The sequence below is a fragment of the Capra hircus genome, chromosome 24, assembly GCF_001704415.2.
Source record: "Capra hircus breed San Clemente chromosome 24, ASM170441v1, whole genome shotgun sequence".
Taxonomy (NCBI): Eukaryota; Metazoa; Chordata; class Mammalia; order Artiodactyla; family Bovidae; genus Capra; species Capra hircus.
In genome coordinates, this window is record NC_030831.1 from 2,351,636 (window position 1) to 2,495,814 (window position 144,179).

The 144,179-nt window shown below is 48.4% G+C and overlaps 1 protein-coding gene across 3 annotated transcripts; it reads right to left on the minus strand.

Moving 5' to 3' along the window:
- On the minus strand, positions 257-70,070 carry ZNF236 (zinc finger protein 236). Of its 3 annotated transcripts, XM_018039621.1 has the most exons (33): positions 69,945-70,070; positions 60,221-60,363; positions 58,887-59,051; positions 54,224-54,402; positions 53,424-53,548; positions 52,950-53,122; positions 50,695-50,838; positions 48,881-49,084; positions 47,703-47,931; positions 41,391-41,663; positions 40,529-40,732; positions 37,726-37,867; positions 36,745-37,005; positions 35,305-35,558; positions 34,549-34,650; positions 33,805-33,956; positions 32,332-32,435; positions 29,430-29,581; positions 28,475-28,687; positions 26,576-26,858; positions 25,008-25,111; positions 24,103-24,468; positions 22,990-23,135; positions 22,660-22,900; positions 22,087-22,266; positions 21,656-21,697; positions 19,164-19,319; positions 13,771-13,958; positions 11,608-11,736; positions 9,772-9,969; positions 8,043-8,172; positions 3,497-3,673; positions 257-2,739 (listed from the first exon to the last, which is right to left on the minus strand). In XM_018039621.1, the coding sequence occupies exons 1-33, from the start codon at positions 69,997-69,999 to the stop codon at positions 2,612-2,614; spliced, it is 5,742 nt and encodes a 1,913-aa protein (XP_017895110.1). In that variant the 5' UTR covers positions 70,000-70,070; the 3' UTR covers positions 257-2,611. The 3 variants fall into 3 exon arrangements, with proteins under 3 accessions (XP_017895110.1, XP_017895111.1, XP_017895112.1); XM_018039622.1 differs by lacking the exon at positions 21,656-21,697; XM_018039623.1 differs by lacking the exons at positions 257-2,739; positions 3,497-3,673; positions 8,043-8,172; positions 9,772-9,969; positions 11,608-11,736 and adding an exon at positions 14,929-14,995 and having other exon boundaries at positions 13,870-13,958.

A 144,179-nucleotide genomic window follows, 5' to 3' on the forward strand; every position in this document is an offset into this window, starting at 1 on the left:
CAGGGTGGCGTTTGTTACGGTCAACGGTGGCAGCAACGGAGGCGCTTGCAGCGAACGCAGATGGCGGGCCGGCCTCAAGGCACAGCCTGCTTTTAAGTAGGAAGCTCTTCATGTGGCCCTCACGAGGGTGGCGCTCGTGTGTGCTGCACGGAGGCGCAGGAAAACATCACTAAAGTTCTTTTCTGTGAAAACATATCTGAATGCATGCGCCAAACTATCTTACAGTAAATATTTTAAAAGAAAAAAATTAATCACATTTCCTAACTTCATTTTTTTATTTATTGTTATTCCAAAGCAGATATGCTATGATAGATATTTTTTAAAAATACAATTATCTATCCTCAAAACCCTGGTTATGCAGGAGACTAGAAATCTCTTGTCAGAAGACTTTTTATCAACCAGTAAAGTATAAAGATCAACTTGTACTCCACTCCACCAAAAGTTCAAGTGAAATTATGTCTTTACAAAACCTTATTTTTCAAGGAATGTTTTGCAAAGAAGCAGCTTTTATAATTAGGAAGTAAATAAAAATAATACATTAATGTCTTGTGTTTGCCTGATAATAAACTGAGAAGACTCACAAAATGGATTACTGATAGATTTTTTTTTTTCTTTAACCAAAATAAAAGTAGGCTTTAGATTCACCTGGTAAGGCCTTACTTAAACAGGCTGTGCACCAATACAATTCACTGAACTATGCTTTCTATACAATTAGGAATTAAACAAACCCCTTGCAGAGACTGACCTGAGATGACATTTAATGCTAAAACCAAAATAAATAACCTAGCAAGAACAAAATTTTTAAAATTTCAATAATTTCAACTTTGGAGATATTTGTTCACCAAAATTAATCAACATTTCTAAAATATTTTAATACAAAATTATAAAAGAAAAGTGCATTAAAAGCAGAACCTTTAAAACTCTGGCACAATTACAGTTATTCTGAATATACGGACTCCAGCCAGGTACACACACTGACATTCAAGAAAAACCTCAGGATACAGAAGTCCAGTATCACAAGTCAAATAAGGCTTTTTTTTTTTTTTTTCTTTAAAAAAATATACAATACACAAAGCAGTTTGGAAAAAAAAAGTAATATTATTTAAGTTTTCAGACTTAAATATTTTCACATAACAAAAGTTTTTGTATCACCATCAATACTACTTATATACATACGCCGAAAGTGTGAACAACAAAAAATCAAAAGATGCCCCTTCAAAAAATAACAGTGAAATGTCTCTCTTCAGGAATCTGAAATGAGCTCCTCTCTTAATATACAAAGTCCATACAATATTTATAATAAAACTGCTCTCTTCTGAAACCAGTGAGGCAATGAGAAAAATAAAGGCAATTATTCTTAGGAAAAACAAACACAAAAAAAGCAACCCCAGCTCTATGTCACAATGACGAGGATGTCCGTTTCTTTATTAACAAAATGAATGAATACTGATCTGAAGTGCTCGTTGGAGGTAAAAATGCTGTCTGTCGCTCGCTCTGTAACAGGGATAGTGCTTATTTACAAAATATACTGTTCAGCCACACAGAGGCCCATATATCTGCATATGTACATACGTATTTATACATAGAACATATAAATAACTTCCAAGGAGAGAGTCACGTGGAGTAAGAAGTTTCTGTCTTTGGAATGCCGTGGGATCGACGCGCGCTCTGCCCCAGCGAGGGCGGGATTTGGTTGGTTTGGGGCATGTTCAACGTGGCACCATTGATGATACTAAAGGATTCCCTGAAATAAAAAGTACACCTGCTTATGGACGAGGAGAACACCGCGGGGCTGGGACAGGCTCCTATCCCCGGGGCGCTGGGGCGCTGGGGCGGCAGCGTCTCCGCGCCCGGGAGCCGGCGCTGCCGTCTGCAGCCTGCAGCGCCGCTTGTGCTTCCTGCTGACCCGGCCGTGGGCCGGCGGGGACTCGGGCGCGCGCGGCCGCCTCCAGCGGGGACGGCCGAGTCCTCACTCGTGGGTCAGGCTGACTCTGTCCTCACGTTCACGCCCCAGGTGCCGCCTTCTCCTGACTGACGGGCAGCTCTCTGTCGTGGAGAGAAGTGGTCCAGCCATCTCTCACGGTCCCAGTATACTAACATACGGTAGGCTAAAAAAAAGAAAGAGTCCATTTCTACTAATCTCGAAACACACACAGAAAAAAATGGAAAAAACTTCCCTGTGTGTCATACATTTCCTCGGAACTCCATGCACCTAGCTTATGTTGGTTTCATGAGCTATGCTTTTTGTCATGGGAAGCATGAAGGAAAAGAGAACCCTCTGCCTTCCCCCACACTGACACCTGTCTCACTGGTCACACCACGATGACAGTAAGATCCGGCGGAGGTCTAGCTGGCTGCACTGGCCACGGGGAGGGTCAGACTGCTGACGTGGACCTGAGTTTAGTGGTCTGCAGAGACATGAGAACGCCGTGCCTTCCACCTTGCCCAGCTCCTTCCTGGAAGTCGCTGAAAGTCAGTGATCATTAGACCGTTTTATAGCTAAGAAAATTATTGTGGTGATATTTAAAACACTTGAGGCTTCAAAACAGAAATCCCAAGTGCTCTGTTCTCCTCCACACTTGACTCCGGGACGTCCTCGGGGCGGCGCCTGTCAAAACACGTTGGCCAGGGCCTGCCACTCACTCGCAGGCTCTGGGACCACCTCGTCCAGGTGCAGCGCGTGGCTCAGCGCCTCCGCTCCATGGTCCTGCTGGCCCACGGGCTCCGGCACTGCCCCTGCTGAGGGGACAAAGAGAGAGCCTCAGACACGCAGCAACGTGAGGTGACACGCATATAAACAAGCACAACACAGAGAGATGAGACATTCCTAAACGGCTTTCTTCTCCATCCCAGTGAAGAAAGAATCGTTTGAGCCGCGGGTTTCATGGTTCTGGCAATTACTGTTACTTGAACATGAAAGCACACAGCCCTTGTCCGCTACACTCTCACACTCTACGTGTCGTGAAGTTATGCCGATGGCACTGCTGAGCCATGACTAACACCACTGACGACTTTTCCAACAGAAAGGACGCAGGAAGCACTAGCCTGTAGACATCAGGATGGATTTTCTCTTCCTCCAGAGCTGCCCAGCACGAAGGGTCCTGCCCTGCGGCTCCCGGAGACTCTGGGGTCCACACCCCCGCACTCAGGCCTGACTGCTCGCCTGGCCACCGCGCCTGAGCCTGAGACACAGGCTGCGGTCCAGCCCCTCCGGGCACAGCCCCCACCAGGTGACTGGCCACCACACCCATCGCCCAGAGCTTCCAGGCACTCCGAGACGATGTGGGACGAGGCGGACAGGGGGACACAGCAGGCCCCACTGAGATGCCCCCTCTCTGCCAGCACCGACATCGGCGAGTCACCGTGCAGGACCACAGGGCACAGACTTGGCTGACCTTGACCCCACAGTGGCTCCCCAGCCCTTGGGACACAGTGTCCAGGCCGCCGCTGTGAGGAAGGGGCCTCCCGCCGCCTGCAGTGGCTGCGGGCCCCTCACCTGCATAGCTGTGGGCCCGCTTCATGTGCAGCTTCATGTTGCTCTTCTGCGTGAAGCCCATGACGCAGTAGTCACACTTGTACGGGCGCTCCCCCGTATGCTTCTTCATGTGCACCTGCAGCGCGCTCTTCTGGTTGAAGGCCTTCTCGCAGAGCGTGCAGTGGAACGGCCGCTCCCCTGCGGACAGACGGTGCGGTCAGCGCCCCGCAGGCCGGCTGCAAGGAGTGCACAAACACACACACACACACACACACACACACACACACGAGCTCCCAGGGACACACACACACACACAAGCTCCCAGGGACACACACACACACACACACACGAGCTCCCAGGGACACACACACACACACACGAGCTCCCAGGGACATACACACACACACACACACAAGCTCCCAGGGACATACACACACACACACACACGAGCTCCCAGGGACACACACACACACACACACACACCACACACTAGCTCCCAGGGACACACACACACACACATGAGCTTCCAGGGACACACATACACACACGAGCTCCCAGGGACACACACACACACACACGAGCTTCCAGGGACACACACACACACACACGAGCTTCCAGGGACACACACACACACACAAAAGAGCTTCCAGGGACACACACACACACACACACACATACATGAGCTCCCAGGGACACACACACACACACACGAGCTTCCAGGGACACACATACACACACGAGCTCCCAGGGACACACACACACACACACGAGCTTCCAGGGACACACACACACACACAAAAGAGCTTCCAGGGACACACACACACACACACACATACATGAGCTCCCAGGGACACACACACACACACATGAGCTCCCAGGGACACACACACACACACAAGAGCTTCCAGGGACACACACACACACACGAGCTCCCAGGGACACACACATACACACACGAGCTCCCAGGGACACATACATACACATAAGAGCTTCCAGGGACACACATACACACACACACACACACACACAAGAGCTTCCAGGGACACACACACACACACACACACACGAGCTTCCAGGGACACACACACACACACACGAGCTCCCAGGGACACACACACACACACACGAGCTCCCAGGGACACACACACACACACACAAGAGCTTCCAGGGACACACACACACACACATACACACACACACATACATGAGCTCCCAGGGACACACACATACACACACACAAGAGCTTCCAGGGACACACACACACACACACACGAGCTCCCAGGGACACACACACACACGAGCTCCCAGGGACACACACATACACGAGCTCCCACACACATACACACACACACACATACATGAGCTCCCAGGGACACACACACACACACACACGAGCTCCCAGGAACACACACACACACACGAGCTCCCAGGGACACACACACACACACACAAGAGCTTCCAGGGACACACACACACACACATACATGAGCTCCCAGGGACACACACATACACACACACAAGAGCTTCCAGGGACACACACACACACACACACGAGCTCCCAGGGACACACACACACACGAGCTCCCAGGGACACACACATACACGAGCTCCCACACACATACACACACACACACATACATGAGCTCCCAGGGACACACACACACACACACACGAGCTCCCAGGAACACACACACACACACACACACACACACGAGCTCCCAGGGACACACACATACACACACACGAGCTCCCAGGGACACACACACATACACACACAAGGGCTTCCAGGGACACACATACACACACACACACACACACGAGCTCCCAGGGACACATACACACACATACATGAGCTCCCAGGGACACATACACACATAAACACACACACACGAGCTCCCAGGGACACACACACACACGAGCTCCCAGGGACACACACATACACGAGCTCCCACACACATACACACACACACACATACATGAGCTCCCAGGGACACACACACACACACACACGAGCTCCCAGGGACACACACATACACACACACGAGCTCCCAGGGACACACACACATACACACACAAGGGCTTCCAGGGACACACACACACACACACACACACACGAGCTCCCAGGGACACATACACACACACACATGAGCTCCCAGGGACACATACACACATAAACACACACACACACGAGCTCCCAGGGAGACACACACACACACACACACGAGCTCCCAGGGACATATACCTACACACACACGCGCGCTTCCAGGGACACACACACACACAAGTTCCCAGGGACACACACATACACACACGAGCTCCCAGGGACACACACATACACACACACGAGCTCCCAGGGACACACACACACGAGCTTCCAGGGACACACATACACATACACACACACACACATGAGCTCCCAGGGACACACACACACACACACACATGAGCCCCCAGGGACATACACATACACACACACAAGAGCTTCCAGGGACACACACACACACACACATGAGCTCCCAGGGACACACACACATACACACATACATGAGCTCCCAGGGAGACACACACACACACACACACACACGAGCTCCCAGGGACATACACATACACACACACAAGAGCTTCCAGGGACACACACACACGAGCTCCCAGGGACACACACATACACACACGAGCTCCCAGGGACACACACATACACACACACGAGCTCCCAGGGACACACACACATACACACACAAGGGCTTCCAGGGACACACACATACACACACACGAGCTCCCAGGGACACACACACACACACATACACACACATGAGCTCCCAGGGACACACACACATACACACACACGAGCTCCCAGCAAGGGATGTAAGTTCTACAGGATCCTAGTGACATCCCCCTGCTGCGTTACCCTTGCTAACCCAGGGTCTGGCAAGGCTGCTCTGCAGGGAGACACAGAAGACAAAGCTACGCAAAGTCCCGGAAGTCTCCAGAAATGAACAAACATGGTTCAAACAACATGCTTCCAAAAGAAAAGCTGAACGATGTTGAGGACACGGGAATACCAAATCCACTTGATTAAAGTATGGTGTATACAGTATCTTTTAAATGTTAATTGCTTTCAAGTTGATACATAAACTGACGAATGGAAGAAAAAGCTGCCCAGAATGACCTCTGCAGGGAGCCTTCCCCGGGTGAGCATGTGTCCTGGTAAGGATCTATCCAGGTGAGGACCTGCCCAGGAGAGCAACCACCCTGGTGAGGACCTGCCCAAGAGAGCATCTGCCAGGTGAGCACTACCCGGTGAGGACCCGCCCAGGAGAGCACTCTCCTGGTGAACACTGCCCAGGTGAGCACCACCCTGGGGAGCACCGTCCAGATGAGCACCTGACCAGGAGAGCACCACCCTGGGGAGGACCGCCCTGGGGAGCACCACCTTGGGGAGTACCTCCTGCACAGCCACTCTGGTCCTGGCTGCCCTACCTCCCCTGTTGTCACTCACACACTTCCCAGCCCCAGGACCAAGTCCTCGCTTTTCCAGGGTGTGCACAAGCCTTCCCTTGGCCTAGAAAGTTCTTTCCCACATGCCCTGTGTGGCTGCCTCTCATCCCCACGAGGCCCCCCAGGTCAGGTGCCAGCACCCCAAGGCTGCTCTGGAGGCAGCGGGTCGCCATCCTCTAGGTGGCCCTCCTCAGCGATGACGAGGGAGGTCTCGGGTCTGCTCTCAATGGCAGGCAGAGTCCTAGAAAGAGCCCCAGGGTCTCTGCCCTTATCCCTGGACTGGGACCGTGACATCACACCCAAGGAAAAGGACAGCCACAGGTGAACTGAGGGCCCCATCAGATAAGTGGGGCGATGGAAAGGGAGACGACCCTGCAGGTGGCTCTCCTCGCAGCGCCGGCAGAAGCAGGGCGCTCCCTGCAGACAGAGGCGGAGCTGAGGAGAGGACCTGGACTGCATCCCCGCGGGCAGGGAAGCAGCCCCAGCAACAGTCAGGAGGTGCCTGCGAAGGTGTGCAAACCCTGCCCATGTGTGCGTGCTTTTATACAAGGCAGTCGTTTCCAGCCCCAAGTCATGGTCCTAAAGAGATGCATGATGGAGCAACGGCAGTCTGTCACTCCAGCTCCTGGCTGGCACCCAGTGGGCTCCAGGCTCTGTGCTGACAAGCAAGGGCACCTCCGAGGACACGCAGCCCGTGGAGGCTGCCAGATGCCTGCTGACGACACAGGAGGCCTGGAAGCCAGCCAGGGCACCAGGGAGGAGCAGTCCTCTGAGGGTGAGGCGGAGGCGGCCGCTGAAGGGGCCCCACGGCTGTGAGAACCGTGAGAAGGCTGGGCGCCAGACAGAGGTGGACAGGAGGACCCGAGACCTGCACGCACAAACGGCAACAGCCTCTCTCTGGGGAAGTCAGCCGCACGGTAAACTGACAAAAAATCAGAAGACCTGAGCAAGTGGGTCGCGCCTCACGAACTGGGTGCTGTGTCACGAGCGAACGTTCACATGCTGCATGTGGCCCTTCTGCCACGAGCAGTGGGCGGCAGGACGTCTCACCCGGGGCCCTCCCTGGGGCTACCTGTGTGGATGCGGCTATGGCGCTCCAGCTGGCTGGGCTTGGCAAAGGCCTTCTCACACGTGTCACACTTGAACACCCGCGGCTTCTGAGAGCTTAAGGAAGGACCGGCCTGATGCGTCTGCATGTGCTCCTGGGGAAGACACACACACAGACACACACGCGAAGGACACTGACGATCGTAACAGAGCCTTACAGACCCGAAACAGGACAGGGAAACCAGCGCGGAAAGGCCAGTTGGCGGGAGGACGACCCCAGGCTCACCTCCGGTCAAGACCCCGCAGAGCAGAGTCGGGGAGGGGGGATGCTGGGGCGTGGCCTGCCAGGGAGACCCAAGCCCCCCGAGCCTAGGGCCTCATACTGGCCTCCCTCCCTGTCGGCCAACCGTGACAGGTTTAGAGGGCTGGCTGGGTACTTCACAGAATGTTCCTCAACTGACATGTGTCTGACGTTTTCCTCACAGTTAGACCAGGGCTGTGGGCTGGGGGGCCGGGGGGCAGTGCCGCTGCCATCCCATAACACTGCCACGCATCCACGGCTGCACCGACTCTGATAGAGCGGTCAGCACCTGCCAAGCTTCTCAGGGAAAGGCAGTCTGTCTATAACACCCCAGAATGGTCACAGGAGAGAGCGCTACGCCTCAGAAACATCAATGTGTATGATTTCAAGTATCTAAATTTTCTTTAACCATTTTTATTCTTTTGCTTCTTTAAAAGTGTTTATTCTCTCAGACTATAATTTCTGAACTCTCTACTACGGGTGTAAAGCTAAGCACTTTATATTCCTCTGACAGACATGAGTATTCTATTAGAAAAGCGGAGCTGCAGGTGTCACATGACCTAACCAAGAGTGCAGACATTCTGAGTGGCAGAGTCTAATTCAAAGAGTCATGGGCAGCACCCCGGCCTCAGCAACCCCCTGGCGTGGCCTCTGCAATGGGCAGCACCCCGACCTCAGCAATCCCCTGGCCATGGCCTCCGCAATGGGCAGCACCCTGGCCTCAGCAACCTCCTGGCGTGGCCTCCGCAATGGGCAGCACCCCGACCTCAGCAACCCCCTGGCGTGGCCTCTGCAGTGGGCAGCACCCCGGCCTCAGCAACCCCCTGGCGTGGCCTCTGCAGTGGGCAGCACCCCGGCCTCAGCAACCCCCTGGCGTGGCCTCTGCAATGGGCAGCACCCCGACCTCAGCAACCTCCTGGCCGTGGCCTCTGCAAGGAGAGCTGCTTTGATGATCAGCGTTTCATTTTTAAAAACGGACGTGGAGCTCTCTTTTTCAAAACATGTTAATTAATACTGGGATTTCCCATCTCAGAAAACATGGTAGGAACAGAGGTGAGAAGTGTAGCCAGCCGCAGGCCTGGAGAACAGAAGCTGGTGTGCTGCCAGTGACTCCTGGCAGGCCCTGAGAAAGGAGGCCTGGGCCCCGCACGCACCTCGGCGTCCGCAGGGCCCGACGCTCCGGTGACTGAGCACAGAGGAGGGGCCCCAGCCTGGGTGGCGCGGAGGCCGGACACACATGCCCTGGGCTGTGCCCCTGCCGGGTGACCTCGAAGCCACGTTCCGGTACCGGCCCGCCTCGCATGCTCCTCTACCATGTGCGCGTCCACAGCGGATCCGCCCTTCCCCGCAGGCAGGAGGGCACTGGCGGGGCTCCCGCGGCCAGCAGGTGCACACACCCCGCCCCACCCTAAGTGTGGCATGGGCACCTCTGTGCTCTTGCGGGGGGCTGTACCTTGAGGTGCGTGGCGCGCTTGAAGGCCTTCCTGCACACGGGGCAGATGTGGATGCGCTCACGCCCGTGGGCTGCCTTGCTGTGCTGCAGCAGCAGGCCGGCCGAGGTGAAGCTGCAGCCGCACTCCAGGCACGCGTGCAGCCGGGCCTCCTTCTCGGGCGCACCGCCTGGGGCCAGGCTGGCAGAGACGTCCGTCACCTGCAATGGGGCAGAATTCCAACCGAACCGCTGAGACCCGGCTCCCAGACAACACCCGACAGCCGCCACAGGTGCTCTCACTCATCTGGGCTGTTTTTTTGTTTGTTTGTTTGTTTTTTTAAGGGATGAAAAAAGCAATCGAATAGTTCAGACGATGCAAGGACGTCACACGCTGCAGGAAAGCGATCGGCCTGTGACTCCTGTGCCAGGTGGGCATGCGTCTACACAGGAGCGTCTGTGTGAGCGAAGAAAAAAACGACAGACACACCTGTGCTCAGCTCCCCCCACAAAATGCATCTCTCGTGAGTCTGTTTAAGGTTGAAAACCACCGGGAATAAATGACACTCAAGGCTATTCTGTCACTGCAGGAAACAACCCACCGGATCAAACAAACGGCATTTAAGGAAGGGTACCCATTAAAGGCCCTGGAGGCCCGCTGACACTCGCTTTCAAGCTCACAGTAACTGGAACGCACGCAGGACGTGCTTCTGACTCACACGTTGCACTCGCGGGGCGGGGGCGCTCAGCACCTGCCGCCCGTGCTGTGCCCACAAGGACAACAGGCCGTGCCGAGCCCGGAGACCTGCGAGTGTGCCCCTGAACCCGAGCGTGCTCTTGTGCTAACAGGTGCACAAACCAAAATCCAGCTAAATGGGCTCCGGTTACTGAGGCCACATGGGGAGAAATTCCCATTCCTGACTACATCTCATTTCTATTTGAAAGTAGTCCTAGTCTCACCGAAAGACCAAAAACTAATTTCCTTAAAATCCATTTGCTAAAACTGCTTAAGCATAAAATTTAATTCTTCAGAAATAAAAAATTTCAGAGATTTATTATTGGTATTTTACTTTTCTGAAAAGTTTTAGGGGTTTTTAGACTCTTTATATTTAGAGCTATCGTTTATTAAGTGTTTTGTCCACCCCCTCCAAAAAATGCATTTTAAGAAAAGAGACCAGTCAGATGACAAACAGGTCTTGCACACACACGTAAAAATGCCTATGAAAAGGCGTAACAAGACGTGAAAGAAACAGCAAAGGTGTCGCAGGAAATCCAACAAAAAGAACCAAATGCAAGGGAATGAGGACACGCAGTCTGCTGCTGCTGCTGCTTCTGAGTCACTTCAGTCATGTCCGACTGTGCAACCCCACAGACGGCAGCCCACCAGGCTCCGCCGTCCCTGGGGTTCTCCAGGCAAGAACACTGGAGTGGGTTGTCATTTCCTTCTCCAAGGCATGAATGTGAAAAGTCAAAGTGAAGTTGCTCAGTCGTGTCTGACTCTTAGAGACCCCATGGACTGCAGCCCACCAGGCTCCTCCGTCCATGGGAGTTTCCAGGCAAGAGTACTGGAGTGGGGTGCCATTGCCTTCTCCACATGCAATCTGATCAGTGGGCAAATCAAGCAGACACTGGTAAACTGAAAACCAGGTCTCACAGCTTTGGTTACATCTCCTTCTGACCTGGAATCATGGCGCAAAGGGGACCCTGCATCCACCCTGGGTCCCTGCGCTTGGCACCTGCTCATCCTCGGCAGACACGTGGCCCCAGGCGCACGGAGCCCTGGCCGGCGGCTCTCCCCAGGACCCTCCAGGCCGCCCCTTCTGAAGCATTGAGAGACTGCAGACCACACGTGTGCTGTACCTGGTAGGTGATCTCCTCACAGGCAGACGACGGCTGTGCAGGGGGGCTCACCAGGATGACCTGGGGTGAGCCCGCACCCCCCGCGCCCGAGAGAGAAGGGTCCGTGAGTAGGGCTGGGAACTGCTGACCCTGTGGAGAGGATTACTGCTTCAGCAGCTGCGACATGACCCCACCCAGCGGTCACTAAACACAGCGATATCTGGTGGGTGCTGTGCGCTGGCTTCATAAGATGCAGACACTGGGGGAACTGGGTTAAGGGAGGGTCCATGGGATCTGTGCTATTTCTTTTAACTGACTGCAAATCCACAATCATCTCAAAAAAAAAAAAAAAAAAAAAAAAAGGCTTAATAGAAACAAACAAACAAAACCCCAGGGCTTCCCTGGCGGTCGAGTGGTTAAGACCCTGCACTTCCACTGCAGCGGGCTGGGGTTCGATCCCTGGTCAAGGAAATAGGTCCAGCACGCTGCACAGCGCAGTCAAAAAAAGCAACAAGAACAATAAAAAATCCTGAATACAATGCCATTTACTAGCTTATTACTGGTGTCTCAATGGCTAATTTAAGCAATCTCAATGCAAATGCCCTGATTCAAAAGCCAACTGCCTAATAAAACAAATGCTGACAATCAGTGACACTCACAGCAGCGGTGACCTAAATCCACTAAAAGGGCACCCCCCAAAAGTCACGTATTTTTGGTTTGTGTTCTTACTTGCAGACTGTTTCTTTCTTCCCTGTATTTCAGTACGCTGATGTGGAAATCACACCAGTTCTCACTCCTCAAGTGCACGTGCATTCTGTAAGCGCCTGAGCGTTGGCTGAGGGGAGCAGGGTCTCCTCAGCTGCTCAGGGGGCCTGGGTGGCTGAGCACTCTCGTGGGCCAGGACGAAGCCCCTCGTGTGCAGTGTGTCCTGAGTCCCCTCGAGAGGGCCAGACTTGTTGGCAGGGACCTCACAGAGCAAAGGGCGTGTGTCACGGCCAAGTCTGCCATGCAGGTGGACCCAGGAGCAGGCCAGGGTGGCGTCACCGGTCTGGACGGGGAGGAACCGAGTCCTTCCCGGGGTCAGACAGCCCGCGTGGCCACCCAGACCGCATCTCCCCAGCGCAGAGCCCGGAGGTGGAGGTGGGGCTCAGACAGGAGCGGGGAGACCCTCTGCCCTACCGCCCACCCGCGGCAGCCTCCACGCAGCAGGCTGTGCACATGGGGGCCAGAGGCGCGGCCCGTCAGAACTCCACACGGCTGCCTCACAACTACGCCTCGCCAGAGCTAATCACCGCTTCTCAGGATTTTCCCAACGGGGCTCTGGAAGGTTTGTCAGCATCTCAACCTTCGATCCAGCACACCTATTGCAGGGGTTCATCTAAGGACCTAAGTGGCAAGGAATACTGGAATTCCCACACCACTGACAACAGCCGGGGTGCCTAGGAGCCCCCTCGGTGACCCCGTCTACAGGGCGAGGGGCCTGGGAGCCCCCTGGGTGACCCCGTCTACAGGGCGAGGGGCCTGGGAGCCCCCTGGGTGACCCCGTCTACAGGGCGAGGGGCCTGGGAGCCCCCTCGGTGACCCCGTCTACAGGGCGAGGGGCCTGGGAGCCCCCTCGGTGACCCCGTCTACAGGGCGAGGGGCCTGGGAGCCCCCTCGGTGACCCCGTCTACAGGGCGAGGGGCCTGGGAGCCCCCTCGGTGACCCCGTCTACAGGGCGAGGGGCCTGGGAGCCCCCTGGGTGACCCCGTCTACAGGGCGAGGGGCCTGGGAGCCCCCTCGGTGACCCCGTCTACAGGGCGAGAAGCTGTGCGCACACTAAAATGTCTGCACAGCTAAAATCACTGATGTGAACACAGTCACGGTAAAATCAACAAGGGGGGAAGAGTTTACACTACACGACACACCCATGAGCTTGTCTCCGTAAAAGTCAGAAAAGCGTGCGTCCGTGTGTGTGTGCAGAAAGGCCCAGAGGCATGTACACACTCACACTTCACTGCAGTTCCATCGGGGTTGGGGGGCAGATTACTCATGCTTTTTGCATCGTCTGGATGGTCTTTTACTTCCCATCTGGCATCAAGAAATTACTTTTTGATCGCAAAACCACCAGCTGCGTTTTGCATAGATTCCCTCGGAAAGAAGGCGTCTGCTGGGAGGACCCTGCCGGGGGGGCGTGGCACCCACCTGAGAGGCGATGTTGAGCGTGACGGTGTCCAGCCCCCCGGACAGCAAGCCCTGGGTGTCTGCCAGGGTCAGCGTGACGCTGGCCTCGGTCCCCACCGCAGACGAGGACATGACCAGGCTCTGTGCAGAGACGGCAGACGGCGACAGCGGCGTCGTGGGAGGCAGGCTTCCAGCTGTGGCGTTAAGTTCTACGAGAGAGGGGAAGCGAGCGGGTGAGTGGAGAAGCCGGTGAGTGCACGGGCGTCGGCGCGGGAAGAGGGCTCTCGCGCAGGAAGGAGTCGGTCACGGTCAGCATCTACAGCCCTAGGCTCTCGAGTCTGCACCACCAAGACCACTGCCTCTCAGATTCCAACGCTGCCGCAAGGCCTTCATGAACACCTACGTGTCCCTGAACGCAGACTCTGCCCCATCGCCTCTCAGATTCCGACACTACCACAAGGCCTTCGTGAGCACCTACGTGTCTGAACGCAGACTCTGCCCCTCCAGCGTCACACACTGGAACAAGCAGGGAAAAGAAGAGCTGACGGTGACCCCCACAGTCCCACCCCTGCAGCCAACGCAGAAGGGAACTCAGACAAGAACTTCCAGGGTCCCATCCTCACCAGGACCCTGAGCGATGACCCGCTCCGGAGCAGATGTCTGGCGACTCCGCTCATGTTCACAACCCCACCGTCCTGCACGTCTGCCTAGCCTGAGACACCGGCGCTCCAAACGGCCCTCGCAGCACCCCCTGAGCACTGACTCAGCGTGCGCGGCACTCCAGCTCCCTCTGCAGCCAACGATACCGAGAAAGGAGGACACTGGGACAGGCGAGGCAGAGACAGGCCTTCTCTCCACACAACAGAGACTCATGCACCTTCTGGCAAATGAGACGGCTCGGCGTGGGGTCAGCACCCAGATCCTGGGGGCTCCAACCAAGACGCGCGTGAGCGTGACACACATGCACATGCGTGTGTACACACACAGGCCGTCCTTCCGCTGGCCTGACGGTGGCTCAGCGCCCACTGGCTGCAGCCACGGTGCCAGGCCCCGGACGGGCCCTCCCGCAGAGCACCACACGCCGCTGCCTGGGGATGTCTGAGCACGGACACCACGTGGCCGCAGGCCCTGGCTGACCCCGGGCCTGCTCCGAGGCACAGCAGGGGCCAGGCTACTTACTTGTGGCCGGCGTCCTCCACAGATCCACACTCCCGGACTCGCACACTGTGCCGCGCAGACCTGGAACCTTCAAAAGCAGTACAACCATTAGGAGGCTGCGTGCGTCCTCTCTGAAGCACCACGCGGCTCCCGAAAACCTCGCCAGCCCCCCCATGCGCAGCCCCCGCCAGGACGGTCGCGAGTGTGGATCTGTGGAGGGGCGGCACCCTGCAGCCGCCATGCCCTCCACACGCCTGGATGCTCACACACGGCATGCAGAGGCGAGTCTAAAGGGAGGGTGAGGTGGGCAGGGACCGCAGCCCCTGGCCAGGCCCAACCAGTGGAGCGGGGGCTCCATCGGAATCACTCAGGAGAGACCCCCGGGTGAGAGAAGCAAGAGCAAACAAACCGCTCATGGCAGGGCTCACCCTGGGGCAGACGGCAGGACACCAAACGTCACCCTGACTCCCAAGACGAAGCCAAAACCACGAGACATGCCCGCCCTTCTGCCAACTGTCAGAGCAGGCGAAGGACCCAGGACATGTAGCCCAGGAGAGCAGAGACAGCAGAAGCAGGGTCACTAACCATGGGGCACCCTGACCCCGGGCCCAGAGAAGACACCAAACAACTGCAAGGAGAGCTGGAGTCCACACTTCAACCAGACAGTGTGGCGAGTGAACCCTGAGTAATACTCAAGAGATTTCCCACAAGACACACGATCCTGGCTCAAGCACAGTGAGCCTCCATATGGCTGAAAAGAGCCCGGCTCAGGGGTAAAGAATCCACCTGCAATGCCAGAGACGCAGGTTCTATCCCTGGGTGGGGAAGATCCTCTGGAGGAAGAAATGGCAAGCCACTCCAGTACGCTGGCCTGAGAATCCCACGGACAGACAAGCCCAGTGGGCTACGGTCCACGGGGTCAAAGAGAGTCAGACCCGACTGAGCACACCCCTTACTGTACTTAAGTCCAGGAGAAACAGGCTAAAACTAAAATAATCTCACAGACAACTAGTAAACAAAAAAACCCATCTCTTCTCTCACTGAAAGACGAACTCGATTTCTTCACCAAAATCATCTTAAAAATGGACCAATGGAAGAACAAAAAGGTAATACCCGTTTAAGATAAACTCCTTAAAAAGCTGGGCTAAATTCAGGCCTCTATGAGGAACGACTTTCTGCCTCCCAAAGGGTACTGAAAACATATTCTGACTGTTCTGGAGGAAAACCGTTCGCCAGGGGTGTAACCTGGAATTGACTCGGAAACAGCCTCCAAAGCCTGGCACACCGCAGAACCAGCACACGCGCTTCACTCTGGATGTGAAACTGACTCATGGTCGCGCTTCAGATCATGTGTAAACCACTAAATGGCAGTGGCAGCCGTCTCCCCACTGAGACGCAGAGAGCCCACACTGCTCCGGAAACTGACCAGCCCTGACTGTGTCCCGTTCACACACAGGGTGAAGACCAACACCCGCCGCGTCACCTGCCTCCCATGGTGGGAACGGGCCTGCAGCGTAACTGTCACAGGGTCACACTGAGGGATGCATTCTGGTGCTCATCCTGCAAGAGGCATGTTTAATCTCCAAGTCATTTCCATTTCAGCTCTTACTCGTGTGGCCTGAAGCTCGGTCCGGGACCGAACGACTTGAAGGTAGATGTTGCCCATTAGTACACAGTCTCTTGACAATAAGGTACAGACAAGATCGGCTCACTTAACAAGCTCTAGTGGAATGTGCAAACCTCGCGAAAAACATCTGCTTGGTACCACGGATCGAGTGGTTCAACGTGTGAGGAATCTCTGCCTACAGTCAGGATTCTTCAAAGATGCCAAAGGTGTTAAGTTAACAGTGCAACTGAGTGCTTATGTGAAATTAATCCTGTATTTATAATAACTGATACGAAAGTCCTTTAATTACGAGCACATCTTTTATTTTATGATATCATTAGACTCCTGAAAAAAAATTTTTTTTAAATAAGGTAACAAATTAAGCTAAAGGGGCATCAAAAGGAAGGAAAAAGGAAAGCTCTCGGGCGGCTCTACAACAGTTAGTCTAAACAAAAGAAAAACTAAATAGGGAGAAAGGGACAAGCTCGCCGTTTCTACAGAAACATCCGAGCATGCGTCCCGGGCCCATGCACCGCAGGCTGCTGTCCTGGCCCGCGGAGCTCCACCCAGTCCCGCGCAGGCGGCGCTCGAGCCGGGACGCCTGAGGGCTGACCGGCAGCACAGGGGCCTGAAGAGGCGCCAGCGCCCGGGGAAGAGCCCTCAGCAGCGGCTTCCCGAACCCCCTGCTGCACGCTGATCGGAACATCACCAGGTTGAAGGAACTGCTCTCTCAGCGAATGCCGGGGTCACCAAGCCAAGCAAGACGCCACTCCCTTTAAATGGAAGCACCCAAGACTCTCCTCGTCTTTCCGCTGACTGGCCCGAGAGTCACTAAAGATAGCAAGCAGAGCCCCCAAGGAAAAGGACGGTCCCACCAGAGCCCCCGAGGGGATGGACGGTCCCACCAGAGCCCCCAAGGAAAAGGACGATCCCACCAGAACCCCCGAGGGGACGGACAGTCCCACCAGAGCCCCAAGGGGACGGACGGTCCCACCAGCTGCAGCAGGCGCTCCTCAGGGAAGCAGGAGGTGGAGACGGCCCGACCCCGAATGTTCTGGGACAGAGACCGCCACCAGAGCGTGACAGCAGGCACTCGAGCCGACAGGAGACACAGAGCCTCCTGTCGCTTTGTGTGCCGCGCTCCACGGGGCGGGAGAGATGTCAGAGCCCTGGAGGCAGTGAGAGCTGGTCCTTCACAGCCAGACACAAACCACGACCATCAGGCAGCGTCTACAGAAACAAGCATGCCGCGTAACTTCAGCAGCACACGACATACTGCAAACGCCTTACCCACACAGACGGAATCAGAACTAAAAACTCCCCGTAACGGGAACAAAAAAGTTTCCCACTTCAAAATCAACAGGTGAAAGGATGCAGTTCTATGACACAACTCTCTTAGCTCCCCAAAATTAAACAACAAACTGATGAAGGAGGGACAGAGTGAGTCCAAAGCAGAGACAGGAAAACAGAGGGCAGAGGTGGAAATGACCGTCAGAAGCCCGGGTTGTGGACCCGCCCCAGTCCACCAACATGAGATGCTGACGAGGCTGTCGGGCACCCCTTCAGCAGAGGGGAGGGCGGGCGGGAGGCCCCTCGGGGACCTGAGAGGACCTGACTGCATGCAGCCCTTGGCTCACTGCCCACACCAGCACACAAGGCCGGCCCGTAGCACAGACGGCTCCAGCAACCTCCTTGGCCAGGGATGCGCCTCCCCTCGGGACGCCACCCAGACTCGGTCGGCCCGGTGACCGTGACCTGCGCTCGGGGCGGCCTTCTCTCCCGCGTGGCACTACGGCTGTCACCCTGCACCGCCACGTGGACTCTGTGGTAAATACCAGCACTCTGCCAGTTTCTAGGATCCAAAAGGCAGGGGCCCGCGGCCGCCTCGCCCGGCATCCCCACTCAGAGGGGCTCTCAGCACACGGCACGCACCGCGCTCTGCGGGGACAGACCGCCACTGGGTAAAAAGGCACTCCAAGCGAGCAGGAAAACAAGTCTGGCTGTGGGTACTGAGAAGAGCCACACATGTCTAAAGATGAAGCCTTAGCCTCAAAAAGAAATGAAAAATACAGGGCTGTCAAACAAGAGGGCTGAGGAAGGAACAGGAGCTCTGTCAGGCCCAGGAAACAGGGCACCACCTGTGAGGCGGGGCCTGGTGGCACTGGGGCTCTGGCGCTTTCATCTTGATGGCGCTCATTTGCTTTTACTTTGTGTTAGAGTTGACACTTCAGAGCCTTAGAAATATGCTTTCTTCTATGAATAATCCTGCCATCCTGCACTCAGGGAAATGTGGCACGGGGCTCACCCCGCAGGCACAGAGCAGGGAGCCCAAGAGCCTCTCAGAGCCTGGGCATGACGGAGCCATCAGGGCCGGCCGGCTTACACACACAACGCCTTGCACGCTTGCCTAAGACCATTCACCTTTACTCTGCAGAAGGCAGGAACAGCCCTGAAAGGTCAGTAATACTCAAGAGAATTCTGGGTCTCAGAACTACACAGGAGCCTCTAATCGTCAGGAACTACACCAAACGGATGAGAACAGGCAGCTGACACAGCTGTCACCTGGAAAGACAGGTGGCCCCTTCCACTGACAACGCACATAGCCCTTCGACTGACAAATTAGGAAGCCTTTCGGTTGTTCACTGCATACCTGAAGAGTTTAATGTTGCACTCTGTGAGAGAAGTTGGTCATTGCTTATCGTCAAGGTGGCACCTGTGGATTGATTATTGATTGTAGGTGCGGACAATCTTATGCTTCCATTTAGTTCACTACTTCCATTAGAACTGTGTTGAATAAGATCTTGACCTAAACAGAAATGAACGTTGTGAGATATGAAAGTAACATGTTAACTTACACACTGCTAAGTGTGCTAAACATACAACACCCCTCTCAACACGAAAGCTACCTCATTTTTAACGTTTATACAAAAAAATGAAAACAAGACAGTGAAATGCATTGCCCTAAATGCCAGTATCTGTCCACATGCTTTAATCTATGAAGTTTCTAAGTAACTCTTAGGAGCTCTACTTTAACTCCTCCATGTCTAGGCACCTACGGCTACATGCTTTGCTGAATACAACTTAAACTGAATTGGAACTATTTCCCACCATGCCGGACGACCAGCTGCAGCCTCGGGGGCCTGATGGTGGAAGGACAGGAGGGCAGCGTGGCCACGGCGGCTCTGCTGTGGGAGGCTCTCTGCCCCGCAGCGCCCTGGACGCGCGTGGCGGCTCGCACACGCCATGACATCCTCCCACCAGGAGACTCGGGCTTCCACCAGCCTCGCTAGTTTCACAGTCTCGTGACACGATCATGCAGTGCGCAAACAGGAACAGGAACAGGAGCATCAAAAACCTGTTGCCTTTTCAATGAAAACCAGGCTGAATGCTTTGCAAAGACTTGGCAAAGAGAAGCTGCTTTTAAAAAAATCTATTGTCGAGCCAGGTGGAGACAAGACAAATATACGAAACTGGAGGGCAAAAAGACAAAACGGGTGTTGCACTTGGCTCTACCAGCGCCGGCATCCCCGCGCCACCCCGGGGCGTACACCTGCAAGTACGGCTGAGCAACAGTGGAGGTGTGGGCGAGACGGAAAACGTAGCTCCCACCGCAAGAGCAGACCGAGGTCAGAGACCCGCGGGGAAAGGCGCAAAACCACGTGGCATTGCTCTTCTCTCTGCTCGACAGGGCTCTGTGTGAGTAACTGGACTCAAGTCACCAGGTAGGAGCGCTCTACTGTGTAAGACAGCTGGGGAGACCAGCCACAGTCCTCATCTTCACCCAACGTTTACTTCTCTTCTTATGAACTGCTGAAAGGTCTACACAACTTAACTGAAGTAATATTTGTATTCTAGCATTCACAAGCATGTATAATTCCATGTACTCGTGGAAAAAAACAACATTCTACAAAATAACAGAAAATCTCTGTAAGTGGCCACAAATTAAAAGCTCTTTCAGACTTCTCAGAATGGGCTAAGAAACTGTTGGCTTAGGAGTCCTCAGAGCCCGTGCTCAACACATATAATAATGAGGAGACAGGAAATAAATCTTAGGCCTTTAAAGTTTAGGCAAACTTTACCAGTTTCATCAACTAATAAAGATTTCTCCTATGATAAACCTTTTAAGCTAATTAAGAAAAAATTATATTCATCTAATACACTAAAAAGCAATAAAATAACTGAATGATCAATACAGGAAAACATAGGAGAAACAGATGTACAATCCACAAACAAAAAAACACATTTTCTGAACCATAAGCAAGAATCCCACATTTTGTGCTTTTTGTATAGGACTAGCAAAACACCTCTAAAACTGAGATTACTCAAAAAAAGTTTATCTGATCAACAAAATAGCTTTCTTAACGTAACTCTTCTGTTTCCAACAGTAAAATTCAAATACACACACACACACACATATACACACACAGAAGTTTGCTGATTAGATAAAATTCAAAGTTAATTTTTGCTGCATATTAGAACCTAAAAATCAGTGCTTGTCACTGAAGAGCTCCATAGGAAGAGACTGTTCCATAGGAACAGTTACTCCAATTTCTCTCACAAACTGAAAGGAATAAAGACACCTCTTAAAAGAGAAAGCTTTTGGTTTCCTTCTCAGTAACTGCGCTATGCCAATAATGGTTTATGCAGAAGCCTTGTGGAACAGAGGTGACACTCTGCGGCCCTCTCTTGGGGCTGTGCCCAGGGTCTGGCCGCCACACCCCCAGCACTGTCAGGGAAAACACGGCGCTTCCTGCCGTCACAGCAGATCTCCAGGGAGGCTATTCTGACTCCCAGCAAGATGTTTTTTGTTTTTTGTTTTTTTTTAAAATACTTTCAAAGCTCACAAGGGTGTTTCTATGAGACTTAAATGAGTTAATATTTGTCGAAGTTACTAGAATAGGACCTGGTGCACAGTAAGGGTCAAAAAAGTTGTTGCTAAATTTAAGAACTGCTCAGTTAACACAGAGTTCATGGCTAAGAAGTATGTGGACAAAGCACACCTGTAAACTGCGCTCCAAGCTAACTCAGACGAGACGAGGGGGCGGTCTGACGGTGAGCATCACAGGCCTGGTGACCAACACGGAGGCTCAGTGGGCCGGCCCAGGGGCCTGTGCTGCCAAAGGGTGTTTTCTACCCACTTACCTATTTTTCTATCGTTATTTTCTACATGATCCGAGAAGAATTCTGAAAGGTAAGGAGAGTGGGTATCTGTAATGCTCTGGGGTACCAAAAGTATACACTTAAACCAACTACACTCCTTCAGTTCAAAGGAGCACGATAAGCATTTATGAAGTACGGTTTTCTGCTCTTGATTAAACAAAAAATACGTGACCAAACTAACGGGCTCAAACTAGAAGTGCCGTGGGGAACCACCACGTTTAATTCCTGCCATCAGATATGAACGGCAGGAACATTTCCACTAAATGGAGTTTCCCAGATAAACTACAAACACTTCTGAAGCACTGGATTTATGCAAAGCTCAGTCTCACAGGAAACAACAACAACAACAAAAAAACCCCGATAAGATTTACTTAGACTGCAGGTGAACAGATTTAAAAAACCTGAAGACTCACCAGAAATGGTCAGGGTGATCTCCTGTGGCGGCCCCGAGGATGTGGCAGCAGCAGGCCCGGCAGCCTGGGCCAACACCTGGCTCAGGCTCGAGTTGTTGATGGTCAGGGTGATCTCGTGGGGGCCGCCGGAGGTGGAGACCAGGCCTTGTGAGGTCATCACCTGAGAGAGGTCTTGCGTCCCTGGTCACCGTTGTAAAACAGAACAAAGCTAGGCTTAAAAAATAATAATCCTCCCCTTTCTCCTATTAAAACTTTAGTGAAACTAAGAATTTAAGGTTCAAAACACAGTATCAGTCATCTCTAGGTCCTTCATCTAAAATGATAAACAAAAAAAAGAGAGAGAGAGAGAAAACTCTTATGTTCAAACAGGAAGCCAGTTCTATGAATGCAATCTCTGTGCAAGTATTGGTTAAACATCACTTATCTTTAAAAAAAGCCTACTGCACTCTTAGGACACGTGATGCGTTTGTTAAGCTTCACACAGGGAAGAAAACAGCACCTTAGGACCCAGTGCATGACTGTGCGCAGCGAGCTGCAGCCCAGCTGCCATGACCGCCGCGCACCAGCTCTCACCGCTACTGCTGGTGGCCAGCGCTGAGTCCTGCTCCGAAAGCGGGCCCATGGCCAGGTTGGCAGATGTCACCGTGGGCTGCAGGGCCAGGCCTGGGATGGGCTGGAGGACCACACTGGCCGGGACCGCGCTGTCCGGCGTCTGCAGGGAGCCGCCCTGTGGGGCCAGGCCCGGCTCCGCTGTCAGCTGCTGGGCAAGCAGGCCGCCCTGCTGCAGGGTCTGCTGCAGGACGCTCGGGTCGATCTGGAAGCACAGAGGGCCTTGTGATGGGAAAGCCGCGAGGAGGGTGGCTGACGCTCGGGGGGTGCAGAGGCGCCAGGCAGGCGTCTCACCTGCAGAGTGATGTTGCTGACAGTGGAGGCGTCGATCCCGGAGATCTGGACATTGGGCCCCACCAAGTTAGCCGCCAGCTGTAGCTGTATGCCTTCCAGGGTGGCCAAGCTCCCGTCCGTCAAAGACACTGTCCAGTCACCACCAGCTGCAAGACAAAACAGGGATGACTGGGTGCCAGAAACCTCCTTAAACAGAAAAAACTCAATGCTATACAAGGATTTCCAAATATGTTTTACACACATACCAGTATGATCCAGTTAACAAATACTAGTGTTTACTTTATATCATACATATATAAATACATGATGGGAAAGATGGAAGGCAGGAGAAGGGGGTGACAGAGGATGAGATGGTTGGATGGCATCACTCAATGCACATGAGTTTAAGTAAACTCTGGGAGATAGCGAAGGACGGGGAAGCCTGGAGTGCCGCAGTCCGTGGGGTCGCAAGGAGTCAGACACGACTGAGTGATTGAACACCACCACCACCGTGTGTCCGACTTAGCTGTCACAAAACAAACCCTGTGAAATAGGTAACATCCATTTTTAACACATCAGGAAACTACGCTCAGAGAGATCACCCTGATCAAGCCCAAGATAGAAAACAACGCTATTATTTTACTGGGCTTTAACTGTGCCATGGGTCATTAGACAGAAAAACAGCCACTTAAGATGTCTAGTAAATATGAACATTTGCTTCACTCTTTGTAAGTACACAAAAGATAATGTTTATTTTATATTATTAGTAAATATCACCTGACTAAAATGTAATGCTTTTCAAACACTACTGTGACCCAAGAGCAACTGAATAATTGCAGTGTACTAAAAATAAGGCTTAAGGGGAGTAATAAATTATGTCTGTTAAGCTTTGAGAATATTAAGAAACAAACAGGTTTAAGCCCAACAGACCAAAGAGCTGAAGGGTAAAATGCAGAAAGCATGGTAGAGAGAATGGGAAACGGAAAGATGGCACGTCTGAAAGATGGAATTCCATCTTCCCACTGCCTTCTGGGAAATCTCAGGGAGGGCAGTGTCGGAGCTGGCTGGGTGGACACAGCGCATCAGTCAGTCGCCCCGCAGCCTCTCCCCGCGCCCCCAGCACACGCGGCCCACCTGACACGGAAGCCGGCAGGACGGCCTGGCCCAGCAGGCCCGGCTGCAGCAGACTCTGGTCCAGCTGCCCGGTCAGCACCGGGCTGTTCATGATGAACACGCCGGGGTCGGCGGAGGGTGCGGGGGCCGCGCTCACGGGCTGCGGGCCCTCGGCCGCCGCCCGGGGCGCGGGCTTCCGGGCCTTCTTGGGGTCCGGCTTGTAATGGAACTGCATGTGTGTCTTCCTCCGCCCCGACGTGCGGAAGCGCAGCTCGCAGTGCGGGCACTTGAAGGGCTTCGCGCCCGTGTGCAGGCGCATGTGCACCTTCAGGCTGCCCTTGGTGGAGAAGGCGTTGCTGCACACGTGGCAGCTGAAGAGTTTCTGGCCTGAGGGAGGAGCCCAGAGTCAGCCGGGCGAGGACTCGCCCCGGCCTCCGCCCCCCGCCCCCGCCCCTCCTCTCCCCCTCCAGCCTTGGACCCACGTGCTGCGTCCACCTTCCCCACCCCCTCACCGCCGCGCTCCCAGGGCCCCAGGACATGTGGCTGGAAAGCACTGTTTAGGACCTGAGTTTGGAGTTCCGTCTTTCACGATACAGAGGCACACTGCACCGTGCATCAGGGTCTCTGCGCTCAGATTTTAGTAAGGGTGAGTTTGCCTATCACTGTGGTCTTCTCAGCCTGAACCAGACCAGGAGGTAATCTTTCTAACTAACACAGGTATTTAAGTCTGAGTGACAGCCGGTAACTCCACACTGGAGACCCAGATCCTTTCCTTCAGTGTTAGATCAGGAGTCTCAAATCTTGTACATTCATTTCTTCATGATTCCTGATTTTTAAGCTTTCTATAATCTCGACAAGTCTGTGTTCGAAACGCAGAGGAACAAGTGTCGGGAGGCACACAGTGCCGTGCTGGTGTCTGCTCCTACCTGTGTGAGTCTTCACGTGGCAGTCTAGGGTGGACTTCACTGTGAAGCTCTTCCCACATTCCTCACATCTATATGGCTTTTCTCCAGTGTGGATTCGAACATGCCTGGCCGGGAAGCACTTGCAATTAGATGTTGCAAATGACCTAATGCTTTTAAATTCACAGCTATGGATAGGCCTTCCCTGGGGGCTCAGTGGTAAAGAGCCTGCCGGCAGTGCAGGAGACGAGGGTTCAGTCCCTGGGTTGGCAGGATCCCCTGGAGGAGGGAACGGCGACCCAGTCCAGTATTCTCGCCTCTTCCATGGACAGAGGAGCCTGACGGGCTACAGTCCAAAGAGTGGGTCGCAAAGAGTGGGGCACAACTGATCAACTAAACACCAACAGTGTACTAAATAAATTCAGCAAAATAAAAATTTTCATAAAAAACAATTTTCAGCTTTACTCTTTACAAAAAATACCACCAACAAAAAAGTAACTCCAAGACCAATGATAACAGGGCTGATTTTCTTAAAAACCAAAGAGCTCTTACAGATCAGCAGTAAGACAACAGATATCACAAGAGAAACGTAGGCAACGGACAGGCAGCTTAGGAAAGAAACACATGCATCCAAAGGCCACATGAAAAGGTATCTGCCCAGACTCCAAATCAAAGGGAGTCAGTTACGACGACAAGATGCTGCTGTCCTGCCCGCCTGATGACCCACTGTTGGCAGGTGGCTGGAGGGCAGGCGTTCAGGGACTGGGGGCCAGAAACAGCACCAGCCTGAGGCCTGTGGCGGTGGGCGTCAGCCCTGAGCCCGCGCCCACACAGGTGCCCGCAGAACACACGGCAGCAGGGCTCAGCGCCGAGAACCAGGCGCTCACCAGCAGGGCTCTGGCCGCTGCTGGCCGCGCTCCAAAGGGTATCACCAAACCAGCAGCGCCTCGGGCCCCCAGGCCTCCCGCCCCGCACAAGGTCCTGTGTGAAGAGGACAGGACACCTGCTGGGCTCCCGGAGCAGCCAGCTCCATCGCCCCCACCCTCCACCGTGCTCAACCCACATACTCAACCCCGATGGCGCTCCCTCCCGTCACCCTCGGCCCTGGCCCTCCATTAGCTCCACCTCCTTAAGCAGAGGCGAGTGTCCGCCATGCTGTCTGTGAGGCGCTTTCCAAGGTCGGGAGCACTGCACAGTGGCCTTCCTCCCGGGAGCCCCCACCCCAGCCATCTCCCACAAGCCGCCAGACCTCAGTCAATCGCTGCCCCGCCCCGGGGCCCTCCCCCTGGGCTGTGGGCAGGTGGCACCTGGGGCCGCCAACTCCGGGCCTGACGTCCTCGCTAACTCTTAACTTTCTTCACTGCCCCCACAGTCACACAGAAAAAAGCATAGGGAAGAACCTACAGAGCAAGCGGACTTCGGACTAACGTGCTGAAGAAGCTTGAGAGAAGCCTCTAACACGCCCCAGCCCGGAACACAGACGGAGAAAGCAGGGTGCCCCCCGGGGGACCGGGTTCAGATGGCACAGCGTGAGGAGCAAGGGGGCCCAGCACACACCACCCCCCACCCCCCAGAGCCACTGCCTGCCGCACCTGACCAGGTCACTGGGCTTCTTGAAGCTCTTGGGACAGTAGGAGCAGCAGTTGGCGTGCTTGGGCTCGGCCTCCAGCTCGGCCTGCCGGTCCTTCATCTCGCTGATGCGGTCCTTCTCAGCAGCCGACTGCACCAGCACCTGCTCTGAGACCGTGGCGCTCTCCTGCGGCGGGATCTTGGCCAGCTGCGCCGTCTCCTCCTCGGTGAAGGTGATGACCTCCGGGCGCGCCTTCCGGGACGTGCTTCTTTCGGAGCCGTCCTCCTCCTCCTCCAGACCCATCTCTAAACGACACACGGGACAAAGGACCAGCTCCTAAGGGACACTGAGTCATGGTAGAACCACCAAAAATGAACATGTGCCTTAAATGTCGAAGGTTAGAGTCTGCAGCTGAGTGAAGCTATCTGTGGGATGGAAAATGGTTTCTTCTCACCACTGCCTATGGAGAAGGGGGCCGCAGTCCCTGGTAAAGGAGCTGCATGGGGAAGGCGGCGCCCCAGCGCAGGCATCGCTGACGGGGAGGACGCTGCAGCTACGGCCCCCACCCCTGCAGCCAGGCCAGCAGTGAGCTCTGAGAGGCTCAGCATCCACAGGAGTCCACACGTTCATACTCACAGACGTACTCACAGACGTGTGTTCACCAGTATAGCACAAAGGGAGTTAGCCTGAGAAAACACGCAGCCCAAACGGAGAGACCCAACTGATAGTCAGCAAACAGCTCTCAATTAAAAAGACTTACTGAAAGGAAAAAAACACACATACACTTAAAAATATGTGTTTTAAGTATTCTCTCAGTGAAATGTAAGGACATATTTACATTCATTACAAATAGGAATAAGCTGCTGTTAAAATGTCACTGAGAAGTAAAAAAGCTTTGGCTAGGGGAGAGAAGGGACATCATTACTGCACAGATGGCTAAAAAATGTTTAAAAAAACAAGAGAAACACTAAATAGCAAAGTGGACAGTGGGCAGAGCCAGAGCAGTGAGCTACCAACCAGCTCACGGTCCTCCCCGCCCTGCCCCCCGCACAGCACGTCCACTCCACAGACATCAGGCGCCAGAGGTGTAAACGCACAGCACAGACGGGAGCCCAGGCCCAGGACACTGTGTGAAAAAGCACAGCTCACACTGTGTGTGGGACAACATCGGTTACAAAAGTCCGAATGCTGTGTACTGGCGTCACATGTCAACACGCCAAAATACATGCACGTTGCACACTGCCAAACATGCACATTATCACTGGAATCCTACTCGTGGAACTGGCTCAAAAAAACCCATCTGGTAAGAACAAAAAGTGTAAGCACAAAATAACACTCTTAGGATTACTACACTCGGCATGGGAATGGGGTAAATCCTCACCTAACGCTGAGTGAGCTCCCCACGGCATCTGGTGCCCCTCAGGGTGAGAGCACACACGTGGTGGGCACAGTGTCATGGGGGAGCACTCTCCCTGCCACACGGAAACCCTGGGCACCCGCTACATGTCCATAACAGGCACTCATGTCATGAACCAAACAGAATCGGTGCAGTTGTGTGAACTGATGCAGACCTGTGCTCACCCGTGACCAGTGTGTCTGCAGTGAACATCAGTGGAGGAAAGATGAAGTGGACGACAACACTGCATGGGATGTGATTTGCTCCGGGTTAAGGAATTGAGATCCACCTACACGTGTGTGCGTGCACAGGTGGGCGACTGTGCCATACGGGATGCTGGCATTTTGGTGAGAGGTGACCAGTGAGATACACAACTTCCTGTTCGCGCCTTCCTGAACCTTTCTTTCAAAGAGCATGTACTGCTTCCATAATCGGAAAGGGAAATGCTGATGTACCGATCACCTTTGAAGTGAATGAGCCACTAAAGCACCGGTTAATAAACCTGACTCAGCCAAGGGGCCGCACCTCCTCCGTCCGCGTCTCCTGGCGCTGACCCGCCCGAGGCGGCTGCCTGGTGCGTCTTCATGTGCTTCTTACAGTGCACGGTGGTCCGGAAACCCTGCTCGCAGAACGGACACCTGTAGGGCTTCGCGCTTACATGCGTGGCCATGTGCCTGGTGAGGCTGCCGTTGGTGGTGAAGGCGGTGCTGCACACGCTGCAGCTGAAGGCCTTGACTCCTGCGGCGACAAACGACGTGCAGACACACCTCACTACCTGAAGCCACACGTCAGAGCAAACGAGGAGGCGCTCAGTCAGCACAAAACTAAAGACCGTTTGCTTGCTGTGGCCTCCTATCTCTTAGGAACCGAGGGTGTCTTAAGAGGAGGTTGCTTTAAGAAGATGGAAGCTGATGTCAGGTGTTCTAAGGATGGTCATGATGGAGCAGAGAGACTACAGGACACACTGACAAGATGTGAAATCAGTGCTGGTGGACAAGGAAAATGGCACAGCCCCTCTGGAAAGTGGTTTTGATCAAGCCCAGGCTTTAAACAGTCCACTCCTAAACAGAGAAGTGAAAACTTGCGTCCACAAGTCTGACAGCCAAACAATGGCAACAGCTCAGCCGTCCAACAATGATGAGTGGACGAGCACGATGTGCTCTCCCCACGCCCTGGACTCGGACTCGGCCATAACGCGACGGGAGGGGGACACAAGCTACAACGCAAGAGCCCTGAGCGCCTGCTGAGGGGGTAGGCCAGCGACAAGAGGCAGCGGGGCGCCCGGCTCCTCTGATGGGAAATGCCCAGAGGAGGCACGTGCATAGGCAGGACGCTGGCGGCGGCTGCTGGGGGCTGGGCGCGGAGGCAAGTGGGGGTTCCTCTAGGGCGTGACGAGAACGCTCTAGAATAGGGCTGTGGGGTGGCGACACAACCTGTGAACACACAGAACCACACTGCGCTCAGCGTTAGGCAGACTGACCGGTGTGCGTCTTCTCGTGGGACTTGAGGACCCCGGAGGAGACGAAGCCACGTCCGCAGAGCTTGCACTTGTAGGGCTTCTCCCCTGTGTGTGAGCGCACGTGCTGCTTCAGGTGGCTGGACTTCTTAAAGCCTTTGCTGCAGTAGTCACACCTGGGCACAATGCAGACCACGTCAGCACGCAGCGCGGTCACCAGCGAGGCACCCCAGGCTGGAGGAGAGCGAGCACTCTCCACCAACAGTTATGCACAGTCAGGCAGAGCTCACACAGTGAGGAGGTGTGCGCACCAGCAGTGAGGTGCAGTCAGGCAGAGCTGTCACAGAGAGGAGGTGTGCGCACCAACAGTTACATACAGTCAGGATGAACTGTCACAGAGGGGAGGTGTGCACACCAACAATTATAAACAGGCAGAGCTGTCACAGAGAGGTGGCATGTGCACCAACAGTTACATACAGCCAGGCAGAACTGCAACAGAGGCGAGGTGTGCGCACCAACAGTTACATACAGTCAGGATGAACTGTCACAGAGGGGAGGTGTGCGCACCAACAGTTACATACAGTCAGGATGAACTGTCACAGAGGGGAGGTGTCCACATCAACAGTTACATACAGTCAGGCAGATATGTCACAGAGAGGAGGTGTGCACACCAACAGTTACATACAGTCAGGCAGATATGTCACAGAGGGGAGGTGTCCACATCAACAGTTACATACAGTCAGGCAGAACTGCAACAGAGGGGAGGTGTGCGCACCAACAGTTATAGAGTCAGGCAGATATGTCACAGAGAGGAGGTATGTGCACCTACAGTTACAGTCAGGCAGAGTTGTCACAGAGAGGAGGTGTGTAAACCAAGAGTTATACACAGTCAGACAGAGCTGTCACAGAGAGGAGGTATGCACATCAACAATTATATACAGTCAGACAGAACTGTCACAGAGAGGAGGTGTTTGCACCAACAGTTATACAGAGTCAGGCAGATATGTCACAGAGAGGAGGTGTGCACACCAACAGTTACATACAGTCAGGCAGAACTGTCACAGAGAGGAGGTGTGCACACCAACAGTTACATACAGTCAGGCAGAACTGTCACAGAGGGGAGGTGTCCACATCAACAGTTACATACAATCAAGCAGATATGTCACAGAGAGGAGGTGTGCACACCAACAGTTACATACAGTCAGGCAGAACTGTCACAGAGAGGAGGTGTGCACACCAACAGTTACGTACAGTCAGGCAGAACTGTCACAGAGGGGAGGTGTCCACATCAACAGTTACATACAATCAGGCAGATATGTCACAGAGAGGAGGTGTGCACACCAACAGTTATATACAGTCAGGTAGAACTGTCACAGAGAGGAGGTGTGCGCACCAACAGTTACGTACAGTCAGGCAGAACTGTCACAGAGGTATAGCACCAACAGTAATATACAGTCAGGCAGAGCTGTCACAGAGAGGAGGTGTGCGCACCAACAGTTATAGAGTCAGGCAGATATGTCACAGAGAGGAGGTGTGTGCACCTACAGTAATATACAGTCAGGATGAACTGTCACAGAGAGGTGTAGCACCAACAGTTACATACAGTCAGGCAGAGTTGTCACAGAAAGGAGGTGTGCACACCAAGAGTTATACAGTCAGAGCTGTCAGAGAGGAGGTGTGCACATTAACAATTATATACAGTCAGGCAGAACTGTCATAGAAAGGAGGTGTGAGCACCAACAGTTACATACAGTCTGGCAGAACTGTCACAGAGAGGAGGTGTGCACACCCACAGTTATACACAGTCTGGCAGAACTGTCACAGAGAGGAGGTGTGCACACCAACAGTTATATAGTCAGGCAGAGCTGTCACAGGGAGGAGGTATGTGCACCAACAATTATATACAGTCAAGCAGAACTGTCACAGAGAGGAAGTGTGTGCACCAACGTTTATACAAAACTGCAAGATGCTAGCAACAAAAATGTGTTAGATCAGATTCTGCTTATATCCGCAATGATTTTATTTCAAAGTTAGTAAAACCTATAGCAATCCTAAACAAAATAGTTGATTAATTAGAAACTATTCCTTTAAACATAACAGGAAACTTTTTAAGTGCTGTTTTCTTTATGAAGTCATAAAACACTGCAAAGCCTTCTGCTGCAGTAGGATCAGAACCACCTGAGTCTAGACACCTGGAAACGTCAATTAATACATGCTGGTTGGTAAAATATTTTCACAAAACAGAGCTATTCTGAATAATATATAAATATCCAGTGTTATTCTCCTCTTGGGTGTTATGAAACATATTAAGGATGAAATAATTGTAAATTTCAACATTCCCATTCATATATTATTAAGAAGAATATTTAGAAAAATCATTTTATTTCCCTATTTTCCTATTTCCAGGCTCTCATCTGTGATAGGAAGGAACACAAAGCACACAGGCTGGCACACAGCAAGTTCTTGGAAAGCGATGAATTTCAGGAAAGCCTAGGGAGCTGTCACAGAGGAATCATGAGAAAACACTTCACTAGTCTCACCTAAAGATGTCAATGCAAAATCCCAAATTAAACATGAACAAATACGTGTCAATGGATAAATCAGAGTGTGAATAAAATGTTGGCGGTTCTATATAAAGCACACAAAGACCCTGGGACAACATGGCATGTTAGAAATTTAAGCCATTTCTGAAAACGAGGCAGCAGCCGCCTGCAGTGGGGACAGGAAGCCGCAGCAGACGCTTTACAGGGACAGCCTGCTGCGTCCCGACTCCAGCCACATCGCTTATTGGCTACACATGCTTTGGCGAGCCGGTGTCTTCGCAGAGCCTTTGTGGGGCCGCAGGAGTGGTACTGTGGGCACGAGGCACAGTGGCACGGCTGCAAGTGCAGCAGCAGGAGCCTGGCACCGCGGGAGGCTCGCGTACCTGTAGGAGCGCCGGCTCTGCTCTTCCGCCTCCTCCAGGAACGGGGGGCGCGGAGGCTGCAGGTCCATCTCCTCCTGGGGGGACTCCTGAATCAAACGAGTTGTCTAAAATGTAATGGAAGCACAGAGAGGAGTACTTGAATATCTATGAATGAACATAAACACCTGACAACCAAGGATAAGCATAATCATAAATGTGGATTTAATGATGGAGAAAGCCCAATTAGGCCACTGCAATCATTTGGGCCAAATAAAACAACAAAAATCATTTATACCAATTTTATTAAAGAAATATTTATCTTCCATTAACTTGTTTAATACAAAGTTTATCCAAGCATGAAACTGATCTTGCCATATTTTCCACGTATGTTAAGAGACCATACTTACACTTGCTCTGCTCTTACTGAGAGTGAACAAAAAGCCCCACTTTCTTAAAATATTCAGTCTCCTTGCTTGCTACAAAGTCACAGCGTTGGGGGAAGCACATTCCCAGTCCAGGAGTGGCAGCTAGGAAAATAGGCCCTTAAAGTTTCACTGGAGGATCCAGGTCTTCCACTTGGCTAAAAGCTTCCCACAGGGGCTCTTGAAGAGGGAAACAACTGACGGGCCCATCATCCCACCACCACTGAAAGATTTCTGAGAACGGCAAAATCAACACCAGAACAAAAACTTACATGCCTCCAACTTGTGAAAGTCACTCAGTCGTGTCCGACTCTTTGCAACCCCATGGACTGAATTCTCCAGGCCAGAATACTGGAGTGGGTAGCCCTTCCCTTCTCCAGGGGATCTTCCCAACCCAGGGATCGAATCCAGGTCTCCCACATTGCAGGTAGATTCTTTACCAGCTGAGCCACAAGGGAAGCCCAAGAATACTGGAGTGGGTAGCCTATCCCTTCTCCAGCAGATCTTCCTGGCTTAAGAATCAAACCAAGGTCTCCTGCATTACAGGTGGATTCTTTACCAACTGAGCTATCAGGGAAGCCCAACTTGACTAAGAAATAAAATCTCAAATGATGCATCTCAATATTTATATTCAGTCTGTTAGCATGCATTCTAACATGTTTCTTTCAAGATCCCACAGATTAAAATGTTCAGGGTTGATTGCTAAAGCACCATGATATCCTTCAGATGTTACCAAAGTCCGTTCCACTATCCTGACTTCCCTGACTTTTAACCGAAAATGTCAAGCCACGTGATGGGAATGAAATCTTAAAGTCATACAAAAATGTTTTAAGGGAAAAGAAGCCCTATATGACAAACATTCCAGTTTTCACAGGTGATGCAACAGTGTTAAAGCTGTAACGAGCATGCATACGCTCTTAAGTAAGTGAATTTAAAAAATTACAGTGAAGAACAAGCTAGAATTAGCTTATTCTTATTTAACTACATTAATGGTGTCGGTGCCAGGCACCTAAAAAATTACAGTGAAGAATAAGCTAGAATCTGCTCATGAGGACACTTTTGTAACACTCACTACATTAATGGTGTCGGTGCCAGGCACGGGAAGGAGGTTCTGCTGGTGGAAGCTCGTGGAGAGGGCCTGGGACTCCAGTGTGCTAGAATCTTGTAACTGCTGGACAGGGGGGAACGGGGTCTGCTGACTGTATGTATCAGTCACTGTAAAACCTGAAACAAGTCAGAAAACGTGAGTTTCACCAAAAATACTAAAGCTACACACACACACAAGAAAAACAAAAAAGGCTGGTTTTACAAACAAAGCTAATTAAAGTAAAGTGTGCTTTCTGAGCTAGAACCAGTCTTATCAGCAGGCTCTGAAGCGACCTGCGCACAGGCTTGCATCCTCACAGGGCCAGCAGACAGACCAGCCACCAGGACGCACTTACTTCTAAGTCCCAATTGCTACTCAATTTCCTTTCCTTGGCTAGAAACCACATGTAGCGTGATTATTAAAATCACTTTCTGGAAAACCTGAACAGACTACAAAATAACGTGTGCATACACATGTACACATAAACACAATACCCATGTAAGATAAGAAAGCATGCGATTTGAAATCATACATTCCAGAAGAGCATTAACACACACACACACACACACACACACACACACACACACACAACATATCCATGTAAAAAAGCATGCGGTTTGAAATCATACATTCCAGAAGAGTGTTAAAGGAAGCTCTCGAAGTTGCTGTAAAGTTAAGCCCAGCCAGGTACCGCTCATTATTAAGCCCCAGGTGAGACCCACCACTGACCCTGAGACAAGCCAGCCGGTTCGAAGGACTGCTGAGGGGGTGCCTGCTCGTGAAGCTGGTCCACGTGCCCCTGCAGGGCCTGCTGTGGGGCCACGAACCTGTCTGAAGACAGAAGTAAGAGGGGCTCACAGACCTGGAAGTTACCGCAGGCCTACCAGTCTGTCCAAAAGGATAGGTTTCTTTTTTCCCAAAACTCAGCTTCCTTATTTTGAAAAGACAGTAGGAAGACAATGCAAACATAGTGTATACAAATTTATACATTTGGGGGTAAAAACTACAAAATCCTGATCATAGACCAGATACATTTTGGGACCGTAACAAAACAGTCAGCTGGCCAGCCAATTGTCTGTAGGCCTGTAGGAGACCCTGGGCCGGACTCTGTCACTAAGCTCGGTGTCCCCAGGGAAGTGGACAGCTTTCTGAGTGAGATCTTCCTGCAAGAGGCAGCGCACTGGACGAGGAGTCGAGGCTCCAGGGACAGAAGGCTGGCAGCCTCACCCTGTAGAGACTGGGAGTCGCTGGAACAGAGCACACACAATCACACAGATGAACACGCATGAAGACCAAAGGCTTCTAGGTGTCCTCGGGGTAACAGTGGGCTACAAAAAGTACGTATTGGAAGGTCCTATGTCTATAGCTCCAAATGCCTCGCAAATGCTCACAAGTACACACAGCAAGGTCATGACCGCAACAGTCAGAGAGGACCAAGAAGGACTGGGGGACACAGGCTGCAAACTCTTAGGAGGTAAAGCTCACCTTCCTCTGCCTCCAAAGGCTGCCCCGCCATCTGCGGGCCCAGCCCCGCCTCTTCGGCGCTCACGCCGTGCGGCGGCCCCAGCTCCAGCATGGCCCCGGGGTTGGCGGCCGCGGCCTCGGCGCTGGGCTGCAGTGCCTCGCTCTCGACCTCCACCTGCATCGGGGTAGACGCGTGCATGCGCTGCTGGCCCACAGTGCCGTCGTCCATGGAGGAGGCCTGCTGATGCTGCTGGAGTTGCTGGGCGAGCTCGTATCTGCAAAGGGAACCAACCACAGTCCACAGCGTCAGGTGTGGGCGAAAACCAGGGGCATGGGATGCTACTGCCCAAGCTAGAGTTTACTCACTAAATTTACTTCATCTCGTTTTGAAGTCACGATGGCAATCCAGTTCAAAGTTAAATACTATTAATAACTCTGAAAGAAAAATCATGTCCCCTTATTCTTAAACACTTTCACAGATGATATGGACTTGAAGGCAACAAGAAATTTTTTAAAGCTTAAAAAAATTCAAGAGAGGCCACATGTTTCAAAGTAAAACCCTTCCAACCCAAATGGCGCAATGAGCCCAAGTGCTGGGAAAAAGACCCGCATGAAATGAGGCGGAGCTCTGCCAGACTGCTTTCAGCACTATACACATGTGTGGGAGACGTGGGAAGTCCTGGGACCTGCCAGGCCGTACTCCGCCCAGTGACCAGGTCCACTGGCTACAGCATCTGGATGGCGAGGCATGTGGCCAAGTTCATTTTCTGTAGGAGCCTTATTCCTGTTAATATCACTTTTCCATATACAAATATACCCAGCATATTTTCATCAAGGCCAACAACTTTTCTTTCAAAGAGAAAAATGAACAATGAATTCAGTGAGTGAATCAAAAACCTGAAGAAAAAAAAAAAAAAAAACCCAGCTCAAATACAGATCTGATGTGGTCAGAAATGAATTTCTGCAAGGACTCCATCTAGAGACAAGACAGCCCTCTGCTCAAGCAAAAATCTAAGTCAGCGGCACTGACAGATGGTGTGATAGCTAACATATGTTCCCTTGATCGACAACCTAGAGTAATTACCATGCAGGTAAGGTAACACTGATGATATGCCTAGAAGTCACGGAGTCAACCACGACTTTCTTTTTTGCAATATTCATTTCATAATTACCATAGACACGGTCTATCTAGCATTTTATCTACTACTGATGATCAGTTTAAGACAGTTTACAAAGCATTTAGTGCAACACAGACTACTTCAATATCATATTAAAAATAAAAATGTTATGCTTTAGTCTATGGCTCTTAATACATCCTTAAACACGGATATAGAAGCTTCCTTAGATCAAGCTAGAAGTAATAATACAGGAAAACAAAGACAACTATTTCCTAAAAACACTCTCACCAAAGTCGTGTAACTACACAGATGGCTAGAAGGCGGCCAGCAGAGCCGCACCTACCTGTGGGTTTTCATGTGCTTCTTGCAGTTGAGCGAGGTCTTGAACGTCTTCTGACAGTAGGGGCACATGTAGGGGCGGAGGTCATTGTGGATGCCCATGTGTCGCCGTAGGCTCCCCCCAGTCGTGAAAGCGCCGTTACAGATCAGACACTTGAAAGACTTCAGGCCTGTGTGCGTTCGCACGTGCGCTTTGAGCACTCCTGCAGAGACAAAGCCTCTTCCACACTGAGAACACTTAAAGGGCTTTTCACCTGTATGGGACCTAAAAAGAATAAAAACAGTAATGAGTGAGCACCTTATGCTTTCACGGCGCCTTATACTTTAGAATGCACTCTCGTAACTATCACACTTGATCGCCCCCCACTTTCCTGATTCCAATGGGACCCCTGAGATTCTATGCCCAGGTGACCCATCTAAAGTCCTGGGGCTCGTACACGCCTGACACAAAACCAGACCCCACGTCCCCATCCACGTTCCATCCTCTCCTCATGACCCCTCACTGTCTCTCTTGTGAGCAGGTTTCTACTTCCTTTTCACTGTTGCTAGTGACAATAATTAACCTAAACTCTGATGAACACACCTGTGAAAGAACATTAACCCTAAAGAAACAAACCAGTACTTCTCTGACAAGTCCTAGAAATTGCAAAAACTGAAAAATAAAATCGTGTAAATAAAAATCAGGAGCCATCTGTGGGTAAAATATGTTGGCCAAGACACTACAGGGTGAAAATGTGGATGTGTGTCTTAGTTGCACAGTCACATCCAACTCTTTGCAACTCCATGGACTGCAGCCCACCAGGCTCCTCTGTCCACGCAACTCCCCAGGCAAGAGTACTGGGGTGGGTAGAATACCAACGATCAATCAACATTCGGGGGTCAGAAGTGGCATTTTAAACAACAAGAGTCAACACTACCACTATTAGTATTTATACAAGTCACCAGGCCACTAAATCACTTTCCATCTCTGAGTCTGTCACCTTACCTGATGTGTTGTTTAAGATGGCAAGACTTTTTATAGGCACGATGACAGTAAAAACACTTGTATGGTCTATCTGCTTCATTTACAAAATTGTTATTAAAATAACTTTGAAATAACTGGTTCCTTGGAATGGGCTGGATAAGACCTACAAAGCAAAGGAAAATCAGGAATAATTCACTGTCAATGTACCAAAAAAAGCTAAATGTCAAAAGGTGCCTGCTTTACCCAGAAGATAAGAATCCTGAGAAGCTAGGTTCCAATGTAACAACTAAATGCTATTTTCATTGTTAGGAACTGGCTATTGAAAGAACACCTATCAGGAAACACAAAGCTAATGTAAGACAGATTTTTTTTTCCAACATATAGGAATATCTATATCACCACAGTTACTTCTCTTGGTTCTAGAGCCACTTGCTCACGGATCTCACATCTGCTTTCTATGTGAGCACCTGCTGGCATCAGATTTCTACAACTGCATCGACATGTCGACAGTCCGAGTTCTTGGACTCATGTTTGTTCAGTATGAAGACTGTACCCTAGGTACTACAACAAACTCAAGGCAGAAATAATTCCAGTATCACTTTTGGGTTCTAAAAAAGTCAGGGTGTTCATAGGAATTCTATTAAAGGAGTATCTGCAAACAGCAAAATGACAATCTTAAGTACTTCAGGTTTTACATACTTTCAAGGAATAAAGAATTCCCTTAGGCTGACCGTGTGATAAGTATGTCTTCATCACGCAATAATTTATGCAATTCAGGATAAAAATACACTGAACCCTCTGAATTAATATCTACCTGGAACGACAAGGGGAAGACACACGCAGTCAGCACTAGCTGGGCTATGCCTCCTCCGTCCAAGAACAGGCCCCACCACACTCCCTGCCCCTCAGCTGCCTTGCACTTCCATGCGAGGGTCACCAGCAGGCTCCTCAAGCACACTGCTCTCTGGACAGCCCCTGATGGTGCAGGTTACAGCGCAACCCTGTGCCCTAAAACCTACTCCTTCCTCCCGGCTCGCCCAGTGCGCGTAGTTCATCCTCCTAGTCATGCGGCGGCCAGGATGTGAACATCTCTGAGCCGCTTGTTAGGTCTGCCCATTTGCCAGTCCTGGAGATCACGTTGGTGAAGATTAAATACGTACTATGTGAACCTGGTCTGTTGTGCTGTTTGGTTTTATGAGCTGCCGAAACTGCATAACAGCATCAAAGTATTCTAACCTACCACAGATCAGTGTCTCTACACTAAACAACTAAACACCCCAGGAATGACAGTTCCTAGGAAGCTTGGTAGAAATCATACAGAAAGTCATTGTAGACTGGTATCTGGGGGAGAATGCTCTTAAACTTGTCTTTCAGGGCTTTCCATTTCTTCTAGAGTCAATTCTGCTAAATATACCACTCTAGACAAAAATATATTTCATCTATATTTTCAAATGTATTAGCAAAAAGGTGCAGAGTACCTGCAAAGTGTTTATCTCATCTGCACCTGTGCTTTTAGACTGAGTCTCATTCCTAACGCTATAGGCATTTTCTCAGTCTTCAGTTTACCAGAGACATGTCGTCATCTGTTTATTTTCTAAAAGTTGTAAAATTATGTTCACTAGAATTTCATCGTCTTCAATTTTTATACTTATTAATTCCTTTTTGTTACTTTTCATTTTTCTACTTTTTTGAGTTATATATTTATTTTCATTCTTCTTTAGTAAGAAACACTTCTTAAAACTCTTAATTTCTCTGATAACAGCTTTGGCCCATTCAACCTGCTTATAAAATGTTTGTAATTGCAGTTTTGAGTCTTTCTTTTCTATATGAAAATTTAGATAGCTATTTTCTATTATGTTTTCATTGAACTAGAATAAAGGATTGTTTCCTTTACAGTTTCTATTTTTGAAAACCTGAAATTTCTTTATACCCCAGAATGTGATCAACTTCTACTTCATGCATATTTAAAAGAGCATGTACTTTGGAGTAAACAGTTTTAAAGGTATTAAATCACCCTTTTTATATGTGTGCTTCAAATCCTCTTCAGTCTTGCTGTCTAAATTGATCTAATTGAAGACCTCTCACTACGGTGCAGAATTTGAGTATTTCTCCTTTCTTCTGTTTTTGGTTTATATATTTTGATGCTCTGCACCTAAATACATAAAAGCTCATGACTGTTGATCATCAGTGGACTACCACTGACATTAATCCACAGTATCTCTCTTTATATCATTTAAGCTTTATTTATACCAAATCATATTTTGTTTGATACTAATTTTGTTCACAGACTAGAATATCTTGCCTAAGATGATGAAATGCAGGAACTGCATAAAAACGTAAATTCTTGCACAGAATTTAATGAATTTAACTTTGCTCTAAGACCTACAGTTTTCCAAAAATTCTCATAAGCAGTGTTTTCTTTTTAGTTAACAAAACCATAATTTCCCCTCATTATAACATCAAGCCTAAAAAGAATTTAAAAGCTGGCAGACTGTTGTTTTAATCAGAAGGTGAGAGCCGCCCAGCGGATGATCTGTGATGCAGACGACACAGCAGTCCGGGCGCCCCACATGACAGGTCCCCGAGGAACAGTCCTCCTCGGATGCCAACACCCTCACTCACACACCACTTCCTCTCGCCAGGTACACAATCTGAGCAGCAGACTAAGGGACAGACAGAACTAGGATTTTAATTTCTCTGTGGGACATACTGGCCCACAGAGCAAAACAATTCACAATAACTCCCCCCGCTCCATGCGTACAGCTATCTGTGCAGACCACAACACTGCCCCACCTTGCAAGGCACCCAAGGAGGGGACTCTTACCTACGTCTGTTATGAGAATCGGTTCCTGCAAAGGAATGTCAGGGACTGGGACATTCGCCTTGCCCACGCGAACCTTGGCAGGTTTACGCTGGTGCCTCATCTTTCTCAACTCCGTGTGTTTAAAGTGAGAGGCGACATGAGTCTTCCTGTGGCCTGAGGTTCGGAACTTCTTGTCACAGTGAGGACAAGCAAAAGGTCTGACTCCTAAACAATTGACAATGGAATTATTCCAGAGACATACATTTAAGGTCAGCATAAAAATCTAGTATTGCAATATTGATTTGAATACTCAATCTGTCGTTTCATGTTATATATATGTATTATTTCATGGATATTATCCGCTATTTCCCTTGTCTGCATACAGTGCACTTTATAGATGTGAAGGCACGTAATAAGCGCATTTTTTGTGAACAGAGCATTTACCACTTTCAGGAGAAAGCCTAAAATGGTAAAGCGGTGCTCCAGCAACCAGGCGTCCTTGAGACGCCAGGCTGCGTGAGGGCCTCCCCTCACGCCGTCACCGCCTGTAACTGGGAGCACATCACGGCCCCAGGCCTGCGGGCAGCACCCACACGCTCAGGTCTCCGCTGCGCTCAGCCGGGCCAGCGCTGGGTAAACCGGCGGCAAGCGCTGGCGCTGCAGGAGCACGCTCCTGGTCTGCGTCAGAACCCGCTGCCCCCAGCGGCTCCCTCCTCACCCGCCCTGCTGCCGCCCTCACCCCTAAGAGGGCGTGACGTGCTCCCTCTTTCGGCCGTGGGCTCCACGAGGACTGCTCGCGCGGATGCAGTTCAGCCTACAGAAGGTCACGCGGCCTCGTGACACCCTCGCGCACGGGCCCCCCGTGCCCCGCCGTCCCGCGCACCTGTGTGCAGGCGGATGTGCACCTTGAGGCTCCCGGAGGTGGAGAAGCTCTTCATGCAGTACTGGCACTTGAAGGCCTTGATGCCCGTGTGCGTCTTGATGTGGGCGGTCAGCGTGCTCTTCACGGCGAAGGCCCGGAAGCACTGGGGGCACTTGAAGGGCTTCTCGTGGGTGTGGATGCGGATGTGGCGCACCAGGTCGCTGGGCTTGCGGAACTCCTTGGCGCAGCAGGGGCACACGTGCCAGCGCACGCCGTTCTCCTCGCGGATCGACCCTGGGGGGCGAGACGGGCCCAGCCCGGCTCAGCACCGAGTGGAGCCAGGCGCAGACACCCTGCGGCGGCCGGGGGCACGCAGACCGCACGCCACGCCTGTGTGCTTTCTGCCACGGCAGAGGGCGTGTGTGATCAACTGTGGGGAAGGCTTAAATCTCCGTAATAACTGAAATGAAAGACGACTGTGACTGAATTCTGCAGACAATCCTAAGAGGCTCAGGAAGACACAAACCACTGGCTGAGAGAGAGGAACTCTAAGGAGACGGTGTAGGGCATAAATCAAGAATGAGCAGTATAGACTCATCTGCTGGAAATGCAAAGAACAGCAGATCTCATCCAACTACTACAAAATTAACTCAAGGAACAAGAGGAGAAGGAGCGAAGTTATAGTAAGTCTTGTCTGAGCCGATCTGTTATCACTAATAAAAAATACAAAAAAAAAAACCTAATAAAAATATAAATAAAATGATTAGGAAATGGTAAGTTCTCGTGCTATAGAAAGGAACTAGACAGTTAAAACAAAGAAATACTATATTTAAATGAGTTCATGATTCATGAACAAATATAGAAAATTCTTCAAATATAGAAAAACTCTAAACACTTTTATTCAACCTTGAACCAGGCTTAAAACTATTTCCATCAGAAGAAAAATCACAAGTAGAATTTGTGGAAATATAATAGGTAAAATAATATCTAAACTGGCAAATTTCTAAGTTGACAGAATCACCTTTTAAAATTTTAATTAGATTTATTCATCAGAAATTAAACAGATGCCTACAATAAGAATCCACTTGAAATCAAAAAGGTTTGGGCCATGTTGAGGAAATTCATCAGAAAATTTTCACTGTTTATTGAACTGTGTCTGTACAGACATTATTTTATTAGCGGAAGAGAAAAAGTTGTTTCCTTCTCTTTGATAACAATAAATACGAGGAATTTTCTTTATGGGCAAGTGAATTTGCAAAGAGAGAAAATGTATATTCCTGAAAATAATGCTCTTTGCAGGAATAAGTAACATAGGAAAGGAGGGTAAGTAACAGAATCCAAAATAATATTTTTTCTGAAAGCAACATACACAAACCATGCGGGGCAGGGGGGAAGAGCAGGAGACAAGGGAATTTTTTTTTTTTTAATGAGAGAAAAACAGTTATTCTATGGTGATATTTCTCATATTGAGAAAGTCTAAAACATAAGATTGCTTAAACTAATTAGACAAAAACTATTTTAGATAAGTGCAATAATTACCTAAATGTCTTACCACGACAAATCAGAAAAGCAAGGTACAAAAAGGAAGTCTCTGTTCGCTAAAGTCTGGAAATCACCTCCCTTGACCAGATTTTTTTTCAAGCAGAAATGAAAATATATCTTTAATTACGTAAGATGACACACAACTGTCACCAGGTTCTGATTATTTCTGGGAATAAAGTGGAATAGAGACACAGACTGGCAGCTGGAGCCGGAGCCTGACACGCTCCAAATGCGCCCTGCAAGTATTTTGCTTGGCCCAGGCAGTATTAGAAAGAGAAAACTGAATCCAGATTTCTGACCCTGTGACAAAATGTAAGATCCAGAAAACCAGTTCTTCATTCCCACATGGCAATCCTTCCTGGAGTTGGGCAATAGTTTTTCTCTTCAAACACATCAATAAATTTTAAAAGGAAAAAACATATATAGTCATCCTCAAGATGAAAAGGAATTTACTAAAATTCAACATCTATTTTTAAGTTTATAAAAAACTGCCTAAAAACAGGAGGAGGTGAATAAAATCTATCAATAAAATGTTTGACTTATTAGGAAAATACTAAAAGCAGTCCTACTAAATAAGGTCAGGAAAAAGTTCACTATCACACTGCCATTAATTTCTCATGTTTGACAGATGCTAGCCAATGTAACTAGGTAAGATACAAAAACACATAGTATACAGGAAAAGGTAAAATTATTGTTTACAAATGATATGGCTATACACCTAAAAAACTAAAACTCAGAAAAAGGCCCACACTTTAATCTATGGAAATCAACACCATTCCTATCTACAATCAAAATCCAGAAGAAAATTTTAAACTACTACTAAAATATGGAAGGAAAAAAAAAGAAGATCTAAGTAAGTGGAAATGCATACCCTATTCTTTTTTAATTTTTTTTTACTGAATGATTCTTTCAATTATATAGTGCTTTACAATTTTCAAAAGTTTCACACACATGATTTCATATAATCCCACACTAACCCTATTCTTTGGTATAAAGACAAAAAGTTACAAAGGCATCAGTTCTCTCTAATTAAGTCACTTACATACAAATACCAGGGTTTCCCAGGTGGTGCTAGAGGTAAAGAACCTGCCTGCCGATGAGGAGACTCAAGAGAAGTGGGCTCCATCCCTGGGTTGGGAAGACCGCCCAGAGGAGGGCATGGCGACCCACTCCAGTGTTCTTGCCTGGAGAATCCCATGGACCAAGGGGCCTGGTGGGCTATGGTCCATAGGGTCTCAAAGAGTCAGACACAACTAACACGACTTAGCACGGCACATACAAATACCAACAGGAGTTTTTCCGAACTAGTTCTGGAAGTTTAGTAGATGTTTTTAAAGTGCATGTGAAAAAATAAATATGAGAAAATAGTAAAAAAAAAAAAAAAAAAAAACTTTAATTGAAACAAGTGAAGTGAGAAAGGACCAGGTGTCCTAGTTATAAAACACACAATAAAGCTAAAACCATTTGGTATACAACACATGAAAAAAAAGGTCACTGGAATAAAGCCCAGAAAAGACCCACACAGGCTTGAGAGTGCAATGTATGATGGTGATGGCACCACATCTCAGCAGGGAGAACAGGACTGAATAATGGTGTTTGGGTGGCTGGGTGCCCGTCAACAACAAAAAATAAAACAGTCAAAGATTTGGCCTAAAATACAAAAGTACACAGGTGGTAGGTGGACATATGGTGGTGGTCATTTCATAATGTTAAAAAAAAAAAAGAAAATCAAAGTGTAAAAGTGTTAGGTGAAAGGCACTTTTTCCATAATGCCAGTGTTGAAGTCTAAGTGTTAACACAAGTCCCAAAGTCATAAAACACTGATAAATTTGGCTATATAAGCATAAAATCTATCTCTCCCTTCTGCTATATGAAAACAAAAAATACTTCTCCCTTTTAACTCAAATGCCAAGCAAATCAGAGAAGAACACACGCTACAGAGAACACTGTTGTGGCATCTTGCACATAAGACACTAGGAGGCCAAAGAGTGGAAACCGCACACACAGCGTGGCACACCTCACTAAAAACGGTATCACAGAATACACAACACACGCAGCATGGCACACCCCACTAAAAACGGTATCACAGAAGACACACCACACGCAGCATGGCACACCCCACTAAAAACCGTATCACAGAATACACACCACACGCAGCATGGCACACCCCACTAAAAACCGTATCACAGAATACACACCACACGCAGCATGGCACACCCCACTAAAAACCGTATCACAGAATACACACCACACGCAGCATGGCACACCTCACTAAAAGCAGCATCACAGAATACACACCACCATGCCTGTGCCTGCTGGGAGACACAAGACCTGGGAGGCCGCGGCCGGGAGGGCAGGCGGGGCACAGGGAGCCCGGCAAGGGCAGGAAGGTGCACCCACCGCCCACCTGTGTGCCTTCTGAACCGCGCTCGATGAGCAGTTCTGCCTACTCCTAGAAAAACTTAAAAACATGTGTATTTATTACACACTTACTATGTGTCAGGCACTACTCGATTCTCTTTTATTTACCCCATCACTGCCCCTTTTACAGATGAGAAAGTTGAAAGGTTAACTGACTTTATTAAAACTTCATGATGAAGATGGTTGGATGGCATCACCGACTCAATGGACATGAGCTTGACCAAACTCTGGGAGATGGTGAAGGACAGGCAAGCCTGGCGTGCTGCAGCCCGTGGGGTCGCAGAGTCGGACACGACTTAGCGACTGAACAACAAGAAGCAATGATTTACATGTCACAAGGTTTATGATAAATATAGAAGTATTTGTTAAATATTTAACTCATACAAAAAATACTTCTTAAAACAACAAAGCAAATTCTACTAAAAATATTCATTTTCGCAAGACTGAGTAATCAGAGTGATGGCTTTAGATTCCCATATATGTTCAACTTGGAAATGTAATTAAAGTTAATTATCAGCTGTTAAGAAAATGTTATGACTTATGAGACAAGAATAGTTTGCTCAGGGTCTTCTTAGGGTACCAGATGGTATCAACTACCCCTGAAGAAGTATTTTTGTTTGCAGAAATGATCATTACATCAAAAGTATACTGGTTCCTATAAAAGGAGGGACTCCTTTTAATCAAAAGGAGTGTCTGTATATAGAAACATGCCCCCAGTGATATTATCATCACAACATCAGAGATGATTAAAACAAAAAAAGCTTGTTCCAACCTATAGTAAGGATCACGTTTAACCTAAAATTTACTAGAACTACATAAACTTGCTCAGTACTCTAAATATTTATTCAAGTATTTCAAAAATTAAAATTTACATAATCTTTATAGACTCTGTAAGTACAACATTGCATATTAAAATAATGTACAATAGGGTTAACTGCAGTTCCATTCTGGAATCTCCATATTTTTATAAACTCTGTAAGTACAACACCCCACTTTAAAATAAGGTACAATAGGGTTAACTGCAGTTTCATTTTGAAATCTCCATCTGATGCTCAGTGCAGAAGAGAAAGCCGTTTCTAACCCAAAGATGGAGGACAACCCGGGATGAAGTTTCCCCTTCAGCACCTTCCGGAGGCCAGTCTGGCCTGCCCTCAGCCACGTCTGGGCACCTCCGTATGTTCAGCACAGCAAGTGCTGTAACTTGTATGAACGTTTCACAGGGACTGTTGGGTTTTCATCAGTTTATCAGGTGTACGAGAAGGAGATGTCCAAGAACGCACGGCTAATGTGGGACCTCCAAGGCCACCACACAGCTGACAAAAATGTGTGGAAATGGCCCTTATTTCCTTCTTGCCTCTCCAGATCCCAGGAAAACCCAGACAATAAACTGCTTGGGTTCCATCCTCCTGTTTTCACTTGGGGAGGAAGGGTCAGATCAAAAGAAGAGGGAGAAGAACAAGAGTAGGGCCAAGATGTTTTGTGGGCTGAGAATCAAAGACTTCACAACCACACATTGGCAATGAGAAAATGTGTTCTCAGAAAGAAGTGTTAACACAGATGACAGTTAGTCCACACCTCCCAAGAACAGATACTGCATTAAGCAAACATTTTTACAGGAACACTCCTCCCAAAAGGCAGGGATCTATCTTATCCATGAAAGACACAGTAAGGCCTGCTCCTGCATGGTGAGCCAAACTGAGCCCCAAGGGATTGCGGAAACGCACAGCACACATTCCAGCTGCACACGAGTGACCCAGGGGACCATGGGTCCTGCTTGTCTTCAGGACTGAGAGAGGAAGACCCCTGCTCCTACGAGGCGGCGATGTGAGCTGGCCTCCAACAACAGCCCGAGTCCCCCAGAGAGCGAGAGAGGAGGGCAAGGAAGGAGATCTGTGTGACGCAGCCATGTCTATGGGGACGCACACCGCTCGGCAGACACGAGGATGCTGAGGGGACAGCAGGAACCCAGCTCCCCCACAGCACGCACTTGCATCCAGACGCCCAGAGGGGAGGCAGAGATGCAGGTGGGGCGGGCTTCCAAAGGCTGGGAGCCGGGGAGCAGACGGTGCCGCTGGGGAGGGGCCGAGGGTGGGGCAGGGGGGCTTCAGGGGCATCAGGCGGGGGCTCTGGGGGATGACGGAGCAGAGACTGGCGTGAAGGGCTGGCAGGAAGGAGGGCTCAAGCACGGGACGTCAGCCACCCGCGGAAAAGGGGCAAGTTCAACAAAGCTCACCACAAACAAACACTATTGGGTAGAGAAGAAAGGAGTCTTCAACAACACATCCCCCTTCAGAAGGAAAAAGGAGGACACGGCTCTTAAATAGCAACTGACCACTCAAATGTCGGAACCTTGACGCGTGCTAAAATTACCTGGTAGAAACGGTGATTTCTTCTTTATAATCTTTTTCTCCTTTTTATCCAGCTTCTCTGGGCTTTCCTGCTCTTTCTCTTGCTCTGTGTCTGTAGGGTCAGCTGGCTCGCTTGAAATGCTCGTAGCGTCTGGGGTCTGGCCCTGAGCTGCCGCGGCCTTGGTGTGGCTGGGGTCGCTCGGATGCGCTGCAACTGGAATTGAAGACAGCCCACTGTTTTCTAAGGCTTGCTGAGACAGAACAGAACTAGGAGGTTAGGAGGGGTGACGCCCACACCTGCCCACCAAAGTCAATCACAAAGACACAAGCAAGCCTGACCTGCGGAAATCTGACTCGACCCCACCAGGAGGAAAGCCTCCATCGCCAAGCAGTCCTCTATTAACATAAGCGAAACGTCCAGATCTGGAGGTAGAAATGTCCCTTTGGAAATCTGACATCTCAGTTCTACCCAAAATCTGGCATGGCAAGCATTTGAGTTTCAAAATTAAAGGGAATTAAAATTAATTACAGTGCCTGGTAGAACTATTGTATCAGACAACCCTGGTTGTCTATAGCACATCTGGGAATCGCGGTAAGAGACAAGAGGGGCTTCGCCCTCAGGACACCAGCTGTCACAAGGTCCTGACAACCTGACTCTTCACTCCCCAGCCAACTTGTCACCACGAAGGTGGAGCACACAGGTCAGCATTTACCATCAGCAAGTAAACAGAGGGAGGGGAGCGAGGGTGAAGGCCACGGCTGTGGAGCGGGCCTGGGGGAGGAGAATGAGAGAGGCATCTGTGCACCCTCCTTCGCCAGCCCCACGCGAGCAGAGATGCTCACACACGGTCAGGACACGTGGCGCTGTCTCCAAGGGGCTCGAGCAAGAATCAAATAGTCCTCACCCTCTGTCACCAGGGACAGATATAAGAAAGCCCTGAAAAGCCTGTTCTTTTCCAGAAAACTCACTTACAGACAAAAAAGTTAGGTTTTTAAAACTTTTGTTTATAGATTAATAAATCATTTCAAAATCCGCATTGTCCATAAGTAATCAAATAAGCAAGTTTTGTTTCAATATAATTGTTTCAGTTAGGATACATTTCTCGTGAAGATGCCTTTACTCCGACAAGCCCTGAATACTGACTTCCCAGTGGTGACCCCAGCCCTGACAGACACGATGGCGGGGGCAGCGTGGCTCACCTGCAGGATGTCCTGGTTGATGCCCACGGTGATGCTCAGCTGCTGGGCGGCCTGGGGCGGCTGGCTGGCCTCCACCGGCCCCGGCTCTGACAGCTCCAGCAACTGCTGGATAACGTCGGTCACCACCTGCGAGCTCTGCTGACCGGGAGCCGACGGGACCTGGGCGTCCGTCTGCTGGAGAGGTAAAGTCTGAAACAGCGTGGCCTAAAACACACCGACGTTCATTAAGAATGGTAAACAAGTATGCTAATTCGTACAGCAATTAAAAAAAAAAAAGAAACCAGCATTATTTTGTTATGAGCAAAAAAATCTAACAATATCCCAAATATGCCTCACTGACTTTTTAAGTTAGACCAAAACTGGCTCTTAAAAGAACGTATTCAATGAATTTTTCTGTAACTCTTTTAAAGTCTTTTACATGGTAGTAGAGATTACTTCAAGATGAGGGATTAAGCACACAAACCGCATCCCCTCGTTGGTCACTAAAATGAAGGAGTAAAAACGTTACCAAATAGACAAAATAAGAAAGAAATCACTGTGGTCTAAAAATTTTTTTGATTCCTGAAAACTAGGGGCATTGGAGGAATAATAGCTCTGTAAAGCCACAGCCAAGAGTATGTAAGGGGAGAGCTAATCTGATTCCTCAGACACCCAGAAATCTGAAAATACACACATAAGACAGTGGGGTCAGAAAACCCGCAAGACACTGTCATGGTGGACATCAGGACAAACCCCTGCATGGCATTCTCAGCGTTTTACTGAGAATGTAGATGTTTTAAATGACTTGGATTATCATTCCAGGTAACTCATTCCACCTACACGCTTGATTTGCATACTGCCAAAGGAAAAGGAAAAAAAAAACTCTAACATTTGCTTGATTTGTATGTTGAAAATTTTATTTAAAACTACTCAGTCCAAAATAAAATTTAAGACCTAATTACAAGACTGATTACTCTCCAGTTTTAGAACATCATTACAACACTCTCCCTGATCAAGAGTAAGCTGAGGACTCATCCCAAGCCACAAATATAGTGAGAAAGGAAAAAGCCAACACTAAATGTGAGCCCCATGCTTGGGGACAAAATACAAACTGGGCCTGTCCTCTCCGTGGTAAGAGGCAGCTGCCGACTTGATACCAGCTACCGGCTGGCCGCACTCACGAGGCACCTCTGCACTCGCGAGACTTGTCTGCTGTGGTCAGGACACCATGCTCAACACTTAGACGCCATCAAGCAGCTCAGCTGAGAGGGCAGGAGAAGCCGCAGACGGAGGCTGAGCCCCCAGTCTACAGGAAGGAGCCAAGTGGGCGCGCTCTGAGTCACAGCCCTTACTGCGTGTACTGGAAAATACAACTTAGTTTCCCAAAAGTGCAAGGTTTCAGGAAGAAGAATCACCGTCACATCAGACCCAGGGAAATATCACTTTAAAAAGAGAAGTGATTCTTCAGTGAGAACACAAGCATAAAGAATATTCAATAATCATCAGTTAACACTGACTGTAGGAATTACAACTTGATGTTGTACCATTATAACATCATTGTTATATCATTATAACAATGACATTTGGCCTTATTTCTAACTGGTTCAGATGATAACCCATAAATCAGAATCACATAAAATTATTTTAAAGTTTCCAAAAATTTGATTTTCTTTAATTAAGCAAACAAATAAAAGTAGGACCCATACTTCCATAGAGGAAACTTTCATAGCACCTTTATGGTACTACTGACGATTCTATTCCATTTTAAAGGTCATACTTCGGATGACAGATTTTGGTAACAGAACACCTTCTATCAATCAGCTGGTTGACCTTACCGTTAAGACATGAGCAGTCTCTGTAGCGCCTGCTGAATTCTGTGGTCCACCCATATGCATCTTGCTGATGTGAGTGTTCAAGCTACCTAAACTTTTAAATACACAACTACATTCTGTACAATTATAAGTAGGGCCATTCTTGACCTTAAAGAACAAAAAAGAAAAACAATGTTTTACAATTAATCGTTAGATTAAAATATTTACATGATGGCAAATTATAACTAACCATTCAATTAAAATGACAGAAATAATGTAACTCTTTATTACACCTTTTAAGTTAGAGAGGTCTAGAATCAATGACCTGACTCTGTATCAGTATTTTTGGTCTGAGATTAATTGAAATTTCAGTCTTTTCTATAAATCAGAACTGGCTCGGGAGTGAAAACTCACAGTTTTCAGTTACTGTGCTCTAGTTAAAAAAAAAAGTGTGACCTGTTCTCGATTTCTTAAATGGTTAAGTGTTCAATAAAATGGTTTAAGTGTTCAACAACCAAGGCCAGACAGTTAAGACTTTTACTCTGAATCTTAAACATACAAGTCAGGAGGGCGGCCACCAGTTCCAATAGTTGCGTCTCATCAGTGGCCACATTCTAAGCCTCCGGCGGAGCAGAAAGTGGAGCGCAGAGCAGCGAGCGAGCAGGGCCGCTGGCACGGAGGCAGCGCCCAGCAGTCCTCGCCCTGCCCTCAGGGCCAGTGCTGGTCCTGCCAGCTGTGCCAGCCAGCTCTGAGCTGGGGGGAGACGCCATCTTCCTGGCACCTCGAGAAGAGCAAGTCCACGGCTTAGCCTCACCACAGGATTAGATAACACTCCAAGCAATCTTTAGGGGTTGTTCCCAGAACACCAGAGTCAGTCCCACTACAGGCCCCGGGGGTCTCCAGCTCGGGGCAGGTGAACCTGGCCTTCCCACAAGGCTCTCCTAAGCCGGGCAGTTCTCAGCCTCCTTTTCCTGGTGCCGTGTGTGCAGACACACAGTTACTCCTCGGCAATCCCCTTCACACGGAGGCTGCTCCGAGAGGCACTAACGCAGACCAAAAGGCACCCTCGCGAGTCTGCGTATACTCTTCCCAGGGTCCCTGGGCCTTCGACAGCAAACAGTCTTTAAAAGCAGCTTCCCTGCATACGAGTTCTCAGTCTGCTTGTAAACTATCAGAACTATGTAAGCTTTTCTTCATTTTACTGTTGCCTAAGGATTTACCAAGGCTAAAATTAAAAGATATACACTTGCTTTTAGGACTGTGGTATTTTCCATCCTCCAAAGTAAGTACATAAAATAACTGATCCATGATAAGAGTGTTTGTGTTGCTTGAATACCTCTTCATTATCTCCAACTAGACTAAGTAAGACACCCAATCACGGCAGTTAATGAGAACGAAGATGAACCGGAAGGAGAGAGCTACTTCCAGAGGCTGACAGATCAGCATCAGCTGGAGACAGCGAAACACGGGAACATCGGTTTGGCTGAAATGGTCGGTTAACGTACAGTATGGAGGCAAATACTCTGGCCAGGGCTATGCGGACAGAAAACGTGAGTGGGGCTGTACACAAGGTCAGCTGTGCCAGCACAGGAAAACCCTTCCTCCTCAGGTTCACCTCGTCTTTCAGCTCCTTACACTTGGAAGCGCCCGTGTTTTGGGCTCACTAAAGGCATGACAGAACGTTTACGTTCAGACTGATCGACCGTAACTAACAATGGTATTAGGATTATTTTCAAACGTTTACTCATCAAAGCTATAATATTGTTGGTAAAAAGACAAAAAACAGTATATTTCCATATAAGCCAAAAAGGTTCACATGTTTTATATATACACATATATATTCATGTGTATGTATGTACTTGTCTAGATATATACATATATATGTATTTTGGGGAGCTTCTTAGGTGGCTCAGTGGTAAAGAGTCCACCTGCAATGCAAGAGAAGTAGGTTCAACCTTGGATAGGGAAGATCCCCTGGAGGAGGGCATGGCAGCCCACTCCAGTACTCTGGCCTGGAGAATCCCATGTGAGGAGCCTGGCGGGCCACAGTCCATGGGGTCGCAAAGAGTTGGACATGACTGAGCCCGAACGCACGTACTTTTTTAAACAGGGTTTGCTCTGCACAAACCCTTTATCTACATTTAACAAGTAGAGTTCCTCGGGCTCACCCTTCACTCCGGGGGCACCTGTGCAGCCTGTGACGTCTGCACTCCTGTGAGGACCTCCCCGCTCTACCCCAGCCTGCCCGTCACAAGCCTACACCCCGGGGACACGCTCACCTCGGAGTGAACCCTCTGCACATGGGACTGGAGGTTCCCTTTCTGGGAGAAGGCGGCGGGACAGAAGGCACAGGCGTGGGGCTTCTCACCCGTATGCTTAATCATGTGAGTCTGCAGCGCTCCTTTCTGGTTAAAAGCTTTTCCACATTCGCTACATTTAAATGGCCTTTCACCTGGAGAGGGAGAGAGATGATCAAAATATGACTCCACACTGTGTAAGCATCTGATGGGTTAAGAGAAATACTTCTTAAGTTACCCAAACTCAAGATGACACACCTGGCCCCTCCAGGCAGAACGCCTCCCTGAGGCCGCAGACCCACACTACCACCACCTCCCCACCATCGCAAAGGAGCACCGCGGGCCTCCGCAAGCTGGAGGGGAGCCGAGGCCCCAGTCCAGGCCGGGCGGGCTCCAGGCCACAGTCTGGCCCCCCGGCCTCGTCAGAGGCCCTGCAGAAGCCCAGGCGCCCCACACCTGTGTGTATCCGGACGTGCCGCGTCAGCTGGCTCGGCTTCTGGAACGTCTTTCCGCAGTGCGGGCAGGGGTATGTGAAGCCGCTCCTGTCGATGTTCCTGCTGTATGGCCTGGTGCCGGCCACCCTGGGGTCCCAGAAGGAAAGCGCGCGGTAAGCGGGGTCCCTGTGACCCCGCCGCTCCAGAACCAGAGCGAGCTTTAAGGAGAGATCAACCACACACACGGAGCGAGAAGGCTCCCACCTCCCTGGCCCTCAGCCGCTGCCCTGCGCCCTGGCTCTCCCTGCTCCAGCCCCCAGAAGCAGCCTCGCCGCATCCTGAAGGCTGGGCAGAAACCTCCAGCCTAGGCTTTCTCATCTGCAAAACGGGGACCACAGCAGTATCCTGGCGTGAAGGGCGGTCTGTTAACGATTAAATGAAGTTTTACTTATCTGTTTGCAGACACACGAAGCACAGTGTTGTACACGTGCAAGCTCCATGTAGTGCAAATAAACCAACTCACTAAAAAGGGTGCTAATCTGGCCCTGTGAGTCCACTCTACACACCTTCTTACCTGCCCATTAAAAGTGTACTGCCAGTACCTTGTTCTACAGCTGTTCTCATTGTAATACAGCTAAAAACGTCTACCCTCAGTCTGACGTTTCATTTTTGACCTTATCTGTCCTACTGCACGACACGGACCACAGGTTATGAAAGCCATCCCAGCACCACATTCCCAAGTCGCCCTGCTCCTGTCCCTAAAGCAGCGTGCCAATTTTTCATCCATGGTATAATTTTCTTTAGCCGGGGAAGGCTTCCCACCTGATCTTGTAGTGTGTCTTCATGTGCTCCTTGAGCTGTGAGGACGTCTCGAACTCCTTCCTGCAGGCCTTGCAGGTGTGACTGCGGCTCCCGGCCAGCTCCTGGCGGTGCTCCTCCATGTGGATGGCCAGCTGGCTCTGCAGGGTGAACTCATCCCCGCACTCAGAGCAGATGAGGTTCTAAGGGGGAGAGGACACCTGTGAGCATGCGGACACGCCAGAGCCTCGCCGCTTAAACCGCTGACACACGCAGTGCACCCTCCTGGCGAGCAAACACTGCCTCGCCTCTCAAAAGATACACGCGGGGTCTAAGTACAAGGATACAAGAATCACTTCTTTGTTGACAGAAACACAGGCGAAAGGAGGAGAGAACACTACAGCTTTTGAGCAAAGTGAGCTGCTTCAAACTGACTGCTGGTTAATGGCACTTTGTCCATCTACGCTGTGAAAACTCTGAAGCAGGACTTGGACACCACAAAAAGGTCAAGAAAGAATTTAAATTAAGATGATAGTTTAATAGACTTCCTTAAAACAAGCTGACAGCTGGTAAGTTCCTAAATGGAAACACCTATCACTCCTTCTGTCTGGTTTATATAGAAGGTTCATCATAGAACAGTCAGCGGCTGCATCCAGACGTGCCTGGCTGAGCACCTGTGGAGCTAGCATAAGATACACACACAGGATCTCAAAGGCTCGCTGAAAAGAAGGTAAGGCGCGAAGCAGCACAGCAACTTCTAATGTGCGACTTAAAATACTTGGGCTGTATTTTCGTAAATATATTAACATGTATTTCATTCTTTTGTTCTGACTTCTGAAAATACAGCCAGGGTCAATTTTAAACCACGAGCAGTGTCTCAGTGAGGACAGCGCAAGCCCCGGTGTTCTGAAGCTGGGCCTCGGCTCACGTTAAGGCCCTATTCACCAGCCATGTGCACCTGAGTGTGCTGACTGCCCAAGGGGTGTGAAACAGTGGGGACAGCAACACCTGCCCTCCCAGGGCTGCCACAGCCAAGTCCAGAGACGCACGTGAGTTGCTGGACAGCGCAAGAGTGCCAAAGTGAGGCGTTCCATAACGCCTCTAGGTACCTGTCAGTGCACATAAACTGCTGTTTCTGCACAACAGAATGCAAAGCTATCTCTTCCCACTAGACTTTCTTCTAATTACCGCACCTGATGGCCTCGTGAATGCACAGAAACCTCACTGAATGAGGCCGTTCACTGACACTACTCAGCGCGTCCTTTGTGGAAGCGACGAAGCTGAATGGGATACCTGGAGCAATCCAATGACTTCAACTTAAATGACTTTTAAGTTAGTGTAAATATTTAATAATCTAAGGAAATAACAAACTGCTGTTTTCTTAGTATCTTGCTGATAATAAAGAAATTTCTTTCTTGCGAACTGTCAAATTTTTTAAACCATCTAACAACAAAACTTGTTGCCCCCCTCGAATGCAGCGGCGGGGCCACGTGTACCCTGACTCTGCAGGCAGAACACCTGCCCTGCACCGACGACTTACAGTCGCGATGCAAACCGTGACTTTCCATCCCCATTCCCAGCCCTGTTCTTTATTTGCTCTGGCTCAGAACCACCCTCTTTTTTATGTACTTTTTTTTTTTTTTTTACCAAATGAGCAGGTGAGTACATTTCAGGAGATATTCCTCTGAAACTTCCCTGAACTTTCTGAGTAAACCCTGGCTTGTGTACAATTAGCTCATGTGGTGAAAGCAGGATTGAGTACACGCTGCACCACAACTGACACGGGCTATCGGACGGGAGGCTTTGTAGCTGCCGCCACATCACACCTGCCAACCCCAAGGGGCCTGGATGGGCCTCCCATCCTCCTGGGTCCCGGGCTCGTCCCAGTGGGAGCGTGAGGCCTGGAGGGCAGCACACAGCCTGTCCACTGCACTGCGTTTCCTGCGGTCAGAGCCCCTGCTCGTGCCTCCTGCAGAGGCAGGCGGTGCTGGGTGATGTCAGTGACCGCTGAGCAGCCAGCAGACTGTCAGGGAAACGTGTGGTGTTCTTATCAGCCCCCATCTGTCTGAAGATGAAACTTCTAAAGTCAGAGTATGAGACACAATAAACAGCAACCACCTTCAGGCCCCTCACCTGTAACACCTGCCCTTTCTGCCCCCTCCCGGGGGCCACCCTGGCCCTTCTCTTGCGCCCCTGGGCACGGGCGCCCAGTGCTACCCTCGCCTCTCCCAGGCTGTCTCAGGAGCCCTCTGCCCTGCCCACAGGAATCTGCCTCAAGGTGCTGCTCAGTGCTCGGCAGACACCCCAGCCACCTCACAGACCCCTCCTGACCCCGGAGGCAGGCGCCCCCCTGCATGGTCCCCCGGGCTCACGGCAGGGCCGGCAGGGGCCCTGTGCAGATGCACGCAGAACCGGGGGAGGGGAGGCCCACCTCACAGGGCCCCCGTTGCCAGGCTTCCCGCACGGCTGACCGGCCTCGAGCGCATCAGAGCACTGCAGCCCTCCGCCAACACCCAACTCCCCCCTCCCATCACACATGGGTCCCAACTGGACGTCGATGCCCACGGCCACCCAGCTGACTGGTGCTGTGGGCACAGCCCACGCTCCCCTCCCACCCAGCACACACACATCAATTCGCAGCAGCGATCCCGGCATTCCATGCACACGATCCTCTCGTGTGTGTCTGCGCTCGTGCCCCTGGTCAGCTCAGCTGCACGGCTCCCTGCGCCCGCAGCCCCCCAGCCCCTCACTGAGCAACTCGAGGCCGCACCACCCACGCCCAGCCTGAGGGCAGCCCCACGGGCCAGGGCAGCGGATGCCACGTAGCACCGCGGGGGCCGAAACAGTAGCCGGGACTCAGTCACCTGAAGAGGACAGCACAGCACGCCAGCACTCGGTTGCGTTCATGGGGCGCAGAGGTCTGTGTGTGCACTGACCGCCCCCAGACAAGCTGCTCCTGGGAGAACTGAGGTCATGGGCTGAAGGAGACTTAACTCTCTACCCTTTTCTCTACTGTCTGAGTCTTACTATTTGAACTGATTCCCAGGTATTTTAAAATACCATAGTAAACCCTTTCTGCCTTTTGAAAAGAACACATTGGCCATTTCTGGACAGTGCTACAGCTGAGTGAGACAGGTGGGCCTGCAGAAGGTACAGAAGGGCACGCACTTTCTAGAATACAAGGTGGCATTCTACAAAGAGCGTGAAAAAGCCTTGTTAATGCAGTAAACCCAGTTGCATGACTCTATCTTGAGGAAATTTGCATTATTTATAGTACTGAAAAAGGATAAACAACTTAAATGTTAAAAATGAAAGAAATGATAGAAATATCATGACACTCTATCCAGATGCTAAAGACCTTAATAAAGCAATTTAGAATAGCAGTGTGGGGGGAAACACTCATGATTCACGAAGCGAGCGAGGGAAAGATGCATTCACAAATACGGAAGGGACAGAGCAGATGACGAGACAGGATATAACTGCACCGAAACACTGTTCCTAAACAAACTATTACGGAAGTCTGTGCATACCCCCCCAAAAGCCAGAAACAACACAACTGACCCTTGAAAAGCATGGACGTTTAGGGCATCGACCCACAGGTGAACATCCGAGCATAACTTGACAGCAGGCCCTCCACGTCCACGGCTCCCCATCCTTGGTCCCGGAACCACCCAGTCCTGTCGGACGTGTTTACTGAAAAGCTCCATGCGCAAGTGGATCTGCACAGCTCAGGCCCACGCTGCTCAAGGGCCGGCTGTGCACGCGTTCTCTCACTAGTGTGACTACTGGTTCTTTTGCTTTTGTTAATCTTCAGATTCCAACTTTTTCCAAAATGAACATGTATTACTTATACAATAAGATTTTAAAAGATAAAAAGAAATTATTTTTATAAAAAAGACCTGAAAAGAGGACACAAACCTATACATGATGTACAAACTCAGTTTTCAGGATGCAGATGTTACATGTGCAATTAAATATTGTATGTTTTTCTGTCTCAAGAGAAAACCATACCAAACAGTTACCTGTAATTAGGTACCTGGGTGGCTGAGTTAGAGGTGACTGCTATCTTCTCTTTTCTACATTCACATGTTCCTGACTGTCTGTGGTAACAACGCGGGGCTGACGTTTTACACTTCAAGGAAGCCCACCCACGCCAGCAACAGGCAGGCCTCTCTGTACATCTGGGCCGCGCACCCTCACCGTTCTTCACTCCATCTCAAGACTGTTCCCTTTCGGACTGCTACTGGGGGCATAAACTGCTTTGGGTCTTCACGAATTTCCTCTCTTCTCCCAAGTGCCCATGTGCCAGGGGATGCTGGAGCCAGGCAAGGAGACTCTACCGTCTTCAGAGGCAGAAAGTTCACTTGCGGCCACCCAGAATCCTACACAAGCTAACTTCTGTTAAAGAGAAAACGGGGGTCTCCTCCGCCAGCCACTGTGGATGAACTTTGATCCTCCGAGTATACCACACATTAGAAAGTCTCGTCCTAAGCTTCTGACATGACCGGAAAACAAACAAATGCTTTACCAGGGACCTGGAGACTGGCCAAGGTGAGTTTCTCGATAATGGACTCCGTGACACCTACACGAAAGACTTTTTCAAACTAGTTTAAACCTAAAAACCTCCTGACCCAAGATGAGATGCATTTTAAAAATCAGTGAACAAAGTATAGGCCGAAATAATTACCTCTTCCTTCTCATGCAGCATAACATGTGCTTTGAGACTAGCCACTCTGGAGAATTTCTTGTTACACACGGGACAAGTAGGATCCTCCCCATTGTGGGTACATTTGTGAAGGGTCAGGTTGAACTCAACATTAAAGGTTTGGGGGCACTGGTCGCATCGATGTGGCTAGGTGGAGAGAAAAGTCGAAAAGCTACTGAAACACAATCTTTCCACAATAAATGTCATTCAAACATTAGCAAGCACCATAATCCACAGATAAGCTTTAGAAGCAACTTCTGAAGTCCTTCTGGACCTGAAGTCAATAAATCCCAAATTGACATGGGAAAGCTCCTTACAGAATTTCTCAAAGCAGTATACAGAGACATCACATTTGTGTAGAAAATTATTTCTAATGAGAAATGCTGCATATAAATGTACCAGAAAGTAACCTCTATGAAAGCAAAAGTGAGACTTCAACTTATTGGGTAGGACGTTCCCCCTTCTTTTTATGACAACTCCATTGCTGTAAACAAAATCACTTCAAACAAAGTAAGTAATCATAAAAACTCTCACTGGATTGTCACACCGCTGCTTAGCCCCACCTAAAATTTCCCCCAAATGGAAGGTGTTCGAGCACTTACTTGTAGAAAGAAAATCACTGGTATTTCTCTTGGAAATAGACCCTAATGGGTTGGGATTTTCAGATTTTCCACCTGAGAGAAACGCCCAGTGGGTTCTGGTGTTAGCAACACATGGTCACAGATACAACATCATCACTCGTGCCCAGAGAGAGGCTGGAGCTGCTCACACCCTGCCCTCCAGAAAAGAGCGCCCGGGCACCAGTCCCATCTCAGAAGACTCACTGGCTTAGGCAGCGCTAGCCCAGAGGGCTCGGCGCTCACTCTCTTCATGGGGGCTCAGCTGCCACGTTCCAACCACCCTGACACATCCCACCAGAGGCACTATAGAGTTCAACCCCTGTGTACCAGAGGGTTGCTGCCTGCGGAAATACGATCTAAAATAAAATACCTCAAATTCCTTAAGATGCAAGACCATTTGAGAGTAACACTGCCTGCCAGAGAAAAAACACATCGAGACGTGGGAAATTGAACCTACTGAAGAAAGTCATATTTTAAGATTATTTCTCTGTCCACTCACAGAAAATTTCATTAGTTCACTAGACAAGCTCTCACTTTATCTCATCACCTAACCATGGCTAGAAATACAGCTTAAAAACAAAACATCAAAATCTTCATTTACATAATACAAAATGTAGGAATAAGAATGAATGCTGATTTGACAGTTCCTCCAGTTTCAACGCTCACATTTCCGACATCCTTTTTATAAATACATACCTTGTCATTTCGCTCGTGATCCCGCATGTGGCGTTGAAACTGGGACTCTTTTGGAAAAGATAGCAGACAGATTTCACATTTATGGAAGTTTGGAACTTGATAGTCATAATTAGTGTTCTCCGCATTCAATGTTAAAACTCCATCTATAAAATTGCATAAGTATAAACAATAAATACCAATTGTTATTCTCAGCACATAAATGAAACTAAATTATCCTGTTACTGTTTCAAAACCACATTATGTCAGATTTATGAGAAATTTCAGATGAAATGAATGATACCTTAAATTTCTTAAAAGGACATGTTTTTATGTTAGAAATGAGACATGCTGTGATGACTGAGACAGAGATGACTAAGCCCAGGGTTTTAAGAAACCTGAAACTAAACCCCCGAGGCTTGATACCCACTCAGCAACACACAAAAGCCATCATATTTCTTAATATGCCTGCCAGCTCCATACTGTTTCCAAGTCACAACAAATCAGGAGGCACTTCTGGAGTCACTGTGCGGCGAGTTCATCAATAATCCAGTTTCTTAAATCACTCAGTAAACAAAATGCTAGTAGAAATATAAAAGCTAATTCACTAATTCAATCTACCTCTGAAAGCTGCTGCAAAGCAAGATGAAGTCAAGAGGTAAAACCTGTCCTCTCTTACAGCTGTAGTTCATGAGGTTTTAAAGGACTGCAGTGCTACGGACAACCCTCAGGCTCCACTGTGTGCTTTCTATAAACTCATTCAGGTTAACAGCTATAAATTTAAAGTGTTTAGTCCCTTAGTCGTGTCCAACCCTTTGCGACCCCATGGATTATAGTCCGTTAGGCTCCTCTGTCCATGCAATTTCCCAGGGAAGAATAGTGGAAGGGGTAGCCATTCCCTTCTCCAGGGGAACTTCCCAACCCAGGGATCAAACCCGGGTCTCCTGCATTGCAGGCCAAACAAGAATAAACACGCAACAATCACAAAAATTTAGAAGAATGTCATGAAATAAAGATGTCCTAAATCTCTCCAAATCTTGAGAGTAAGTACTCTAAGCCTTATAATTTGGGTACAAATACATAATATATATTAACTATACAGAGACAGAAATATGTTACATATAACTCTCTATATCCAACTTGACCTCAAATAGTAGAATTTAGAAATTTGGAGGTAGGGTAACGGGTTAATTTTAAGACTCAACGAAGCTCAGGAAAGTCTCCTATGTGGTGAACACAGCACTCGAGTATTTCCTCTAGACTTTTATGTCCCTCTTCTGAGCAGACGGCCTGGAGCTCCCGCCGTGGCCGACAGTCCCCCCGGAAACAGCAAAATCTGCCTGAAAGCAAGAACCCCAAGGGCGGGAGGTGGGATGAATCGATGCTGGAGGCAGAGCAGAAGCAGATGGAAAAGGTGGACAATAGCTTCAAAAACTCTCCTGGCAGATCCTCAAGTAAAGCAAACTCCAGCATCGAGAAATACTAATGTTAACTCCAGAGACTGTAAATTCATTCATAAGCAAAATGGATTGACTAAGGGAAAGAGATTCATAACTTCTATTTATTCTTAACTCTATCCACATCCTATCCAAAGCCCATAAACTCAAAATCTCTACACTAAACTAATAGCAAAACGTTCTATGACTCCTCAGGTCCAAAGAAAATGATTGCTGGGACCACATTAATTACTTTGGAAAAGCCTGCTACGGGAAGAAACACTGAAGGCATGAGTGAAATACGTGTTGACAAACGTGCTGTAAGAACTCAGTAGCCAAGTCTTTTAACCTAAAGGCTGAAAACGGTATTAAAAAAGCCCCTAAACTTAAATTTCTAAAATGCAAAATTAAAATGCTCTTTCAGGACACAGAATAAAACAGTTTTCATAGCCTCTGTGTTGAAACTACACTTAATATGCTATCTAAAATTGAGAATTAAATTAATTGACTGCGATTGATAGATAAAACCCTAAGGGACAAAAAAAGAGATATATTTAAAACTGAAAAATGATGTCATTTTGCTTATGGATTAAGACTTTTCCAGAATTCCAAGCAGTGCACCCAGATGCTCCCCTCACACAGACACGCCCACCACTCTTCAACTGTTCGCCCGCCTCCTCCAACTCTCCAGCAAAAGGAAACAAAAACTGATCAGGGAAGATCAGAAACTGAACACTTCACTCCCTTGAGAAAACCCTGGAGACGAGTTTGAAGATCAGGGTAACTCTATGTAAACAGAGACTCTAAAGAGCACATGAAAAGAGCTGTCTCTCCACCACCCCAAATAACAGAGGGTCACAGAGCCCTGCACATTAAACAAGACGCTGCTTCCTGCGGCTCCAGCGACAGACGCGTAGGAACCATCCAGGAGCGCGGCCGTCTCTCTAACACGCATCCGTGCCCCTCGACACCCTACCTGTCACCCCATAATCATGCCAAGCCGTGACTACCCAGAGTCAGGCCTGGCTTGTGACGAAGGGGACAGAGAGCTGGCTTACACGCTGCTCTCCCCTGGAACAGGCCCGCACATCAGGCCGGTCCGCTCACCTTTCCAGCAAAGGTGGTCCACATCCCCATCCTGAAAGACCAAGGTCCATCTCTCCTACACAAAATGCCTGTGATGGGACACCAGGTTCCCGCAAGGCCTACTGCATTCTTAGCGTTCCCGGGATTTAACTCAAATTTGCATCCCCTGACTAAAACTATTCGGTACTGTGCATTTAAGATCTCAGCTACCCATAAACTCTGATGAGGCATTTTCAGTTTCTAAAGTAACTTCGCCCCAAACTTTTAACCTGATTTTATCTTGTTTTGAATAAGAATTTTCCCAAAATAAAGCTGAGCTCCCTTATCTTCTGCTCTCAACAGGCACCTGCCCTACTTCCCTTTTTCCATCTTTCCCTACATTCCTCCAAGAACTAGCCCTCTAGCCATCAACTGCCTGCCCTCACCGCATCAGCCTCTGACACCACAATGCTCTGTGAAGTCATCAACAGGCCTCTGGGAAGTCTGACAGTTATCACCCCTACTTGAAACCACGACCGCCTTGGCTACTCTACCATTCTTTCCCTCGTTTCCTTTAAAAAAACAAAAAATTCTTTCTTTTCTCCAGTTTTCTACTCCTCCTCCCATGTATGTCACCATTCCTTTGGGCTTTTTCAGGTAAAACTCTGAAGTGCTTGGGCCCACGGACCCTTTCTGCTTCATCACTGCATCTCCAAATCTTTGCACAGGCCCTGGTGTATAATGAGTGCCTTATAAATACCTGCTAAACACGTGGAGATTAGACCAAAGCGAATGACTTTTTGGTCTCTTCACATTAGTTTGAGGCTTCCAGGACCAGTATGTCTATTTCCACTTTCAGCCTCACTGACTCACGCCCTCCACTCATACCTAACTTAGCTTTAACACCCTTCCAGCTTGTCAGGTATCCACCAACTGCTCTTCTTCTGTATGGATACTGTTGACCCTTGAATACCTCAGGGTTCAGGGGTGCAGACCCTCCAACAGGCGAAAACCCAGGTAACTTACAGGTGGCCGTCTATATCCACGGTTCCTCTGAATCCATGGATTCACCAACCACGAACATATGATACTGGAGTATTTACTACTGAAAACAATCCAAGTATAAGTGGACCCACGAGCTCAGACCCACCTGTAAACTTTGTTTCTAAAGAAAGGATTTAAATTCACGTAGATGTACATTCAGACATACATGTACATTATCCAAATTTAACAAAACCACAGAACATTAAAATGATGGCAAAATAAACCCCTAGTTATCTACGGCCTCACCTTCTGGCTAACACACCGAATTCTAGGCTCAGGGTCTGAACACAAGCAAGTTTTTCTGAGAAGGATTCAGCCCTGCTGAGTGTAACGGCCCTTATGACAATGGAAAAAGTTAATTTCTGGACGTATACAGCCGTTCTGTTTTTCATCTCCGCAAATGGACAGCTGATGGCAGCGCTGCAGCAACGCAAAGCAGAGCCACAGAGCGCTGTGCAGGACTGCAAGAGCTCAGCCCGGGAGGAGTCCCGGTTTCCAACGGGCGGTACCTGCCCGGGACACGCCTTCTTTACTGTAAGGATCCGACAGTAGAGGCGTCCACAGAAGGCAGGGGTCACAGGGCACAGGCCAGGAACAGCAGAGAACGCCGGACTGGGGGTCATGAGAGCGGTCTCGAGGCAGCCAACCATTAGTTAGGGTCTCTGCAAACTACCACATGTTTGCATACGGCCCACTCACAGAGCTGCTGTGAAGATCCAAGTTACAAAACGAGAAACAAAACACAGCTTTCAACAAGGTGAAATGCACGTCCAAGAGGACGGTTAAAACTAAAGTCAGACAAAACCAAGGACTGATGAGGATATGGAGCAGCTCGAAGTTTCGTATACTGCAACAAAGACTGACAACGGAAAACAGACCAAAAGCAGTCAGACCTAAGAAGATATTACCAATGACTTCACCTAAGAAAGTTCAACAAATGGACAAGACTAATCTAGGTTGTGCGATACCAGGACAGTGATCAGTCTTACATGGGTACTGATCAGATGTGTACTGATCAGATGGAGATTTCTAGAGTGCTGTAATGTCTCATTTCTTAATCTAAGAAATTACATGTATAATCATATGAATTATTATTATAACCTATATAATCTGGGTGCTGATTATATGAGAAAGCTCATGTGAAAAATCATTGAACATAATTTTCATTCTTGTCTGTATGTTATATACCAACATGAAGTTTACTCAAAGTAAAGTGACAGAATATGCAACTTTCCTTTGTATTCCTGTCTTTCCTTCCAGACTGGGGTCAACTAACCAGCGCCTAGCCTTTCGGGTAAACTCGGCTTCATAGAACACAGCCACACTCGTGGGTTTACGTATGACCGTGGCAGCTTTCCGGCTGCAACAGCAATTCTGAGTTACAATAGAGAACTTAACGCCCACAAGGCCTAAAATATTTACCATATGGCCCTACAGAAAAAGTCTGCCAGCCCTTGCCCTGGCCAGGAAACCAGGACTCCACATCTGCCAGCCATTACTACCGCAATCCCTGGAATGGCTGTGACCTTCCAAGTTCTGAAGCACCACAGTGACGTTCCAGAGTGATAAAGGCATTCAGGGCTGGTATACACTATCCCTTACCTTCTACAATAAGTAGCCTTCATATTTACTTAGGCATAATCTCTTTAAAACTAAGACCTCTATCTTAGTCACTGCATAGAAAGACTGGATGTTCCCCTAAATAATAATTTTCAGACAATTAACACAATAAAAGCAGTTCTCTCTGCATTTCACCATTCTGCCCGATACCTACATATGTACTTCATGCCTTTTTACCCCACCTGCTATATGTTCTCTGCCAAGTATTTTCAATCAATGCAACAATGAGCATTAGGAAATAATAATGATTAGCAATCACATATTTCCAAAAAGTGTGCAGAGATAGTGTTTTCGTATGACAAGCATACCACCAGCAGTTTGTAAGGCAATCTGAGGCAGTGTAACAAGAACTCATAATTTTCCTGGCTAGGTATTTACTTTACAAAGTCTTATAGTATACTTGAAATTTAGATGAGGTACTAGCACATAGACAGACATAAGGACCAATGGAACAGAATTAAAGGGTCTAGAAATAAACCCACACCACCCATCACCAACTGATTTTCAAAACGGGGGCCAAGACCATTCACTGAAAAAACAGTCTCTTCAACAAATGTTATGGGGACAAATGGACATCCACATGTAAAAGAATCTATGTGGACCCTCACTCCACACCACACATAAAATAACTTAAAATGGATCAAAGACTTCAATTTAAGGAACTAAAGCTATAAAACTCTCAGGAGGAGATAAGAGGGAAAAATTTAATGACTATGTAGTGATGATGAGGCTTACTTCTTTACTTATGGCCTGTGCAGTGCTTAGTCGCCCAGTCGAGTCCAGTTCTCTGTGACCCCACGGACCTGCAGCCCGCCAGGCTCCTCTGTCCATGGGATTCCCCAGGCAAGAATACTGGAGTGGGTTGCCATGTCCTCCTCCAGGGAATCATCCCGACCCAGGGATCAAACCCAGGTCTCCCACACTGCAGGCCGATTCTTTACTGTCTGAGCCACCAGGGAAGTCTACTTATGGCCTAAAGCTGATTATTACCTTAAGAAACATTTTTATGCTACCAACAAGGGATTAATCTCCAAAGCATGCAAACAGCTCATACAGTTTAATATAGGAAAAACACAAAACAAAAAAAAAAAAACAAAAAACTCAATCAAAAAATGGGCAGAAGTCATAAACAGAAATTTCTCCAGACATAAACAGAAATTTCTCCAAAGACATACAGATGGCCAACAGGCACATGTAGAGATGTTCAATATTGTTAATGATCAGAGAAATGAAAATCAAAACTACGATGAGTTATCACCTCATACCAGTCAGAATGACCATCATCATAAAGTCTACAATTGCTGGAGAGGGTAGAAAAGGGAACCCTCTTACACTTGGTGGGAATATAAACTATGGAGAAAGTATGAAGCTTCCTTAAAAACTAAGAACAGAGTTGTGACATGATCTTGCAATCCCACTCCTGGATGTATATCCAGAGAAAACTCCAATTTGAAAAGATATATGCACCCCAGTTTTCCTGCAGCACTATTTACAATAGCCAGATGGCCATCAACAGGAGAGGGGATAAGGAAGATGTGGTACATACATACATGTATATAGATGCACACACATCATATATATATACACATACACACATGTATAATGGAATATTACTCAGTCGTAAAAAAGAATGAAAGAATGCCATCTGCAGCAACATGGAGGGACCAAGAGAGTATTATACTAAGTGAAGTAAGTTGGAAAAAAACAAATATCACATGATATCGTTTATATGTGGAATCTAAAAAAAAAGATACAAATGAGCTCATTTATAAAACAGAAATAGACTCATAGAAAACAAACATGACTATTAAAGGGAATGGATGCGGGAACAAACTAGGAATTTGGGATTAACATATACACACTACTATATATAAAATAAACCACAAGAACCTACCATATAGCACAGAGAATTCTACCCAGTATCCTGTAATAAACTATGATGGAAAGGAATTTGAAAAATAATGTGTATGATAATCACTTTGCTGTACACACGAACCTAACACAACATCATAAATTAGCTATAGTTCGATATTTAAAAACTGTTATCGACATTTTTGAGCAGGCCGCCCCCGGGTCATTTTTGGAGGTTTCAGCTCTGACATCGCTTTCCCTGGGAAGCCTGACTTCCAGCGCCTGTCATCTGCTGCCATGAAGTGCTCCTGCCATCAGAGGACACACACTGTCCTGGGAGCTAAGGCAGAGACCTTGTCTCTGTTGTTAACCCTTACGCCCCTAGCCCTCAGCACAGTGCCCACCTATGACAAGAAGGGCTTTAAAATACTAGTTGAAGAAATGAGTTAACCCATATGCAGGGCTTTATACTGATCACGGCAGAACAATGCACTGCACACTTTGGACTCCAATGTAGATTCAAACTCAATTCTGACACCAGCTAGGTGCACCTTCCACATCACTTAACCTCTCTGAGCCTCATTTCCTCTATCTGTAAAAATCCCCACCTACCTTCCAGGTTTTTCTTAGAATAAAATTCACAATGTGTGACACCAAAAAACAAACAAAATAATTTCAGATCATGAAAAACATTAAAATCGTAAATTGTTAGTGCAGCGGTCCCCAGATCTTTTCTTTCAGGACATTCTTAAATATCAATGAGGACCCCGCCCCCCCAATCCTAACTTTATATAGGCTATACCTATCGACAGCTGCCCTACTAGAAATTAAAACCAACAACTTTTAAAACACTCATTCACTGAAAAATAAATGTATTATGTTAACAAAAATATTTTTATGAAAAACATACTCTTCAAAAGCAATCGGAAGAAGTTTTCACTTTTGTAAATGCTTTTCAATGTCTGGTTTAATAGAAGACAGGAGGCTCCTCACATCTGCCTCCGCATTCTCTGTTGTTCCTGAGTGAAATTCAGAATAGGAGGCCTCTGCCACCTTGACTACTGCTGAGTCATCAGTTTTGCCCCCAACAGCCCGTGTATGATTAGTGCAGATGATAACCCAGTGAAAACGTCCAACAGTCTTAGTACTACTAAGAAAACATCTACCTTGCAGACCCCTAAAAGTGTCTCCAGGAACTCCCAGGGGTCGGTGAACGACAGCTTCAGAACCACTATGGTACAGAATGGCTGATGGGGGCGCCATTCACTTTCAGAAAGGTCTGAGGAGACCACTCCTAGGAAGCTGAAGCACAGGACCCTAAGACTGAGGCAGGGTTGGGTGCTCAGAATAGGGGTGCGGAGACACACCAGCACCTTCAACGAACAAAGGGCTGAGTACAAGGGCAGAGAAAGGAGAGTCGGACAAAGGCCGGGTCAATGAGGGTCCTGCCCGGCAGGGATCTTAAATTAAAGGGTCGAGAGACCCTTCGGATAGTTTGAATCCGGATGTGGCCATCTCATTTACGTTTTCGAGAGCTGCCTCAGGCTGACAGGGGATGGATTTACAGGACAGGACAAGCAGAGACCAGTCAAGGCTCCCACGGAAGCCAAGGCGATAACCAGTGGGCCAAGGAGTCACCCTGGAGCGGGGGAGGGGGGGAGAAGGAGGCCAACCGAAAGCGCGTTTCTGAGGAGAAGCTACAAAGCCACGGGCTGTCTCGGAGAATAGGATAATTACTCTCTTTAGTTTGGGACTTGAAATGCCAGGTGAACAGGGCGTGATGTCACTAGTTTGACGGAGAGGACTGTTGGAACAGGAGGTCCCAGCCTTATCCCAAGGCAAACTGTGTCTTTTTTTCCTCCACCCTAAACCTTCTTCCAAGTAGACAGTTGAAAGACACTGCACTTCATTTTCTGCAGAAGTCCTTGTCAACAACAAGAATCAATAAACTTCAGAGAATAAGTCCTGAAGACCTCCTTCCAGACTGCGTTCGGCACGCGCGCGAGCTCCGGCCGGTCACGAGCCGCCCCGCACACTGCGGGGGCCGGCCAAGCGGGTCTCGGCCCGGGGGAGCGCCCGCCGCCGGCCCTAAGGGTGCGCCCGGCGTGCCCTTAGCCTGAGGCTGCGGCGGGCACAGCGGGACCCACGGCTCGGCCGCGCTTCCAGAACGCCGTCCTCCCGCTCCTCAAGCCCGGGCCCCCGGGCAGCGCGGGCCCGGAAGGCGGCACCCCCCGGCGCCGGCCCCGCCGCCGCGGCCCCACGTGTCAGCGGGGGCCCCCGCACCGGGCCCCCAGCCGCTGGGGCCGCCCGGCGCCCCGGGGCCGGCGCCTTCTCCTCAGAAAGGCCTCCCACGGCCCGCGGGAGCCGGGCCGGGCGGGCGGGGGCGCGCGAGGAGGACGGAGGAGGGGAGGGCGGCGGCGCGCGCCTCGCCCCCGGCCCCGCCGCCCGCCCGCGCGGCCCAGAAAAGTAGGCCCAGCCCGGCGGAGGGGCCGGCCGCGCCGCGCCGGTATCATTCCGCCCGCGCCCTTCGGCCCGGCAGTCGGGCGGCGGCGGCGGCGGCAGCGGCTGGCTGGCGCCTGACGCCGAGGGGCGTCCCCCCCAGGCCCCGGGCCCCGACCCGGCCCGCCCCGCCGCCCCCGGCCCGGCCCGCTCCCGGCGCCCCCCGCGCCGCATCCGGGGACTATATTCGCGCGGAGCGGCACAGCGCGGCCGGCCGGGCCGGGGCCGCTTACCGGTGTCGCCGCGCGCCTTGCTCTCCTTGGGCTTCGGGGGGCGGCCCCGCGGCATCGTCGGCGGCGGCGGCGGCCCACCCCTCGGCCGCACACACACTCACACACATACACCCGGCGGAGCGCGCACGCGCGGGGACCGGCCGCGGAGGCGCGGCGCGCGCCCGGCCGGGCGAGGGCGGCGGGCGGGGCGGCCCGGGCGGCCGCCGAGCCCCGGGCGAGCGCCCGCGGGCCTCACGGCGGAAAGACGCCCGAGCGAGCGGACGGGAGAGCTCGACCCGCGCCAACTTCGGCGGGTTCCATGGCCCGGCGGGCCGCGCTAGGGGCGTTGGGCGCGGGCGCGCGGTGGGGGCGGGGAGCGGCGCCCTGCGCATGCGCGCTCCGCCGCTCGGGCCTGGGCGGACGGAGGGCAGCGGGTGCCGGGCGTAGGCGCGGGCGGACGGACGGCCTGGCGGGCGGGTCTCCCGAGGTGCTGGGCAGCCGAGTTCACCCGGCTGGTACGGCCATCGGTAAAGTAAGTGGGGGAAATGTGTGTTAGTCGCTCTGTCGCGTCCGGCTCTCGGTGGCACCCTGGGCTGTAGCCCGCCAGGCTCCTCTGTCCATGGGATTCTCCAGGCAAGGATACTGGAGTGAGTTGTCATGCCCTCCTCCAGGGGATCTTCCCGATCCAGGGATCGAACCCAGGTCTCCCTCATCGCTGGCGGATTCTTTATCGTCTGAGCCACCACGGAATGCCAGAGTAGGAAAGGTGCCCTTCTAAAGGGCAGAGGTGGTGAGAAGGAGCTTTTCAGGTGGAGGCAGGTAAAAGCAACCAGCCAGCCATGGCTTCTGCCTGTGCCCCTTGCTTGATCTCCGACCTGTGTGTTGATGTGCGTTTTCCAGTTACAGGAAAGCAACGCTTCATCTCCCAGGTTGTTTCAGGAAGGCTCTTGAAAGCATCCACGTACAAGCCACAGGGCCAAAAAGCCTGGAGCCCGAATTTACCCAAAACATCCATCATGGGCCCAGGAAGACATACCCAGAAGTCACTCCTTTGGTGTAAGCCACTAAAATGTGCAGTTGCAAATATGTAGATCTTTTCTTTTTGTTGCTGCCCACATTTTCACAAAATCCTAACAGGAAGGTGACAGCTAAGTGTTAAGTGAGGCCAAGTAAGCCGAAAGAAAGGAGTCTTAACATTATCTTAGTAGCCTCAGAAAAATTAATTCGAAGCCATAACTAGTGACCACCAACTACATGCAGGGTCTTTTGAGGGAATACCACGCTTAACAAAACAGTCTGTCTCCCAAATTACTCGGAACCTTAAGACAAGAACCTTAAGACAGGCCTAGAAAAAAAAATCCACAGTACCTTCAAAAACAGAACAGTTAATTTCAAAAATAATAGGAAAGACCCTCTTAATTAGAACATAGTAAATGGTTGGGTACTAAAGGATGGAAAAGGGTTTTCTATGTGGAGTCAACAGGGTTCACTTCAGTCGCTCAGTAGTATCCGACTCTTTGCGACCCCATGAATCGCAGCACGCCAGGCCTCCCTGTCCATCACCAACTCCCTGAGTTCACTCAGACTCACGTCCATCGAGTCAGTGATGCCATCCAGCTATCTCATCCTCTGTCGTCCCCTTCTCCTCCTGCCCCCAATCCCTCCCAGCATCAGCGTCTTTTCCAATGAGTCAACTCTTCACATGAGGTGGCCAAAGTACTGGAGTTTCAGCTTTAGCATCATTCCTTCCAAAGAAATCCCAGGGCTGATCTCCTTCAGAATGGGCTGGTTGGATCTCCTTGCAGTCCAAGGGACTCTCAAGAGTCTTCTCCAGCACCACAGTTCAAAAGCATCGATTCTTTGGCCCTCAGCCTTCTTCACAGTCCAACTCACATCCATACATGACTACTGGAAAAACCATAGCCTTGACTAGACGGACCTTAGTCGGCAAAGTAATGTCTCTGCTTTTGAATATACTGTCTATGTTGGTCATCACTTTTCTTCCAAGGAGTAAGCGTCTTTTAATTTCATGGCTGCAGTCACCATCTGCAGTGATTTTGGAGCCCCAAAAAATAAAGTCTGACACTGTTTCCACTGTTTCCCCATCTGTTGCCCATGAAGTGATGGGACCGGATGCCATGATCTTAGTTTTCTGAATGTTGAGCTTTAAGCCAACTTTTTCACTCTCCTCCTTGACTTTCATCAAGAGGCTTTTTAGTTCCTCTTCACTTTCTGCCATAAGGGTGGTGTCATCTGCATATCTAAGGTTATTGATATTTCTCCCGGCAATCTTGATTCCAGCTTGTGTTTCTTCCAGTCCAGCGGTTCTCATGATGTACTCTGCATATGAGTTAAATAAGCAGGGTGACAGTATACAGCCTTGACGCACTCCTTTTCCTATTTGGAACCAGTCTGTTGTTCCATGTCCAATTCTAACTGTTGCTTCCTGACCTGCATACAGATTTCTCAAGAGGCAGGTCAGGTGAAAGTCTGGTATTCCCATCTCTCTCAGAATTTTCCACAGTTTATTGTGATCCACACAGTCAAAGGCTTTGGCATAGTCAATAAAGCAGAAATAGATGTTTTTCTGGAATTCTCTTGCTTTTTCCATGATCCAGCAGATGTTCGCAATTTGATCTCTGGTTCCTCTGCCTTTTCTAAAACCAGCTTGAACATCAGGAAGTTCACAGTTCACGTATTGCTGAAGCCTTGGAGAATTCTGAGCATTACTTTACCAGCATGTGAGATGAGTGCAATTGTGCGGTAGTTTTAGCATTCAACTTAATTGAATCTGTTAGATGCTTTGTTATCCATCCCACTCCTGAAAAACTAGACATATAATTGTGTAAAAGGAAACAAGCTAGGTTATTCAACCTCCCAACATCGGCTAGCAAGTGAACGGCAAATGGAATTTAGCAATTATTAACATTTCCTGTTTTTCAACTTCTTAGGATGTTCTATCCCTGGGTCAGTAAGATCTTCTGGAGGAGGAAATGGTAACCTGCTCCAGTAGTCTTGCTTTTGAAATCCCAAGAACAGATGGGCTACAGTCCATAGGGTCAAGAAAGAGAGAAGACTTAGCAATTAAACAAAAGTATGTTTTACTGCCTTAAGTAAAATAGTTCTAATCTTTATAATATGCCTTCAAGGTATTATTTTAGAGATGAGATTCTGAGGAGTTAAGTAATTTGCCTAAGGCCACGAAAACTTTTTTAGCTAACCTGTGTGTGTACTCAGTCATGTCCAACTCTTTGCAATCCCATGGACTATAGGCGCCTCTGTCCATGGAATTTTTCAGGCAAGAATACTAGACTGGATTACCATTTCCTCCTCCAGGGGAACCCAAGGGTCAAACCAGCATCTCTTGTGTCTCTTGCATTGGCAGATTCTTTACCACTGCACCACCGGGGAAGCCTGGGGCCACATGGTCTTAGGCAAATCCAAGACCCAAACCAAATCTGCTTATCTGTTAATCCCGTGCTCCTAGCTGCACCCAAGCAAAAATGTACACAAGGTTAGCCAAAATATAACAGTTCTTCCATATGAATATTATGACTAGAGTTCTATGGAAGGGTGAGAAAATAGGTTGGAGGTAGATGATAAGACTCCTTGGCTTTTGGTAAATCAATCTGGGTAATGATGTGTTTGTGAATGTATACTCTCTTGTTCCAAAAAGGATTTGAAGCGCTTTATACCAAGACAACGGAGAAGGCAATGGCACCCCACTCCAGCACTCTTGCCTGGAAAATCCCATGGACAGAGGAGCCTGGTAGGGTGCAGTCCATGGAGTCGCTAAGAGTTGGACACAACTGAGCCACTTCACTTTCACTTTTCACTTTCCTGCACTGGAGAAGGACATGGCAACCCACTCCAGTGTTCTTGCCTGGAGAATCCCAGGGACGGCGGAGCCTGGTGGGCTGCCGTCTATGGGGTCACACAGAGTCGGACACGACTGACGCAACTTAGCCGCAGCAGCAGCAGCAGCATACCAAGACAAAATAAATAGATGAAGAAATTATGACAATAGAAAAAAAATTAGAAAATCAAAGTAAAGCACCTGGACTAATAAAATCTTGTGTAGCTGTAAAAGGTAAATAGAAAATCAAACTCCAGGTTCTTAGCCCACATAGAGAAGCAGAGATGACTAATTGCGATCAGTCACTTACTCATAAAAGAGCAGTGTCCCTGTCACTGTGCCCCTTGGTGGACGCTGCTCCCACCACACATGCAGGTCTGTAGGGACCGTGTTTGAGAGCGTATCATCTGCAGAGGCAATCCTTACTTCTTCCCTTCTCATTCAGGTGCCTGTTATTTCTTTTTCTTGTCTAATTGCACTGGCCAGGTCGTTCTAGCACAGTGCTGAATGGAAGCGGTGAGAGTGGGCACCCTGTCTTATTCCTGGTCGCAGTGGGAAAGCTCTGAACACCTCACCATAAGTATGATGTTTAGCTTTCTTTTTGTCACATTCTTTCTGTACTCAGTTTGTTGATAACTTTTATCATGAAAGATGTTGAATTTTGTCAAATGCTTTTTCTACATCTACTGAACATACAGTTTCTGCCGTTCATTCTGTTAACGTGGTAGATCCCATTTATTGCATTTCATTGCTTTCCAGGGACAAATTCCACATGATTATGGTTACATGATCCTTTTACTATGCTGCTGAAATCAGTTTGCTAGTATTTTTTTTTTTTAACATTTATTTGGCTGTGCTCGGTCTTAGTTGTGGCACTCAGGATTCTTCGTTGCAGCATGTGGGATCTAGTCCCAGGGAAGTCCCAGTTTGCTAGTATTGTGTTGAAAACGCTTGTATCTGTTCATCAGGGGTATTGGCCGATAGTTTCCTTTAATGTTTTTATCTGGCTTCAATTTCAGGATAATCCTGGCCTCGCAGAATGAACTGGAGTGTTCTGTTCTTCAGTTTTCTCAGTGAGTTTGGGAAGGATTGGCGTTAATTCTTCTTTAAATGTTTGGTAGAATTCACCGGTGAAACCATCTAGTGCTGGCCTTTTTTTTTTTTGGTGGAAGATTTTTGATTACTGTTTAAATTTTGTTACTTGTCATTTTCTCCAAATTTTCTGTTTATTCGTGATTCAGCCGTGGTAGGCTGTGTGTTGGTTGGTTTTCTAGGCTCATCCACCTGGATGTCTCAGTTCAATGGAGAACTGGCCTTTTCTTTTCATTTTTAAGTTGATAACTGTATCAGGTATTAAAACAAGGGTGTAAAACATATGCTCCCCAGAACTACCACACGGGCACAGCTAGCAAACAAGACCAGTCCCATGGTAGATCCCGGGAATGGCCTCCCCAACAGACACCTGGGCTTTCCCAGGTGGCTCAGTGGTAAAGAATCCACCTGTCAATGCAGGAGATGTGGGCCAGGAAGTCACATGATGTGGGTCAGATCCCTGCGTCAGGAGGATCCCCTGGAAAAGGAAATGCAACCCACCTTAGTATTCTTGCCTGGGAAATGCCAAGGACAGAGGAGCCTGGCAGACTACAGTCCATGGGGTCACAAAAGAGTAAGACATGACTTAGCAATTAAACAATTCTAGGGAATACAAAAAAAGCTGAAAGAAAGGTCAAATGAACACATACACTGACACCTAGATTCAAGAGTCAATATTGTGCCGTATTTGTTTTATCCATTTTTTTTCTTTCTTTAAAACTACCCAACAAATTGAACTTGACTCTGAAATCCACCTGAAACAAACTGCCTGGAGTACTTGGAGAAGCAAATGGACTTAGTTTGGCACCTAAGAAATTTGAAGTAATAATAATAACATGATAAGTAGATAAATAAAATGGTTACTGGGCACATAGTTTAGCACCTAAGAAAATTGAAATAATATGATAGCAGAAATAATAATTTGTTCAGTTGCTAAGTTGTGTTCGACTCTCTGCAACCGCACAGACAGTAGCCCACCAGACATCTGTGTCCATGGGGTTCTCCAGGCAAGATTACTGGAGTGGGTTGCAGTTCTTCCAGGAGATCTTCCTGACCCAGGGATCAAAGCTGCACCTCCTGCTTCCCCTGCATTGCAGGCAAATTCTTCACTGCTGAGCCACTGGGGAAGCCCATATAACAGCTTATAAGTTGATAAATAAAACGGTTACTAGCTATAAGCTAGAACGGCAGTAACACCGATCTGCCTCATCTCATGAATTTCTCAAGAAACGCTCAGTAACCCAAGAAAATGAGCACAGGCCCACACGGATGAGACAGTGTGAGGACAAGCAGGAAGCTGACTGGGGTGAGTGGATGTGGTTGTTCAGTCGCTCAGTCATGTCCAGCTCTTTGTGACCCCGTGAACTGCAGCACGCCAGGCTTCCATGTCCTTCAACTCCCAGGGTCACATCAGCACTGGTGTGCTGCAGCTCATGAGGTGAGGGGACGGGGGTTTGGTAAACTAGACTGCTACCAGGAGCATGACTGCAGAAAACACAAGCAGCTGATGTGAAGGAGTGACAGTATTCAAGCACCACTCAAGTAGGGAAGCAAGTGGGGCGTGGCGGGCTGGTGTCTGGATAATACGGCAAGCGCGGCTCGCTGGGGACGTGGGTGGGTGAGGGACAGCTGTGATGAAGTGGAGTGGCGTCACCGCAGAAGGACAAACGATTGCCTAAGAACTTCCGCGCTTTCCTCCCCGAGTCCTCAGAGTGCTGACGGAAAACAAGAGGTATCAGGCTGCGTGAGCCCAAGAAGATGGCCTTGCCTTTCTGGGTCTCAGACCGAACAAGAAGGCCGAACTGTCTGAGGTCCCGAGCAGTACTAACTCTGTGACTGTGCTGTGCTTCAGCCATAAACCATCAAACTGTCTCTTCCGGGAGAGGTACCTGAGCAGGACACCGCCGGGGGCCAGGGTGGCCAGTGACCACAGGTGTGAGCGTTACACTGGGCTGTAAGAAAAATGAAAATGGGCTGGTGATTCGCTAGCACACTCAGTCCCCAGCTTCACTGAGGTGGTTCAGTGACCTGCCCCTCTCTGTGGAGACCAGGAGCACCCTACCCCATTTGCCCTGAGTCCTAGACAGCCAGCCCCCGGCCTGTGCCTCTCTCTGTGTGTCATCTTTCCACAGCTTTTTTCACTTCTGTTTGTGGCAAGATACATTGTTCAATTTCATGCTATAAACAGTTCCTGTTATGTGATCATGTTATAATTTTCTTATCTCTTCTCCTGTTGGTAAAATGTAGGCTATCTCTGCACATATTTTTATTGTTATTACAAATAATATGGTTCTGAACACCCTTATACATGTGTATATATTAATATGCTGGGTTGTAGAAGTGGAGTTACTGAGATTTAAAATGATTTTCCACTGTGATTGCAGTAATTTACATTCTTACCAGCAGTGTGTGAAAATACCCTTATCACCATCTGGTACGGCCAGACTTCTTAATTTCTGTCAACCTGTGGGGTCTTATTTTTCTAATTTCTAGTGAGGTTAAACTTTTCATTTGCTTTTCCTCTTCATTGATTGGCCTATTCATATTTTTGCCAATTTTAAACATTAGGTTTATCTTTTTTACTATAAAATCTATAGTAACTGTATCCTGAACACTAATATTTTATGGACAAATGTCTTTCCATTCTGTGGCCTATTTGGTTTGTCATTTGAGAAATTCAAGTTTTCATTTTAACATAATTCCGTGGACCAGCCTTTTCCTCTTTTCCCAAGGAGAATGCACGCTGTCCATCGCGATTCTAATTCTCTTAGAGACCTCCCCCAGCCCAAGCCTGGATCCCCACCTCATGGTGAGGGGACCTGGGCGTCCATCCGTGCTCTGAGCCCTCCAGTTGCCTTCCCTCTGCCTGATTCAGCGTGTCCCCCAGCCCTGCCTGCACCCGTCACCTCGATACTGTCTGGGCTGTCTCCCCCACTAGATTTTAGATGTTTGAATCCGTTCTCCATCCAGGTGGGGAGATTTGAAGGGGAGGCAAGGCCCCTGAGACTGGGGACCAGCACCGGGGTGGGCTGGGTGTGAACGCACCACCCGGGCTGCAGGGCTGTGGCGAGCAGGGCTGTGGCGAGGCGGGGTCTCAGTGGTGAGCTGCGGGGAGGGAGGGGCGGGTCACCTTCAGCATCCCCTGCGCCAGCATCCCAAGGCTGCCGAGCCCTGCCCCGGGTGCCTGAGCTCCCGTGCCCAGCTCTGTTCCCGGGTCAGTACATCGGGGAGAACAGTGTGCACTTGGAGAAGAAAGAAGGAAGAGAACCAAATGGAGAAAATTCAGGAGACAGAGTTGAGGAGGAGGCGCGCCACCTGGTGGCCCATCAGGCTGCCTGCACTGCACGCGGAGCCGCAACAACCCGGGCCATCTAGGATCCAGGCCCGACCTCCAGCGTGAAGCCGAGATTGGCACATACTGGCCGCTTACGATACCAATACTCATTAAACAAGGAGTCTCAGGGTTTCTTTTAATTAGTAGGTTTCTATTTTTACAGTTTTACATTTTCAGAAAAATTGAGCAGCTGATACAGGGAGCTCCCGTGCACCCTTGCCCCAATAGACAAAGTTTTTCCTACTAACACCTTCCTTTAGTGTTGCCTGTTGCAATTAATGAAAAAATACTGACACAGTACTGTTAGCCAAACTTCATACTTTAAGGCCCATTTTTGTACAGTTCTGTGGGTTTTGATGCTTGTAATGAATCCACCATTATAATATCAGGACAGTTTCACTGCTTTTGAATTTCTTGGTGTTCTCCGTAATCACCCTTCTCTTCCCACCCCTGAATTTCTGGCAGTCACTGATCTTTTACTGTCTGTCACCTTTTCCGGAATGTCACATACAACCATGCAGTATGTGTCCTGTTTCAGATTGGCTTCCGTTCAGTTCAGTCGCTCAGTCGTGTCCGACTCTTTGCAACCCCATGAATCGCAGCATGCCAGGCCTCCCTGTCCATCACCAACTCCCGGGGTTTACCCAAACTCATGTCCATTGAGTTGGTGATGCCATCCAGCCATCTCATCCTCTTTCATCCTCTTCTCCTCCTGCCCCCAATCCCTCCTAGCATCAGGGTCTTTTCCAATCAGTCAACTCTTCGCATGAGGTGGCCATAGTACTGGAGTTTCAGCTTTAGCATCAGTCCTTCCAATGAACACCCAGGACTGATCTTTAGGATATACTGCTTGGATCTGCTTGCAGTCCAAGGGACTCTCAAGAGTCTTCTCCAACACCACAGTTCAAAAGCATCAATTCTTCGGTGCTCAGCCTTCTTCACAGTCCAACTCTCACATCCATGTGACTACTGGAAAAACCATAGCCTGACTAGACGGACCTTTGTTGGCAAAGTAATGTCTCTGCTTTTCAATATGCTATCTCGGTTGGTCATAACTTTTCTTCCAAGGAGAAAGCGTCTTTTAATTTCATGGCTGCAATCACCATCTGCAGTGATTTTGGAGCCCCCAAAAATAAAGTCTGACACTGTTTCCACTGTTTCCACATCTATTTGCCATGAAGTGATGGGACCAGATGCCATGATCTTCATTTCCTGAATGTTGAGATTTAAAGCCAAATTTTTCACTCTCCTGTTTTACTTTCATCAAGAGGCTCTTTAGCTCCTCTTCACTTTCTGCCTTAAGGGTGGTGTCATCTGCATATCTGAGGTGACTGATATTTTCTCCCGGCAATCTTGATTCCAGCTTGTGCTTCTTCCAGCCTAGCGTTTCTCATGATGTACTCAGCATATAAGTGAAATAAGCAGGTTGACAATATACAGCTTTTATGTACTCCTTTTCCTTCTTGGAACCAGTCTGTTGTTCCATGTCCAGTTCTAACTGTTGCTTCCTGACCTGCATATAGGTTTCTCAAGAGGCAGGTCAGGTGGTCTGGTATTCCCATCTCTCTCAGAATTTTCCATAGTTTGTTGTGATCCACACAGTCAAAGGCTTTGGCATAGTCAATAAAGCAGAAATAGATGTTTTTTTGGAACTCTTGCTTGTTCGATGATCCAGCAGATGTTGGCAATTTGATCTCTGGTCCTCTGCCTTTTCTAAAACCAGTTTGAACATCTGGACGTTCACAGTTCACATATTTCTGAAGCCTGGCTTGGAGAATTTTGAGCATTAGTTTGCTAGTGTGTGAGATGAGTGCAATTGTGCGGTAGTTTGAGCATTCTTTGGCATTGCCTTTCTTTGGGATTGGAATGAAAACTGACCTTTTCCAGTCCTGTGGCCACTGCTGAGTTTTCCAAATTTGCTGGCATATTGAGTGCAGCACTTTCACAGCATCATCTTTCAGGATTTGAAAAAGCTCAACTGGAATTCCATCACCTCTACTAGCTTTGTTCATAGTGATGCTTTCTAAGGCCCACTTAACTTCACATTCCAGGATGTCTGGCTCTAGGTGAGTGATAACACCATTGTGATTATCTGGGTTGTGAAGATCCTTTTTGTATAGTTCTTCTGTGTATTCTTGCCACATCTTCTTAATATCTTCTGCTTCTGTTAGGTCCAGACCATTTCTATCCTTTATCGAGCCCATCTTTGCATGAAATGGTCCCTTGGTATCTCTAATTTTCTTGAAGAGGTCTCTGGTTAGGTCTCTGGCTTCTGTTAGCAATGTGCATTTAAAGATTTCTCCATGTCTTTCTTTTTTTTTTTCCCAGCTTGCTACCTCATTTCTTTTTATTGCTGAGCTGAGTAACATTCCAAAGTCTGGATGAACCATAGTTTATTTATCCATTCACCTACTGAAGTGCATCTTGTTTGTTTCCAAGTTTTCACGACTATGAATAAAGCTGCTTTTAAACATCCATGCACATTTCTGTGGGGACATAAGTTTTCATTCCCTTGGGTAAACACCAAGGCGCATGCTTGCTGGATCACATGATAAGGCTATATTTAGTTTGATGAGAAGCCGCCAAAGCAGCTTCCAAAGTGGCTGCACCATTTTGCATCCCCAGTGATGAATGGAGCTCCTGTTGCCTTGCACACTCCCAGCACCTGGATTCTGGTCACTAATAGGTGTGTCCTGGTTCCTCACTGCTGTTGTGATTTGCAATTCTCTAGCGACATATGATTCAGAGCATCTTTTCCTATACTTATTTGTCATCTGCATATCTTCTTTGCCCAGTTTTTAAATTGGGTTGCTTGTCTTCTTGTTGAGTTTTACCTTTGGTACCAGTTTTTTAACCAATATGTGTTTTGCAATAGTGGCTCAGATAGTAAAGAATCTGCCTGCAATGAAGGAGACAGGTTTGATCCCTGGGTTGGGAAGACCCCTCAGAGAAGGACATGGCAACCCACTCCAGTATTTTTGTCTGGAAAATCCTACAGACAGAGAAGCCTGGCAGGCTACAGTCCATGGGGTCACAAAGAATCAGACACAACTTAGTGACTAATATTTAATATGCATTAAATAAATAGAGATATTTAAATAAAATACTTGGTGTGTCACTTAAAATAATTTGCTGTACTAACTGTTGTATCTATACAACATTTTCGTTTATATTATTTAAATCTCTCAAAGAGAAATAGTAACACAGAATCATTTCTGTGGACACATGATTAAAACAACCCTCACAGCATCCACGGAAGTTCACTTCTCATAAACTGCAGCTTCAACTAGGCATCTCCTTTCAAAGAGATGGGCGATTGCGACCCGTGGTGCAGGGGGCTTAACACACGCTAACATTTGTTTAGCACTGTCTGCCTGGAAACTCACTCACATGTGCAGGTTTAGATTATATTGATTTCTTAGTTTTTAAATACCTTAGTCCATTCAGGCTGCTATAACAGTACCACAGGCTGCGTGTCACATGAACAGCAGACATCTCTCTCTCATGGCTCGAGGCTGGGAGCCTAAGGTCAGGTGCTAGCATGGCTGGGCTCTGGGGAGGCTCTCGTCTGAGTTGCAGATGGCCGCCTTCCTGCTGAGTCCTCATGCAAGAGAATAACACAGGCACTAATCCTACCACAAGTGATCCACATTCATGACCGAATCACCTCCAAAAAGCCTCACCTCCTAACACCATCATATGGGGAGTTAGCTTCCAACCCATGAACTTGGGGGAGGGACATACATGTTCAGGCCATGTGCTAAGTCACTTTAGTCGTTTCTGACTATTTGCGACCCCATGGGTTGTATCCTCTGTTCACGCGAGAATACTGAAGTGGGTTGCCATTTCTTCCTCCAGGGGATCTTCCCGACCCAGGGACCAAACCTGAATCTCATGTCTCCTACATTGGCAGGTGGGTTCTTTACCACTGAGCCACCAGGTCCCCCCATGTTGCTGCAGATGGCATTCTTTAACTCTTTTTTTTATGACTGAGTAATATTCCATTGCATATATATACCACATCTTTTAATATAAAGCAAGTGATTGCTAGTGTTCTCTCTAGTTTTAACACTTTTATGATTCAAAAATTCTTGAGGCTTACCTTTAGGTCACAGGAAATTGCTACATTAAAAAGCCTGCAAAAGTCACAGGATATGTCTGACATTTTCCCACAAAAGGAAGGAAATTGAAGCTTTCGCTTTATCCTCAGCTAAGATCTGAAACAAACAGCAAAGCTGTAGGTAGAAAATCATAAACCCACCCAAGGAGATTGTGACAACCGTGTGAGGAGCATGTGTGCTGGTGTCTGGCTGAACACATTTAACGAGAAGTGAATATGAGTAAAACACGATGAAAAATATCAACGAAAACTTCGGTCTAGAGTGAGACAACTGCCATCACTTCAGATCAGTAACAGCAACAACCCAGGGGTGACCCGGGAGTGTGGCCTCTGGAGCATGAATCACGCCCCAGAAAGTGTGGCCCACTTGCACTCCCACCCCAGCGCAGCCGCAAGCCTGCTTCCCGAAGCTTCAGGAACAGCCACACCACCACCTCAGAGAGAGCTGTCCTCAACACCGGTAATCACAGCCCGTGAGGCGCAGGTCACCATGTTCTCATTCCACATCTCTTTGGCAGCTAGTGAGGCCGGACTTCTAGTTACTCACTGTCCTTTGCAGTTTGTCTTTTGTGAACACTTGTTTGGATCTCTGGCCATTTTCTGTGGGGGCAGAGTCACAGGGCTTCCTCCTTCTAGTTGATCTGAAGGGTGTTTTATATGTTTATCATGAGAACACCACTAGAGTGGTTAATCAGTACCTCCTTCCCCACACTCCATGGTCCGTGACTGTGCACTTGGTAGGACACGTCTGGCCCCTGGAGGACGCTGGGCCCAGCACCCTCGCTCTGGGAGCCGCCGTGTGGGGCACGTGTACCTGCGAGCTCCGGGGGCTGCAGGGCCAACACGAGGCGGGGGGCGCTCTGGACAAACGCCCCTCACTGCCCACAGCTCCCACTCATCTTCCCCAGCACACAAAGAGCGCGAAGACGTCTTCAGGGTTAACAAGCCACACATTATGCTTCCAGAATTATTTGACATTTCGACTGCCCTGAAGTGTGAAAGGCCCTCATTGTGTCCGGACTCACATGTGCCATGACCCTCATGGGGTCCTGGTTAGACGCCTGCTTCTCCATCCTGACAGCACAAGCGCTGTCCTCTGCGAGTTTGAGGACAATGTTCCAGTTATACGCCCAGAAAGGAGCAATGTGTGCCCAGGAATCAACTCACTGGATCACTAACCTCCTACATCCTCTTTAGAGCCTGAAGGAAGATTCCTCAAAGGCGTCTTTCCCCACCCCTGTGAGAGCATGGGTGGGCAGACAGAGCGCCGAGCTGAGCAGGAAGAGAAAGGGAAGGGTGGAGGCCCGAGAACATGCCACCCCCCACCCCCCACCCCCTGGAGGCCAACATGGGACCCCCTCAAAAGACAAAGCCATAAACGTTCATTTCCACCCAAGTCATTTTTATCATATCCTGATGAAGAGCTATTTGGCGGAAACGCTTGTTATCGTTCAAGGTCTTAAGGACGTGGCCGCATCGTTAGAACGCGCTTCACATGGACGCCTGTCGGCTCGGGTGTACCCCCTTCTGCAGGTGGTTCCTTCTCCCCTGTGTCAAAGTGTCCTTGGCATTTTACTCCTTCTTGTTTCAACCACTTCACTGAGCCAAACAGGAAAGAATGTAGTTTGCTCGTTACACTAATCCGGCCTTGGGTGAAAGGGTCTCCAGAGAAGACACCTGAGGGGTGGGTGGGACTGAGGATGCTGTGGGAGGAGACACTGGTGTCAGCGGGGGTGGCGTTCCAGTTGTGGGTGCAGGACCTGGGGAGGCGCAGTGGCAGGGCAGCATTCTCTCCCCACCACACCCAGAGCTCCCAGTGCCCTGTCGTGACTGGAGCACAAAGGTGTACCTGGGAAGGGCATGCTGCTGAGGGCTGGCTCACCCAGGCACACAGCCAAGGGGCACCCAAGATTCTAAGCCACTCGCCCCCTCCCACAGAGGTATGGAGACTGCTGACCCTCCACCTCGAGGAGTGCTCGGCTCTCTTAGGTCACTGCAGGAGTGACCCATGTGCCGGCACCCATGTGCTTCAGCATCTTCCTGACTCCGGATGCCTTTGTATATTTGTATATTTTCTCTTACTTTCCAAGCAAAAGTAAACAGGAGCGGAGAGGATTCTGTATCAGCTATCCCCTCGCTGGTCTGCACGCCTCCAGAAAGGGCCAGGGCACATGCCTCTTTCTTCCACCCTAAGATCCCAGTGTTTTGGAGGCAGAAATTTTTTTTTTTTAATATATTCTGGATATTAATTCCTTATCAGGTATATGATTTGCAAATATTTTTTCTCTCATTCTGTAGGTTTTCATTTTCTTAATAATGTCCTTTTGTTGTACAAGTTTTTAATTCTAAACGTCTAATTTATCTAGTTTTTCCTTTATCGCTCATGTTTTTGTGCCACATCTAAGAATCAACCACAAAATCCAAGGCTGTGAATATTCATCCCTGTATTTTCTTCTAAGAGTTTCACATTCAGGTCACTGATTGACTGTGGTTTAATTTTTGAATACAGTGCAAAGTAGGGTCCAAATTCATTCCTTTGCATGTGGATGTCCATTTGCTGAAGAGACCATTCTTTCTCTGTTGAATAATCTCGGTCCTCTTGTCAAAAACCACCTGGTCACAGACACGCGCTTATTTCTGGATCCCAAAGCCCATTCTGTTGGTCCCCATGCCTATCCTCCTGCCAGTGCCGCACTGTTTTGATTACTGTGGCTTTGTAGCGGTTTTGAGACCATAAAATGTGAGTCCTCCAGCTTTGTTCTTCTTTTTTAAGATTGCTTTGGCTCCTCAGGGTCCCCTGCAATGCTATTTGACTCTTATTAGGGACTGCACTTGAATTTGTAGACAGCTTTGTCATCTTAACAACACTGGGTCTTTCAACTCATGATATGAAACCTATTTCACTTTATTTAGGTCTTCCTAAAATTCTTTCAGCAATGTTTCGCAGTTTTCAGGTACAAGTCTCTGTCACCTACTTGATTAAATTCATTGCTGTCTTGTATTCTTTTTGATGCAATTGTAAAAGGAATTGTTTTCTCAAGTTCCTTTTTGAATTACTCGTTGGTGGTGTATATAAAAACAACTGGTTTCAGTGTGTGGTCCCGTACTTTGCAACTTTGTTGAATTTATTATCTGTAGTAGGATGTGTGTGTGTGTGTTCTTTAGGATTTTATGTATAGGATCATGTAATCTGCAGTAGAGATAGCTTTACTTCTTTCTTTCCAATTTGGGTATCTTTTTTTTTTCTCTTGTCTAATTGCTCTGGCTAGAACTTGCAATACAACACTGAATAGCAGAGGTGAAAGCTGGCAACCTTCACTTGTTCCTTATCTTAGGGACAAAGCTTTCAATCTTTTTAGCTATTTAAAAAAAAAAAAAAACTTCATTTTTTTCCAGTTATGTACAGGATTCATGAGAGCTTTGAAACCAGATCCACACAGCTTTAATCATCAAGGACACAGGTTTTGATTTTAAAATAGCATTGTCTTCTTCTTATTCCATTTTATAAATATTTATCAACAATGTTCATAATTGTCCCATCTCTATTTCCTGAGCATTGCAGCATATGAGAAGGCATGGGTCACATGGCTCCTGCTCATTGCATTTATGGGCTTGCCCCAACAGAGACAAGGCAGCTAGTTGGCCCCAGTTCATATTCTAAATAACTAAGTACTGATCAGTGTCATAGCTAAGAGTTCCACCCATGTGAATTCTATCTAATTCCATCCAAGTTCTCATTTTTCAGATCAGTGACATCTTCCAAACACAGACATTTTAATGAAAAGTTGAGCCATAAATTTAGTCAGTTCTGTTTCAGTTACCCATGCCTTCCAAATTTGCTTTGACACAAATTGCCAAAATTGCAGTGTTTAGAACACACTGGCATCTTTTATTGCCTGGCTCTTATCGCAAAAGTCTGCCCAAAACGTGCTTATGAAGGGCATTCCCAGGGAACGAATTAATGTTGCTCTAGCCCTCCCCAGATTTGGTACATCTGTTTTGGATTCCATTATAATTTTAAAATGTTAGGGTAGGCAATGTTCTGGTGCAGTGAAATTGCCAGGGGACTCCACACAGCCCTGAAAGCTGCCAGACCGTTTGAAATAACATGTCAGTGAGTTCAGAAAGACCTACTTTTAGAATACAGATGGAGTGAAGGACACTTCATTCACTCTGAGTCGAGTCCAACAAATGAGGCAAAAGATGACCATCAAAGACAGAGGACACCAGAACATTAGAGCACTTGCAGCTGGTCCACCCCAAGAACTGTCAGTATTACAACGGGAAGCCTTATGTTTACGGCCCACTCTGTGCCACGTGGTGTGCTAGGAGCTCTGCACATATTATCACCACTCTAGGAGGGAGATAAGGTAAGGTAAGCCTTAGGGAAGAACTGATGCTGAAACTGAAGCTCCAATACTTTGGCCACCTGATGCAAAGAGCTGACTCACTGGAAAAGAGCCTGATGCTGGGAAAGACTGAGGGCAGGAGGAGAAGGGGACGACAGAGGATGAGATGGTTGGATGGCATTACCGACTCAGTGGACATGAGTTTGAGCAAACTCTGGGAAATAGTGAAGACCAGGGAAGTCTGGCATGCTGCAGTCCATGGGGTTGTAGAGTTGGGCACGCCTTAGCGACTGAAGATAAACCTTCAGTTCAGTTCAGTTGAGTCGCTCAGTCGTGTCCGACTCTTTGCGACCCCATGAATCACAGCACGCCAGGCCTCCCTGTCCATCACCATCTCCCAGAGTTCACTCAGACTCACGTCCATCGAGTCCGTGATGCCATCCAGCCATCTCATCCTCGGTCGTCCCCTTCTCCTCCTGCCCCCAATCCCTCCCAGCATCAGAGTCTTTTCCAAGTCACCTCTTCACATGAGGTGGCCAAAGTACTGGAGCTTCAGCTATAGCATCATTCCTTCCAAAGAAATCCCAGGGCTGATCTCCTTCAGAATGGACTGGTTGGATCTCCTTGCAGTCCAGGGGACTCTCAAGAGTCTTTTCCAACACCACAGTTCAAAAGCATCAATTCTTCGGCGCTCAGCCTTCTTCACAGTCCAACTCTCACATCCATACATGACCACAGAAAAAACCATAGCCTTGACTAGACAGACCTTAGTCGGCAAAGTAATGTCTCTGCTTTTGAATATACTATCTAGGTTGGTCATAACTTTCCTTCCAAGGAGTAAGCGTCTTTTAACTTCAACAGGCTCAGATATAGTTTGCCTAGGGTCATAGGCCTGAGCATGGGAGAACAGGGATTAGGTTTGGGGTCTTAGGGCAACATCTCTCCTCCTTCCCCTAACCCAGGGGCCAGCAAACAAGGAAGGACTGAAGTGCAAGCCTGGCCTCCCCCCATCACTTTTTGTAATTAAAGTTTTATTGGAACGTTAGCAGGCCTACTTATCAAGTCATGTGTGAGGCGTCCATAACACGGGGAAGCTAAGCAGTTGAAACAGACTGTGTAGCTGCAAAAGCCTGAGACATTTACTCTCTGGCCCCTTTCAGGAAAAAAAATTGCAGGCCTTTACCCTCCACAGTGAGACCTACTCTTACGTCTGAGCTTCTCCTCCATCCGCCCCATGCTCATCCGACAGGAAGCCTAGAAACGCCTGCCATGTGTGCTAAGACAGAGGCTCTTGCAGCCCCAGAGTTGGCAGGAACAGTCTTTCTTCCCATGTTTGGTCACCATCACTAACGCACAAGTGCCCTCACATGGCCACTGTCCACTTTCCAAGGTTGCCACCGGTGACTGCAGCCTCAGCACAGCCACGCTCAGAGGACCTGCTGTCCTGGCCAACTGCACTGCAGAAGCACCAGGCAGTTCTGTATCCCCCCAAGCATCCCTCTCCACAAAGGTCTCCATAACCAGCACATGCAGCCCTCTGCCTCAGACACCCGGCCATTCCTGCATCTGGATGGGTGGAGAACCTGAACAGCTGAGGTTTAAACAGGCACCTTATTTAAGGTCACCTGCTCCCTGGCTTTGTTCTGGCACCAACTCGCCACTGGTGGGCAGAGCCGTTTACTTGTCAATTTGGAGACGAGCAGCCTGGAAATTTACGGCACTGAAATAGTAGTCAGGAGAGGAAGCTGTAAAGTGCCTGACAGAACAGCTCCAAAAATTAAGATCTCTGCTTCCTGAATCTCCGGGCTGAAGATCCTCAAATCTGGCCGTCTGGCTTAGCTCTCCTCCTTCTGCACCAGGCTTATTCTTACACGACACAGGGAAAAAAGATCAGGATGACTTTAATGCAGTCCTGTCTGGAAACCTTCCTCACTGGAAGTAGGCTCTTCCAGTTTCCCAGGAAGTCCATCAGGAAGCCACGCGAGGAGAGCCGGGCCGCAGGGGAGAAGTCAGGTGTCTGGACGGCAGCCCAGCACCTCAGCAGGCCATGTCCATGCTTTGCAAGAGCCCACTCTCTTAATTCAGAGAGCTCTAGGCTCACGCTCTGCCCTTGCCATGTACTGGCTGGCTAACTCAGGCCATGTAGTGAATTCTCTCCATCTTGGTTTTTTACTTCAGAGCATTTGATGGAGGAACTTTTGTAAATCAAAGAGCATGAGGCCCAAGCTGCAGCGGACGCAGTTCTTTCTCTTTTCACCAGTTGTCCTTACTGTCCCCTAACCTGGCTTAGCAAAGGGTACAGCCAAAGGCCTTTGAAAACCTGAAGCAATAAAGTACAAACGGGGGAGTACAAGGCTCTGAAGAGCAAAAGGACGTTTATTTAGACACCATTGGCTATTCAGCCTCATTAATCATTGTCTAACCTGATTTTCTGAAGCACAGATGACACTGATGTGGACAACTGTTATTTTCCAGAGTCAGAGGAAATATAACATTCTTTGCTAGGTTATTTCTGCTCAGTCGGGCTCCCTCCAGACTTTTTCTGAGTTCACCGGTGGCCATGTGGAATCAGGTCATTGTCATCTGCGCTTTATTTTTTTATTTTGACCACACGGTGTGGCTTGCAGGATCTTAGTTCTCTGACTAGGGACTGAACCTATGCCCCTGCATGTGGGTCCCTAAATGGGAAACCTTAGAGGAAGGGCTAGCTTTGCGGTTTAGAGCTAAGATGGCGCCTGGCGGACAAGATGAGGGCATGGCCTAAGTTGTTTGTCAGAACTTTTGATTGGCTCTCTTGATTTCCGTGCACCGTGGACAGCGCATAATCACGGTAGACTCCTATTACAATGAAGGCGCATGACGATTTGACCTTTAACGTGATTGGTGCAACTATGGCATATTATGATTTGACCTTTAACATGATTGGTGCGACTATGGCATATTATGATTTGACTCTTAGCGAGATTGGTGCAACTATAGAAAGTTCCTCCTAAAACCCCCTTGCTTGCCTATATAAACCACGAGTTTGTGACAATAAAGTGGAATTGCTTAGACGGAACCCCTGTTGCGTCCGATTGTCTCTTGCTTGCTGAGGGGCTGGGTTGGCAGACGGCAGGCTCAGCTCTCCTCAGGACCCCTCGGCTTTGCTGAGGCAAGTTCCACTGCCTCTCTCTTTCTGTGGAGCGCCCCCCGCACCTGCATTGGGAATGCAGTCTTAACCACTGGACTGACCACACAGGGAAGTCCCTCATCCACGCTTCAGACTGAATAAATGGGCTCATTGACAGCAACCTGACATCTGAATGGAGAGAAAGAGTAAAACAGACAACCCCAAATGTATACAATACAAGTAATTTACAGCTTGACTTTGGTGTACCCTGTGGTTCTTTCATTGTGAGTACATGTGATACTGTGCGAAGTCCAAACACTTCACAGAAGAGACTGCCAGCCTCTGACACCCACCCTCAGGAAGCCCTGGAGACGGTCCAGCATCCTGACCTGACACTCACAGCTTCCGCCCACTGCCTTGAGGTTCTGATACCTCTGACCTGAAGGCTCCCATCTTCAACTTCAGAGGGCATTTCCTTCATCCTTCAGAGAAAAAAAAAAAAAAAAGTAAACCGTGGCCTTAGAACGCGGGCGTGTCTCCACCAGGTGGCAGCGGCACCTAATTCACCGGCTTCGGCCCCTTGGCTAAACCAGACAGCGGACAGGGCTCCCGTCTGGAGTTTACACGTCTCTGCAAACACTTGACAGTACGTGTCCGAGGAAGCTGAGACCCTGGGCTGTGAGCCATTGGTGCTGAGTCCCGCGGGTCGGGCTGCAGCCGCGCCTGCAGAGGCCCAGGCCGCCGAAGTCCAGCCTGTCCCTTCCCCCGCATGACCGCGGCCCTAGACGCCAGGTTCTCACCCAGGTTGGGTTGTCACACGCCTAGGGCACCTCGAAACTGCCCCCAGGAGTGGGCCTCCTGCCCTTCCAGTTGTCAGCAGACAGCCGGTGACTGCAGGTCCCAGTGACAAGAAAGGGCGGAAGCAGGGGGGCAGTCTCTCCTATTATCGAAAAGAAGCGTTAGTGTTACACTCGTAGGACAGACACTAGTAACTAATGTTACCAGAGCTCATGGCACACAGTCCAGCAGAGGCTTCCTCCCAGCCACTCCCGCTCCACCGGGCACCTGGGTCCACGCGGAGCCGATCCTACCTGAAATAACCGCGTTACTCCTGTACGCCCAGGTGCGCCCCTACACTTCTAGGCTGGGGCGGCGGTGAGCACACGGCCTCTCGTGAGACCAGGGCTGCAGCCTCCGTGGCAACCACAGCGGCAGATTGCTCCTGCATCATCGCCTCTGAGCGCCTAAGAACCGAGGAGCGAGCCGGTGGCCTTGCGCCTCTGCCGTGAACTCCCCGCGCAGTCTGCTGATTGGAGGACATGAATTCTCACGTGACCCATGCCAGCCAGTCGCGCGGCCGTACGTCAGCGTCGGTCAGTCACATGGCTGTCCTGAGACCCACTGGTAAACATGGCGCCCCTCTCATACCCCTTGCCACGCTGCGCCGTGAGTCTTTGGTTTTGTTTCAAAGCATTTCACTGCCAGTTTCACCCACCTGGCGGTCCTGAATGGAGTCGAGGTGAACAGTGGGATGCTGCCCAGAGAGTTCGGGTGAACGGAGGAGTGTATCGGGGCAGTATGATGGATAAACCGCGTAACTGCCGGAGAGAGAAGTGGCGGGACCGGCAGACTGACACATGAGAAGAGAAGGACGTGGAGGCCGGCCCTCCTGGCCGATGCACAGGTGGAGGGAGGCGATGGCAATAAGGAGTGGACTTGTCAATTTTAAAGGATAAGAATCACTTTTGGGAATTCCCACTTTGAACTTCAAATCGACGTGCAACCTTTTTTAACTCTTCAAGTCCGTCCCCCACCACCCACTTGCAGTATTTCAGTGTTCTTGGGGCTTCCCTGGTGACCCCGGGGTAAAGAATCAGCCTGAGGTGCCAGAGACACAGGATTGATCCCTGGGGTCAGGAAGAGCCCCTGGAGGAGGGCACGGATACCTACTCCAGTATTCTTGCCTGGAGAATCCCATGGACAGAGGGGCCTGATGGACTACAGCCCATGGGGTCGCAAAGAGTCGGACACAACTGAGCGACTAAATACACACAGGCACACACACACAATGGACTACAGCCCATGGGGTCGCAAAGAGTCGGACACGACTGAGCGACTAAATACACACACACACGCGCACACACACACACAGAGGGGCCTGATGGTCTACAGCCCATGGGGTTACAAAGAGTCGGACACGACTGACTAAATACACACACACACACACACACACCCCCACCCCACCCCACCCCCCATAAATGTCCTCTGTTAGACCAGGCCTTTCCTTGGGTTTTACTTTGCCATCTTACGTTGAAAACAGTGCCATAAAAGGGAAACAGCTGTGATTTCTGTAAGGCCAGTTTCATATCACATTTCTCACCAGCAAGGAATAGGGCGTATGAGCCTTGCCACCCCCTACACCCTTTCTCAGGCAGAAGCTGAAAGTGTGACTTTAGTCCAGGCTGTTCTTTACTGAAAAGCTGTACATCCTCCTCCTCATGGCCAGAGCACAGCTATTCTGAGACCATAGCGTTTAGCGTGAGGGAAGAGGAAAGAAGGCAGCCAGGGTGAATGGCTATGATGTTATCTAAACATTTCAGCCCTGGTCCTTATCAGCTCCAGGCCTCCAAGTTCACTGTGCTGCAGAGATTGCTTTTTAAATACTTTAGCACAGAAATCTGGAATTTTAAAAAGTGAACGCCCATTGAAAAGGACCCAAGCAGGGAAGGAAATTTAAATTCCAGTCCGCTAAGCAACGTTTTGCAAAGAAGCCCTCTTTCCCAAGCCAGCTCGTTTCCAGGAGCAACCTCCCCCAGCCTGTTTGTCCCCAACATCCTTGCTGGAGATGCTGGGTCCCAGGCGGAGTCCTCACCCACTGCCCTGTGAGGGCCCTTGCCATATGCTCCTAAGGTCACAGAGTTTGTAAAAGCTGGAAAAGTAAGGTTTGTGTTTGATTTTGTTTTGTGTGTTCCTTTTCATTAGAGTTTCTTCTTAGCACAAATTGTAACACTTCCACTTTCCACAAAATCTGGGTCTGAGCTTGTTCCTGTTTTAAATAATACATATGGATCAGTGGGTGCACCCCCAGGATAATTAACTGGGAAACAGAGAAACCATTATACCTTCTTTATCTTTCTCTTATTTTAATCAAATAAGATCAAACTTTGCCAACTGGTCAAACTGATCCCTTCCTCTCCCCCTGCACACACGTGTGCTGGTCTGACAGGCCAGCACTTCACCGCTGAAGATAGAGTAAACACCCAAAGGGAAGGGTGGGGACAGGAGGCTCTCACTGGCTGTTTTCTCTCAACATTTGGGGTATACATGTAGCTTACATGTGAGAGGCATATTCATTCTCCCTACTTGCAGTCAAAACACTATGGAATGAGAACAAAAATACGTTTTTAAGGCTAAGATAAAATAGTTTAAAAGTATTGTTTATCTGGCCCTTTAACATATGTAGTAGTGTACTGTTAGTCACTCAGTTGTGTCCAAATCTTTCTACCCCGTGGACTGTAGCCTGCCAGGCTCCTCTGTCCGTGGGATTTCCTAGGCAAGAGTACTAGAGTGGATAGACATTTCCTTCTCCAGGGAATCTTCCTGACAGTGATCGAACCTGGGTCTCCCACATTGCAGGCAGATTCCTTACTGTCTAAGCCACCAGGGAAGGCCTTAATTATGTGTATGTTTATGGTAAATAAAGCATATTTTTGCAGTAGTTGTACACATTTATGTGAAATCAGTGAGTTATTTGGGCAGGTGTTTATTTTTAAAAATATGGCAGAAATGCATCATCAAAAGTTTGGAAGGGATTTCCCTAGCAATCCAGTGGTTAAGACTCCATGCTCCCACTGCAGGGGCACAGTTTCCATCCCTGGTCAGGAACTAATGTCCTGCATGCAACCTAGTGGCCCGAAATAAATAAAGCGTGTACAGCTTGAGGGCTTTTAGTATGTTCCTAGACTTGTGCGTGCATCACCATAATTTTTTTAAGTTTAGAAATTATAGATTTAAACTGTTGTACCAACAATACCATCTCCAGGCAGAAGAAACAGAAGTAGGGCAGAAAATAGATGTGCTTAAATAATGAACGTAACTGTGACCCTTAGAGTCCACTTGGATTCACCAGCCACTCTTAGAATGCAGAGCTGCCTGGGAGACATCACAAGCTGAGTCAGCAATGGCCCATTCACATCTTAGTATGAAAGATTCCAGTCACTTCCTTGTCTGCTAGCAGTCAGGCACCATTGAAAAGGAAAGCTGGGAAGAATGAAAGAAAAGGAATGAGAAGTCGCTGCTTGTAGAGAACGCCAGCTGCACTAGGGACTTGCTGAACCCAGCAGTGGAATCTCACCTCCACATCTGGCTGGTGCTCAAGGCCCCTCCGCCTTTCCACCCTCCAGAGCTGAGTCAGCTTCTTTTGAAACAGATGCAGCTTTAAAATATGGCTCAGGTCCTAGTCGTTTGTTACAACAGTGTTGTATGTTCTTAAGTGAGACTTCCTTTTTTGGAATCTTGTAATCTAACTTAAAGTAACTTTAGCAGTAGAGATAAATGTCATTCATCTTACATTTGGGTATGTATTCTGCCAGATATTATTTTTAAACATACGTTACACTTCTTTTTTTTTTTTCCCCCTTATTTGAGACTATGTAGATTTTTTTCTTTTTTTCACTAAAATATGTCGTGTCTTTCGTTGGTTCCTTTCATTGGAGACTGGCCTTGGAAACTGAGACATGGACACTGGGTATGTTCATTCATTGTTACCAAAGTCTGGTTATTATTTTAATATGCACTTTCTTGACCAGAGAATTCAAAGTTGCTCATTTATTTGTTGACTCTTTTTCCTTCTTCCTCTACCTATTCTTTCTTATGCCATTTGAATGTTTTTCTATGAGGATGTGTATCATTCTTGATTTGTGGGGAGTCCCTAAAATTGAACATTGGGGGTGGGTGAGTTGGGAGGTTGGCATTGACATACGTACACACTATGTGCCAAATAGATAACTAATGAGCACCTGCTGTACCGCACAGGGGACTTGGTGCTCTGTGGTGACCTGAATGGGAGGGAAACCCACAACACAGGGGGTATGCATATGCCTCTGGCTGACTCACTTAGCCGTACAGTAGAAACTGGCACAGCAGTGTAAGAGAGCTATACTCCAACTCAGAAAAATTTCTAAATCTAGTATTGACATAGTTGTAGTACATAGTTATCCTATTTGGTCATTGGCTTTTAAGTTTTACTTATTTTTCTGGCATATAGAAGTTTCAAATTTTTAGGAGTCAAGTATCTTTACCTTTTACTGTATATTTTTATTCTACTATTATACCAAAGATATTTATTCACCTATATATTTACTTCCTTGTCTTACAACTCTTCCCTTTTTTCGTTCTTTCATCTCTAAGTAGTAGTGTAGTGTTAGTTGGGTTTGTTTTATGAAAGCGCTCTAAATTTGTTTGATTTTATTTACAAAGTATTAACAATTATGCCACTGATTAAAAAGTTATTTTTATCTTTAATTCTTATAAAAACTCTGGGCTTCTCCTCTGTCCACTAATACCCCTGCCTATTGCTGTACTACTCAATGAAGCAAACATTCTTTTTTATATATTAAAGTATTAATACATCTTTGTATGTTTTTAATCATAGGAGCGCAGGCATAGAGTTAAATAAAGGTTTGAGGCTTATATGAAAAATAGCAGCCTCCATTTCACCCTTACCCTACCTTGTTCTTATCTGTCAGAAGAAATATTCTAAATGATTTTCCTGGATTTTTTTTCCTGCTAATTTTCTTGGCTGTTCTTATTATTTCTCTAGATAAACTTTGGAACTATTTTGACAAAAAATTCCTTTAAAAATTCTGTAAAAAATTTTATTGAAACTTAATAAATTAAATTTGAGATCACTTATTTATAATACTGAAGCTTTCTTTCCTGAGAGTCTTCCCATTTACTAGAACCTTTCCTGCCCATTGTTGAACCTGTGGAATCCCCCTATCTCATCCAGATCCTCTCTGATAATTCTTTTTCAATGAAACCCTAAGTATTGTGTGCACATCATTCAAAGAGCAAAGATACATACATACATGTGCATACATACACAAGCACACATACACATACATACACCTTTACTATTTTAATAATATGTTTCTTGAAGTGCTCTTAATCATTAAGAATAACTTTGTTTCCTCTACATTTTTGTTTCATAGCCACTCATCTTAGCCGATGTACAGTAGACAGTGGTGATAATGCAGCTGAGGTTGTCTTTGTTTCCTGGCCGCCACCTTGTCAGAACAATGCTCAAGGTCACTGGCACCAGTTGCAAAGAATAAATAAGTGGTATTGGCATCCAAAATACAGAACCTTGGGCAATATTTTATTTTTAATATATCAAAATCTTGCAGACGTGATTGCTTCAAAGCACTGTGGTCTAATCATTCAGTGTTCAGGATGAACACTTTAGGAGAGAACCAGAAATGTGAACACAGAGTTAAACGTGTAGGTTTTCATAGCGGGGTGATGATCTGTATTCTCTCCTGCCCAGCTGAGGTCATGTTCTTGATGCCAGTGGACAGGCCTGATGCCAGCACAGACGTGTCCACCCACAGGTCTCTCCCCTTCTCTCACACATACACACGCGCGCACACACACACACACACACACACACACACCCCTTCAATCAGCCACCTCTGTTCACCCACAACTCCAGCTTGAATCTCTCTTTTCCTGGCGGAGTCCTACCTACCCCATGTGACTGCTTTTCTGCCTCCCTGTGATAGCTGTTTTATTTTTGGCTTATTCTTTATAGTACAAATCACAATGATATCATATAGCCATTTGTATAGTCTTTGTTTTTTGATTAATGGTCTGTGAAGGATACAATCTCGTCTTTGTTACTGTGGCACTTTCCTTTTTGGGAACTTTCTACACCTAACGTGAGCACAGAGCGGGTAACAGAACATTTGTTACATGGAATAGAGTGAAATATTGGCAGCACCTAAATGCCTAACAATTGGAGCAGAGGAAGGAGTGCATTTAAATCATTAAAAGTTTATTTTCAAAGAGTTTTAAGGGCGAGGGAAACTGCTTCTTTTGATGGCAGTAGGTTTATACAAATCAAAGGTAATATAAAGGTACAAGAAAATTGCTGGAAAGAAATACATCAAAATGTCCACAGTGGTTTTTCCTGGATTGGAGAACTAAGCTTTTGTGTGTTTACTTTTAAATGGGCATGAATTCATTTTATAGTCAGGAAAAAATAGGTTTTTTGCTTTCTTTTTAAGCTGACTTAAAATATTTAGGGCTGAGTTACTGGAAAAAGTACCTCTGAGGAATAAGAAAACAAAACTAGGTTTAAAAGCAAGAGATTTCAATAAAATAACATTTAAAATATTTGTCCAAAGAGAATCCTGATCAGGAGACGGGTAGTAGATTGTGATGTTTCTACCCAGTGGACCACATTTGACAGAGAAGTGAATGAAACAGAGACACACATATTCACATGGAGAGAGTGTGTGGGACACTGTTGAAGTGACAATATACACCATTTATAGAGTAAAGTCAATAGAAATGAATTCTATCAATATTTGAAACACATAACATACACATGCAGATGAACTGCTTATGGCTTCCTACCGCCCTGAACTGGGTCTGCTGGTCCCTCCCATTAGGAGGGCAGGGGACGTCCTTGGTGGGTGGCACTGCCCTGGCAACTCTCCCGGGAGCACGGGGCGGGCCTCCCCCTGCAGCATCAGCTGAAGGAGGGGCTGCTTGCAGGGGACCCAGCGGTGTCCATTCTCTTTGCCAAGCGCCTTCCCATAAAGCCTGTCACCTCAGCTCGCGCAGGTTTAATGTCTCCTACGTTAGGAAAAAGTAATAATTGCTTGAGTACAGAGAAGGGCTTCCCACATGGCACTACTGATTAAAAAAAAACCTGCCCGGCAATGCAGGCGACATAAGGGATGTGGGTTTGATCCCTGGGTCGGGAAGGTCCCCTGGAGGAGGAAACGGCCGCCCACTCCAGTATTCTGGCCTAGAGAATCCCATGGGCAGAGGAGCCGGGTGGGCTACAGTCCAGGGGGTCACAAACAGTAGGACATGACTGAAACACACAGACAGATAAAGAGAAAACACATTTATTTGATAAACACTGGTGCCAGGAAAACAGGGAAGATGGGAGCCTGACCCAGTGCAGGCGTGAAGCACGGCACTTAAGCTCCTTACATTTGTGCCCATCCACTGATAATCTTCTCACCTAATTTTAGCCAAAAGGCTCAGCCTCCACTCCAGCCATCCCATCTTACTCAAGAAACCATTTCTCCCCTCGACATAGCCATGAAGGGATCAAACAGAAGAAACTTGCTAAAAGGCAAATGGAGACAAGGACGCATGACCCCCATCATCTGCTACCTGGAGGTGGGTGCGGGTGGGTGAAGGATCACCCCCAGAGTGAGCGGGGTGCCTTGCCTGCTGAAGCCACACTTCCACACAGCACTCCTTCCCGGGCACACTCACACACTCATACACGCGCAGACACACCCACACATACTCACAGTCCCACGTTCACACACCCACATTCATATATGCAGCCTCATGCTCACATGCACTCACATGCAAGTACACATTCGTGCACCCTCACTCTTACACACATAAGCAGGCTGTCACACTTGCACACAGAGTCCCCCATGAGTCTGGAAAAAATGGTGAGCTTGATTTCCACACCCCACGGTTGAGAACTGACCCACTTCAGCTATGTTTACAAAGGTTATGAGCTAAGCCAAGGAAATGATCCAGACGTAGAAAACCGACCAAAGGGAACAAGATCCTCGCGACCCAGATTCCTGACAGCGCCTCCATGGAGGGTGTGGGCCGAGCACGGGTTTCTTTCTTGTGTCTCACCCGGATGGGGCTGGTCAGGACATCTCAGCTGTCTTGCAAATTGATATTGATCACTTCAGAAGGCATCATCAGGCATGGTTCAACCTGGTGGCTAAAATGGCCAAAACGACGGCTCCCCTGGGCAGGCTGCCTTCCACACTGCCGGCCTGACCCTGCTCTTAGATTAAAGGTCAGATTCAAACTGGTCATAGGAGCCAGCATGAGTGCCCACGTTTACAGCCCAGCCTCCCGTCATATGGCTGAGGGATAGCCAATAGCAAATAAACATCCTACAGTTTGGGAGTAACACAGAAATCATATTATATTGACACTTTAAGACCTAAAATTTAATTACAAATCCCCAGGACACGATTCGTATATGTAAAACCCATGCTTTATCTAAACCCATAAGCTGGTATGGCATGAATTTGGATTACTTTATTATTTTTTAGAAAGTCTCATTTGCAGCTGACAAAAAGATAATGATTGTGAAAGATAACTTGGTCTCTTGTTTATATTCAAGAACCCACGCCGATTAAAGTGATTTTGTAAAAGGGCTTGAATAGGAGGATAAATCAGCATTGGTGTCAGTGCATCTTATTTCCGTAATAGTCACTATGGAAACAAATCACTGACCTATTTCTTTTCAAACCTCCAAGTAAACAATAGGGTCTCCACTTTTTTTTGTCTCCTGTTCCCTTTGGACAGGAATTTCTGGTACAGAATGTCCCTAAAGCACTTTTTACTGAAACCTGTAGTTTTTCCCTCCATGCTTATTTTAGTCGTTATAAACATTCTCAGCCTCTTTGTGGATTTCTGCCATGGAAGGCGCCCAGGACCTCCAGCTCCCTCCTTCAGAGTCCTGGGGGCTCTGGGCGGGGGCTCCCTGGGCCCGGCTCGGAGGCGGTGACGCAGGGGTGCAGACGTCAGGAGATGCCCGGTGCAGTAAGTCAGCAGAGCTCCCCTCGAGTGTCTTTTCTTGCCACGCGGATCTGTAATTACAGGCAGACAGGAATGTCACAGAAGGTCATTTTCCACACGAAGCTGCTGATTCAGGGAAGAGCAAACGAACTATTAACATGTGTGTGTTCCTTTCCTTGTCCTCAGCCCACATCCTAAATCCATTTTACATTTGGCTGAAGCCAGAAGTTTCTAAATATAGACGCTGTTCCCTCTCTGCGCTAACGAGCGCCCCTGCGGGGCTATCGTGCAGGCGCGCACCGCGCCCGCCCAGCCGGGACACCGGCAGAGCTGGGCTCCTTGGCCCGAACCGTATCCCGCCCGCGCCCCCAAGGACACGCTCTTGCTGAGGTATCAGAAGGAAGTACACCCTGTTTAATTTTATTGATGGCCTGCTAGTTTTATGACCTGTAAATCCCTCCTCTTCACTTGTTTATTGTGTGAGATGGAAAATTACATAATAAAAGTGGGGGGGGCAGACACACATATAGAAATAAGTTTTTTTAAAAAAAAGACATAAAATATATACACCCCAAACAGTGCTCTCCAAGAGGGCAATAAAGAAATAAGAGATAAATCACCAGCCCTCTGTGTAATGTATTATGAATAATGAGAGCAAAGTGGTCATAGTGATTCACTTTTCTTATCTGACAATTTTTTCTTCCCCATGGGAAAAGTTGTGACCTACGTGGCCTTGGTATCCTGGGAGAACTTCTTGTGGTTTCACTTCAAACATGACTTTCTTTGTAATGTTTGTAATCTCTAACAGAGCCATGATATCCAAACAACCACATCAAGGTGATACCAGAGCGATTGTTTGGAAAGTGGGAAAAAAGTAACCTGAAAACGTGGTGGGTGTTTGCAAACATGGCCCCCTTCTCCACCTGCCCTTGTCCTGGCCCTTTGCAGTGGGACTCTGCAGCTCCTCCCGCTAAGAGGCAGAGGCAGTTTCATCGCTTTTCAAATCTGGGCCAGCCTTGGGACTCTCTTGGGCCTCCAAGTATGGCACAAGTGATGATCCGCTGGCTCCCAGCCTAAAGCCTCACAGCGACTCACAGGATTTTACTCTCGTAGAGCCCCTGCCGTGAAAACACACCTGGGATGGTGACCACAGGGTGAGAGAGAGCACAGGAGAACTGAGGCGTCCCAGCTGACGCGGAGCTGACTGCAGAGACGTGAGGGACCCTAACTCAGAAGACAGTCTAGCAGAGTCCAGCCTCAGGGGCTGACCCATGGGATCATAACCGTGTACTTGGCTCTCATTTTAAGCTACTAAGTCGGGCTACTTTGTTACACAGCGGTAACTATCTGGTACACCTCTTCTGTCTCATTTAAGAACTCTCCCATCCCCCAGTAAAGGCTTGATGTTTTGCAAAAAGTCCTGGTCAAAGAAACAGGAGACCCAGATCCTCGTGCTGACTCTCAGATATTACTTTTCTGAGTATCAGTTTCCTTGTCTATATGACAACATACAAGTTGCTTCAACTGGAGCACCTTTATGAAAGAAACTGACAAAGCAGCTTAAATTCTTACACATATCGGTGCGGATGCCTTTAAGAGGCACATCAAATCTAGTCGTATAACAAATACACCACTTGACTCAGAAATCCCACCTTTTTGCTCTTGTGCTACGGAACTAAACACATGAATATACTAATGTTTATATTCAAGGTTGTCTAGTGCAGGAGGATTTGTATGGCAAAAATCAGGAAAAAACCTGAATGCCCATCAAGGAAAATGGTTGGACAAATAGTGGTATATTCATACATAACATTTTTTGCAGCTATTTAAAGAATTCTCTACAAGAACTTTCATGAGGTATTTTTTTTTTAAGTGAGCAAAGTTAATTTCATGGTATAATGCCGTTTGTATACGAGAAACAAAACAAAAAAACCTTTATAAGAGGATGCAGTTTTTATATACTTGTTTGGCCATGAAGAATGGTTCAGAAGTATACAGACCAAGCTGACTGCCTGGTTTGGAGGGAGCAGTTTATACCAGCAAAAATGCTGAAACAACCTCCGTGCTTAGATTTAAGAGTTTAGTTTAATTATGGCAGGTTCATACAGAGGCAGACCTGGCAAATGCTGTGGGTAAGTTCTCGACACCCCAATAAACCACATATCGCAATGGAGCAGGCCACACGGATTTTCTGGTTTCCCAGGGCCTATAACACTCAAGTTTACATTACACTGTAGTCTATGACGTGTGCGATCACATTATGTCTAGAAACCTTAATTTAAAAATAGTTTGTTACTAAAGATTTGCTAAAAAATTCTGAACATCCTCTCAGCCTTCAGTGAGCTGCAATCCTTTCACAACAGTAGCATCAAAGTTCACTCCTTCATCCCAGACTCCCATAACAAACATAATAGTAATGGAAATGTTTGCAACAGCATGAGAATTAATGAAGTATGACACAGAGATGAGGAGTGAGAAAACGCAGTTGGAACATGGCACCGATAGACTTGTGCAGGGCAGGGTTACCACAAACCTCCAATTTCATAAAAACATAGTGTCTGTAAAGCATAATCATGAAAGCACAATAAAACAAGGTCTGCCTGTAGTGAAATGATATTCAGCTGTTAATGGTATATAACATGTGAAAATAAATATATACAATATATTAAAAATAATGATATTGATAAACAGGAAGCAGTATTAAAGGGAATAGAGATTCACGATCTCACACATATCTCTTCAGAATCGATACAACCAATTAGCCACAGGTAACTTTTTAATGATCATGAGCTTATGAGTGGCTTACCCTTATTTTTATGTATCTATATTTTCTAGCTAAACTAACATATGTTAAAGGGGGAAGAAATAGGCCAGAATAGAGATATTTAGTGATTCAATAGAGTTGAGTGAAACAGATGGAAAGAACCAGAGGGGACGGGATCTTTCATAAGCTCAATGACATCTCTGAATAATAGGGAGGTGAGACTATTTTGAATTGGAAATAGCGGCTTCAGATATTTAGTGAGTTGGGTGACCGGACAGCTATAATATCTCTGGCTCATACAAAGTGATGAGGACAAATGAGATAATTAATATTTATAAAGTGCCTTAACATCCTGCAGGAAATACTGCTGTATGATAATACCATCCTTCTCAACTCAGATGGGCACACACAACCACTTTCTGATCCCACCGTTCAAGATCATCTGCGTATTTCCTAGTCAGTAAGTATGGTCTTTGTTTTTTTTCCCAGACGAGAAAACCTGGATCTGAGAAAGATGTTATATTTCTTCTTACTGTAAATTTCGTAAATGAAAACAAGAGACTGTTTTTTACCTTCTGAGAGTACACCTGTGCTGGAATAGATGCTTTTCATGAAAATATCAGCCTTGAGTAACTCTTTTTCAGCCAAGTATAAAAGACCCAGAACACAAGGTGTGGGTTAGTTCCTCAGTTTTACTGACTCCTTGCGACCCGTGGACTGTACCAGCCAGGCTCCTCTGTCCATGGGATTCTCCAGGCAAGACCACTGGAGTGGGTTGCCATGCCCTTCTCCTGGGTATCTTCCAGACCCAGGAATTGAACCCGGGTCTCCCGCATCTCCGGCAGAGTCTTTACCCTCTGAGCCACCAGGCAAGAGCAGTTTATAATTAAGAGAATGATACAGCACAGATTGAGACTGAGGTAATGCAGATCAGGTGGGCAGGGTGAGCACAGAAAGAGACTGAGCTGCTTCTGCAGCTTCTGCCCTCCTGTATCTATGAGCTGGCCACCAGGTAACTCTCCCCAGAGCCTGGAGATTAAGTACCCGGACAGGAGACTCCCTGATATTCCAGCTACAACAACCGCAGGACAAGTCATAATGAAAGGGAACATTTCTGGGAGTGCCTGGCCCTCTGCTGAAAGGCACCATTCCCTTTCTGCATCTGGCCTTGGAATTAGCAAGGGAACCTCCGCTAAAAAGCTGGATCAGAACAGGCCTATAGGGGGAGCTCTCAGGCCTGTCATCACCATCAATTACTCCAAACAGGAAGAAACAGGCCTGTATCTCGGACAGGAAGGCGCCTCCACTTTCCATCCAGCAGGAAGAAGACACCATCTCTCCACTGGACTACGGCCCAGTCAATCAGCCGCTGCAGCAGCCCAGCCAATGGGAAGCTCTGCGCTTTGGACTCGCAGGTCCTCCAGCGAACTCTTTTGGTCATCCCAGCTCTTCCCAAGCCCCGCCCCCACCTTTCCCTATAAAAGCAAGTTTCCCTTCCTTGTTTCCTGAATTTTCCTACGGTCTGCCATATCTTGAGTTGCAATTCCTCTGGCTATTCCCAAAGAAACTCACTTTAACTGAGAAAGATAACTGGCTATTTTATTACTAAAGTTGCCAGTCCTGTTCCTTAGTGTTTTACAAATGCTATAAAGGCTTGTGCGTGAACCATAAGCATCCTAAAATGCAACTTAGTACATTGCTATCAGTTTTGTTTTACTCTCGGGGGAAAAAATCATTATTTCTTCTACTTAGACTCATTGCAAGTCTTGTGAGCTCAGTCGCTCGGTCACGTCCGACTCTTTTGCGACCCCACAAATTATAGACCTCCAGGCTCCTCTGTCTATGGGATTTCCCAGGCAAGAATACTGGGTTGCCATTCACTTCTCCAGGGTATCTTCCTAACCCAGGGATCAGACCCGAGTCTCCTGCATTGGTAGGTGAATTGTTTACCACTGAGCCACCTGGGAAACCCAATTGTAAGTCTTAACACATTGAAAACATTGCAACTACAAAGCTGTCATTTCAAACTTATTGTTGCTGGGAGGAAAGAGGGGGAGAAAGGATAGTTACAGAGTTTGGGATAGACAGGTACAGCTATATTTAAAATGGATAACCAACAAGGACCTATTGTATAGCGCAGGGAACTCTGCTGAATGGTATGTGGCAGCCTGGATGGAAGGGGAGTTTGAGGGAGAATGGATTCATGTATATGTGTGGCTGGGTTCCTTTGCTGTCTGCCTGAAACTATCACAATATTGTTAATAGGCTACAGCCTTTCTTGAGGGCTTCTTGGTAGCTCAGTCAGTAAAGAATCTGCCTGCAGTGCAGGAGACCCGGGTTCGATCCCTGGGTCAGGAAGATCACCTTGGAGAACAGAATGGCTAACCATTTCACAGTATCCTTGCCTGGAAAATGCCATGGACAGAGGAGCCTGGTGGGCTGCAGTACGTGGGGTCACGAAGAGTCAGGCACAGCTGAGCAACTAACACTTCCTTTCACTTTCAGTTAAGTTCAGGCATTCAGTCATGTCTGAATCTGTGACCCCATGGACTACAGCATGCCAGGCTGTACTCCGATATAAAATAAAGAGTTAGGAAAAAAAAAAAAAACTTGTCATTTTAGGGCATAAGCCATTGGGTCAAGTCTGGACGCTCACTTCCTGGCTCACCCTCTGGATGGCTGAATGGTAGCTGGGTCTGTCAGTGTGTCTGTGGGCGTGCATTTTCGTATGTATTCCTTCCTCAAGAGTCACCAGTGTGTAATTTCCTTGGAGTAAAAGGCAGACATCTAAGGTTGCTTTTTTTTTCCCCTAACGTTGAAACTTGCCCTTCAATCACATCGCTGTTGCTCATTCAAGCCTCAGTCCTGGTTGCCTCGCTTTAATATTTTATACACATATTTTATCAATGTGAGCGGTAGGGCACCGTGACTATTGCCATAGGAATGAATTGCTGTCATGAGAACAAAGCCTCAGAAATCACTCTTTAAAACTGTACTTAAAAGCAGTTATTGTTTGGGACATGGTTTGCAGCCAGGATTAGAATTTTTTTCCCCAGAAATTACATTCCGAAAACAATGAAAACAATCCCAGGGCTGAGAAGTGTGGCCTTTATTCAACGTCAGGTCTGTACTCACAGTCCGGCAACTGTGAACGTTCCCTTTCTCTGCGTGTGAAAGATCTGGGTCAGTGGAAAAGTTGGTCCTGGATTTCATCGGGAGAGGACATCTATTGTTAGAAGGTGCATCTTCCTGCCAGCAGGCGAGTCTGAGAACAGGCAGGTCTGGGAGCCTTCAGGGTTAGAGAGAGCCTGTATAGAGCAGGTATCGGATTTAAAATCACCCCTATTAAAAAAATAAATAAATAAATAATATCACCCCTATAAAACAGGCAGTGTGTGTTTTGATATTAGCAGTGTGAGTAAATCACACTTTTTAAGAAGTCAAACTCTGAGTGTAAATGACAAGATTGCTGTCGACATCACTCACTGGAACCTCTGTGCCCAGAGGCTGTGACAACTGATTGAAGGCAGCTGCCTGCACAGCTGTGGTTGACCCAGGTATGAGTCAGACACGCAGAGCCCAAGGTCAGGGTAGACGCGAATGACACAGAGTCTATTTTGAGGATAAACTACTGAAAGGAACTTGCTGACCAAATGTTTCAATTTGAAAAACAGAATCCCCTCACTCAGGGCTAGCAGCTGGACTGGCAAGACACAGTGTTTCCCGATTGTATGGTTTGTGCAAGGCATCCCTGAGCCCTTCGTCTGGAAACTGTCCCTGCAGGCCCTCTACGTGCTCGTGTGTGGTGTAGATGGCGGTGAAGAAAGGACAGAGAATCCCCAGCTCAGGGCTTTGGCAACTGGTGGAGGAGGCAGGCATCTCCCCACGCAGAGGGCCGCGAAAACCAGGCTCGCTGGAACTTGTGCTGGACGCCGAGAAGAAGCAAAGGATGCTCTGAAAGGGCGTGACTGGTGGGCCTGAGGCCCATGGGGGCAGGGTCGCCGGGAGGCCCCCTGTCAGTGACACGTGAGCCGAGACTCAGCATGCCAGTGGGGAACCCTTCGCCCACTAGACTGTGTTCAGTCTGCACATCCGTCCTGGTTGAAGGTGACATGGGGCCTGTTTGATGGCTGTTGTTGAACAGTTTCCTGTGGAGTAACACCTGTATGCCAGAGAAGCTGCCCAGGTGTAACTCGAGAGGAGGCAGCTAATGACTAAAGACAGAAATGAGGGATGAGATGTCCCACTTGCGGTTTTCGTGTGTCACCAGTCTGTGTGGACGTCGTGACTGGCGCGGAGAGCAGACTCCTCCAGGCCGGGTTGACTTGCTCTGCGCAGGCATGCATTTGTAGACAGACGCGCCCGCTGCAGGTCCCTGACCCTGCGGAGTCACGGAGCGGGTAAGCACTGCCGAACCTCGGGTGTCCGAGCACTCCTGAAGGCGTTCATGCTAGCCCAGAAACAGAGCTCAAGCATCTTCCCTTCATCTTTAATTTCCTCCCACCTGTGTTTCCATCCACTTTAGCCTTCTGATTAAGAAGGCTGAGTACTGAAGAATAGATGCCTTCAAATTGTAGTGCTGGAGAAGACTCCTGAGAGTCCCTTGGACTGCAAGGAGATCATACCCATCAATCCTAAAGGAAATCAACCCTGAATATTCATTGGAAGGACTGATGCTAAAGCTGAAGCTCCGATACTTTGGCCACCTGATGCAAAGAGCCGACTCATCGGAAAAGCCCCTGATGCTGGGAAAGACTGAGGGCAGGCGGAGAAGGGGACGACAGAGGATGACATGGTTGGATGACATCATCGACTTGGTGGATATGAGTTTGAGCAAGCTCTGGGAGATGGTGAAGGACAGGGAAGCCTGGCGTGCTGCAGTCCATGGGGTTGCAGAGTCAAACATGACTGAGAGACTGAACACCCCTTGGCCATCCTCTTGGGCTCTTGATGGCTTGGCTTTAGTCTGAGAAAAGCATTCCAGAACCAGAGTCCAGCTGAGTCACCCCTGGTTCCCATCGGGGCCTTCCCTGCTCACCTGCCAACCCCAGTGCCGGGGAGAGCCACTCAGAACCCTCCTTCTGGGAGTGGATGTTTCCCAGGGAACCCTTTTCAGGAAGTTTGCTCCTGGCATCTTTCTAACAATCAGAGTCGGAACCAAACAGTCCCTGGAGCTTGGCCCCCAGAAAAGGACGCGTGCTGCCCGTGGACGTGACCGGCCCCGCTCTTGATGAATCACAGAGGCTGTGATCCGAAGCGGGCTGCCGCAGTGTCACCCCAAGGGGCTGCTCTTGTGGTGCCATTTCTGTTGCTTACTGCACGTGTCTCTGTATGTGTGTAAGTCACCATGTTTTCTGATAATAGCTCTGAGCAGACGTGGTATCAGTGGCCATAAAACAGAACCTCTTGTGGAAAACCCAGAAGAGCGGCACAAATAACCACCAGTGAGGCGCCATAGCATATGAAAGCTAATTTTAAATGACTTATTAAACACCACGTTTCATTCTCTGGGTTTCATTCTCTGGAGCTCCAGGGCACGTCCACGGTCCCCTCCCCACTTTGTTCTCTCTGGCACCTGTTCCAACCCCCACACGGAGGTCTTCTTGTTGCCTTGAAGCCTGAGAGATTTAGAAAGACGATGGGTTGTACAATTTCACCTCAAGACTTATTCTTGGGAAAATGACTCATGTTTATGAAGGGTCTAGTCAAATGAGAAATGAATCCCTCCTACTTGCTTTGTCTCCCTTTCCAGGACAGGCTCAACGGTATTTGGAAGAAGAAGGGATCAGAGGTTAATGAGAGAACCAAGCATCTGGTACCTCGAGCCCCCACGCACACAGAGACCTGCACACAAAAAAAAGCTGGATGCTAATGGATTTGACCTACATCAAGTTTCTAGAAGAATCTTTCCCGGGACTTCTTGGTATTTCCATGTTTCTAGCACAAGGCAATCACAGCTGCAACCCCAAAGTCCGAGTTTATAAGCAACTTTGATGCAACCTGTAGCCTGTGAAGCTTGCGTCCTGGCAATAGGAAAACTTATCATGGCGAAGATCTGCTGACATCAATTCCTTTTATAACTTACTTGTTGGCGCAAGGAGAGACGGACTCTGTGCTATTGTTTTCCAAGTGTGGGATCTGGGTCGGTCTGACCTACAGGTTGACAGGTGGCCCTGGAATTACCTGTGACTCTGAAGAGGAAGGAATGGGACACACTGGTACTAGGGGCCTGCTTGGCTCCTGGTCCACAGTTTCCAGGCTCCAGAGATGGCGTCTGCTTTTTGGACAATAATCGTTGAGATACTCCTGCTTCCCTCCCACAAGGCACACGGAGGGGACAACAGGCAGACTCTGGATATCTCCTGTGGAAAGCAGGAAGTTTGAAGTGCGTTGGTTAACCTCACTCTTGTCCTAAAGACAGGCTGACTCCCAGCACCCCCAGGGCAGGAATGACTGTCGTGCTAAGGAGACAGGGTTGTCTTGTAACACAGTATAAGATTCAGCTGGAACACAGTGTGTGATTTTATTTTCTTCTTTTTCAGATTTTATTTATTTATGTATTAAAACTTTTTATTTTATATTGGGTACTTCCTTGGTGGTTCAGACAGTAAAGAACCTGCCTGCAATGCAGGAGACCCATGTTCGATCCCTGGGTCAGGAAGATCCCCTGGAGAAGGAAATGGCAACCCACTCCAATATTCTTGTCTAGAGAATCCCATGGACAGAAGAGGCTGTTGGGCTTCATTCCATGGGGTAGCTGATTTACAATGCTGAGATGGTTTCGGGTGCCCAGTGAAGGGACTCAGCCGCACAAAAACATGAGTCCATTCTGCCTCAAACTCCCCTCCCATCCAGGCTGCCACACACCCTGAGCAGAGTTCCCTGTGCTGTGCAGCAGGTCCTTGTTGGTTATGGTTTATTTTAGATTGGAGTGTAGCTGACTTGTAAGCGTGTGTGATTTTAAACCGGAGAAGGCGATGGCACCCCACTCCAGTACTCCTGCCTAGAAAATCCCATGGTCGATGGAGCCTGGTAGGCTGCAGTCCATGGGGTCGCTAAGAGTGGCCTCACATTGGAGCAGGGATCAGCATATCCTTTTAAAACCATCCCGGGGACCCCTCAGGCGCTAAAAATAACCTTTAACCCTTGTTTTGCCCCTGCAAGAACAAAACAGAAGCTGACAACCAGATCTCAGAGGTGAGCACTGGCAGACAGTGGCTGGGGTGTCTGGGTGCCTGGGGCTCTGGGAGGCGCAGCCGCCGGTGGGCAGTGGGCACAGGAGGAATCCCGAGCGCGGCCGTGGGCAGGGCCACACAGGTTGGAAGCGAGAGTGTCTGAAACCCGGCGGCTCTCTCCCGGGCTGGTGGGGCGGAGGCTCCCGGCTGGGCTCTTCTGCCGCCCAGGACCCGCGGCTGTCCCCGCGGCTGTCTCCGCGGCTGTCTCCGCGGCAGATGAGGCCTGGCGGCCTCCACAGGGCCCTCCAGGCTCTCCTTTTCCTTCCCTGCTTCTTAGGTAGAGCCAGGACGTGGCAGAGAAGAGACGGAGTCAAACAGTAACCCTGGGTTATAGGGGTCACCGACCAGCGGTGATTCATATCCACAAAATGTGTAACCAGTCAGCTCTAATCCTGGAGCTGGGCTTAATCTCTTTCTGGGACTTTAACGTGAGAAGGACACTATTTGTCCACAGATAACATGAGTGAGCCACTTTAAGATCCTGATAAAAAAATTTGCCAGTTGTATTTATCGTCGGAACGGAGCCCGTGCTCTGGGTTCCCCAGCGCTGATGCTGGTGGTCAGCACATGGCCTGGATCTCTGCTATGATAGGTTTCCAGGACCAGGCCAGGACCCCTGTGAGATGGAAAACTAAAGCTTTAGTTCAGTTCAGTTCAGTTCAGCCGCTCAGTCGTGTCCGACTTTTTGCTACTCCATGAATTGCAGCACGCCAGGCCTCCCTGTCCATCACCAACTCCTGGAGTTCACTCAGACTCACGTCCATCGAATCAGTGATGCAATCCAGCCATCTCATCCTCGGTCGTCCCCTTCTCTTCGTGCCCCCAATCCCTCCCAGCATCAAAGTCTTCTCCAGTGAGTCAACTCTTCGCATGAGGTGGCCAAAGTACTGGAGTTTCAGCTTTAGCATCATTCCTTCCAAAGAAATCCCAGGGCTGATCTCCTTGAGGAGCGTATATTTGCATTTCCTTGAATTTTTGGTTTACTGTATATATAATTATGAAAAGTGAAAATGTTAGTTGCTCAGTCATGTCTGACTCTTTATGACCCTATGGACTGTAGCCCACCAGGCTTCTCTGTCCATGGGATTCTCCAGGTAAGAATACTGGAGTGGGTTGCCATTTCCTTCTCCAGGGGATCTTCCCGACCCAGGGATCGAACCTGGGTCTCCTGCATTACAGGCAGATTCTTTACCATCTGAGCCACCAGGGAAGCCCTCGTGTATAATAATGTTTAATTATAGAAATCTGCTTTATGGGAAGTATATTAAAGTAGAATAAAAGTTATGCACAATCTCATTACCCAGATATACCCACTGTTCATATTTTGCCATGTCTCCTCTGGAGTCTTTATTACTGTTTTTTTTTTTAAGCATAATTGAAATCGCTCCATATCTATAATTCTGGAAACTTTTAAAAATTTAACACAGCATAAAAATTTCCTGATGCATTAAACAGTTTTGTAAACACAAAATGTAAACAAAATTTTTAACGGTTGCATAAAGCTGAAATACATGGATGGGCCACACTTTAAATGTTCTTCCCTCTTAAATTGTGGTTTTAATCACATTAATCTTGGCTCCCACTCACCGAGCCCTCACTATTTGTAGACACTCTTCACATCCATCTATAGATTGAAAGTGAAAGCATTAGCCACTCAATCATGTCTGACTCTTTGCAAGCCCATGGACTGTAGCCCACCAAACCCCTCTGTCCATGGGATTTCCCAGGCAAGAATACTGGAGTGGGTAGCCTTTCCCTTCTCCGGAGGATCTTCCCGATCCACAGTTGGAACCTAGGCCTCCTGCCTTGCAGGCAGCTTCTTCACCATCTGAGCCACACTGATTCCGGGTCTCTGGATTATCTGCTCTTAATTCTCAGATCAATGCATGGTGTGAATATGGCTGTTTTTCCACTATTCAGGATGAAGAAACCAGGATCCAACAGGGACTGTTGGTCCTAATATAGGTGCTAGGGCAGGTGACCCCACTGAGAAGGATTCCACCCCCATCTGAGTGGCCCCAAAGCCCATGTTCTACCTTCATACTCCTGGGCAATCTTCCCAGGTGCCCGGCTGAGGGTAGGGCCCAGAGCTTGGACTAGGGGCAGGACAGAGAGCTTTGTCTGCCGTCCAGGCTCTCACTGTACAGCAGGCCCTCAGACAGACACTGACTCCCCCCCCCGCCCCGTCCCACCCCTGCCACTGCCACCTTCCACTTTGGGAACTTTCTAATGTGCCTCCTGTTTTGTCTATAGGGAGAAAACTGGTGAGTGTCCTTCTCTGCAGGCAGTACAGGGAGCCTGGCAGTTCTTTCCAAGCGGGGAGGAGGGCTTGGCGGGAGCAGGCACACGCAGTGGGCAAGGGCACGGCCTGCCTAGCCTCTCAGAGCCCCATGGACTGCACCCTCCTTGCACTAGCAGTTTGCAGACATAGGTGTCTGAGAATCACTGGACAACAGAATATTGTCCTTCTTTGGAAAGAAGGAGACTCTGACACAGGCTACAACCTGGATGGATCTTGAGGTCATTATGCTCATGAAATAAGCCAGGCAAATATTGTGTAATCCACTTATAAGAGGCACCCAGAGTTGTCAGATGCATGGAGACAGAAAGTAGCCTGCTGGGTGTCAGGGTCTGGGGCAGGGAGTGGGGAGTTAGCATCTGATGGGTGCTGCTGCTGCTGCTAAGTCACTTCAGCCATGTCCGACTCTGTGTGACCCGATAGACGGCTGCCCACCAGGCTCCCCCGTCCCTGGGATTCTCCAGGCAAGAACACTGGAGTGGGTTGCCATTTCCTTCTCCAATGCATGAAAGTGAAAAGTGAAAGTGAAGTCGCTCAGTCGTGTCCGACTGTTCGCGACCCCATGGACTGCAGCCTACCAGGCTCCCCCGTCCATGTGATTTTCCAGGCAAGAGGACTGGAGTGGGGTGCCATTGCCTTCTCCACTGATGGGTGCAGTTTCAGTTTTACAAGATAAAAACATGTGGGAAATGATGAGCCAAATGTGAACATTGTGTTGTGTATTTTATCCCAAAAAAGCCCCCAAGCACCAGAGCTATTATCTATTGATTTGGGCTTTGAAATCTCCTTGAAAAACTAATTTATTACAGGTGTGTAGAGACCCAGGGTCAAGAGAAAAATCACCTGGGCAGTGGCACGAACCACCTCAGAGGACACGCTTTGCCACCTGGCCCACGTCTCGCAGAGTCTGGGCTGAGCTCCAGGGTCCTCGGGCACTGCCGGAGCCAACCTTGGGTAGCATCGTCCTCTCCTCAGCCAGTGCCTCTGGGGCCTGCATCCGACTCTCCCCTCGCCACTGATGCTCCATCCTCAGGTTTCATTTCAACAGTGGGTTCCAGAAAGTCACAACCATTGGAAACCACCAACCCAAGGGAATGAACAGCATTCCTAGAAAGCCCACTTGAGAGATTTGGAGGTGGGGTCCACACACCTCGCTCCTGGGGGAAGGATGGATGAGAGAGAAGGACAAGAGATCTGGGGGCGCTCAGACAAACCCACTGAGACAGAAGGCACACTGTGGGAACTGAGTTTGGAGTGAGAGAAGGTAGTGTGCCTGCTAATGACCCAGAATTTCTTATAGGAGGGACAGAATGTTCTAAACTTGGAGAGTGGTGATGGTGGCATGACCCTGTAAATATATTTTTTTAAATTGAAAAAAACTTCAAATGGGTGAACTCAGTGGTGTATGAATGCCCTGATGTATCTCCATGAAGTTAAGCACCAACAGCTCAGAACTCCTGCCTTCAAGCATCTTTTCCTTTAAGGTATTTCCATTTTTTTTCCCCAATAATTATCCAAACAATGGGGTCTGGGACTCTTGAGAATTTAGGATGCTTTTTCTCTCTCTCTCTCTTTTTTATTTTATTTTTTAAAATTCAGACAGCTTCTGCTAGAGTTAAAATGAAAAAGTATTTCACTTTTCAGTAAGAGTCTTCCTGAGACAAGAACCTTAACTGACGGCTGTTTTATTTCCTTCCTCTCATCCATACCCACAGTGATAAAAATCCAGCTACTATACTGACAAGTCTTTAGAAAATTCTCCTAAATTAGGAAACATTATTTGTGACACTGGGGGTGTGATGTTGACATTGGTAAGTCAATATTGATGGGGAGGTGGATGCAGTAATTGTGACCCTTTCGGAAGTCAGGTTGCAGGATCAGTTGCTTTTAAGCTTCATGACTGCAAAATCTGCCGTAACTGAACAATTTGGACATTATGTGTAAAAAGCGCGGGAGGGAAGTATCTATATTATGTTGAAAGTCACATGAACATATCACAGCAATTGCTCCTTTGAACTATATATGGTAGAAAGAACATTTCATGGCATTCGACTCTGAGATAGACAAATTGGAGGAGCCCCAGTTCTAACCATGAGACTGCAGGGTATGGAAATATCAGGCCTGCTTCAAAGCAACCCTCTCGCATCCGTCAGCATCAGCACCAGCATCCCAGGGAAACACTGGCTGGCCTCATGGGGCCAACCAGAATTAAACGAGCTAGTTTACATGAGCTGCTCAGGACAGTGTCTATGATACAAAAAGGACTTAATACTGTTCAGTTCAGTTCAGTTCCGTTCAGTTCAGTCACTCAGTCGTGTCCAACTCTTTGAGACCCCTTGAACTGCAGCACACCAGGCCTCCCTGCCCAACACCAACTCCCGGAGTTCACTCAAACTCACATCCATCAAGTCGGTGATGCCATCCAGCCATCTCATCCTCTGTCATCCCCTTCTCCTCCTGCCTCCAATCCCTCCCAGCATCAGGGTCTTTTCCAATGAGTCAACTCTTCACATGAGGTGGCCAAAGTACTGGAGTTTCAGCTTTAGCATCAGTCCTTCCAAAGAAATCCCAGGGTTGATCTCCTTCAGAATGGACTGGTTGGATCTTCTTGCAGCCCATGGGACTCTCAAGAGTCTTCTCCAACACCACAGTTCAAAAGCATCAATTCTTCGGCACTCAGCCTTCTTCATAGTCCAACTCTCACATCCATACATGACCACAGGAAAAACCATAGCCTTGACTAGACGGACCTTTGTTGGCAAAGTAATGTCTCTGCTTTTCAATATGCTATCTAGGTTGGTCATAACTTTCCTTCCAAGGAGTAAGCGTCTTTTAATTTCATGGCTGCAATTACCATCTGCAGTGATTTTGGAGCCCCCCAAAATAAAGTCTGACACTGTTTCCACTGTTTCCACATCTATTTGCCATGAAGTGATGGGACCAGATGCCATGATCTTAGTTTTCTGAATGTTGAGCTTTAAGCCAACTTTTTCACTATCCTCTTTCACTTTCATCAAGAGGCTTTTTAGTTCCTCTTCACTTTCTGCCATAAGGGTGGTGTTATCTGCATATCTGAGGTTATTGATATTTCTCCCAGCAATCTTGATTCCAGCTTGTGCTTCTTCCAGCCCAGCGTTTCTCATGATGTACTCTGCATATAAGTTAAATAAGCAGGGTGACAGTATATACAGCCTTAATGTACTCTTTTTCCTATTTGGAACCAGTCTGTTGTTCCATGTCCAGTTCTAACTGTTGCTTCCTGACCTGCATCTAGGTTTCTCAAGAGGCAGGTAATACTGTTAGTTATTGTTATTACTGTTACTGTTACTATTATTATACTCATTCACCAAATAGCTCTTATAAGGGTCCTGGACCTGAGTTCCTGACTGTCCCTGGATTGCCTGGGTTTGTGTCTACCCTTGAGGTGGGCCTGCCCCTAGGTGGGAAGTGGCCCCACTTCTGGATGAGTGGGCTACATCTCTAGATAAAATGGCACAGAATCTGACCTGGTAAGTTGCTTAACAGGAAAAAAGCCGCCATATGAGAATTTGAACCCAGGCAGAGTACTCTAGAGGGCTCGCTCACAGGAGGCCTGGGCTCTGGGCCCCCACACGTGGACCTGGGCAGGAGGGTCTTCGTCTGGGAGGCTAGACGACGGACAACTGCTCTCCATCCTCCTAGGAGCGTCAGGATGGGGACATCATGAAAGGGAATGGGGAGGGTCTTTGGAGACTTGAGGAAACAACTCAAAATTCACGTGTTGGTAATAGCAGGGTTATTGTTCAGTCACTAAGTTGTGTCCAGCTCTTTGTGATCCCATGGACTGCAGCACATCAGGCTTCCTTGTCCTTCACTATCTTCCAAAGTTTGCTCAAACTCTGTTTCATTGAGTCAGTGATGCCATCCAACCATCTCATCCTCTGTTGTCCCGTTCTCCTCCTGACCTCAATCTTCCCCAGCATCAGGGTCTTTTCCAACGAGTAGGGTCTTTTCCAGTGAGTTGGCTCTTCGCATCAGGTGGCCAAAGTATTGGAGCTTCAGCATCAGCATCAGCCCTTCCAGTGAATATTCAGGGTTGATTTCCTTTAGGATTGACTGGTTTGATCTCCTTGCTGTCCAAGGGACTCTCAAGAAACTTCAACACCCCAGGTTGAAAGCAACAAATTCTTCAGTGCTCAGCCTTCTTTATGGCCCAACTCTCACATGGACTGACACTTATTTTAAAGCAGTAAAAACAAAAGAGTGCTTTTAAGAATTCATTTTCCCTGAGCAAGCAAATCAACACATCTTTACCATGTTCTTTGATCCTAAATGAGTCTGTTCTGTTTAAAACCGAGTCTCTCCAAGCATGGGTATATCCTACACATGGTTGCATCTTCTCTGGGGCCAGCACTAAATTTTAAATTGAAATATAAATCGAGAACTTGAAGATGGGGTTTCCTTTTCGGAAGAATCAGCCCTCTAGTAGACCTGGTCCGAATGCAGCCAATAGCAGGATGAAGTCTTTTCTTTCAACTTGAACTCCTTGGGTATTTTTCAAAAAACTTAAGTGGCATATGCTTTTTAAAGTTAATAAAATGATTGTCACATTGCAGTTGAGAGTCCAGTGGTAGGAAGTTCAGCTCCAGCTCCCTGGAAGCTCAGGGAGATATCCTTGTTCCTCCCCAGGAGAGGGAATGAGTAGGAAACTGTGGAAACCCCATTTTGGTTCCAGAACCACCCAAGGAACAGGGAGAGGCCACCACATCCAAGGGAATTTTGGCAAAACCAGTGGGAAATGATCCTTTGAAGACACGGCGTTCCTGCAGAGGTGGTCCCCGCCCTGTTCCCACCCAACCCTGCTTTTAGCTTTCACCTTTTCATAATCGGAAACTCTGACAGGGAACAAAGTCCATCACGGTGTTCAAAGGCTAGAGAAGTTGAAAATTCAGTCTTTTGCTGGTAAATAATAATGCCCACCGTGTTCCTAACTGTGCTTAATGTTTCAAGAAGAGAGAGGGCAGCTGAGAAAACATCCAAGAAGGTTGTTTTGTCTGGAGAGGAGAGAGGTGGAGATGACAGCTCCTTTCCAGAACATGAAGAGGTGCTCATAGGGCAAAATCAGCTTGTCAATCCCTCCTGGGCCCCGTGGAGAGCAGTGAATTGGGGGGGTTCTGCACCGCTGGTCCTCAGGGCCTGCTCATCTCGTGCGTCTGCAGAATCTTCTGGGAGCACCCACTGAGGGTAAGGCGGTTCCCCTCAGGGCAGCTCCCTCCTGGACACAGGAGGTCACCTGGTGCTCCGTGGGCACCTGGAACCAAGACGGTGCCCCAAGGTTCATCCTCCGTTTGGGCGCTGTGTCTCCTCCAGGCCCTTCTGTCTTCACTGTGGCACGCTCGATTCACCTGCTACTTCAGTCTGCGGAATGGGACAGGAAATAGAAAAAAGTAGGGGAACAGAACATCAAAGATGAGACTCCAGGGAAGACCTAAATCTACGGAAAACCCTTTGGAAGACTTCACTGGACAACCTCACTCAGATCCCTGACACCCTCTCATTTTCAGCGTTTCTGTAGACGCCTGCTTCTGTGTCGGTTATTTTTAGTTGACATAATAGACTCTCTGCAATGCTCATCATGTGAGAGGACCATTCCTCAGGGCTTTGTAGATATTTGCTTATTTTCTGCTCTTTCGATAAAGGCAGGTGCCATTACCAACCCTACTTTGCAGATGAATAAATGGGGTTCAGCCTAGAAAAGTGGCTCACCCGGACTGCACAGCTGGGAGGCAGGAAAGGTGGATGGCCAAACGACCCGCTCTGCTGCTGTTGTATAAACTGTCATTAGGTCTGTCTGCATAAATGTGAGAAACGAACCCCCTACCTGGGTGTGAGTATGTGGAGGTCATGTACATCCACTTAGTAAACAAGGACGTGCTGTGAATTCTCCCCAACGGAGCCTAAATCAAACCCCAGCATTGCTTGCGGTGTGTGCATGCTCACTAAGTTGCTTCAGTCGTGTCTGACTCTTTGCAACCCCACGGACTACAGCCCACCAGGCTCCTCTATCCATGGGATTCTCCAGGCAAGGATACTGGAGTGGGTTGCTATGCCCTCCTCCAGGGGACCTTCCCGACCCAGGGATTGAACCTGTATCTCTTCCGTCGACCTGCGCTGGCAGGCAGGCTCTGCACTACGAGCGCCACCTGGGAAGCCTCAGTGCTTGCGGGGATGCCGTATTATCTACCTTGATGAGTTCACATTTCTCTGAACTGAACCAACTTTGATGTCTTCAGATAAAGCTGGTCCCGTCAGAGGCCCCAGTTCCTCACTTCCTCTTTCGCCGTCTTGTAACGTGGGCAGGGCCGAGGGACAGTACCCTGTTCTCAGGTTGGTAAGACAAATGGGCTGTCGGGGAAGCTGGCTTGAAATCTCGGGTAAACATCTTAATTTAATTAGGGTTCCCGCTCAGTTGAGCAACACCTCCCATTGAGGAGATAAAGAAATGAAGGCACATTTGTGGTTGGGAAAAATGAAGGCGCCCATGATTAAACAGATGTGCACAATTTCTTAACATCTTCTGGTCTTGCCAGCTTCTTATATGGCAATACCTAATCTCAAGAGCTCCGGGAGAGTTTTCTTTTTTTATTTTTATTTTTTTAAATTTTAAAATCTTTAATTCTTACATGCGTTCCCAAACATGAACCCCCCAGTTTTCTTTTTTTAATCACATGATTATTTTTGCATGATACATGATGAAGAAGCAGTGTTGTTTTTGATCAGTATGTCACTGCAGATTTCATTAAAACATTCATTTTAACACAAATGTTGATCGTTTTGATTATACATAAAGACACATTTCAACTGTCCGCAGGGAAATAGTGATGCTCCTCTACGTAATTTAAGATAGTTACATGGCAAATGCATGATTTGTTGACAAAGGCATTTTTAAATAAGATATTATACCCTGTTTGGTTTAGGCTCATTACCTATACTAAAATGTAGATGGTCATTTACCTTCATGTCGTAATATCAAAAACAGACAAGAAGCATAGTCATGGTCTGTTTGGAATTCTCGCATTTTGTTATTTAAGAGCAATTGACTTGTTTCTGTGATATTTGTATTTGTGTATGTCTGCTGTCAGATGCATTTAGTTGACACGCTTTTAGATATACAGTAGAAAATCAGCCTGCCTTAAATGGAAGCTGGTTATATCTTCATTTAATTCTTTGATATAAAAAATAAAGTGTTTTTACCATTAGCAACAGGAAGCTGTACAAGGAGGCTGGAGTTGGAGTATGATGTCCCTGGCATGAAATTTTAGGGTTTATCCTGTTGGGGGTTCACTCGGCTTCTTGGATTTGTAGGTTTATGTCTTTTGCTACATTTGGGAACTTTTGATCCACATTCCTCTGTTTATCAGAGAAGGCGATGGCATCGCACTCCAGTACTCTTGCCTGGAAAATCCCATGGGCGGAGGAGCGTGGTAGGCTGCAGTCCATAGGGTCGCTAAGAGTCTGACACGACTGAGCAACTTCCCTTTCACTTTTCGCTTTCATGCATTGGAGAAGGAAATGGCAACCCACTCCAGTGTTCTTGCCTGGAGAATCCCAGGGACGGGGGAGCCTGGTGGGCTGCCGTCTCTTGGGTCACACAGTCAGACATGGCTGAAGTGACTTAACAGCAGCCTCAGTTTATGCCCATTTTCCAGAGCTTAGCAAATCCTGTTTGAGACCTTCTGCAGCAGAGTGGACCAGAACACACGTGCTTTTCGGAGTCAGATTCACGTTCCACGCCAGCCCTGTGACTTGGGAGATCCAGGGAAACCGCGGGCCTCCTGCCGCCCTGCTTCCGTGTGACCGCTTACGATGCTCCTGGCTCTGAGGTGAGGGGCACTCCCGCAATGCACTGCGCCTGGAATCTGCACTCCTCCGGATTGCGGCGAGCAAACCAATGCTTTCCCTCGTGTGGACGTCAGATCTCACAGGTTAACATCAGGTCTGCAAAAAGAAAGCAAAATATTACGTTCCAAGGACCAGTGCTTGTGATCAGGCGTCTGTAGTAGAGTTCAGCAGCGCCCCCCGCACCAGTGGGCCTGCTCACGCGCCGCCTCCGGTCCCAGCCTAGAAGGCAGGTGGAGCGGGAACTTTAGAATGGCTGCTGGCGGGCAACGCCTCCATCTAGCACTGAGTGCTCCGCGTGTCCCAGAAGCTTCCCTTTGCGACCAGAGCCCCATGGAAGCGTGACCCTGACCACAGTGGCCATCTTCTATGTTTCACATCCAGTTTTCTTGTAAAATGTGGCAAACCAAAGGAGCGCACATCTTGTCCCACCATGGTCTTCGCCATGGGCCTCAGAATATCGCCTGCGGGTGTGACATATCCACCCTTCCCGGCCAGAGGGACACGTCCAGGGCCTCTGACCTGGAGGCTGGACAGCAGTGGCCACGACCTGGGAGCCCTGGCTGGATGGCCAGGTTAGTGACTTGGAGCACACAGGGCATGCCGGGGAGCCCTGGGCTGGCCTGGCCTCCCTCCCTCTGCTTCTTGCATCTGCCTCTGTGGGTCCTGCTGACCAGCGGCCGCACTGACCCACGACTCCTTCACCACGAGAGCGTGTGAGTCACAGAGCCGTGGTCATCTCTGTCCTCGGATCGTCAAAGGCTGGCTTTCAGGCTCTGCTTCCACAGTACAAAGCCAGACTCTGCGCTCCGACTGAAATTGGAGCTGGTGGACATCCCCACGTGTGGAAGAACACAAAGGTCATGGTTTGAATGTCTTCATTTTTGTGTCTTTTTCCAATACAAATGCCGTTTACTTTTCTCTGATACCCGTTGAGTAAAAGCATTTGCACTATTTGATCCGGCACAGAAAGTTACATTTGATGGGATCTCGTTGGGTAGGTTCACAGCTCCCGTGAACAACTTTGAGAAACATTAGGAAACAGAAACTTCCACTGTGTTTTTGAGTTTTCTAACGGTCTTCCTGCTGGCAGCTTTTAACCGTATAAGCTAGGACGTGATGCTTTACTTCTCAAAGCCTCAATTCCCCCGTTTGTAAAATGCAGATAGTAAGAGTCCCACTGTCAGAGGCGTGCTGTCTGGATTACACAGGGTGGAAGAGGAAGGCCCTTGGAACAGTATCTGGCAGAGAACTCCAGCCGGTTCCCACTGTGATCCAGGAGAACAAAGTGCCCCAGGCCATTCTTCCCCAGCACTCACTTGCCTTCCCCGTCTTGGTTGCTATGGTTGAATTTTGATTTGCAGGTGTGTCTGGACTTGGGTAGAAAACAAGTAGCTTTACAACTGGAGACTGGAGCCCCCAACTTGTCCCTAATGCCCCTCAGACCCCACTGTCCACTGGCAGCCTTGCCTGGGTTTTACTCTTTAAATTTCATGCCCTATTATGTACATATTCATTTATCTTTCATATTTGGAGAGATTTGCTGAAACTGGCATGGTGTCCAAATGCACTGTTTGTGCTGACTGTAGCGTGTGTGTATCACAATACTCTGCGATGTTTTTTTATCTTAGATTCCTGGGTAACCCCCGTGCTGGACCCCCAGGCCCATCTCCTGGGGTCCCTTCGCACCCTGAAGCCTTAGAGGAGGACCTTGAATTTTGCTGATACATTTGCTGTTCCAGAAGCTTTTGTTGGTTCTTCCCAGGGTCTTCTGCCCTCCTGGGAGATCAGTGGATTACTCAATGACTTGTTCCCGTGTCTTCCTAGATGTTGACTTCAAAATGAACAGTCTGTAGCTATGTCCCAGGCTATCTCTTCTAAAAGGTGGTGACATCGTTCCATTAGAAGAAACTCAGGGGATCTTCTCTGTCCTCTGGGGGCCCTCCTATGACAGTTTATGTCCCTTAGTGACCCCACCAACACCCAAAGTGGCCCAGAGTCCCCAGAAGGGACCGTCCTTTGATGAGCAATGGTCCATTATCCCTCTTCCTCTGCTGACCTTCTCATCTATCCATCCATCTGTGCAGGGATGTTGCAAGACTGTTCACAGAAACGTTCTTCAACAAAAATACTGAAGCCCTTAAGATCTTCTATTTGGCGATGGTGTCCCCACATTTCATGATGATGGACCCAAATGTGGTCCTTTTTACCCCATTCTGCTGGCACCCAGTAGGATTTTTACATTGTATATCTTTCAGTGCTGAGGAATTTTCCTCCACTCTATCCTTCAAACTGTTTATAGAAATTGTTTTTTATTTTAGCTACCATACCTATGAATTCCAAGGCCTTTTATTTATTCCTTGCCCACACATATGTATGCGGGTGTATGGATGCTTTTATTCATTTTTTTCCATGAATGCAGCATTTTCTGATCTAATATCTATCTAACATTGATTTTTTTAAAAGTTTATTTATGTTCCCTTCATTTTCATTGACTAATTCCTCTAGGTTTATATGTTCTGTTTTATTCTTTTCCCCATCAAATTTTTAGTAATGCTTGACTATCCTCTCATATTCATGAAAAGTGAAGGTGAAAGTGGCTCAATCATGTCCAACTCTTTGCAGCCCCATAAACTGGAATCCATGGGATTCTCCAGGCCAGAATACTGGAGTGGGTAGCCTTTCCCTTCTCCAGGGGATCTTCCCCACCCAGGAATCAAACTGGTGTTGCCTGATGACTAAGGTACTAAAACCCAGATTGGTCAAGTGCATGGTGGGACTTGTGGATGGGTAAGAGTTGCCCACACCTGGCTTCTGAATGTCTGGGAGTAGATGGGGAGGAGGTTCATAGCAAAGGGGTATTTCTAGTATCTTCTACCTGGAGACCACATGCTGACCTTTGGCAGGGCCTGTGTCCCCAAATTCAGAGCATTTGCTATTCACTTTCCCCACTGAATAACCTTCAGTTTCCTACAATACAGAGAAGCGAGGGGTAGGGGTCCTCACCTACCACTCAGAATGCTGGAGGGGAGCCTTCAGTGGATCCCTTGAGATAAACAATCCCTTCTCCATCAGTGTCTCCATCTACAGACACATTCTCTTCTCCCCGAAGCCTTTACTGTCTTCCCTTTGCTCCCTAAGTTCCATTCTCCTGTTCAAACACCTCTTCTGCTGCTGTTCTCTGTTAACGGTGAATAAAACCTTTAACACTCTTTTGCAGGGGGGTGGGTACAGAGAAGATAATCCATCTGTGCAATCCACCATGTTAAACAGAACATGTGTTTGCTTCCTAAAGTTCTTTTTAATTTCTGATTTCACTTTTTCTCTCCTCCTGAAATATTGCTCTGCTGTGTTTGTGACTGATTCCTCTAAACCATCTACCTGCTTCATCTCTAAGTCTCCCACCACTTCTCCCCTGTTAAGGATCAGTTACAGCCTCTGTCCTGTCCAATTCTTCTAACGTCCTAAAAGAGGAAATTCTCTCCAGTGCTGTCCAAAAAGCTATTTGGTGGTCTGTGGTCAGCGGAATTGTTTTTCCAGAATGTAATGGAATTAAACAGCCCATCATAACTAGACGTAACTGAACGCTTCAGCGAGTTGACCAAAAAAGGTTTCCTCAACCTCTTCTCCGTGTGGATGCCTATAAATAGATTCCACTGAGCTGTGGTCCTCAATCTTAATCTCTTTGGCCTTAGCACTGTCTGGTTCATGGCCTCGGGTTTCCTGAGAGAATTTACGGAGTGGATCGCGGCGTTTACCCCCACCGACGCGGAGCCTTCCTGCCATGATGGCAGACTGTGAGAATGTGCAGGGTTTTCTCCCCAGCAGCGAAACAACTGAATTTCTCATTCACTTGAAGAAATATTTATGATGGTCAAATTGTTCAGGTCTGGTCTTTTCAGAAAGCTACCAGAGACAGGAGAGGGGGAGGAAGGAAAGAAATGATGATTTCTCTGCTTCAAAGTGGTGCCTTTTGTGCAGGTTTTTAAGCAACTTCTTTTTCTCAGGGAGGACACTGATAAAGCCCACAGACTTTGCATGCCAGCAGCTGCCCTGCCCTGGCTTCTCCTGGACTTTAGCACCCCTTCTGCCCTCACCATCATCTTCTTTTCTGTCCTGGCACTGAAAGGGTTAAATATCCCAGGCCTAGATTCAAACTTTCTTCAAGCACTTTAACCTCTCAAAAGCCCAAGCAGAGATTATGATCACTTCCTGTTTGAGCCAGGCTCCTCATCCTCTCTGGCAACTGCACTTCACTCTTCTGCGCTTTCTTGGAGCTGGGAGGGCCCAGCCCCACCCTTCAGGCACCAACAAAGCCCACAGTGCAGACCCAGATAAGCGCCTGGCCGGAATAGAGCGTTCTGCCTGACCCTGGGGCTAATCACCGGCCAAAAAAAAAGAGACCTAGAGATGCTGAATGAAAGGTGCAGGAAGAGAAAGACTCTAACTCTTTCAAAATGAAAACAAAAACTAAATATTACTTCCACTAATACATTTGGAACACGTCTTGAGAAAGCAGTTGCCCCATTTAGACGCATTCGTTGATCTGTATCATCCTGTTATATTTATTTTGTGCTCTGTTGGTTCATAACATTGTTAGAAGGTCACTTGCGTAATCTGAAGAGTGAGAATGCAGTGTTTTTCAAACAAGCGAGGGGAGAAGTGGAAAGAAGTGAGAAGAGTCGGCTGGTCCGTGTCTCGCGTGTCGTTGGGGGCCTGGCGCAGGCTCTTTTCTTCCTCCAGTGATGGGGCCAGAGCGAACCTGGTGAGTTACAGGCTTCTGCTTCTTTGCGTTTCCTGACTGCGGGACATACGGTTGAAGTCTGACGTGCTCATTAAACTGCGGTCTCAAAACAATTCAATCACCAACAAATGTCCCCTGGAGAGATGTTTTCGGAGTGGTTCACAGTCACATTTTTAGTAAATATTTCACTTTTATGCCCCATGTATCATCAGCTGCTTCAAAAAATATATTGTAAGTGTTCAGATAAGGGAGAAAGTTTATTTTCCTAAATGGGATGTTAAAGGATCAGTTATATTTAGAAAGAGAAATATAGTGTGTCTTTCTTGGTAAATAAAGTAGTGTCTTTCTTAGTAAATAAGGTAGTGTCTTTCTTGGTGTCTTTTTTTGAATTTTTTGTATTCAAAAACTTTTGAAAATAAGTATTTTTCTGATAAGGGAATATTTTTAAAACTGAGTCATTGGAGGTTTTTTTATTGAAGTATAGTTGATTGACAATATTGTGTTAGTTTTGGGTGTACAGCAAAGTATTTCAGTTATACATACATACATGTATATATTTATATGTCTATATATACACACTTTTTTCCGATTCTTGCTCAATATATTACAGTTTGTTGAGCATAGTTCCCTGTGCCATACAGTAAATCTTTGTTGTTTACCTATGTTATATATGGTAGTGTGCATCTGTTAATCATACTCCCAATTTCTCCTCCCCCCACCCCCCCGTCCCTTTGGTAACCATAAGTTTATTTCTATGGCTGTGAATCTGTTTGTGTTTTGTAAATAAATTCATTTGCTCTGTTTTTTAGATTCCACATGCTAAGCGATATCATGTACAAGTGTCTTTCTCCGACTGTCTTCACTCATTGTGACGATCTCTAGGTCTATCCATGTTGCTACAAATGGCATGATAAAGGTCCTTTTCGTGGCTGAGTGATATTCCCTTGTATATATGTACTACAGCTTCTTTATCCATTTCATCTGTCAATGGACACAGGTTGCTTCCATGTCTTGACTGCTGTAAATAGTGCTGCTATAAACACTGGGTGCATATACCTTTTTGAATGAGAGCATTCATCTTTTCTGGGTGTAGATAAGGGAATATCTGATATTTTTTCTTCCAGTTTTTCTATGGAGACATAATAGACATACAGAACTGTATAAGTTTACGGTTATATTAATATTAATATTAATGAATAGTAATATTATTCCAGAGTTCACTCTAGATGATCCCACACATTTTGTATTGAGACTTCTCTGAGCCAGTATGGGAAGGAACCCGGGGTCTTTATTTGAGTAGGAGGCAGAATGGCAGATGTCAAACTTCGAGCCATGGCCCGCCATCTCCTAGTTGTAGAGACTCTAATCTCAAAGCTTAGTGTGAAACAGAAACACACTTAGTCCTCCCCAGGGGGTTGCTGTGTGCATTGAGTGTGTGCACAATCTCTTGGCACAGAAATTGGTTGGAATTCCTGCATAAAGGAAGACATGGACTTGTCCAGATCAAAATGATGCTTGAGTCTTTCCTGTTGGAAATGGCCAGACAGTTGAAACTCCTTTCTGCTTCCAAAAGTAAAGACATTCATTCTATAATTTGGGACTCAAGCAGGTATAGCAGTGTCTGAGCATCTGCTTCATTATCTGGCGTGAATAATACCATTTGTCTTCAAGTGATTTTGCATAGGTGGTACAGGCAGGGGTCTGGAAAAAACCAATTTATGAACAGGAGGGGGCTTTGTGTTCTCGAGAAAAGTCCTTAGTAGTTACTGATGCCATTTTCAAGGTTAAAATTCTTTTCCTTTTAAAGGAGTTTGAGACACCAGATAAAAAACATCAAAAAGTTATAAAGTAGATTTAGTGTTGAGTAGAGTCCAACATTCTTCATTAATTGGGTAGTTTCAAACAGCTAAGATCCATGCCTTCTTGCAGACAACAACTTGAGAGAGGATACAGGGGGGAGATAGGTTCTGGATGGAATATGATTCATGAGACAGAGCTGTCCACGGGATGAGCCCACGGAAAGGGTATCCAGCTGGACTCCAAATCTTTCACTTTTCTTTAGCTGACTCAGATTGTTGTTCATTTGCTCAATCGTGTCTGACTCTCTGTGACCCCATTCACTGCAACATGCCAGGCTTCCCTGTCCTTCACCATCTCCTGGAGTTTGCTCAAACCCATGTCCGTTGAGTCGATAACGCCATCCAACCATCTCGTCCTCTGTGGTTACCTTCTTCTCCTGCCCTCAATCTTCCCCAGCATCAGGGTCTTTTCCAGCTCATATTATACATAGTTAATATGCACAATCACATTATACGTATAGGGTAACAGTTACAACGTGTAATTGATGTACTGCTGGCAGGTTATGGGAACACACAGCCTGATTTGTAGGCGGCCAGGATGGCCAGGGCTGGGAAGTGGCTGGAAGGGAACAGCAGTCAGCGGGGTGCAGGGGTCGGTGCTCCTCAGGGAGGGCCTGTCCTTCCCTGGGGATTTCGTAAACCTTCCCCAGCCTCTCACCAAGGCGAGTGCAGCAGGAAGGAAGGCAAGGAAGCAGCAGCAAGGCGAGGAAGTTAGACTGCCTAAGGGACAAGCCTTCCCATCTGGGTTAGAACTTGACCTCTCGGTTTTCTCTTCAACATGCGGGGGCGGGGTGGGGGGGGCCCTGAGCCCTCGACGGCCTGCACAACCCGAGCTTTGGCTGCAGGTGACTCTCAATCTGCCAAATGCATTGCAGCCCGTTTCTGCACAATTGCAACAAGACTGTCAGTCTAAAATAAAACAGGTAACATGGAAACAGCGATGGTGATTCACTGGGCACTCTGTCTACGCCAGGGCCGGCAGGGATGTCTCTCACACCTCACTCTCCCCTGTGCAGTCATCCTCCTGTGGTCCACGGATGAGAAGCACGAGGCCCAGGAGGGGACAGCCTGCTTAATGTCACACAGTCCCAGTGGCCCTGGTGAGGACAGTCTGTCCTTCAGAGGAGGTGGTGAAAGTCAGTTTCACAATTCTTGCCCCTCATCAACCTTCTTAGCAGAAGTTGCAAATTCACTTTGAAACCAGGAGAAAGTGGGGAAAGAGAGACACTGTCATTCTAAGTGAAGTTTGGCACTTAACCATGTAGGACTGGGCACTGTAATTTCTCAAATAAGACTGTTATTATTCTGAGAAGTGATGAGAAGACTATATGGTCGGAAAAGTTCTGAGGACCAACCTGAGATTTCATGCAGGAAAGAAATAGCTGGCAAAGCAGATTAAGAGGCACATGAGGGATGAGAAGAGCATGGTTGCCTCCTGCTTGGCTCATGGGTGTCCTGCCCTTCCACGCCTTGATGCATGTTCCCAAGATCTCAGCCCTGGTGCTGTCCGAGGCCCCCAAAACTACCAGTGCATTCAGTGAGGCACATGAGGATATTATCGTCCTCTCCACTTTTCTGAGAAGGAAACTGAGACACATCAAGTTCGAGTAAGTCACATCTACACATGTTCAGTTCAGTCGCTCAGTCGTGTCCGTCTCTTTGCGACCTCATGAACGCAGCACGCCAGGCCTCCCTGTCCATCACCAACTCCTGGAGTCTACCCAAACCCATGTCTGTCGAGTCGGTGATGCCATCCAGCCATCTCATCCTCTGTCGTCCCCTTCTCCTCCCGCCCTCAATCTTTCCCAGCATCAGGGTCTTTTCAAATGAGTCAGCTCTTCGCACCAGGTGGCCAAAGTATTGGAGTTTCAGCTTCAACATCAGTCCTTCCAATGAACACCCAGGACTGATCTCCTTTAGGATGGACTGGTTGGATCTCCTTGCAGTCCAAGGGACTCTCAAGAGTCTTCTCCAACACCACAGTTCAAAAGCATCAATTCTTCGGCGCTCAGCTTTCTTCACAGTCCAACTGTCACATCCACACATGACCACTGTAAAAACCATAGCCTTGACTAGAAGGAGCTTTGTTGGCAAAGTAATGTCTCTGCTTTTCAATATGCTGTCTAGGTTGGTCATAACTTCCTTCCAAGGAGTAAGCGTCTTTTAATTTTATGGCTGCAAGCACCATCTGCAGTGATTTTGGAGCCCAGAAAAATAAAGTCAGCCATTGTTTCCACTGTTTCCCCATCTATTTGCCATGAAGTGATGGGACCGGATGCCATGATCTTAGTTTTCTGAATGTTGAGCTTTAATCCAACTTTTTCACTCTAGGAAAGGTCAAAGTGTAAATCATGCATGAAACATTACAGGCTTCCTTGGTGACTCAGAGGGTAAGGAGTTTGCCTGCAATGTAGGAGACCAGGGTTGGATCCCTGGGTCAGGAAGATACCCTGGAGAAGGGAAGGGCAGCTCCAGGATTCTTGTCTGGAGAATCCCATGGACAGGGGAGCCTGGCGGGCTATAGTCCATGCAGTCACAAAGAGTCGGACGTGCCTGAGCGACTGTCACACACTGTTAATCATTATGTATTCTACATCTTTCATTAAGCGGAGCAAATGCAGCCAGTCACACTGAAGTCTCTATAATTTCTATACCTCAGTAACTTGATCACTGTCACCACCAGAGCCACCATTATCACCATCATCACCATCACCATCATCATGGTGGTGGTAATCATAATCCCAAATCCCCACCAAACACTTTCTATATACTTTGCACTAACATATTATACACTATTTTATGTCACAGGAATTGGTGACTTTTGAAGTCATAGTGCCAAAACTAGCTATTAGCATTTACTGAGTGCATAATATGTACAGTACGAAAAGCCTTTGCTTATCTCCTTTAATCCTCTCAACAAGCCTGCTAGGGTTGCTTCTTTCAGAGATCAGGGAACTGCATTTAGGAGAGAATGAATTGCCCATGGCTAGCAAAACACAGATTCACATTCGGCTCTTTCAGATCGGCTGCCGGCCCTTGGCCATCGTAGCATCGGCCTCCCAGACAGGGCTTCCTGCCTCCAAGTACAGAGCTAGATTAATGGACTTAGCCTAGGCAAGAGGAAATCCCCCTGGGATGCCGTGGCAATTGCTGATGCTTTCTTGCATTCCAACCTTTGTCCTTGATATTCCATTTATTGGGGGAATGCTTCAATATTTGTAATTTGTAGTGCAAATATCCTTTACCTCTCTCCTTGCAAAACACTTACATGAGGACTGCCAGCTGGCGCACACAACAGGAGGGCAGCCCCCTTTCTAATATCTGGATAGTGTTGAGGAGGTCTGCAAATCTGGAACACAATATAGCCATTACTAGGCAGCCAGTGTGCCCCTCCTGATGCATTGTGGGTCAGGAAGAGCAGTGTTTTGTAACCATGGAAACAAAATGAGTTTGAGAAGGCTGAAAGCAAACCTCCAGAATTCAGATTACCCTTTAAAGATGGCAGAGAGGGAAAAAGCTCTATCACCACTTAACATATAGGAACTAGTTCTGGAATATCTAGACTTTAATGAAATCAATTATTCTAGCTGTCTTGAAAGACAGGGAGAGATGTAATCCTTAGAAGTGTCTGATAAGTGAGTCTGCAGCCTTGAGGGGAAGCAACAGCAGCCAGGAAGCCTTCTCCCATCCTCTGACTTCATATCAAGGGTCTTGGGCTCACTGTCTATCTTTCCAGAGACGTGTGCCATTCAGGAACTCCATGGGAAAGACTCTGCCCTCTCCAGCAGCTCAGCCCCCCACAGTCCTCACCAGGAGAAAATTGTCCCCACCAACCTGCCCGCCTCTCTCAGTAGACACCTCGGCAAGATGCACCAGGCCAAGGGACATCCCTCGAGAGGCAATCCTTCCTTCTCAGGCTGGCCCCTTCCTGGGTGTTCTCAGGATTAGGATTGAGGGTCATGGTCAGATCCGATGGGTCCCAAGAGTCCTGTCTAGTCTCCGTGCCTTAGAGAAGCAGAGGCCACATCTGCTGTGCTGTGCTGTGATTAGGCGCTTCAGTCGTGTCCGACTCGCGTGACACTATGGACTGAAGCCCACCAGGCTCCTTGTCCGTGGGATTCTCCAGGCAAGAATAGCACAGTGGGTTGCCATTTCCTCCTCCAGGGAATCATCGCAACCCAGGGATCAATCCCACGTCTCTTCGTCTCCTGCATTGCAGGCGGATTCTTTACCACCAGCTACCGGGGTCCACTTGCAGAGACAGCTGTTTAGCGCCTATAGACTCCCCAAGGCCGAGGGAGCCCAGCCCTGACCCTGTGCCCTTGAGAGAGATGGATGATGTTGTCACTTCACAACCCACATGCTGCTCTGGTCTTCCTGCTTGTCCACCAAGATAAGCACTCCCGCTGATGGGTAGTTTTCTTTTTTTAGTATATATGTTTTATCCAAGAGCATTGGTCCCGTAGGAGCCATTATGGGGACAGAACTTGAAAAGCACTGATTTACCTGATGATATTTGGTTTGTTTACTTAAATTTGATTTTGTTAAAGGTTCAGTACCATGTCTTAAAAGTTATTTCTGGCTGCTCTGGGTCTCTGTAGCCGAGTGCGCAGGCTCTTGGTGGCCTCTTGGCGTGTGGGATTTTCCCAGGCCAGGAATCAAACCTGCATTGAAGGCAGGTTCTTAACCACTGGACCACCAGGGAACTCTCGGTAGCTCTGTTTCTTGAGAGCAAAATCTTATTAGGTGACTTGGGTTGACTGATTTGGGGTGTGGGGTGCCCAGAACCTCCCCATCTCTGTTGCTGCCATGAACGCTTCAGGCATAAGTGGGCAGGAAGCAGAGGGGCTGGGAAGGGGAGCACACCCCGCTTTTTCCAGGCCCAGGAGCCGAGCCCTTGTGGATGGGGGTGGCCAGACCTGACCTGGGCTCCTCCTGAGGACACGGCGTGGACATCGATTCTGTGAGAGTGTAGCTGAGGAAATAGCCCGAAATGCCGCAATTACGGTTCATCTGTTGCTATGGTGTTTCTGTGGCCGGCTTGGCGCCATGGATGTCTTCATTATCCTCAATACCCATTTATGGAACTCTCTGCTCATCACCGTGGGCTCTGACACCGTCTTCATAGGGTGCTCTGGTAACAGACCCCCATTAGCATCAGCACCATCTCTCAACGCACAGGAAGCAGGTGTTGTTTCAATAACTAAAATCAGGGAAAGTGAAAGGAAAGACACATGACAGAGGACATTATCATTCTGATAATGGAAGCTCAGCTTTAGGTTCAATTACAATTGACATAAATTGATGTTTTGATGTCAAAAGACACCGTTTGATAGCATTGAGGTTTTGACATCTAGTTGGGGGCACCGTTGAGAGGAAACATTGTTTGATGACTAGGTGACTGATTTTAAAGGGAGGTACCGTGAGGCTAAAGGAGGACGTTGCCAACCACCTCGGCTGTTAGGCCTCTGGTCTCCAAAGAAACGATGGAGAAAACTGACTGATTCACAGTGCAGCCTTGTATGCACCAGAGCCTATGTTCAGAGGATGTTTACAAGTTAGGAATAATTCTGTATGTATAGATAATATTAAAATACCATAATAGTGTTAGCAATAAAAAAGAGGAAAAAAATGAAACTTCCTATTGGTAAACAAATTACCACGTATTCATGCAACAGAATTCTATGTGCCTGTGTGCACTAGGTTGCTTCAGTCATGTCTGACTCTTGGCAACTCCATGGACTGTAGCCCACCAGGCTCCTCTGCCCATGGGACTCTCCAGGCAAGAATACTGGGGTGGCTTGCCATGCCCTTCTCCAAGACATGCTCCCAACGCAGGGATCGAACCTGTGTCTCTCGTGTCTTCCGCACTGACGGGCAGATCCTTCACTACCAGTGCTACCTGGGAAGCCCATAGAGTTCTATATCACAGTGGCAATGAGAGTTACGTGCATCAACAACCCGAAATGAGTAAGAGTTATGTGCATCAACAACCCGCAGACAGCATCCCAAACAGACAGGCAACAAAGGACAAGGTGCTTCCAATGTCGCACTACTTACGGAGACTTCAAACTAGGCAAGACTAAGCAATATAAGGCTTGAGGGCGCATCGCTATGTGTAAGAATTACAAAGAAAACTAAGTGAATAACAATCACAAAATTAAGTGAATAACTAACATAAAACACACACACACACACATATGAACAAATCAACTATGACCTTCAACAATATTGGTCTAATTCTAACCCTTAAGCTAAGTGGTTGGACTGAGATGTTCATAAGATTATTCTTTGTATCTCGTATGCTTTTGATATCTCCTCTGGGTTTATGAACCACAGTACTGGCCATCGACTTGCTTTCTTTCTCTACCTGCAATCCCTAATTTTCCCTTTGTCCAGTGTGGGCTATCCCAGCGCTTGCCTCCCATCCTCACAGGAGACGACTCGCTTGGCTCACAGAATATGCTCTTCACAAGGGAATTATAAATGATTCCCAACCCCCATGATTACCATTCAGTAATAATGAGAAGAACTAAGTGGCTGAATTCACAAATATATGAGTTTCTGTCTTAAAAAAAAATGCAACCGTGAACCAGAATGATAATGATTTATAAATTTTTCAACAGAAGATATTGGCAAAGTCATGCAAAATAGAGAATTTTTACTGACTTTCTTCCTTTATATGATTTTTCTGGAATACAACAAGATCATATTAGAGAGCTACTGTACAGTTTCCCTTCCTGTCTGAGGTGGAACTGAGGCAGTTCAGTTCAGTTCAGTTCAGTCGCTCAGCCGTGTCCGACTCTTTGTGATCCCACAGACTGCAGCATGCCAGGCTTCCCTGTCCTTCGCCATCTCTGGGAGTTTGCTCAAACTCATGTCCATCGAGTTGGTGATGCCATCCAACCATCTCATCCTCTGTTGTCCCCTTCTCCTCCTGCCTTCAGTCTTTCCCAGCATCAAGGTCTTTTCCAATGAGTCAGTTCTTTGAATCAGGTGGCCAAAATATTGGAGTTTCAGCTTCAGCATCTGTCCTTCCAGTGAATATTCAAGACTGGTTTCCTTTAGGATGGACTGGTTTGATCTCCTTAAAGTCCAAGGGACTCTCAAGAGTCTTCTCCAACACCACAGTTCAAAAGCATCAATTCTTTGGCGCTCAACTTTCTTTATGGTCCAGCTCTCACATCCATACACGACTACTGGAAAAACCACAGCTTTGACTAGACAGAGCTTTTTCAGCAAAGCAATGTCTCTGCTTTTTAATATGCTGTCTAGGTTTGTCATAGCTTTTCTTCCAAGGAGCAAGCGTCTTTTAATGTCATGGCTGCAGTCACCATCTGCAGTGATTTTGGAGCCCAAAAAATACTCTGTCACTGTTTCCATTTTCTCCCCATCTATTTGTCATGAAGTGATGGGACCAGATGCCATGACCTTCGTTTTTTGACTGTTGAGCTTTAAGCCAGCTTTTTCACTCTCCTCTTTCACTTTCATCAAGAGATTCTACAGTTCCTCTTCGCTTTCTGCCATAAGGGTGGTGTCATCTGTGATTAATATCTGAGATTATTGGTATTTCTCCCAGGCAATCTTGATTCCACCTTGCACTTGATCCACCCTCGCAGTTCACATGATGTACTCTGCATATAAGTTAAATAAGCAAGGTGACAATATACAGCCTTGATGTACTCCTTTCCCAATTTGGAACCAGTCCATTGTTCCATGTCTGGTTCTAACTGTTGCTTCTTGACCTGCATACAGATTTCTCAGGAGGCAGGTAAGGTGGTCTGGTATTCCCATCTCTTTAAGAGGCAGAGGTACATAAAGAAACTTATTTAAGGTCATAAAACACTGAGTGTACCCAGTGACTCCAAATAATGGGCCAGCCCACCCCATCCCCAGCCTCTGCTCTGCCCTCTGATAATGTCACTGTGAGAAGGAGAACCAGGTGGAGTCTGGCAACGGTTCTAACACAAACAGCACTGGCTTGGGAGGCAATTGATCTGGGTTTAAATGTTCAATTTATAATCTACAATCTCAGCCACCTGCTATGGAGGAACCATCTCTGTGGGATGGTATATTTTAATACCCTGGTGAGCAGGCAGAATTCCCAACTAGATTCATCAACAAAGGTTTATGTGCAGAATCTGATGTGATCTAATTGTAGCCCAATAAGCAATGGCAGGTGCTTGCTTGGCTTTTTCTCCAAAGGTGCCCCTTTCAAGACCACAATCTTTTAGTTCTTCCAACATTTTGGGCGCAGGCACCCATTAGGTGCTAATCCTCCTGTGAACACCTTGTGGCTTTTGTCTGTGCGAGGCTTTCAGTAGGCATCTGGGGCAGCAGTAGACAGTAAAGAAGAAACCAAGATGGCAGGGGTAATGGTGACTGAGAATCTTTAAAAATAAGAAGGCTGTTGGCAGCCAGTTAAGCTGACTGTGCTCTTTCCCCATGGGGACCCAGTGTGCAATGGCTACAGACAACAGCCTTCTTGGTAGTGTCTGCAGCTTGTTACCCATACAGGTTGCCCTAAGGGACCTTGGAGACAACTCTTCCCAGTGGACCTTCATGACTGGCATGCTGGCCCCAGTCTAGGCTCCAGACAGGTGTGTGTGGTGCCTTTGGAAAGCCCAGGGGCACAATGGCTAGGGTCCACATCGGCCAAGTCATAATGTCCATTCACACCAAGCTACAGAACAAGCGGCATGTGATTGAAGCCCTCTATGGGGCCAAGTTCAAGTTCCCTGGCCTCCAGAAGATCCCCATCTCCAAGTGGGGATCCACCAAGTTTCACGCAGATGAATGTGAAAACGCGGTGGCAGAGAAGCCATCCCGGTGGCTGTGGAATCAAATAAGTCCCTAAAGCCTTCTGGACAAATGGGGCCTGCACTCATGAAAGCCTGGTCACTGTCCCCTCCTAACTCAAGCCCAGCAATAAACCCTACTTTCCTGTCCAGAAAAAGGAGGCGGAGGTGGGGAAACATCTCAAGCCCCATCTTTGCCAGCAACACTAAGAAGCAGAGTAGCCAGGTCACTTCCAGGAAGCAAGCCTACCTTTGCTGGGCAGCCTTCTCTCACGATCAGACCCCCTTCTCCTGGTGCTTTCCTCCTGGGGCCTCCTCAGCCTCCAGTGCAAACCCATCTGCTAGTCAGTATTCTGATCACAACTGGGATGATTCTTTCCAGCTATCTAAAGTACAAGAAGTTCACTAGTGAGGGATCAAATACAGGGAGGGCCACAGGCCTGCCTGAGGACTCAGAAGCTGCCAGGAATCCAGAATTCTGGAGGCACAGGAAGCAGCAGGCTCTCTCTTTGCATGAAAAGTCTGGCCAACAATAGGGCAGGCACCAATACAGCAACTGGGAACAGATTCTAAGCACCACTTCCCATCAGTGAGTCAATGGGATTCCGCGTGGGAGCATCCAGCAGGTCCTGCCGCGGGTCAGGCCTGAGCTCTTGCCATCTGGGAGAAGGAAAACAAGGTCACTTTTCCTTTCGACTTTGGTATCAGGAACTAGGACTCTGCATCAGGTGATGGGTTTTCACTAAGACCTCATAGACTACAGCCCTCCAGGCTCCTCTGTCCATGGGATTCTCCAGGCAAGAATACTGGAGTGGGTTGCCATGCCCTCCTCCAGGGGATCTTCCCAACCCAGGAGTCTCCTGTGTCTCCTACATTGGCAGGAGGATTCTTTACCCACTGAGCCACCGGGAAAGCTCACAACCAAATTGGGATAGTTGTTTCCTTGTCTGAAATCTCCCTAAAAGCAAAGATCATGCTCTGTTCAACACTTTAACCCGTGGTTCTTTTTAAGGCGTGGTTTTCCGTAAGAGACTGTATCTTTTATTTCTGGGAAAGTCCCACATAAAATAAATGTGTCCAGGGAAAAAGAGGATAACAATACTATAGCCTATGAGGCAGGTACAATTATCCTCATTCCCACGGTACAAATGGGAAAAGTGAGTCTTCAAGAGTAAGTCATTTACTAAAGTTCACATAAAAAGTAAGTGAATAATCGGGCGTAAACTCAGGTTTCCAGGAAGTCCTGAGCACTGATTGTGGTGGACCTGGTCACTGGGCTTCAGGGTCTGGACCAGTTTCCTGGAGCTGGTTCACAGCCTGGGCGATACCACGCTGGTGATGTCAAAGCACCAAGATGTATGCTCTCACAGGCCTGGGGGCCAGGAGACCAGGACGCAGGTGTCGGCAGAGCCAGTTCTGCCTTGCCGGAGGGAGAGCCTGTGCCAGGCAGATCCTTGGGGCTCCCTGGCTTGTGGACCCACGGCCTCATCTGAGCCCCCGTCATCAGCACACGGGCCCCTCCCTGGCCTCCGGGTCCCCTCCTCTCTTCTCATAGGATGTTGTTGTTCAGTCACTAAGACGTGTCCGACCCTTTGTGCCCCCATGGATTGCAGCACAGCAGGCTCCTCTGTCCCCCAGTATCTCCCAGAGTTTGCTCAAACTCATGTCCATCGAGTCGGTGATGCCATCCAACCATCTCATCCTCTGCTGCTCCCTTCTCCTCCTGCCTTCACTCCTTCCCAGCATCAGGGTCTCTTCCAGTGAGTTGGCTCTTAGCATCAGGTGGCCAAAGTATTGGACCTTCTTATAAGGATACTGGTCACTGTAAACAGGGCCCACGCTAAACCAGGATGACCTGATCTTACCTAGTGACATCTTCAAAGACATATTTCTGATATAGATTACATTTTGAAGTTCTGGAGGGACAGGAATTTGTGGGGACACTACTCAACCCAGTTCAGAGTCTCCCAGATCTGGACTAAGGGTCTTGGCCCCTCCCTGGCTTCATGACCTCACAATCCTCACTCCCATGGCAGTTGTGATGTCTAGCTCAGGAGAGAGTACATCCTGGTTTGCCCCAGATGGTCCCCGCTGCCCTGACATCCCTTTAACGTTGTCCCGTTTACTCTCAAAAGTGTCTCCATTTGAACAATAAATGACACAGTCACTCCACATGTGTGAAAGTCTAACACAGGAGGCTCTAAACAAGTAGCACCACCTGGTATCAGAAGAGGTGGCATTCAGGGACGGGACCACAGGCTTGGTACAGGCTTTCTGTCACCAGGAGGTGAAGGCTGAGCCCACAGTTAACAGCTTCGGCCACAAACCGGAAAGAACCACTTGTGTGCGGAATGTGGAAAGGAGGATAAGTCACGTGGTGGTTGGAGTGTGCAGAACCGCCCCGTGAGTAGATGTGTCTCCAGCCCTATGGACGCAGTCTCGTGGATGTATTTAAGTCGACAGTTAAAGGGGGGCGGCGGGGGATGGATGGCTGAAGCTCATCCAGACTTCTCCGGCTTGGCATAGTCAGGCAAACAGCGCAGCTTCCAAAGTCGGCTGAATTCCTGAATGAATTGTGAAGACATTTCCCAAATTGAAGTTTGTGACACTCAAGTGGGGGTAATTCCAGGTTTCCAAAACAAAGTCTAAATCACTTTTGTTTCTTATTTGTAAAGTGACCTAATTTGATGGTTCCACTAGCTAGCACGGCAAGTGTCTTGAACTTTTTCTGCATCAGAATCAGCCCCTTGTTTGCCAGAAGTACAGTTTCCAAGACCCCTACCCAGACCTACTGAAGACAAGCGTTCAGGGTAGAGCACAGAGGACCCTCACTTTTAAACACCATCCCTGGTGATTCTCTGCTCATTCACTAGGAGGGGAAGCTGCAACCTCAGGGCACTTGTGATTCAGCTTGGACAGGAAGAAAGGAGGCCCGACCAGCTAGGGCCCAGCACACTGCCTTTACCTATTAATATTTATCACCAAATGTGGATTCAGGAACAATCCTGAGACTCTTGAACACTTTTTCTCTTATCCCCGTAAATACTGAACTCAGTGACGCCTTCCCATCTTCAAATCAACGAAAAGGAAAGTGTAATTTTCCTATGTGGCTTTGTTGTTGTTATTATCGTTTAGTTGCTAAGTCCTGTCCAACTCTTGAAACCCGATGGATTGTAGCCCATGACTCCTCTGTCCGTGGGATTCTCCAGGCAAGAATACTGCGGCAGGTTGCCATCTCCTTCTCCAGGGCATCTTGCCTGACCCAGGGAATGAACCCAAATCTCCTGGGTCTCCTGCATTGTAGGCAGATTTTTTTACCACTGAGCCATGCGGGAAGCTCCTTCTATGGGTATGTTAGAATGCAAAATGAGGACATCAGATTCTACCACAAACCTGAAGAAAGGTTATATCAAAGATAATGTGTGATAATAAAGTGTAAAGATTTTTCCACTCTGAAAGCACTTATTCACAAAGGATCAGGTTGTTGGTCTTGTTCCAAGACCTTCCAGAATAATAATAGTTAAAAACACAAAGAGTAAAATGTATATAAAAATGCAACAACACACAGGTTAAGGTTTTCCTGCAGACATGTACTAAGTGGATTATTCTGGAAACTTAGCCCCCCACTGAATCTATTTCATAGAAAAACATAAGATGTTTACAGAGTCCTCCTACATTTCCCAGGGACTTAAATTTCAAATCACACCGTGCTGTTTTTAAGCCCTGAGGTCAAGCAGGAAGAGATTTCTTTTATGTTGGAAAGGAATCAAGGGATTCGAGCATATTTTAGCTCATCTTTCATTTCCAAGCACTCCTTAGACATTAATAAGTGTAATCCCCTAATTTGGCAAAGAAACCCAGCCCCCTCGATATCGGGCCTTTGCCTGGGCTTGAACAAAAAGGGCAAGACTGCCCCAAATCCAGGAGAGGCCGCGACTCCCCCAAACCTTTGACCACCCTCGTTCCCCAAATTACAACTTTTCAGTTAGGAAATTAAAGAAAAGAAAAGAAAAATATTTAAAATGCAATCATAAGTGGTCTATGCATCATTAAGGATGGACCTTTTTCTTGTCACTTTCCAAACTTTAAATGTGAATTTTTCTTCTAGCTGCTAGATTTCATTCTTCTGGGGAAAAAAGCGGAGCGCTTTAAGAACCAGAAAACGAGGCTTCCACCTAATACTAATTTTCTTCTTAGTTATAAAGGCTATTGTTTGTTTGAACAAAGAGAAATAGGAGCTATTAGCAGCTGTTTACATTATAGGAATGAGGGCACAGAGGGGGGAGGGGAGGGAACCTTGCTCACTAATGAGCTGGGGACAGGGGTTACTTGTAAACTGTAGGCCCCGAAAGGAAAGCGGCCACTCACATCTTCTAGTCCTTCCATCCAACCAATATGCTGTATTGATCATTATTGTTAAATGCCACCAACATATTTTAGATAGATTAGGTTTAGTGTTCGAATTTAGATTAAACAAGCAGAGTCTGATTTTCAAAACCAAAACCAACATAGCACCCTAGAACTCTGGGAGCAGGTTTGTATAGAAACACCCTGGAGCCAGGCTGAGCACCCAGGGCAGCCACGTGGGGGTCCCCACCGCCCAAGGAAGCCTGGCTTCTCAGGAGGGGCTGCAAAACAGGCCCTCAATAAATATTTATAGAACAAATGAGTGAATAAATTTCACTTGAATTAAACATGACTCGTCCACGTCTGGCATAATTCCCTTTCATTCCGGCAAACGGAAGCCTGGCTGAGAGCAGGGAAGTTCCCTGAGCTGCCCAGCTGCCTGGGGGCTTTTCCGGCCTGGGCCAGGGCAGGAGGAAGCCCCAGCTAACTCATAGTCACTCCTCAGAATACTTTTACTAAGGGGAAAAAGTCACCAATGATGATATCCAGTGACAAGCTTCTGCCACCCACCCATCCCGTGTTCCACCTGGCCATGCCCTGTTTCAATCTCAGGACACATGTGACCCAAGTCAGAATTTTTTTTTTTTTCTTTTAATCTTTGGGGAAGAAACAGAAAAGGAGGAGAAAGCAGAGTAACAAGTGCAGATTAAATATGAGGCAGGTCCAGGCTTTTAATACCACTGTGTTCAACTCACCAGATAATCAGAGCATTAAATGCAGGCATAATTTGTCAGCAAGCTCCCTCCATTGTTCCCTGAAGCGTGCGGGGTGGGGGGGTGTGGACTAATTCAGTTCACGTGGGAATAGGTGTTTACATCCACGAGCCCTAATGGAAAGGCACACCGTTTTCAAACTGGAACAAATAAATCATAATGCCCTTTGCCACTAAAACCGGGGACCTTGCGATGCCTCTCTCTCGGTGGACGAGCTACATTTGGAAGGACGTTTTCTTCAGTGTGGAAATCTCTACTTGCTGGCTACTGCAGCAAGTCCCAGAAGGTTAGTTTTTGAAGAAGTCTCTAGGAGACGCGGATTCTGCTCTCTGCCTCTCCCTCACGACTTTACCTTTTTTTTTTTTTTTTTCCAAAGAGACTTTCATTTGCTGCTTCTAGAAAGCCAGGTGCATGGCAGTCCATCTCTCCAGACGGAATCCTGTTTCATGGTGGAGCACCCGTGGCGTGCGGGCTGTGGGCACGGGCTGCAGAGGAGGGCTTAGCGGAGGAGGGGCCTCCGCCTGGGGACCTGCGGTCGAGTCCCCGGCCCACCTCTTAGGGCAACCCTGAGCTAGGACGGAGTCGGCTTTTCCACGACACGCACTGACCAATCCTTCAGAGATTTAAAAAATCCCTTCTGTGAGCTCAGCCTTCCCCGTGGCCGCCCAGAACAAGCGAGTTCCCAGGATTTGGGGTTCCAGAAGCTCCGGGCAAACTGCGTTTGCACAAAATGGGGGGCGTGAAGGGGGAGGGGGGAGGGGGAGGGAGGGCTCCCGGAGTGCCTGTTTCCCACGGTTTACAAACAGTCTGGGGTTGCTCTTAGCCCTTGTACTTGCTTTTAAAAGTGAGGCAGTGGCATTTTGCATTTAATCCAGGCCGAAGCTCTTTGGTATAATTACTTAAAAGGTTTTCAAGTGGCCAGGACTGCGCAGCTTGGATTCCATCTTTGCAAAGGTTATATGAGTCCGTTTTCTAGAAAGCCTTTGTGGGCCCAAGCACAGGCCTCTGTCCTGCAGAAAAGGCGCGGGAGTTTAAGCAGGGTTCTCCCAGCCCACCCACCCCGCCCCGTCTGTGCGCCCTGCGGTCGGTCCGCTAGGCCTGCGGGCCCCGCGGGGCTGTGGGCACTCGCTTGTAGCATCCGGATGGAGGCGGAACCACCTCCGTCCGCGTGGCCGCGGCCTCCCAAGAAACCGGAGCAGGATCCGGAGCAGGTCAAGGAGGCGCGGCCCAGACCGGCCAGCAGGGGACGCCGCGGGCCCTGTCGAAACAAAGGCTCGCGGCCGGGAGCCGGGAAGTGGGGGCGGCGCCCGGGGTCGGGGGGGGCGGGTCTCCACCCCGCGCCCTCCGCAACCGCAGCCCAAGCCCGCCCGCGGCCCGGGGGGCTGACCCTGGGCAGCCCGGGCCCCCGGGAGGGGACGGGCGGGGGTGACCTAGTGTCTTTCCCAAGATGGTTCCCACGGGCCGCGCGGTCGGGGGCATCTGTCCCCGGGTCACCGACGGGCTTCCCCGCAGCGCAGCGCGGCCGCCCGGGAGGCTGCGAGGCAGGGACCCCAGGCCCGCGTGGGCACGGCCGCCGAGGCCTGCGGCGTCCCGGGGGGCAGGTCCTCCCGCCGCGCCGCCCGCCCCCCGGCCACTCCCCGCGGTGACCTCATTCCGGGGTCGCGCCGAGCAGCCTGCCTTCCGCGCCCGGGACCTTGCAGGCTTTTGCTTTTGCACACGCGGCGCGGGCGGCCTCGTCCTTAGAGGAGTCACCGCCTTTATTTCTGGTACCGGTCCCCCCCCCCTTCCCGCCCCCCGCCACCGAGCAGAGTCACTTTGGCACGGCGTCACGTGGCCCTCGGGGCCCGCTTCCCGCCCCGCACCAGGTGAGCGCGGAGCCGCGCGCACACCGTCTGCACGGCCATCCCAGCCGAGGCCTGCGAGGCTCGGGCTGCTGCCAGGCTCTAGTGCAAGTCGGGTCAAGGTGGCCTGACGGGACCTGCCGAGGGAGCCCGGGGCCTCGGGAGAGTCTGCGCAGGGCCCTGGGAGAACACAAAGGGCCTGTGAGTCAGGCTCCTCCCCGCCGGCGCGCAGGCTCCTCCCCAGTGAGTGGGGGACACACGGAAGCATCTTCACCCACGCGGGCCACACCTGGGGGCTCGGGATTCCTGCACCCTTTGTCACGCTGCCCAAACCCTTGGGAACCCAATCCAAAACTTTAGTTTCCCTGGCTACATGGCCAGGTCTTTCCCAACACAGAAGGGGTTAGCTGGGAGGAAAAAAAAAAAAAATTAAAGCCAAGTTTTGAGATTAAATTTCCTGTGTATCTTCAATACATTAGAACAGAAATTCAGAAGGGAAAAAGCACTGGGAAAGAACTTTTCTCCTGTGCCCCAGTGAACCCACAGCCCCCTCGCCCTCCCCACCAGAGTGGGGGAAATCTGAATACTGTGATTATAACAGTCTGCATTGGACATATTTTCTTTTTTAAGATAAAAGTTTTATTTCAGAGAGAAGCACAAAGCCGCCACTGTCGTGAACAAGCCGGGGCCTCCTGGGGGCTGGAGGACCTTCCAGATGGGAACAAAAGGCGTTGGCTCTTGATTAAGGAAAGTCACTGGTGGGCTGAGGCCCTGGGCCCCGGTCCTCCCCCACCTCCGGACCCTGGCCTCCCACTGCAGAGCTCCTTGAGCACCAGACCTGGCCTTTCCCTCTCAGCCCCCTTACCTTTGCTAAGTCACCCTCAGGCCTCAGCCCGCTCCTGCCCCCATTCGTCATCCCCACCAGGGCTCTTGTCCTCTTCAATCAATAGAAATTGATTAGAGGCCAGACAAGAAATTCAGGCAGGCTTTACTGGGGCCACGGCTGCAGCCAGAGGGAGCAAGAGTAGGTAACAGTCCCTTCGCTCGCTCCTGAGGGGGGCGAGCTGGTTCCTTACATGGGGTAAGGGCAGGGGTGTGTCCAGGGGGCTGGCTGGAGGGGTGGCTTAGATGGTTTGCCCATCCTTTGCTGGTGCGGAGTGCAGGGGGCACAGGCAGGACCCTGCTTTTGCTCCCGGGTCTTCAGAAGTGGCAGTTGGGTTTTTTCTATCTTGACTTGTATCTTATTGTCCGTAACGTGCCCCAACGGTACACGCACACAGTTCTTTTTAGTCCCTTTGCGTCTTGTTGCTTGAGGACACCTTTGTCCGGGTGCAAGCATTGCAGCAGTGCCGCAAAGCCCTGCAGGACTGGGTTTACCTCCTGGATTCCCGAGAGATTCTTGCGGTCACCCGTAAAACCCCAGCCTTGACCTTCCTCCATTCTTACTTTGGCTGTTGCCACCTTGAAGGGACCCACTGGAGCGTTTGTTGCATCCCCACGTATGGACAGAGCTCCACGTACAGCTCAGCACCAGGCTCACTGCCGTCTTGGAGGCATCACCGTTTCTCTAGTTCATCTTCAACTCAACTTCCAGAGCCACGTGACTGGGGGTGGGGGCCCCTGAAAGCCCACATTTTCAGGTTTCTGGAATCTCCAGTCCCAGGCAAAGGAGGCAGAGTTTTCTGCCTCTTGGTTCCAGGAAATGATTAAAACCTGGCTTGGACTTCCTTCTTTTTCACCCCCCTCTCCAACAGTTATCTGCCAGAGATCAGGGTTTTCATTTCATCCCAGGCCCTCGTTCCTCTTACTCTTACAAAGCGAGCCCCATCTCCAAGCCTTGAACAGAGAAGAACCTTACTTTTTCTTCCCAACATCCTGAAGGGAACAGTCTTCAATCTGCTTCAGCCCTGCTGACTTAGACCCATCGAATCTGGCTTCTAACTAAGTCCTTCTGTCCTTGTACAAAAATTGGTGTCTTGAGGAATTCCCTGGTGGTCCCATGGTTAGAATGCTGCATTTTCACTGCTGAAGGCCCAAGTTCAATCCTTGGTTGGTGA

What these genes read in the sequence shown, in the direction of transcription:
- ZNF236 (XM_018039621.1), bottom strand. Translation starts at nt 69,999, where the DNA reads ATGCCGCGGGGCCGCCCCCCGAAGCCCAAGGAGAGCAAGGCGCGCGGC. An exon ending in AAGACACACTACAAGATCAG is followed by an intron (nt 53,549 to 54,223) that starts GTGGGAAGCCTT and finishes CTGGGACCCCAG; the next exon opens with GGTGGCCGGCACCAGGCCAT. An exon ending in GCGGGCCCACAGCTATGCAG is followed by an intron (nt 2,740 to 3,496) that starts GTGAGGGGCCCG and finishes TTGTCCCCTCAG; the next exon opens with CAGGGGCAGTGCCGGAGCCC.